This window comes from Pristis pectinata, chromosome 9 (genome assembly GCF_009764475.1).
Source record: "Pristis pectinata isolate sPriPec2 chromosome 9, sPriPec2.1.pri, whole genome shotgun sequence".
NCBI lineage: Eukaryota > Metazoa > Chordata > Chondrichthyes > Rhinopristiformes > Pristidae > Pristis > Pristis pectinata.
Window position 1 is genome coordinate 18,861,450 of NC_067413.1, and position 144,179 is coordinate 19,005,628.

Sequence of the window (144,179 nt, forward strand, 5' to 3'; positions counted from 1 at the left end):
TTACACCGACAGATCTATGCTTGTTCATTTCTATAAATGATCCATGAATATTTACAGAATGGAATAAGTAGCACAGAAAGACACAGCATAAATTGTAATTAAAATTGTGATGTTATTTCTAAAGTATCATTGAAGTTCAATCTGCCTGTTTGAAATTGGGAAAAGACTGCAGTACATAGCTGTTGAGCATGAGAGGTGTAAAGCTGGGCAAGGACTAAGTTCTCATCACTACATTTCTTCTGTTATTACTCCAGCTTTCATTTAATTAATATTATTGATGTCTCTTCACTTGTATGCTTTAAAGATTAGCAAGTCATAATTAGGAAATGGAACTATTTCTGTACAATTATCAGATATAATAAATCTAGTGAACCTGAACACAATAAGAAGAAAGGGAATATACTTAGGAGTGATAAATATAAAAATGATAAGTGAATGGGCTGAGTTTAGTGGGCAAAGAGTTGACTTGGAAACTTGACTAACGTTTTAAATATAATAATTATTTTAATGGAAAATGAGTCGGCTTGGTTTACATTGATAAGGTGAGTGACTGAAAGAGTTGCAGTAGCACGTAATTAGAGAAGAAAATCTTTATTGTCCTCCGAGCCGCAAACATCTTGCAGACACAGCCTGTGTACAGACTTTTAGAGTCAGGGAGTTATATAACACAGAAATGGGTGCTTCAGCCCAACTCCTCCATGCTGACCAAGTTGTCTACCTGAGCTAGTCCCACCTGACTGCGTTTGGCCCATGTCCCTCTAAAACTTTCCTATCCATGTACCTGTCCAAATGTCTTTTAAACGTTGTAATTGTAGCTGCTTCTATCATTTCCTCTGGTAGCTCGTTCCACATACCCACCACTCTCTCGGTGAAAAGGTTCTCTCTCAGGTTCCCTTTAAATTTTTCCCCTCTCAACTTAACCTATGCCCTGTAGTTTTAGACATCCCTACCCGAGGAAAAGGACTGTGAGCATTCACCTTATCTATTTCCCTCATGAATTCATATACCTCCATAAGGTTGCCCCTAGGCTTCCTTCACTTCTGGGGAAAAATGTCCCAGTCTGCCCAGTCTCTCCTTAACTCAAGCCCTCAAGATCTGGTGAATATTTTATGCACCCTTTCCAGCTTAATTACATCTTTCCTTTGGCAAGGCGACAAGAACTGCACACACTTGTCTTCCTGTTAAGTGTTTGTCAACTTTTTATTCACATCATTAATTTCGATCTGGCAAGAGGTGATTGTCATATTTGTCACCTTTTAATTATAACCTCCTGCCAATGTTGGTTGGTTCTGTAACTCCACCAGACTTACATTGCTCAGTTCCTTCACCTAGGACTCAACCAAGAACACAGGAGAACATCCACGTCCACTATTTTTAGTGTAATCTAAAAAAAACTTTTGCAATATTTCTATCAATGGCAATCAAAGGAAAATTCTCCGAACTCCACCTTCTCTTTTTAATCATAGAATTGATCAATCTAATTAGAACCTCAAAAGGGTGAAATTAAATTCTATGATGTATTCAGTTCAAGGAACTGTTTTCTATTGACTTGATCTAATATCTTGGGTGATAACTTATATTCTCTGGCTGCCAACAGTATGTTTCACACTCATGAATCAAATATGTCTGAGGATAAACCAAATGAGCCAAAAAATCTGATCTAACCATGAGTCATATTTTAAGGATGAACAGCAAGGTAATTTTTAAATCTGATTGATGAGAGTCAGGTCATGTTTCAAGCATTTTGATGAATTGTGTTGGACCACAATATAACTATTTAGAATAAGCAGTTTTCTTCTGCAAAATCCATAAAACCACAACCATACATATGATAATGGTCACCAATGTATCAGTTCTGTCAGTAACCAGATGTGGCTGAAAGTACAGCTCCTAAAATCAACCAATACACTCCTTGTACAATTTAAGAGAATGATTCTCAAATGCCAACACACGGTTCTCACTCGCCAATAATTCTCCATCTCCAATAACTGTGCTTTTCAATAATAAACTCTACTCTGAATTCATCACCAATTTACCTGAATATAGATCCACTTATACAGCCCATTTGTTGCTGGTTGTTACGTATGTTTCTTCCTGCTGCTAAATGCTCTGCCTTAATAATAAGACACCACATCAAGTACTAAGACATAGCTAGACATTGTGGATGCTGGAAATGTGAAACATTCTCTCGTCAAGATCAACAGATTTTATCAGGTAAGGTTACCAAGGAATATGGAGCAAAGCCAGGTAAATTCAGTGCAGGTCCTCCCTAATACAATGGAAAACCATTACAAGTAGCTGAATGGCCCAAGCTTGATCCTGTGGTGATTTTGAAAATGACTAAATGGTTTACCATCTCTTTTTCTATCTTCTGATGTTGTCTTCATTTGAAAATAATGTTTTTAAACTTGCTGAAGATTTTCACAGCAGATGTTGTGTTCGACATTTCATTTTTAACAAAAACACGTTCAGAGGGTTGACATATTCAAACAAGAACAGAGCACAATTAACACACAGCATTAGCTGACTGTCATGCTCCAATTTGATAAGGTTAGCAGAAAAACTATATTTCAGAAGGACTTAGGTTACCAGTTGCATACTCCACATATTCCTATATACGTGGATAATGCATGCACGACTGTTCTATCCACATTTTTGAGCAGCCTGAGCAATTCATGAATTAAACTGTAAGCAACGTAAGATTATTTGTACCTAAAAAAAGATGCTTAAACTTAATTTTGCAAACCCAATCATCTGACTGACATTTTGATACTCATATTCACCTCATTACCAAATGCTTTGTTTCCCATCATGGGGTAATATTCAACTCATTGCATGCACCCATCTCCGATAACGGAGGTACAATAGAAAATGCATCATTCTGTAATAAAACATTTGTACATATAACAATACCTTGAGACAATTATTTTATTCTCCTAATCCCCTTGGTCTTTCCAGTCTCGTGGATTGGTCACTGATGTGTTCAGCCATCTAATAGTCTCTGATAGTAGAATCAGATTTAGAATCAAATTTATTACTGCTGTCTTATGATGTGAATTTTTTTGTTTTGTGGCAGTACAGTACAATGACATAAAATTACTTTCAATTACAAAATAAATAGTGCAAAAAAAGGAATAATGAGGTTGTGTTTATGGGTTCACGGACCATTCAGAAATTTAATGGTGGAGGGGAAGAAGCTATTTCCGAATCATTGAGTGTGGGTCTTCAGGTTCCTGTACCTCCTCCCCGATGGTAGTAATGAGGAGAGGGCAAGTCCCGGACGATGAGGGTCCTTAGCGATGGATACCACCTTCTTGAGGTACCACCTCTTGAAGATGGCCTCGCTGGTGGGGAAGGTTGTTCCCCTGATGGAGCTGGCTGAGTCTACAACCCTCTGCAGCCTCTTGTGATCCTGTGCATTGGAGCCTCCATACCAGGCTGTGATGTAAGCAGTCAGAACGCTCTCCACCATACATCTATAGAAATTTACAAGTGTCTTTGGTGACATACCAAATCTCCTCAAAATCCTAGTGAAGTAGAGCCTCTGGCGTGCCTTCTTTGTGATCGCATCAATGTGTTGGGCCCAGGATAGGTCCTCTGAGATGTTGACACCCAGGAAATTAAAGCTGTTCACCCTTTCCACCACTGATTCCTCAATGAGGACTGGTGCGTGTTCTTCCATCTTCGTCTTCCTGAAGTCCACAATCAATTCCTTGGTCTTGCTGATGTTGAGTGCAAGGTTGTTGTTGTGACACCACTCAACCAGCCAATCTATCTCACTCCTGTACGCCTCCTCGTTGCCATCTAAGATTTTACCAACAACAGTGGTGTCATCTGCAAATTTAAAGATGGCATTTGAGCTGTGATTAGCCACACAGTCTTGTGAGTAGAGAGAGTAGAACAGTGGGCTAAGCACGCATCCTTGAGGTTCACCTGTGTTGATTGTCAGCGAGGAGAAATTATTATCACCGATCCGTACTGACTGTGGTCTCCTGATGAGGAAATCAAGGATCCAGTTGCAGAGGGAGGTGCAGAGGCCCAGGTTTAGAAGCTTGATGATTAATACTGAGGGGATGATGGTGTTGAATGCCAAGCTGTAATGTATAAACAGCAACCTGACATATGTTTGCTATTGTCTAGGTGCTTCAAAACTGAATGGAGAGCCAGTGAGATTGTGTCCGCTGTTGACCTGTTGTGGTGGTAGGCAAATTGCAATGACTCCCAGGTCCTTGCTGAGGCAGGAGTTAATTCTAGCCATAACCAACCTCTCGAAACACTTCATTATGGTGGATATGAGTGCTACCGTAGTATTGTAGTAGCATGGTGGTGCATCTATTAGTGCTGCTGCCTCACAATTCCAGGGACCTGGATATGACCCTGATCTCTGGTGCTGTCCATGTAGAACTTGCATGTTCTCTCTATAAGCATGTGGGTTTCTGCTGGGTGCTCTAGTTTCCTTCCACATCCCAAAGACACTGGTAGGTTAATTGACAATTGTAAATAATAAGCATTGGTGTCAGTAAGTGGTAAACAAACTAAAATAAGTGTCATCAATGGATCAAAGTTCATCAAAGTGTCACCAAATGTCATCTTGGGGTCCAAGTCCATGGTCCAGAAAGTGGCTACGCAAGTGGGTAAGGTGGTAAAGAAGGTGTATGGCATGCTTGCCTTCATTGGTAGGGATGCTGAGTACTAAAGTAAGGAAGTCATGCTGACTGCACTTGGAGTATTGTGTGCAGTTCTGGTCGCCCCATTATATGAAGGATGTGGAGACTGTGGAGACGGTGCAGAAGAGGTTTACCAGGATGTTGCCTGGATTAGAGGGTATGAGTTATAAGGAAAGGTTGGACAAACTTAGGTTGTTCTCCCTAAAGCATTGGAGGCTGAGGGGAGACCTGATAGAGGTTTTTAAAATTATAAGGGGCATGGATAGGGTAGACAGTCAGACTCTTTTCCCCAGGGTAGAAATGTCTAATACGAGAGGACATGCTTTTAAGTCTAGAGGGGTGAAGTTTAAAGGTGACATGAGGGACAAGTTTTTTTTACGCAGAGAGTGGTAGGATCCTGGAATGAGTTACCAGGGGTAGTAGTGGAAACAGGCAGTTTGGTGGAGTTTATGAGGCTTTTAGATAGACACATGAATATGAAGGGAAAGGAGGGATATGGATGATACACAGGAGGAAGACATTTAGTATAAATTGGCATCAAGATCGGCACAACATCATGGGCTGAATGGCCTGTCCAGTTCTGTACTGTTCTATGTTCTATAAATAAATAAGGGTAACACTGGTCAGTGATGTTTGTTTCATTGATCTTCCTGTGATCTGCACAATATCTTCCATTCCCCCACTCACTACTTCATTAAAGCAGAGATTTAGAGGATGGCTTTTGGGACATAGAATATAAATTTTACAACATGATGGTATTTTATTGTTTTCATTATCACATACATTGAAACTGGATTAGGTTGATGTTTGACTTCTAATATTGGTGAAAATCAAATTTTCATGAGTCATGTTCATTGGTTCCATTTTCTGATATTTCTTTATTTGATATATAACTGATGGTCTTATGAGAGTCAATGATATTTAGGAAAATACAATTCTTCCCCATTGCAGATCAACCTTGTATTTGCATCTTCTGAGATAAAATGCTATAAAAAAATTCTTCATATTCGTCATGGACGTCTGTAAAAATTTTGAAGACTTGAGAAAAACTTAATCTTTACAACTTAGCTTTTTGCTTCCCATGGATGGCACTTACATTGTTTGATTTCTAAGAAAACTGAGCCGAAATGTCATCAGTTCCTTTCCCCTCCTCCCTACCCACCAATGCTGCTCGACCCACTGAATTCCTCCAGTAGGTTGTTTGTTGCTCCAGATTCCAGCATCAGTAGCCTCTTGTGTCTCTATGATGGTCTGTTGATCATTTTGTCATTTAGCTCATAAGGTAAGATCATAAGATAAAGAAGCTGATTTAGGCCATTTGGCCCATCGAGTCTGCTCTGCCATTCAATCATGGCTGATTTTTTTTCAACCCCATTCTCCCGGCTTCTCCCCCTTACCAATCAAGAACTTAGCAATCTCTGCCTTAAATACACCCAATGACTTGGCCTCCTCAGCCCTCTGTGGCAACAAATTTCACAGATTCACTACCCCCTGGCTGAGGAAATTCCTCCTCTTCCCAATTTTAAAGAAACATCCCTTTATTCTGAGGCTGTACACTTAGATCAAAGACTCTCCTACGAAAGGAAACATCTTCTCCTCATCCACTCTATCCAGGCCTTTCAGTATCTGGCAGGTTTCAATGAGATCCCCCCTCATCCTTCTGAACTACATCGAGTACAGGCCCAGAGACATCATATATTCCTCATATGTAAGCTTTTCATTCCTGGGATTATTCAGAATCAGAATCAGGTTTATTATCACTGTCTTATATGATGTGAAATATGCTGTTTGTTGTCTTTTGAACCTCCTCTGGACCCTCTCCAGGACCAGCACATCTTTCCCTAGATACAAGGACTCCCAATTCCCTTTGCTCCTCTGATTTCTGAATTTTCTTCCCATTTAGAAAATAGTCTACACCTTCATTCTTCCTTCCTATGTGCATAACCCCACACTTCCCTATGCTGTAGTTCCTCCAGCACTTTTTGTGTATTGGTCTATATTCCAGCATCTGCAGAATTTCTTGTGTCACTGTGTTCCGTCTGCTCATTTCTGTCCATTTCATAATTTCATGCTTACTCCTATATTTACCAATCTTGTTCCAGAGTAGATAACTTGACCGTTGAACCTTAGAAACAATTGGAGGCACAAAGGACTGCATATGTTGTAATCTGGAGCAAAAAACACCCAAACTACTGCAGGAACTCAGCACGTCAGGCAGCATCCGTGGAGGCAAAGGGATATTTGACATTTCAGGTCAAGACCCTGCGTCAGGACTGAGAGTGTAGAGGGGAGAGCCTGTATAAAGAGATGAGAGAGGGGGGGGGTGAGGCAGGGGCTGGCAAGCAATAGGTGAAACCAGTGAGAAGGGGGAATGATGGGCATTTGGAGCCTGGTGGGGGAGGGTTGGAATTGGGAGATAGCAGCTGGTGGGGGATAGGTAGAGACAGATAAGGGGAGAAAAAAGGGGTCAAGTGGAGCCAGGTGTGAGGCAGAGAGGGTGAAGGTAGAGACAGAAGGTGAGAAATAGAGACACAAGAGGCTGCAGATGTTGGAATCTGATAAGTAAGGAAGGCGATAAGTGGAGCCAGATAAGGGATGGATGATGGACAGATGGAAACGGTTGGGAAAGGGAATAGGACTGTGTGAGTGAAAGTCAGAGAGAACAAGGTGGAGGAGAAGAATGAAACTTGGCAGTGGGGGGGGGGGAATGTTGGGGAAGGAATGAAATTAGTTGATGGAGGGGCTGGGAGGTGGGCGGGGGGTTGTTGGGAGGACTGGGGTGGATCAGAAGGAGAGCACAGGGGAAGTGATTTACCTGAAGAAGGGCAGCTTGCATAAACCTGAGCTCGAAAGGCTGGACACAACGAGGGGAATAGGGGGTGATCTAGAACCTTTAAGACTGAAATGAGGACACATTTCTCCACTCAGAGGTGAAGAACTTATGGAATTCATTGGCATAGAAGTGGTAGAGCCAAGTCACTGAATACATTTAAGAAGGAAATAGATTTCTGGACATAAAAAGTATCATGGAGTATGGGGAGAAACTGGGAATATGGTATTGAGATAGAGGGCCAGCCATGATTGTATTAAGTGACAAAGCAGGCATGAAAGACTTCCTTCCTGCTCCTACTTCTCTCTGTTTCTCATTGGAACATTGCAAACATGAAGAAATAAATTTGATGAAAAAAAATCCTTTTACCCATTCTTTCAATATGTCCAAATTCAGTTAATTAGATTGGACTCCTAGTTGGCTTGTGGAAGGTGTCCCTGTTGTGCTATTTTGGATCATATTGCTGATGCTGTTGTTAGGAATTTCAAGGGATAGTGATAGGGAAGTGGTGTTGTAGTGGCTGAGGAGGGTTCTCCCATTCAGCTTCTGCAGTGACTGTAGAAAACTAATATGTCAAAAGTAAACTGCAGACATTGGAAATCTGACTTAAAAACAGAAAATGCTAGGGAAACTCAGCAGGTCAGGCAGCATCTGTGAAAAAGAGAAATAGTTATCTTTTCATGTCTGGGACCCTTCATCAGTTTTGTTGAAGGATCCCAGACTGGAAACTTTAACTGTTCCTTTTTCCATTGATGCTGCCTGATCTATTGAGTTTTTCCCTAGCATTTTATACTTCTATTAACAGCACTAAACACTTCATCTGGAGAAGAGGCATGAGGAAATTCCATGGAATGAAGCTCCATCAGTCTTCAATGCATAGCCTGTTACTTGCTCTTTGGACTTGAGGCTTACTAGTGTCCATTTGGGCAAGATTTTTGGTTTTGTTATTTGAACTCCAGTTGCAGTCCTGGAACCCTGCATATTTGGAGGTCCTTATGATTTCTGACAACCTATTTGTAAACTAGCTGGATGAGGTTTAGAAAATATACCCTGTGAACTGATGGGATCAAGGCTTGTGTGGAAAAAAATGGGGTCAAGGAACAACAAAAAGCAGCATTGCCAATGGCATCCATATCCTTTTAAAGTGATCATTCAAAAAGAATGTGTATAGTATATCAGACAAGCAGAAATTCCGAATGTGCAGTCTTTTCAATAGCTTGATTTGGAAATTCTTAAAGATTATTTTACTCAGAAAGTCATGTGGCTAAAATAAAACAAAACAAACTAACAGAGTTGGTAAGGTCAAGGATGGATAAATATGTGTTGATTTAATAATTAATGTTTAATTTAATTTGCAGAAAAGTCAATATTTTTACATGAATGATGAGACCCAGACTGTTATTAAACCTTCAGGTCTAAGGAAAGTGAAAAATGATTTCAAACAAATCATTCTGTCAACAAAGCGCCACATCATAATTTGCTGAATTTTAATAAAGAAACAAATATTGTCTGAGAAGGAAAGGGGTCCCTGTCTCTTCTGTGACTCAGAAAGTCTGGATGGAGTTGGAAGTGTTAACTTTATTACTAGGTCTGGTATATTAAACTACATCATAAGAAAAATAACAGTGAAGCTTCATCTCTTGAAAATAAATGTGAAAAATTGAAGAAAACAGGTGTTCCATACAGCTCTCTTATACTTTCCTATTACGAAATCATTTCCCAAGACAAAGGTAATGTTTATGCTGTTCTTGAAGCCATAGACAAAGTCTCCCAAACCAAAAGAAATTAGCGACGAAAGGACAATGATATTCTACTAATTCTGCCTGTTTAAACAGGGAAGATATTGCATGGGCTGACTGCATAGGGGATCCAAAACAGCAAGAGCAGGAGTAATGAATCCTTCAGATAAATTCCACAGAACCTGAGATTTATTTCAGTGGAAGCATCCCTAGCAAGGGGAGGAATATTTTATCTACTCGGGGAAGGCAGAGCGGATGGGAAGAAAGATCCGTTGAGGTGTGAGGCTGCAGAAAGGGAATCAGTAGAGTTGGTTGGGTAGGAGATCAAGGTGACATATGGGGGTCAGGCAGATCACTGGGGATGATGATTGGGCAGATAATGAATGGTCAGAGTTGCCATCTTTGGTTGAGTGGGACCCTATGAGGAACTGAGATATCTGGCTCCATCTGAGATACAGGTGGCAGAGGGCTGGTGATGTATAGAGAAGTAGCTATACCTTGATAAACAAGTAAATGATTTACAAAATAGTGATGGATATGAAAGAGGTCTACATACTTACTCAAAATTGGCCTCTAAAAACTTATTTTCAGTCTGATTACTGATCAAGGATATGTATGATGCATGCAGTAGAAGATCTTGAATTAAGTGATTGCAGGGCAGACGTCAATCTTTGCCCCAGGTCCCTCTGCCCGACCCTGACTAACCCTTTAACCATAGGCAATTTTCGCACAAAATAGATTGTGCACCAAGACTACCTCACCACCTAATACTGACGCTGATGTGGTTTTACTAGCTGAAAGCATGTGTTCATTCTCTGTCTCATGTCATCATTGAGTCGGTTTTGTTTGTTGAATTACTTGTGGATTAAACGCTTAGACTGTTTAATAAAAGGGATTGCCCATTTAAGACAGAGATGAATGATGTTTTTTTCTCTCAGAGGGTTGTGAGTCTTTGGAACTCTTTTTCTAAAAGGGCAGTGGAACCAGAGTCTGTGAATATTGTTAAGGCAGAGGTGGGCAGATAAACAAGAAGGGGAAAGTTTACGAGGAGTAAACAGAAATGTGGAGTTGAGGTTACAGTCAGATTGGCCAGGATGGCATTGAATGATGGATCAAATAGAAGAGGTTGAATGGCCTGCTCCTGCTTCTACTTCATATGTTCACATGGCCAAATGATGTACTGTACTTAATATCAAGAAGGCATTTGGAAAGGTGCTGCGTTGAAGGTTATTGTGGAAAATAAAAGCTCTGGATGGAGGTAATATGTTGGCATGGACATCAGATTTGCTAGCTATCTGGAAGTAGAGAATAAGCACAAATGCTTTTTTTTCTGAATGATAATTGGCTTTGGACCTCAACTTTTCACAATTTATATAAAATACTTGATTTATATAAATGGGTTACAACACCAAAGATATGGTTGCAAATTATGCTTATGGCACAAAAGTATATAGGAAATGAAGTTGTGAAGAGGATATAAGGGTATCGATAGGGTAAATGAATGGCAAAGGTTTGGCAAATGCAGTATAATGTTGGAAAATGTGAAATTATCTATTTTAACAGGAAAAGTAAAAGAAGCATAATGAATAAATAGTGAGGGATTGCTGAACTCTGAGATGCGGAGGGACCTAGGTGTTTAGTGCATGATTCACAAATGGGGTGGTATTCAGGAACTGCAAAAAATATGGGTTGTCCATTTAAGGCAGAGATGAGGTGATTTTTTTTTCCAGAGGTGAGCAAGTCTTTAGAACTCTTCCTCAAAGGGCAGTGGAAGTGGAGTCTGTAGGTACATTCTTGATATATAGGTTGGTGTGGACGGTGGACAGAAGAACCTGGTTCTTTGCTGTATGATTCCATGACTCCATGAAAGTTCCAGCTCATTATCTCTGACTCTCTGAGACTTTTTTATTTCTGCATGCTAGCTATTGATTCAAAAATGAACCAAGTTACTGATATTCTTTTCAAATTTATGATGAGCTTCAGCACAGCCTTGAGCAAGGCCAAGTAATAACAGTAGTTCCCAGATGATATTTGAGTGTTGTAATTGCCACATAATATAAAAAAGGACCTTGGCAAATTTAGTGTATGTGAAACACGACCCAATTCTACGGATTTAAAAAAATAATTCTTGGGATGTGGGTGTTGCTGATAATTTATTTCCCATTCCTTATTGTACCTGTGACTATTTCAGCAGGCAGTTGAGAGTTAACCAAGTTGCTGTGGGTCTGAAGTATTATTGTAGTCTAGATCAGGTAAGGATGACAGATTTCCTTCCCCATAATGTAATAGTGAACCACATATGATTTTATAATAATCTGTGGCGACTCACTGTCTAGTCGGGCGAACCGGCTTGGCAGTCGGGTTGCGCGGCGTCGGAGCGACGAGGCCCAAGATGGCAGCGGGCCTCGTCTTTCCAAGCGACGGGGAGAACCCGCGCGCGGGAAAGTCCTGATGACGTAGGACTTACGTCATTGCCGGTTGTTTTGGGTGGGAACATTCTCCCTTAAAGGGCCCACACAAGGCGGGAAAATAAACCAGTTCTGTTTGGCAATCCTCCGAGTAGAGTCTTGTTTTATTCCGCGGTAGCAACCGCTACAAATCCAATATTTTAATTGGCAGCAATATTGATATTAACTTTGAAGATCAAATTTATAATTATAGGTTTATTTTATTGTGGAATGGTGGGATTTGAACTCATGTTTCAGGATTATTATAATAAGTATGAGATTAGAAGTATAATCATTTATCTTGTTCTGATTCTAGCACAGTACGTCGATAATCTTGGAGTGATTTCAGTCTGTAAAATATTTATTGACACTGCCAGCAGTAAATAACAACTTTACCTCCTACCACCTTGGAATTTTAGCTTAAGTTGAGGGTCTTGGTTTGACTGGAGCAAGGTGAAGGGTACTCCCAGAGAAAGGATTCCTCCTTCTGTTTTCTTTCATTGCCACTTCTGGCTTTCAGTTATCATTTGCAAGCAGCAAGATTTCATAATGGTGCAAAGGCAAAGCAGCGTTTTTAAAATGTTGAAGACAGAGTAAAGCAAAACTCAGTGTAGGTCTTAGGTTGTCAGCTAAAAAGAGATACTGAAGAATAAAGTGTAATTGTGAAAAAAAAACTCATCTTAAGCCTGACTAGGTACTGCAGCTCTATTCAGTAATTAAACAGCTGACATTTGATGTGTATATTCTGAAACATACCATAGTATCTGCTGAACGCCCACATGCGTTCTCACTGACAATGCCATGGACAACATTGAAAAGTGGCTTTTCAGTCTGAAACCTGTGAAAAATCAACCAATTAGTCTTTACAGTTAATTGCGAAAAAGACAAGTCACCTACTAAGCTATTATGCATTAAAAAAAACTAAATCACCCTATATAATTTACCACTTGCCCATAACTTTTCCACTCTCTTCTTTTTTAAGCAGGAATTGATTTGAGATGTACAGGCGACCCCTGCATTATGGAAAGGTTGTGTTTTTAGAAAACTGTTCATATCACGTTCCCATAATACAAAACCTTATTTCCCATAGAATCCCATGTTGTAAGTGGAAATGAATTCCAAGGGATGTTTTTCTCTCAACAGTAATGATGAATATCACAGCTGCTGGTTCACAGTCGGGTCCACTTAAGAGATTTGCTTTGGAAACTGACAAGGCAACCTTTTAAGTGTCTAGCAGCTGTGTTTGGAGTGACAAGCAATTGCAAATTCTTATCACCTTCCAGCCTTCAGTTTGAATGGAGATATACACTTTTAAATGCATCTCAAATACAGGTAAGATAGTTTAATGACATAACTCATAACAAGTAACAATGATTGCTTAGGTTTACAACTTGCACTTAAACTTGCTGGCCTTGGTTCAGATACCTCAAGAGTAAAGAATATGGAAAACTTGAAAAACGACTTGCTAGACGACATAATGAATCTACAGTGCGAAAACAAAACTGTTCTTGTGTCAAGAAAGATGAGTTGAAAAAAAATAAGATTAGACAAAATTTGTTGTTTCTGACACATTTTATCTTTATTTATTTATTTTCCCCTAATATAAATTGCATAAGAGCAAAATTTATTCCGTGTATCGGATCTATGGGTAGTGATTAGTGAATTCTGTAAGGACAAATTTCTTTAACACAAGTGGTGGTAACATGGGGGTTGCCTGTATTGAATTTTATACCTAGCTTGAATAATGTCACAAATTGAGACAGGCGAACTCAAAGCACAGCATTTGAAACAGTCATTTAGCCTATTAAATCTACACCTTCCACAGACTAAGACTGTCTAAAGCAACCTGCTGATGTCTCAGAAATAAAGTTAATCTTGTCTCTCCCTCCACAGATGCTGCCTAACCTGCTGAATATTTTCAACAGTTTCTGTTTTTATTTCAGATTTCTAGCATCTGCAGCATTTTGCTTTTGGACTTCTGCTCATGTGTCAGGAAGGTTGTGAGGTAGTACATAATTCTCTATCAGTAGGTTTTAGATTCATGTTCCGCTCAAAAATTAATGGGTTGAGCCCATCAGTTAGGCTGACAGTTGAGATGGAAATCAGCATTGTTGAAGGTGCTATCTGTCAAAATATGGCATTTTAATAAGGTAGGTTTAAAAAACGGCAAACAACATTGCAGAGGTGGAGGAGACAGACAATAATGGTAAGGCAGTTTCTTACATTGTGTATCCCTAACTGCTTGGAAGAGATTAAGATTCCATTCACTATCGGGTATAGGAAAACATTTCAGGTAAGCCAGAGAAGAGGGATATCTTGGGGTTTTTACAACAATCCACAACTTTCATATTCCCCCATCCCATAATAGACAGTTTTATTTAATTCGTTGGTTGTGAATCATTTTGCAATATCCTGTGTACATGCAAAATAAACATATGTTCTTTCATTAATGGATTCTATCCCATCAAGTAATTTCTTACAGTTAAAATTACAAAGTTAAGCAGTTTTCCAAGAAACAATTTTAAATTATAGCTTGGGAACTACTGTTGGGAAGGTTATTGAATAAGCAATTAAAATACTCATGTCAAATTCACATCTCCACCATTTTAATTAGATTAAGAATCTTCAAATGGCTAAATTGACTGGAAGAATAAGAATTAGTGATGAGTGTGCTAAGTGTTTTTGCAATTACTCTGGTATCTCACAGTTTAAAGCCCTGGGCTATCAAAAGATTGATAATTTTTTTTTTGTTTTTAACACCTTTCATTTTCAAATCATTTAGATGCTCACTCTAAAGTTACATAGATCAAACTTCTAATTCACTTTACAGAGGTGGGTGACAGTGGATTTGTGAAGGAAAACAATTGTATCTTAGAAGTTTCATTGGGTTAGTTGGGTTTTAATCTTCAAGGATTTGGACATTGCTGGTTAGACCAACATCTATTGACACCATTCAAAGCAAAGCAGCCAAATTGATAAGTTCTTGATCCACTACTCTATACATTCACAAAAGGTAGCATTGAGCCAATTTCTTGAAACATTGCAATGCTCATGTTGAATGCATTTCCATAACTTTTCTGGACAGAAGATTCTAGGATTTTGACCCAATAATAATGAAGAATTACAAGCTATTTGCTTGTCAGAAAGGGGTGTAACTTGAGGGGACTATTACAATAGTTTTTTTTTGTGTGCAAATCGCTGTGGTCCTTTTAGACTGTGCCCTTGAGAGGTGCCTTCAGGAGAGCTTTGGTGGGAATGCATTTTAAAGATGGCACACACTGCATCAGTGCAAATTTATAGGGTAGTGGATCAGGGACTTATCGATCTGGCTGCTTTGCCAAGAATGGTGTCAAACTTCTTATGTATTGAAACTTCACTAATCCAGGCAAAGAGTGTATTGCATCATACTGCTGACATGTGCCTTGTAGATGGGGGGGTACAATGAGGAGAATCAGAAGCCAATTTTGTCTCCATTGGATATGCAGCCTCTGCCCTGTTCTTGTAGCAATAGCTTTTCAGAGTGTCAGTGGTGATCCTCAAGATCTTCATTTTGGGGGAATTGGTAATGGCATTGATTGTCAAAGGGATGTGATTAAACCCACTCTTGTTTTAAAAGGTCATAGCCCGGCACAATGTGACACAAATGTTCTGTGCTGATGGGAGTCTCAAGCAGAGACCATGTCAGATCCTCTATTCAGTACATGAGGAACTGGAGGTTGAGTTAGTCAGTTTGCAGATGACACTGAGGTTGGAGGTGTTGTGGATAGTGTAGAAGGTTGTCGGAGGTTATAATGGTTTATAGACAGAATGCAGAGTTGGGCAGAGAAGTGGCAGGTGGAATTCAATCCAGAAAAGTGTGAAGTGATACTTTTTGGAAGATTGAACTTGACGGCAGAGTACAAAGTTAATGGCAGGATTCTTAGCAGTGTGGAGGAACAGAGGGATCTTGGGGTCCAGTAGATCCCTCAAATTTGCTGCGCAAGTTGATAACGTGGTTAGGAAGGCGTATCATGTGCTGGCCTTCATTAGTCAGGGGATTGAGTTCAAGAGCCATGAGGTAATGTTGAAGCTCTATAAAATTCTGGTTAGACCAGACTTAGAGTGCTTACTGTGTTCTGTTCTGGTTGGCTCATTATAGGAAGGACGTGGAAGCTTTAGAGAGGGTGCAGAGGAGATTTACCAGGATGCTGCCTGGATTAGAAAACATGTCTTATGAAGAAAGGTTGAGCGAGCTAGGGCTTTTCTCTTTGGAGCGACGGAGGATGAGAGGCAACTTTTTAGAGGTGTATAAGATTATGAGAGGCATAGAGTGGACAGCCAGCACTTTTTTCCCAGGGCGGCAATGGCCAATACCGGAGGACGTCCATTTAGTGTGAGTGGAGGAAGGTTTTGGGGAGATGTCAGAGGTAGGTTTTTTATACAGAGTGGTGGGTGCCTGGAACGCACTGCTGGGTGGTGGTGGTAGAGGCTGATACAATTGGGACATTTAAAAGACTCTTAGATAGGCACATGGATGTAAGAAAAATGGAGGGTTATGGGCTGTGTAGGAGGGAAGGGTGAGATTGATCATGGAGTAGGTTTATATAGGTCGGCACAACATTGTAGGTCAAAGGGCCTGTACTGTTCTATGTTCTATGTAATTCTCCTGAAGATGGTTGCAAATTGTGTCAGTCGTCTAGTCAGGATGGAAAAAAAGGTTTGTTTTGTCTATAACATGGTGGGCCACTTCAATATTCATTTGACACTTGGTAACAATGTACATACTTCAGGATTTGATGTATTGGATCTAAAAATAGCCTGCCAAAATTCAATTCCTATTACTGTTGAAAAGGATTCTGTATGGAAAATACTGTGATGCTGCAGTGCAGAAGAATAATTATTGCTAACTGTACAGGTGAAGTTAGGCATTAGATCCATAGAAATATTAATGCATTGAAAGGAAATTTTTCAGAGCGCAATGTTGTCTGTCAATAACAGTTGATCCCACCTTAGGAAGGGCAATCCCCTGAGGTGGATGGGGGAAAGCCAAACATTGCAGGAGCTCCATGCGGTTTTAATAATATTAAGCTAATTTGGTTGGAAATTTCACAAAACGGGTAAAAACAAATTAAAATGTACTCAGTAAGCTGGCTGCCCCCAGTCCCTGGTATATTCTGAGAAAACCCCAATTCCGTAAAAGAAACAGTTGTGATGCTGACAGACGTTTATGTCATGGTGGGGTGGGATAAGCACCTTTTACTGAAAAGGAGCAAGTGGAGCATTTATTCAGAAAGGTTGGAAAACTGTTGGTCAACGGCATCTTATCATAAAATATTTCATAAATATACCTTCAAAAGAATGCTTTACAGTAAAAGTGTCGTTATTACAATCATCCTTCTCTTGATGTCAATATATAATGCTGGTAAGTGTAACATCTCCTAACAATTAAGCATAAATTGCTGATTTTACACCTTGCCTGATTATACTCTCCATTAAAGTAAACCAAATTCCACTCATCCAATGAACTTCCCACAGTGAGATTCCCAACAGTATAAGATATGGACTAGTCTTTTTATCTGCTCTGACGCAGCTAAGATCAGGTAAAGTTCAAAGGAGATTTTTTCAAACAGGTTGCAATAATAGTATTTAATTATTAATGACAGGGAATGACCAATGTACTCCAATTACAGATGGAATTTTGCATGCTGTTTTGAACATAAAATGACTGGAAACACACTATTGCTAAGGAGAGGTTATAAAGATGATCAAACACGTTGGGACTTCTGAAGACGTGTTGAAGGGAATTTAGTTTTGTTTTCTTTAATAAAGAGAAACCCATGACTGTTTGAAAAAAGCATTTCCCTCCTGCTTGAGACTCTATTCACAGGAACAGTATTTTCTGGATTAACTCTTCATCAATTTCAAAATCCATTCATTTACTCTTGAAGTTCCAAAATAAATTATACAAAGGGACTTAACAAAATTACATTGTCAAATTCTTCATCATGATGGGTTCAAACACAAGGAGAATCAATACTAAAATAGATAACTTAGAGTTAAACAGATGGTGAAAGGAAAAACATTGATATGATTTATATAATTTGCTCAGGAGACAATGAGATGTAAAACTGAAGTACTTGATGACAGGAACATTTTTCTTTGAGAAAAGAATAGGATAATTTGTATTATCCTTTTCCTGAACCTCAAAATTCTTATATGCTTATGAAATGATATATTGTGCTTTACATCTGATCCAAGTCAAAGAAGTTAATTCCTCACTGTTCCTCAAAACTTGATAGACCTAAGAATACAAGCACAGTTGAAGTAGCACACAGTGCAGTCTATAAGATATGAGGTGAAATGGTGCACATCCTGTTGAGTTCGGCATTGGTTCAAGAAAGGTAAATCTTGGAGGTGAATGTTAATCTCAATCAGCAGTGGGAATAAGTCACTACATTGTTTCATTCTTTTAAAATGGGGAATTTGCTATTGGTATTGGTTTATTCTTGTAACTTGTACTGAGGTACAGTGAAAAACTTGTCTTGTATACCCTTCATACAGATCAGTTTATTACACAGTGCATTGAGGTAGTACAGGGCAAAAACAATGAGAGAATACAGAATAAAGTGTTACTGCTACAGGAAAGTGCATTGCAGGTAGACAATAAGGTGCAAGGTCATAACAAGGTAGATTCTGAGGTCAAGAGTCCATCTCATCGTATAAGGGAACCGTTCAATAGTCTTTTCACAATTGGATAGAAGCTGTCCTTGAGCCTGGTGGTATGTGTCCTCAGGCTCCTGTATCTTCTGCCTGATGGGAGAGGGGAGAAAAGAGAATGGCCTGGGTGGGTGGGGTCTTTGATTATGCTGGCTGCTTCACCAAGGCAGTGAGAGGTATAGACAGATTCCATGGAGGAGAGGCTGGTTTCTGTGACGCGCTGGGCTGTGTCCACAACTCTCTGCAGTTTCTTGCGGTCCTGGGCAGAGCAGTTGCCATACCAAGCCGTGATAGATCCAGATGGGATGCTTTCTATGCTGCATCAATAAAAGTTGGTGAGTGTCAACGAGGAAATGCCCAATTTAACCAATCACAGGATATTGAGATTTTGGTCATATAGTTCAGATGCTTCCTATCGCAACCTACTTGCTCACAAACTTACAGTAATGCATAACTACTGAGTACTGGGAAGTATTTGGTCGGTAAATCTCAGTAAGGGTTCTGCTAATCGTCTGCCATCAATGCCATTTTACTGAGTTTTCTGTGGCTCTTCTACTAAATTTCACAGAAATTGACCCCATCAGCATTCAGTATTACTTCTTACTATTCATTCACAAAACGAGGGCATTATTGGCAACCCAGCATTTATTGCCAATCCATGAGTGATGGTGGGTTGCTTTTTTTTTACTTCTGCAGTCCTTCAAATGTACATACTTGCACGATGGTTCTGGGCAGGATATTCCAGATTCTGACCCAGCAATGATGAACTGTGATATCTCCAAATCAGGATGTGGTATGACTTGGAGAAGAACATCCAGGTGGTGTTGTTAACACATCCTGTGTTCTTCTTGCTGGAGGAATTCACGTATTTGAGGCACACTACCAGAATAGGCTTCTGTACAGTGACAAAGGTCATGGCTGTCATGTGACAGTGACAACACTGACCCCTCTGGTCAGATGACAGCATTGTTCATTGGGTCGGAAGCGACACCACTGTCAATCAAGGTTTGGCTCCAGCCCACCCCATTAAGTACACACCTGAAACAATTGGCTTGTTTAAGCACCTTGTCCTTGCTGGCCCCAAGCCATTGGACCTTTTGAATTACCTGGGCTGGACCACCCCCAGCCCTCCAGCACTATAAAAGTGTCGCATGTTCCTGGCTGGCTCTGTCTTGACTGCCCCAGGAATCGTGGAATAATGCTGAAGAGACCATTGGTAAGAGTGGGCACTGCCACGAGGTTTAGGAGTGTCCTAGTAGATCCCAGGGAGCGTTAGAGCCAATTCTTGTCCAGAGTCAGGGTGTTCAGGCATTGTATTGTTTATTCCTTGATCATTTGTAATCAGTTATTTTGTGTGTGTGTGTGCGCGCGTGCATCTCACCCTTGTTGTGATTTCCCTCACGTTTGCGATCTCCTGCTTGTGTGTGCGAGTGTGCATCCATTCCCATTCATTCTGTTCCCGCATTTGCCTTTGCGATTAAACTATATTTAAGATCCAAAGACTGTGTCCAGAGTCCTCCATCTTTAAGGCCCAAAAGGACCTTTTCACACAACAGCTTCATGAATAATTAAAGCACATTTTGTACCTAATACATTGCAGCTGTGGTAGAGGGAATACATGTTCAGAGTGGTGCTTGTTCTGCCAATCAAGTGGCCTGTTCTTCTGATTGCTATTGAGATTCTTAAGTGTTTTTGGAGCTGCATTCATCCAGACAAAAAGAAAACATTCATGACAAACTATTTTGCATTGTAGAAGATGGAGAGTCAGGGCGTGAGCCCCTCATTTTAGCATAATCTGCCTCTGATCAGCTCCTGTAGCACAGTACTGTGGATGCTTCAGATAAGTTTTTGGCTGATGGTAATCCCCCAAAATGGATTTAGTCCATGCCTTTCTGAGTACAGTAAAATTCTGACAAATCCCAATGGTTTGGCATCTGACTCATCCAGATATCTTTGTTGTGCTCCCTTCCAACTCATCGGGGCCCCAGTTTCTGTGCTCCCTTCTGACTCACTGGGATCCCAGTTCCAGCACTCCCTCCCACTCACCAGGGACCTGGTTCCCACTCTCCCACCAGGCACGTCAACCTGCCCATTTTAAAGAATGAAACAATGTAGTGATTTATTCCTATTACTAGAACTAACAAAATGGATCTGAAATCTTCCTTAAATCTCTGACCTGCATAATAGTTTCTCTCGCCCTCTATTTTATGTAGCAACTGTGTTATATTTATATTGTAAAATCACATTTTGTTACGTATTCTGGATTTTTCAGTGGAATGGAGTAATTTTTTCATCTTTAAGGTGATCTCTGCATTCTTCATTAAAACTATAACTTATAGAATTAAAGACATATTACTAATTTATTGGGAGAAGAGTTCGGCATTACAGATTGAAATACTGAGCATTGTAACACTCTGATAATAAGCTATTCTATTGTTCAGAAATCCCAATGGTTCAGCACCTGATCCCAGGATGCTGATTCCTATGCTTCTATTAACACCGTGGGGCACTGGTTAGCACACTTGCATTAACACACCAGAGACTTGGTCACTTGTTTCCTTTAACACCACCAGGATCCTGGTTCCTGTGGTCCATTATACACCAGGCCCCTGGTTCCTATAGTCCCATTAATGTGCCAGGCCCCTAGTTCCTATGGACTCATTAACATGCCAGAGCCCTGGTTCCTGATTGTCTCATTAACTCACCAGGCCCCTGATTTCTGTGGTCACATGGACACACAGACCCCCGCTTCCTGTGTCCATTAACATGCCATGGCCCTGGCTCATGTGGTCTCTTAACACACCAGGACCATGGTTCCCCGTGGCTCCATTGACATATCAGGCCCTGCTTCCCTCTCTTCTATGAACATACCATGGTCCCTGTTTCTACATTCCCCTTGAAATTCACTGGTTTTGTTTTCAGCATTCCCTTGAAAATTTATCCCAGGCCCCCCATTTTCTGATCTCCCATGAAACTTACCGGGTTCACTGGTATATTTATACTGTATAAAATCTTTAAAAAAAACAAATAAAAGTTGATTAATTGGAATAACGCCCAACAGACCGGAAGTTCTACCAGTCCCAGCACCACCGAAACTCCCAAACACATTTGCATTAATAGAGTTATACATTATATATTTGAATTTGAAGCCAGTGACTGGTGATGTCCCATAAGGACCTGTATTGGATTTTCAACTATTCACTTTATTTGTTAATGACTTAGATAACACAATAGAGAGCCATAAATTCAGGTTTGTTGTGTTATGAGCCAGGTTGCTCTTTGGTGAGTGTCCCTTTAAGGCACCTGGATGGTAGTGCGGAAGTGTGTGTGTAGCTTTATCTGACTGCAATGAGTGGGAGCGAAAAAGCTTCTATAACTGGAATGATGTACGAGACTGAAACCGGATTTTCACGGAAGTGCTGGCCACTGCAGAGAGCGAGAGAGAGAGAAGTTGTAGCACTGACTGCCGGTCTCTGTATTTACGAGTGAAGCACAATTGTTGTGATTGTCACTTTACAAATCCATGTATGGATTTTTGGAGCAATCTATGGAGTCCACTTTGTCGTTAACCTGTACCAGGAATCAGGTATATCTGTGGACGGCCACGTATTGAGTGCCCTCAAAGTGGCAGATATCTCTGACTGAAAGCAACAGAGTTCTTCGGCGATTGGGGTGTCGTATTGGTTTCATCGGTGGAACTTATGAATTCGTAAACTCCTCTCTTCATTCTAATATGGTTTTCAAAGCCTTTGCTCATCGTTTTGCTTCATGACTTGCTGAACTGAACTTTGAGAACCGTTCAAGACTTGGGGTTTGGGAAACTTGCCACACACACACTTTGGGTTATTTTGAGGTCAATGTCTGATATCTAGTGTTTTTATTTCTCTTATTATTACAAGTAGTTATTAATAAATAGATTCTAACATTTAAACATGGCTCGTTGTGTTTCTATTGTTGCTGGTATGTAACAGGTATATGTACAAAGATTCGTGGCACAGTAAATAATGCAGACAGAAGCATGAAATTAGATAGAGGACATTGATAGATTAGCTGTGTGAGCAAACATTGTACAGGTGCTAAATCTGGGATTATCTAATTTAACCTAAAAAAAGGATAGACCAGAGTGCTGTTGAATAGTGAAAAGTGAAGAACAATGGAACTCTGAGGAATTTAAGAGTACACATACATTGACCACAAAATAGCAGAATACAAAAAAAAATGTGAAAGGAACTTTAATCTTTTTAACTACAGGGTTACATTATAAAAGTGTTGGAAGCTTTCTTCCCTCCATTTAACTCATAGTTGGACTACATCTGGACAAATGCACTTGCCTGGATGAGTGCAGCTCCAGCAACTCTAAAGAGCTCCAGCCCATCCATGAATGTCACCTACAAATGCCAGCCAACCTTCCATACTAATATCCTCATACCCTCCACTTACTTGAGCATTGTAGCTGCAAGGAACATCATCTGCAAGATGCACTGCACTTACTCAGTTGACAGTATCTCTAAAACCCATAACTTCTCTCATCAAGAAAGGCAAACAGCATGCACAGGGGAACACGACACCTGCAGGTTTCTCTCCAAGTTCTTGGAAATATATCACTATTCATTAATTGTTGCTATGCCTGTTTTGCAGTCCCTACACTGAAATACTGTAGTTGAACTGCTGCATCCTTGTGACAAAGGTACTCCCACTATTCATAAGGGTGGCTCAACACAGCTTCTTAAGTGCAATCAGGGATGAACAATGAAAACAAGGCAGCATCAGAAAAAAATAAATAACAATATTGTTCCTTATGGATCTCCAGTCCTGGCCTGTCCTTGATAGCTGCAATATTTAGATAGGATCTATCTGCCTTGGAATAGTGTGGTGCAAATTCATCATAAATGTTGCCAGCTTTTCAAGGGTTACACTGAGTGCAATTTCACATAAGCAAGACATATTCCCTGTGAAATACAATAGGTGACATTGATTGACATTATTAAAAGTTTGAAAAGAATTGATAGGAAGACAAAGTATAAAGGAAATGATAGAAAGAAACTACCTTGGCTGGTGAATGAGACTTCAGTGAGTGACATACCATTGAAGTCAATACCAGGCTATACAGCAAAATATTCGAACACATTTCTTTCGGCAGAAAATCATTGACACGTAGCACTCTCTCCCATTAGAAAGTTGTCCACACGGGCTTGATTAAGAAATCTGAACCTGATATCAATAACTTTCTATAAATGAAGCTGACATGCCTGCACACAGTAAGACCTGGACTCAGACATAGGCTGGAAGGTAGCAAGTAACCCTTGCACCACAGAAATGTAGACAATGACCAGCTCCCATTAGGGAGAGTTTTACCACCTATCATTGACATTCAGTGTCCGTACCCTCACTGAGTCCCCAACCATCAGGGGTCACTAATGAATGGAGAATCAATTGGACCAGCTACCAAAATACTGTGGCTTTCAGCTGGTTATTCTGTGGCAGGTTGCTCACTTCATTACACCCCGAGTTTTCCACAATCACCAAGACTCACGTTAGAAGTATGAAGAGTTGCATTTTGGTAAGTTAAACCAGGGCAGGAGTTGAGAGATCTAGGATACAAGTACACAGTTCCCTGAAATTGGTAACACAGGTAGATTAGGGTGGTGAAGAAGTCACTTGACACGTTTGCATTCATTGGCCAGGGTTAGGATGTCATTGTTACAAATGTACAAGATGGTGGTGAGACCACACACAGAATACTGTGTGTATTTCTGGTTGCTGAGCTATAGAACGAAAGTCATTAAACTGGAAAGGGTGCAGAAACGATTCACAGGGATGTTACTGGGACTGAAGGGCTTCAGCAATAAGGAGAGACTGGTTGGCTGGGCATATTACCTTGGAGTGCAGGAGGCTAAGAGGTGACATTATAGAGGTATATAAAATTATAAGAGCCATAAATAAGGTGGATGGTCATAGTCTTTTTTTCGAGAGTAAGCAAGTCTAAAACTGGAGGGTATTGATTCAAGGTGAGAAGGGGAAAGATTGAAAGGGGCCCTGAGGGGCAACTTTTCCCACACAGAGGGTGGTGGGTATGTGGAACGAGCTACCAGAGAAAGTGTAGCAGTTGGTACAATTACAATGTTTAAAGTACATTTGGACAAGTACATTTGGAATGTTTTTAGAGGGATATGGGTCAAACGCAGGTGAGTGGGACTACCTCAGGTAGGCAACTTGGTCAGCATGGATAGGTTTGGTTGAAGGGCCCTTTCTGCGTTGCATGTTCCCAACTCCCACAACAACCATGAATCTTGACAACACAGCCCATTTGTTTGCACCCTGTGCACTGCCTTAAACAATTTTCCCTGCACTACCATTGCACTGTGGCTGCAGTGTGTACTGTCTACATAATGCACTGCAGTACTCACCTCTAGTCTAAAAGGTGCTATCGAAGAAGCTTGGATGGGCTGCTGTAGTATATTTTGTACATGGTGCACACTGTAGACACAAAGTTGAAAGAAGTAAATGGGCTGCCAATTAACTGGGATAACTTATCCGCAACAGTGTCAAGCTTTTTTAGGTACATCGAGCTGCACACATGCAAGTGAAGAGTACTCCATCACTTTCAGGACTTGGTCTATCGGTGGTAGAAATGTTTTGGGAAGTCAGGAGGTAAGATATTACCTGAGAAGTACCCAAAATCTGACCTGTTCTTACAGCCACAGTATTAAAAAGTTGGTAAATTTAAGATTTCTGATCAACATTGACCACTGGAATATTGATGGTGGCGAACTTAGTGATATTATGACATTGAGTGTGGTAGGAAGGTGGTTTAGATTCTTTTTGTTGGAATGGGTCTTTACCATCATGTCTCAGATGAGCTCAATGCCTTTTATGCACACTTTGATAGGGAGAACTATGACACATCCACATGAGTCCCCACACCTCCAGATGACCCTGTAACTTTAGTCTCTGAGGCTGACATCGAGCATCCTTCAAGAGGATGAATCCACAAAAGGTGTCTGGTCCAGGTGGCATACCTGGCCAAATACTAAAGATCTGTGCAGCTGGAGTATTTATGGCCATATTCAATCTCTCGCTTCTGCGATCTGAGGTTCCCACCCTGCTTCAAAATGGTATCTATTACACCAGTCGCCAAGAAGAATGTGGTGACCTGCCTCAATGACTACTGTCCGGTAACACATCAACTGTAATGAAGTGCTTCGAGAGGTTGGTTATGGATGCGAATCAACTCCTGCCTCAGAGATGAGCTGGATCTGCTCCAATTGCCTCCCGCCACAACAAATCTACAACAGATGTAATTTCTCTGGCTCTTCACTTCGCTCTGGATCATTTGGACAACAGGAACTCATATATCAGGATGCTGTTCATGGACTGCAGCATAGCATTTAGCACAATCATCCCATCCAAACATATCATCAAGCTTCAAGAGCTGGGCCTCTGTACCTCCCTCTGCAAATGAATACTCGACTTCCTCATGGGCAGAACTCAATCAGTGAGGATTGATAACATCTCCTCCTCGCTGATCATCAACACAGGTGCACCTCAAGGCTGGACACTTAGCCCCTGCTCTACTCCCTATACACACATGACTGCGTGGCTAAGCACAGCTCCAATGCCATCTTTAATTGCCATCTCTAAATCTGACAAATCTCAGGTGGCGATGAGTCAGCCTACTGGAGCGAGATAGGACACTTGGTTGAGTGGTGCTGCAAACAACAACCTCTCGCTCAATGTCAGCAAAACTAAAGAGCTGAGTTGTTGACCTTCAGAAAGGGGAAGGAGGATGAACATGCGCCAGTCTACATTGGAAGATTGACGGTGGAGAGGATCAGCAGCTTTAAAGTCCTGGGCGTTAACACATCAAATGATCTCTCCTGGGCGCAGCACAGAGATGCAATCATGAGGAAAGCGCACCAGAGTCTTTCCTTTCTTGGGAGTTTAACGAGGTTCAGCTTGTCACCAAACGTCTGAAGATGTACTGTTGAAAGTATCCTGACTGGTTGCATTATGGTCTGGTTATGGCAGTTCGAGTGCACAGGAATGTAAGAAGCTGTAGAGAGTAGTGGACTCAGCCCATACATCATGGACATACCCCTCTCCACCACTGGTAGTATCTACAGGAGGCACTGCCTCAAGAAGCAACATCCATCTTCAAAGATCCCCACCATCCGGGCCATGCCATCTTCTCACAGCTAGCATCGGCAGGAGGTATAGAAGCCTGAAGTCCCACACCATCAGGTTCAAGAAACAGCTACTTTCCTTCAACCTTTCAATTCTTGAACCAACCGGCAAACCCTAATCACTACAGTTTGGCAAACACTATGACCACCTTGATCACTTTGCACCAAAATGGATTTCATTTTTTTTTGTTCTAATTGTGTTCTTTCTTGTAAAAATTGGTGTATAATTTATGTTGAATTTATGTTTTTCTCTTGTGAAACGCTGCTTATCTGATGCTATGTGCCTGTGATGCTGCTGCAAGTTAAGTTTTTCATTGAACCTGTGCTGACATATACTTCGGCTTGATGGCAGGGATGGTGATCGACACCAATTGAAACAAGGCAGAAAGTTGTTATGGTCTTGGTACTTCAAGAAACTAACTACTTCATTATTTGGAGAATCATGTTTGGTCCAGAGAACTTTGCAATCATCAGCAGTCCACAGAGGGAATGCCGTTGATAACACAGATGAAGGTGGTTTGGACCGAGGAAACATCTCTAAGTCACACCTATAGAAGTGATAAGGGCTAGAGATCATTTGCCATCTGAAAGTGCAACCACTAGGTTGATTAAATCAATTAACAAGCCATTTTGAAAATTAATTCCTACTTGATTGAGTTACTTCATTGATTAATTCAATTTGTTGTTTCACTCATAAACATAAACTTCATATTACGCACTATGAAGCATATTAATGTTTTGAAAACCTGAAGTATGTTTTCTTGACAGCTGGTAATCTAGCCCTCTTTAAGGCTACCTATTCTGCTTGTGCAGTCCAGATCATGAAAATTAGCATAAATTTAACTGGTGGAGGCTGCAAATTGTAGGACGTCAGTTTAAATGAGAGAAAAAAAAGTTAATGAAAAATACTTCTGTGATAAATTCTCTGAAGTTCTGTACCAAAATTTCAAGCCATTATATTAACATTAACACAATTAACTGTGAAATCAGAACTGTTGCAAATTGCTATGTTTTACCTTCCAATTCTTCAAGTCAGCCTCCCATCCATCAAGGAGGCCTTTGTGCCAGGAGAAAATACTGTATTGGTTTATGTTTCAGAAAGTTTGAGAAAGCTTACATAAAAAACCATAACATATTATGAAAAATTGGACAGAGGACAACAGATTTTGTAAAGCACTGCAATATGTGCTAAAGCATTGACCTCATCCGGAATGTAACTGGCTTTCAACAATGTGCAGGCTGGAGCTTTGGAGGACTGTGCAAATGAGAAGCTTCACAGGAGAGGCTGTTTGAGTTTTACAGCCCATTTAATCTTTAGAACACTGTAGCAGCATCAATTAACAAATTCTTTAAGCACAGTGCAATACTTAGCCAAGCAAGGGAAAAGCATTTTTAAGAACAGTTCATAATACTTCACAATGTTTGAAGATGTGTCAATAAAATAAGAGTCATGAAATTAAAATTATCAGAATCTTGTATTGAATCATTTCTGCTGCAAACACATGAGCTGGAATCGAAACTTTAATACATGAATTTCACATTTAATTTCTGCTCCTGTATGGATATAGATTAAATAGAGCCCTGAATCACTAAATTACTTATTCAGTTAAATTTCTCAGTGACCTCTTGAGATTTTCATTAATACTTTGCTTGAAGTATCTGACATCTGTTTTTAACCATTGTAAATTAATTTTTGCTTTGCTTGGCCTTTTAAGCCTTAAGCAGAAATACAGTGAAATATTTCTGTATCTTTATTTGTATTTTTAAACATTTTTTCTGCGTAGGTTCCTGTATATTAAAAGAAAGAGAAGTACTTGCACTTATACAGCAGTTTTCATGACCTCAAGATGTCTTAACAGAGTCTACAGTCGATGAAGACGTTTGAAGTGCAGAGTTGGAATGTAAGAAACATGGCAGCCAATTTATGCACAACAAGCTCCCACAAACAATAATGTTATACTTATTTGATAAACTGCTTTAAACTATTGGATTAAGGATAAATAAAGAAGCAAAAAAATTGCACTTGTTCTAAGCTTTATGAGCATGGTCAAAGCTGATCTGTTCAGTTGTTCCTTGTCCAATAGCACCTATTCAAGCAAGCGGCTCACCACCACCATATCAAGGGCAATTAAAGGTAATAAGTAAATGCTGGCATTGTTAGTGACGTACAGATACTGGAAAATTAATAAATTAAAAATAATTATTTCTTGAGTAACTGCTTCAACATTGCTTCTTTACTTAAATTAAGCTAACTAATAGATCAGTAAGCTAGAATGCAGGTGAATTTCATGTAAGTGCTAATGCAATTTACACTAACATGCTGAAGAGACTTTCCACCCATGTTGCATTTGTGTAATTATTTCAGAAAATAATAAAATACATTGGTCCCATATTTCTCTGATCCAGCTCCTCCACAATGAGGTTCAAATCTTCAGCAGTTCATTAATTGTAACCTTGCGTCCTGTTCCTCGGCTTATTTGCATGTAAATGTGACCAAGCAGCCAAATCATTTATGGTGTAGCTGGGGAAGAGTCATTCGTGACAGAAATAGAAAAGGAGATTGGGGATCACAGTTGGGAAACAAGGTCACCAATTGCGTGGGAGTGATGAGAGACGACTGATCAGGGAATGGGGAATGAGAACAGCAGGTCAGGAAGGACAAGAATTTGGTTATGGAAGAGAGAAACAGAAGGCTTGCTTGAGTACATGGCTTGAATAACCTGCTGCCCCTGATTCAAAATCCGAGGAAAGACATTTGCATATGTTGCATAAGCTCTTGAAACTCTTTCACTCCTGGGATCTCCAAACACTTACGATTCACTGCAGCAATAGTAAATCTTGGCTCCCAGATGGAGCCTGTTTAAGATAATCCACCAAAACTACTCCTCCTTTTCATTGCTGGTGACTTGGATTCATGAATAACTAAGAGCAGCAAAATTGTTTTCCTCTGTACTTAACCACCTCTTTGCTCTCCAATCCAGGCTTTAGTGGTAGAACTCACATTTCTGCCTCAGATATTGCTGCTCACATCCCACTCAAGAGACTTCATCAATTAATTAAGGCTAAGACTCCACTGTAGTATGGAGAGTGTACACAATACATCACAATATATGATAACTACAGATAGGTTCAGTAACAAATCTCCACATGATATCCACTCGTGTTTGTAAAATGTTATAGAAACAGGCACCCCACATCATAGTGTTTTTCATTTTGTAAAATATTAATGTGCACACATTGGCTGCCACATTTCCTGCTTTAAAGCAATATCACAGCATTATGTTTCATTGATCAACTCATTCATGCCTCGAGTCATAATGTCATTCAGCATGTCAACAAGCCCTTCAGCCACCACATCTGTGCCGAACATCAAGCACCCATTTACACTAATCCTCCTTTTCCTTCTCACATCACCATCAGTTCCTCCCAATCCCCCTGACATGCACATACACTAGCCTCAATTACAGTAGTCAATTAACTGACCAAACTGCATGTCTTTGACATACCAGAGGGACCCAAGGCAGCCGCGGGAAACACACATACAAACTCCTCACAGACAATGTCCATCATCAGGATCAAACCGGATTCTGTCATTGTGAGGCAACTCCTGCACCTTGTGATAACTCTTTGGTTGAACTCTCTATTAAGTCCTAATGTCCTGCTTTTTCCCCATTACCTTGTAAATTCCTTACAATCGGTTGTCCAATTCGCTTTTGAAAGTTACGAGTAAATCAACTTCACTATCCTTTCAAGCAGTACATTCCAGATTATAACAAGATAATGCTTCTTCTTCTTGTCACTGTTTTGTTTACCAATCACCCTATCTATGTCCAATGGTAACTGATCTACCTCAGAACACAGACTTACTTCATCAAAATTGTTGATGATTTTGAACATATTGACTTCGATCTCATCTGAATCTCAAAGAAGAAGAATTCCAGCTGTTCCAGTCTCTCCAAATAATTGAAGTCCTCATCTCTGGCAATATTCTCATAAACTTTTGGATCCTCTGCCCAGAATTGATCATGCTATTCCAGCTGAGACACCATATCTTTCAATGGTATAGCATAGCTGCCTTCCATTTATTTCTCGATTCTTCTGTTAATTAATCATAAGTTTTATTAACAACCTTCTCAAATTGCCCTATTACTTTCAAACTTTCATGCACACACACCCTGAAGTTCCCCTCATCCTGTATCCCTTTAAAATTGATAATGGTCTCCTTATCCTTGTCTTAAAATGCATTAGATCGATTTTTCTGCATAAGATTTTATCTGCCATGTGTCAATCCAACCTATCTATGTCAATATCAGGACTGTTGTTATATCTTCCTTTTTTAACTATATTTTTGATTTTTGCATTGCTGGAAAGTAGATTCCTGTCAGTGGAGAGAAGCATGGGGATGGCAGGCAATGAAGGGAGGTGTGTGTCGATGAAGATAATTGTGTTCTTAAGATTATTGCTAAAGTTGAAGGGTGCATAAAGGACTTAGAGTAAGGAACGTGATTAATACATTTCTTACTTAACGAAGAAGAGGGAACAGGCAAGTGACAAAAGAGGGTAGGTTTCACTCTCAGTTGCTGATGGCTTCCTGACAGAATGGTTCACAAATCTATTGTTTTTTTAATTCATGTTCCAGGATTAGTGTGTTGCTAACAAATCCAGCACGAATTGCTGTTGAGAGGATGGTTGTGAGCCACTTCTTGAACTGCCTCAGTGCTCTGGTAAAGGTACTCCTCTTGTGCAGGACCTCCAGGATTTAGATCCAATGACAACATCAGACTAGCAATACTTTTACAACTCAGCATGGTGTGTGGGATGGAGGGGGTGGTGGTGTTCCCATGGTCCTGAAGCCCTTGCCAATCTTGGTGCTGGAGGTTATGGTTTTGGGAGGTGGTGTATGAGTCGACAGCAACTGCAGTTCATTTTGTAGATGCATATAGCAGCCACTCTGTGCGGGTGATGTGGAGAATGAATGTTTAGGGTGGTGGATGGGGTGCCAGTCAAAGGGTTGCTTTGTACTGGATGGTGTCAAGCTTCTTTATAATTGTTAGAGCTACATTCATCCAGATTAATGGAGAATAATCCACCACACTCATAATTTGTGTCTTGCAGATGGTGGATATGCTTTGGGGTGTCAGGAGGAGAGTCATTCACTTCAGGTACCCACCCAGCCATTGATCTGCTCTTGGTAACCATGGTATGTATTTATGTGGCTAGTTCACTTGAGTTTCTGGTCAATGGTGGTGTCCAAAATGACGGAGGGGCGCAGTACTCTGATGGTAATGCCTTTGAATGTCAAGGTTAGGTGGCTAGATTCTCTCTGGACTGAACTGAAATAGCTGAAGACTGCTTTCCCACAAAGGTTGGCATTTCAGGAAGAAGCCAAGATAGATCATCTATGCAGCACTTCTGCAAACATGGTTGTAAACGTTTTGCCCATGTCTTCAGTGCTCACATTGCGGACCATGCCATTATTGAGGATATTCTTGGAGCTTCCTCTCATGTTAGCTGTTTAAATGTCCACTACCTTTCAAGAATAGATGTGATAGGATTGCTTATTGGTTATCTTATTAAATTGTAGTCATCATTACTAAGGTCAGTTGTTGATTTTCAATTTATTAACTGAATTTACATCCCACAGCTGCCATAGTATATTCAAACAGGGGATTCTGGATTGTTAATTCAAATCCTGGACTATTGAAACTTTGAGCCATCATTGAACCCATACAGTTATAGAATTTATTTGATTTATCAAAACATTATGTATTCACCTTGACCTGGATTTCATACCTTATTCACTCTAGATTGACCTGGGTTATGATGTGTATTATAATAGACTTTACAAAACAATAACAGACCATTCAGCCCATCAAGTTTCTGTCAATATTTGTGCTCTAATACCATCTCCTTCCACCTTACTTCATCTCATCTTTTCAACACACGTGGGTGCATTAGCTCAGCAAGTAGAGTTACTGCCACACAGCTCCAAAAACCTGGGTTGGATCCTGACCTCCAGTGCTGTCTATTGAGGTTGCATGTTCTTCCTGTGACTCTGTGGATTTCCTCCAGATACACTGGTTTCTTCCCACATCCCATTGACGACCAGGTTGGCAGGTTGATTGGCCTCTGTAAATTGCCCCTAATATGTTGGTAAGGGGTAGAATCTGGGTGCTGATGGGAAAGTGAGGAGTGTAGATTTAGTAGTTGATGGGAAAGTAGGATCAGTGTAAATTAGTGTAAATTGGTGTTTGATAGTTGCATGAATGGATGGACTCAGTGAACCAAAGGGACTGTTTCTGTGCTGTATGACTCTGTGATATCCTCTGACTAATTGTGTCCCATATGCCTGTCCAGCTTCTCCATGTCACAATGAATTCCATTTTTTGTCTCCATCTGGGTAAAGACATATGTCTGAATTTTATTCACTATTATATATTTGAAGCCAGTAAATTTGAATTTATTCACAAATTGAAACACGTGCTCTATGAATATCCTATCAAACCTTTTTATAATTGTAAAGAAAATTGCAGAAGAAAAGCCCAGGTTGTTTAGTCTTTGCTGGCATCACTCTTTGCAATTCTCCAAAACTTATTACCTTTTATTAATATGGAGACAAGAGCATGTGTAATAACCTAGGAAAGGTCCGAGCAAGTTTGAAGTAACTATCCGGTTTTTAGTTCCGATTTTATAAATACCATCACCCTGACCAAAGTACTTGATTTGAATTTTTTGTGTTAATCTGGAACAAGGTTAATAATTCTGGAGTAAATTCACATTCTAGACACCTTGAATGAAGTCCATAGTACAGCCATCCAGGAACAGGGTCCTCATAGCACTTAATTCAAAGAGGAAGCCCATGTTAAACTTATTTTTAAATGAAGCTTGTGGTTCAATAATACTGACATATCTTGAAATTTTCCAGAGTGGAAATATTCTACATACATCCCGAAGTGGAGGACTAGCCACATTCTATTTGGAATGGGCTATTATATTGCATTCAGTCTGGTTCAGAGACACGTCTTTTTAATCAGAGGTAGAATTCACGCTGGGGGAATATATTGCAAGATTCTTTTCCTAGTCTAGGTCCTTGCTCATTGGAAGCTGGATCAGAGAATCGGCTGCAATGATCATCTTGTCAATTCACAGTGCTCTCAATTACCTGATAATTAATTGTAATTTTAATTAGAATCTGGCATGCCAAGAACCCGGCATGCTGATCATTGCGTCCTATCGTGACCTGCATGCTAATCAAATGAGGTTTTACACCGGGAGCCTTGCCTAGTAAAATTTCTGCTGCTTTTCGTAAGGTATTAACATATTACTTCCTGTTAATTCTATTTGGGACCAATGAAATTAAATTTAAGTGCAGTTATGCATTGTTATTATTTTGGACTTAAGCAGCAAAATGATTAAGTACCAGAAAATCATATATATTATTAGCTGTGTACTTTTTAACAAACAGTCCCATCGACTTTGCTGGTGATTACAGGGTGGGCTTGTTTCAAGAGCAGGTCTGAGTTAATGAGGGCATTTCCCTGGTGATTGTTACAGTTGCAATTTATGCTGTTGGAGTTGTCACAGTAGTGCAATTGAGCACTGTATCATGGAATCCTTGCAACATCACCCAACAAATTGTGAACATGCTAGAATTTGAAACAAACTTGTGGCTGAATTAAAGAGTGAGAAAGATTCCTCAATATTATTCAAGATCTTCCCAATAAAATTGTTCAGCACTTTTACACAATAAGCAACTGATAGCAGTTAGACTGGGAATGACTTTGGTGATCTCCAGTGTTGCATTGGCTAACTGCCAAGCACATGGCACAATTAATTACAAGATGGTGGGAATACATGTTATCATTAGTAAGATAAGGGAGGTTAGCTTATTCCTCCACTGGCCTCAAGATTGCAGTTAAAGGACTGTGCAGAACTTCTACTCACCCTGAGGACACTCCCAATGCCATTACAAAAATCATGAGGGAAAAGCTAAATAGTTGAGTGACACGCATGTTAGTTTCAGGCCCTTCTCCTGCTGTCAATAGAGTGGAGTGAAGTATCAAAGGTCCAGTTCCATGCTGGCTATGTCATGTATATTAGAGAGCCAAAGATCCAGTGAAAAATGAAGAACTAAACGAACTGAGAATTAGTCAGAAAATGATGTTAGAGAAGTTGGTGAGCTTGACAGCTGATAAATCCCAAGGACATGATGATCCACATCCCAGAGTTTTGAAAGTGGTGTCTACAGAGATAACAGGTGCTCTGGTCATCACCTTCCAAGTTTCCAGAGACTCAAGACTTCTTCCTTTGGATTGAAGGGTAGCAAATGTGACTCCACTATTTAAGAAATGAGAGAGAGAGAGAGAGAGAGAGAGAGAGAGAGACAATGTAACTATTGATCTGTTAGCCTGATATCAATGGTAGGGAAAATATTGGAATCTACAATGAAAGATATGATAACAGAACACCTTGAGAAGAATATTAAGATTAAGCAGAGTCAACATAAATTGATGAAAGTAAAATAATATTTGATGAAATTTCTGGAATTCTTTGAAAATGTGACTCACAGAATAGATAAAGGGGAACTGGTGGATGTGGTATATCTGGATTTTCATAAGGCATTTGATCAGGTCCTGCACAGTAAGTTGATCAACAAGCTTATAGAACGTGGAATTGGGGTAATAAACTAGGATTGAGAATTAATTATCAGGCAGAAAAGAAAAACTGGGAATAAAACAGATTGCTTTCAGGTTGGCAAGTTGTGACAAGTGGGATACCTCCAGAATTAATGCTGGGATTTAGCTTTTCACAGTCTATATCAATAAATTGGCTGGGGGACCAAATGTCATATTTCCAAAGTTTGCTGCTGATGATACCCAAACTCAGTGGATTGTGAATATGACAGTGAAGTAAAGAATATTTAAGTGGGCGAGAACATGGCAAATGGAATGTAATGTAGAAAAAAATGGTCTATCCACTTTGATGAGGATTGGGTGGTAATGAAGTTCAAAAGGTCTTAGGTTTGCTTGTGCACAGGTCACTGAAGGCCAACATGCTGGTATAGAAAGCAATGAAGAGGGCAACTGGTTTGTTAGCCTTTACTATGAGAAGGTTTGACTACAGGAGTAAAGGAGGTCTTATTGTAATTGTATATGGCCTTGTGACACTGCAGCTGGAGTGTTGTGTACAGTTTGAGTCTCCTTACTTGAGAATGAATGCTTGCTTTGGAGGGAGTGCAGCAAAGACTCACTAGTCTGGTGACAGGGATGGCGAGTTTGCTGGAGAGATTGATTGGACTGAGACAGCATTTTGTGGCAGTTTAGAAGAAGGCCAAGAGATATCATCAAAACATACACAATTCTTAATCAGCTTGACAGGCTAGATGCAAAGAAAATGTTTCTCTTGGATGAGGTGCCTAGGAATCGGGGGGCACAGTTTCAGAATAAGGGATAGGTTATTTAAGATTGAGGTGAAGAGAATTTCCTCACTTGGAGGGTGATGAACATTTGGAATTCTCTATCTCCGAGGGTTGTGAAGGTCCAGTTGCTGTGTTCATTCAAATCAGAGATCAATAGATTTCTGGATATTAAGGGAATTGGGGAATATAGGGATAGTATTAGAAAATGACACTGAGATGGAAAATTAGCATGATCTGAATGAATGGGTGAACAGGATTGAAGGGCAGATGACTCCTCCCCCGCCACCCCCACCCCGCTCTTGTTCCTTGTGCTCTTCAATTCTTCCAAAAATAGCTTAAATGCTATTTGACATTGGTCTTTGGAATTGATTGAAAGGCTTGGGCAGCCCCTTAGCTAATTATGAGTTTAAGTCCCCAACTGCCATTACCTTTGCAAACTGTGAAACACAAGCCTGTGTGTCAGAATTTTGGGGTGGATAATTTCTTCTTACCAGCAGATAGAGTTCAACCAGGAAAAGTGTAGATCGAATTTGAAGGCAGAATACAAGGTTAATGGCAGGACTCTTAGTAGTGTGGATGAACAGAGGGATCTTAGGGTTCCATGTCCATAGATCCCTCAAGGTTGCTGCGCAGGTCAATAGGGTTGTTAAGAAGACGGATGGTGTGTTGGCCTTCATTAGTTGGGTATTGATTCAAGAGCCGTGAGGTAATGTTGCAGCTCTCTAGAACTTTGGGTTAGACCACATTTGGAGAATTGTGTTCAGTTTCTGGTCACCTCATAATGGGAAGGATGTGGAAGCTTTAGAGAGGGTGCAGTGGAGATTTACCAGGATGCTGCCGCGGATTGGAGAGCATGTCTTATGAGGATATGTTGAGCGAGCTAGGGCTTTCTCTTTGGAGAGAAGGAGGATGAGAGGTGACTTGATAGAGGTGTACTAGATGATAGGTAGGCCATAGATCAAGTGGACAGTCAGAGACTTTTTCCCAGGTGAAAAATGGCTAACATGAGGGGGCATAATTTTAAAGTGATTGGAGGAAGATATATGAGGATGTCAGAGGTACCTTTTTTACACAGAGGTTGGTGGGTGCGTGGAACGCACTGCCGGCAGAGGTTGTAGGGGCAGATACATTAGGACATTTAAAAGACTCTTAGATAGCCACATGAATGATAGAGGAAAAGGAGGGCTACGTGCGAGGGAAGGGTTAGATAGATATTAGAACAGGATAAAATGTCGGCACAACATTGTGGGCCGAAGGCCCTGTACTGTGCTGTAATGTTCTATGTTTTATGTTCAGTCTGGTGGCCTCTCGTATTGGCAACCACATGGAAGAAGGCAATGCAGGAAGTGCCCTTCTCTAATTTCAGCAAAATGTAGCAGCAGACAGAGTGTACTCAAAATTCATCTCACGTTCCACTTTGCTTCTCCCAACCCATGTCATAGCTCCAGGTTTTCTGACATTTTCACACACTGGAGAGGAGTTATGGGCTGCTATGAAACAGGTTACAGCTACTTACACCTCAAAGATAATCTGCCTTATGTTTCTCTGAACCTTGTTATTTAAGTCTAGGGCGAAATCTTATTGCAGGACACAGTGGATATAGAGAGAAGTGCAAAATAAATCAAGAAGTAGATCTTTGATGTTGCTGTACTTCATTTTCAATGCAAGGTATTATGAGAGTGAGGCAAAAATAATGGACATGGGCAAACCAGTAAGGACAGAGACCAAAAAATAATGCTGCTGAGACATTGCTATATTCTTGTGGCATTTTTTGGCAGTGCACTTGAGAGCTGTCAATTGTAGCAAAGGCAGGCAAGCAGAAGATGGTTTTGAATATAAACTGATTCACTTCAGTTAAATGCTTGATTGCCCTCTTAGTTTCAGCCTAAGTAGTGGTGTGTTTAAGCTGGTATGAACAGAATGGGTAATGGTCTTAAAATTGTTTGCTTTTACACACTACAGGCTGTCCCTGGGTAATGAGTGGTTCCATTTTTACAGCCATTCATAAGTCAATATTGTCTGTAAATCAGAATATATACAGAAATCACTTGTTAGGGTAACCATACCTCCATGGCATTGTAATGAATAGCATCAAAGGCACATAGTACATAGAAAGAATAGAGGACAAGCATGGTCGTATAGCAGTTAGTGTAACACTTTACAGCGCTAGTGACCTGGGTTCAATTCCGGCCACTGTCTGTTAGGAGCTTATACGTTCTCCCCATGTCTGCGTGGGGCTTCAAGGGTTCAAGTCCCTATTTCTCTGAAAGAAGCAACACAGACAGATAGGTTGGTGAAGAAGGCATATGTCATGCTTGCCTTCACATGTTGGGACATAGAATATAACAATTGGGATGTTATGTTACAACTTTACAAAATAATGCTCAGATTGGACTTGGAATATTGTGTGCAGTTCTGGCCGCCACACTGCGGGAAGGGATGTGGTTGCACTGGAGACAATGCAGAGGAGATAAGATGAGATAAGATATCTTTATTAGTCACATGTACATCAAAACACACGGTGAAATACATCTTTTGCGTAGAGTGTTCTGAGGGCAGCCTGCAAGTGTCGCCATGCTTCCAGCGCCAACATAGCATGCCCACAACTTCCTAACCTGTACATCTTTGGAATGTGGGAGGAAACTGGAGCATCCGGAGGAAATCTACGCAGTCACGGGGAGAACATACAAACTCCTTACAGGCAGTGGCCGGATTTGAACCTAGGTTGCTGGTGCTGTAAAGTGTTACACTAACCACTACACTCACCAGGTGTTGTCAGGACTGGATGACTTTAGTTATAGGGAGAGATTGGAGAGGCTGGGTTTGTTTTCCATGGAGCAAAAGAGACTAAGGGGTGATCTGATAAAATTATAAGAGGCCTAGTTAGGGTAGATAGTCAGCATCCTTTTCCCATGGTAGAGGTAGAGGGCATAGGTTTAGGGTGAGAGGCAGGAGCTTCAAAGGGGAATTTGAGGGAAAAGTTTTTTACATAGGGGAGTGTTTGATATCTGGAATTTGCTGACAGAGGAGATGCTGAAGTCATGTATATTCATTACATTTAAGAGACATTTAGATAGGCACTTAAAGAGGCAAGATATAGAAGTATGTGGACCTAATGCAGGCAAATGGGATTAGTGTAGGTGGACAAAAATGGTCAGCATGGACATGATAGGGCCAAAGGGCCATTTCTGTGTTGTACAAATCGACGACTTTAAAATTGGGATAACAGTGTACTTCAAAATTCAGCTGTCTTCTCCAATATTATAAACTGATGTTGTGTCAGGGGATCCTAACAACCGAGGCAGTTATTATTTATATGTAAAATAAATCCATTTTCTTCAACAAATGGATATAATTAACAGCTAAATTTTACTAAGCTGTGCATATATCCATTGCTAATTATTGAAGCTAGATAACTAGATAATAACTCCAGTATTTAACAAAAATATGTGCTGTTTCTGCCTCACACTTGATGAATCGTCCTTGACATTCTCCATATTTATGACTAGAATGCACACTAGAAATAATGCATGGATTTGTCTGAGTTTAATGTAAACCATGTGGACAAAATTGATGGGCATTCATTATCAGTTAAATCCACAGCCAGCAAGCTGATGAATCCAGTCGATCCTGCTTTTAATTTGGGTGAGTTGGTGAGGGCAAATGTTAATGCATGAAATTACTGAGTACCGCTGCCCTTTGTTTGATACATGTATCAACATCTACAGACATCAGAATAAAAGAATCAGACCTCAGTTTTACATCCTTTCCAGAAGGATAATGCTTGAGAAAGTGCAGCAGTATCTCAGTACTGCACTGTTCTGTCAACAAATGACTCTGGAATAACATCCATGGTTAATGCCTAAACAGTAGGTGTTTTCTTTTCCCCTCAGTTTACACTGCAGAATAAGTTAGGCAACAAAAAGTGTCCAGTCACATTAAAAAAGGAATGATCAAACATCTCTCAAAAACCAAATTCAACTTTTACATACATCACAACATTTACATTGAACTAGTCTGATGGCAATACAATGAAACGCAATGGATTAGCAGGCACAGTAGTGTAGCAGTTAGGCGTAACGCTCTTACAGCGCCAGTGACCGGGTTCGATTCTGGCATTGTCTGTAAGGAGTTTGTATGTTCTCCCCGTGTCTGCGTGGGTTTCCTCTGGGTGCTCCGGTTTCCTCCCACATCACAAAAGACGTATAGGTTAGGAAGTTGTGGGCATGTCATGTTGGCATCAGAAGCGTGGTGACGCTTGTGGGCTGCCCTGGAACATTCCACACAAAAAGGTGTATTTCACTGTGTGTTTTAAAAAAACCATAGAACCATACAGCACAAAACAGGCCCTTCGGACCCACCATGATGTACATGTGACTAATAAAGATATCTTAAAAAAAGGATTCATTTATGTAGATACTTATTAAGATTTAAGCTAAATTTAGTTTCATGTGTCACAGTTTAGAAGGGACATTGGGCTTGGAGAAAGAGCTCAAAGATACATCCAAAGAACACTGGGACACAAAGGACTCAACTGTGAGAAGTGATTGCACAAACTTGGATTTTATTCCACTGAATATATATGATTGAAGGCTGATTTGAACATAGTACTTAAAACACTAAAAGGAGTTAACATCATCAATAGGGAAAAATTACTAGCCCTGGTAGCTCAGAATGCGATATCATCATCCTCAAACCTTAGCTAAGCCATTTGGGATCAAAAGTTGAAAGAATTTCATGCAGTGTTCAAAAAGTGGGAATCCTTTACCTGAACAGTCATCTTTGATGTAGTGTTCTGGGATCCATTACATTAACCTGAGAATGTTTAACATCTGAAAGCTGACATCACTAATGCAGCACTTCTTGGTAATACACTCAGGGGTCAAACTTGAATTTTGCTCTGGACTCAGAGGTAGAGGTTGACATGTAATTAGTGCAAAATGTGTTAATCACGATCTGAAAAAAAATCTTAGCCAGTTGTCCTAATGTTTTCTGCAAATTGCCATGCTAAATTAGAAATGTGGAGCAATAGACCCATAAAGCATGTCTGCGTTGGCTTTTTTCAAAAAGCTCTCAAATCAGTTTCATCCTCTGGTCTCTCTCTATGACTGTAAGTGCTTCCCTTTTTTAAAGTTTCGATTGCATTTGCATCCATTGTCTTTTCAGACAGTGCATTTGGATTTGTAGCTCATTACTTCCATCAAGTTGTCTTTGTCAATTTTCTAAAATCTGCTTCCTGTGGTTTCCAACCTTCTGGCAGTAGTAACAGAGGGGCAGAAATTCTGTTGTGCAGCTCAATATTTGTAAATAATATATGTTTAAAATCATATGTAAAATCTGAAAGCTGCATGCTTAATGTGACCTGCAACTCCTTGGCATGCATGGTATCTTTTGGGAAATTGTGGAACACTCCTGCATTAGTAGGGTGCACAGAAGACTGTTTGCACTGTAGTGTTAACAAGCTGCATGTGTGGCATGATCATACATGCAGGTTGATAACACCGCAGTGTAACAATTTTTCCAACATGTTTTTCTCAAAAAAAATGTGTGCCTTAAATGCAGGTGCACTCTGTTACTGGGGGTAAAGGACCACTTCAATGTTTGTAAAAGGGTATATTCCTCTCCTCCCCACCCCCCCCCCCACCCCCCACCAAGTCTTGTATGTTGAAGATTGGCCCTGGTGTCTTGGAAGTCCTTCTTTCTTGATAAGGGGTGCCCTGATGGTGAGAACTGTAGGCCAATATCTCAAAATCACAATCATACAGCTGGGAGCAGGCCTTTCAGCTGACAGTATCCATGTTGGCCGGCAAGTACACATCTGTACTAATCCTAGTTTCCACCAATGGCCCATAATCTCCTATTCCTTAGCATTTCAAGTGCTCATCTAAATATTTCTTAAATGTTGTGAGAATGCCTGCCTCCATCAACCCCTCAGGCAGTGCATTCCAGATTTCAATCACCCTCCAGGTGAAAAATTTCTTCCTCAAATTCCCTGTAAATTTTCTACTCCTTACCTTAAACCAATGCCCTCTGATTATAGAACGCATGGCTGAATGGAAAAGTTTCTCATTATCAACCTATTATCCGGAAAGAGTGAAAAGAAGATTTATGAGGATGTTGCCAGGACTCAAAGGCCTGAGTTATAGGGAGAGGTTGGGGAGGTTAGAACTTTATTCCTTGGAGGATAGGAGACTGAGGGGTGACCTTATTGAGGCATATGAAATCATGAGGGGCATAGATAGGGTGAATGCACCTAGTCTATATTCCAGGGAAAGGGAATCAAAAACTAAAGGGCAAAGGTTTACAGTGAAAAGGACAAGATTTAAAAGGGATCTGAGGAGCAACTTCTTTACGCAGAGGGTGGGTGCGTATATGGACTGAGCTGCCAGAGAAAGTGTTTGAGGTGGGTACAATAGCAACATTTAAAAGATATTTAGACAGGTACATGGATAGGAAATGTTCAGAGGGATATGGGCCAAATGAGAGCAAATGGGACTAGCTTAGATGGACATCCTGGTTGGCATGGACAAGTTGGGCCGAAGGGCCTGTTTCCATACTGTATTACTTTATGTGGCTATCTGTGCTGCTTCATAAATTTGTATACCTCAATCACATCCTCCCTCAGTATTTTCTCTCTGGGGAAAGCAAATCCAGTCTATTCAGTCTTTCCTCATAGCTGAAATGCTTCATCTCAAAGGAATCTCCTCTGCACCTTCTCCAGTGCAATCTCATTCTTCCTATGGTGTGGTGACCAGAACTGCACACTAATCTCCAGCTATGGCCTGAAGAAACTACAATGTAGATGTACCATAACCTCATTGCTCTCTTGTCCTGTGCCCTGCAGCTAACAAAGGCAAATTTCTGATAATGCCTTCTTAACCATCAAGTCTAACAGAACTGCACCCTTCAAGGATCCTTGGACATGTACACCAAGAAACCTCTGTTCCTTAATACTTCTCTGGATTCTAACATCTATTGTGTATATTCTAGATTTATTAGTCGTTCCTAGATGTATCACCTTACAGTTTTCACAATTAAATTCCATTTGTCACTTCTCTGCTAATCTTACCAAGCCATCATTATTGTTCTGTAATTGAAGACAACTTTCACTACTATAATTCTCTATACAATATCACCAATTGTAATGTCATCTGTGATCTTACTAATTTTTCCATCCAGATTGTTAATGCATATAACAAGCATCAAGGGTCCCAGCACCAAGCCCTGCATATTCTACTTGTTACAGGCATCCAATCTCATAGCAACCATTGACCATCATCATCTGTCTCCTATCACCAAGCCAATTGTGTATCCAATTTGACAAGTTCACCTGGATCTCATGGGCTGTTATCTTGTAGATCAATGTCTTCATAGTTTTGATCACCCCTTTTGAATATCCCCTTTAGTTTTTCTGGTTTGAGGAATAAAATTTGAGTTTGAGAATTGAAAATCCTCTCCACGTTTACCAAGATCTTGACATTTTTCTTAAAGTATATTGTTCAGAACTGGATCTGCTGTACCTCAATAAGTATCTTTTAGAGCTTAAAAATTTTCCTTGCCATTGTATTTTAAATGACTTATGAAGTAAGTTGTATTTCATACTTTTAAAGTGGCTTATCATTGAGGCCTATTATATCAAAGACTTGTTTGTATGAACATCTCTTTTTGTGCATCATTATTGAAATTACATCTATATATGTAGCATCTCCTTAATTTTACTTTCAAGATGCAATACTTTATATCATTGTATCTGTTTTATACATCCTTATTTCAGTCGTTTCATGACTCCCTGAAATGTGTTACTATCCTCCTAAAAGAGCATTCGGGATGGTGTGGAGAATCCCAAGGTTGTGCACCAGGAGCACACAGAAGTCCCTTGTGCATAGTGGAAGGAGTACACCACTTCACAAACTACTCTCACCTGGCCTACCCATCCCCAGCCCCATCTGTGGAATAGCCTGTGGGTCCCACCTTGGTTTCATTCACCACCTCAGGACCACAAAGTCAGAATTGAAGCAAACTCATCCCCTGACCCCAATGACCTGCCTGAGCTTTGTATTATTTGCAGTCTTTGCAAGGTTGCCCTCATATATGAAATGCCATGCCACCAACACATAATAAGAATAGCTGTGGCCCTAATACCAATGCTTCAGGGCAATATTAATGCCCAGGGACTATGAGTACTCTGCTTGTGATTGACAATTTTTGAAGCATTGTGGTGCTCCATAAGATTCTGCTCATGTTTACCAGAAGCTTGGATTTGTACAGTCCATTAAAATTGAGAATCCTCAGTGATGTAATTCTCTTTCTGACAAACATTATAACAGACACATTATTGCTTTTTTGATGGCATGAATATCCTTGCAAATACATTTCCCATTATACTATATTTACAATTTCAAAGATTGTTCAGATATTATTGTCTTATCTTAAAATGTCTATGAGCCTTAAATGTATGAAAAAAACTAAAATGATATTATTAATTTCTACAGATCCTTGGCTGCCTTATGTGATAAATGCAATATGATTTTTCTGTATTAAATTATATACAGATGTTCCCATATAAAAATTAATTTCTTAATGCAATACAAATGTGATAATACTTTCTATGCACAGAAAAAACATTCCAGTGCATCCTACATGGCTGGGAAATCAAAACAATGGAAAAATAATGGGAAAATGGAAGTGTGAGGAGGTGTGCTAAGGGTTTATTTTAGATAAGAGTTTTACAATCAGGAACAACAGTAGACACACTTCTGACTGGCAGAGGTATATTGGTTAAAAGAATAGTAAGATAGAGGAAATGAAGAGTTAACAAGTATTTAATTTAAATGAGTGTGTTTAACATATCATTTTTAGTATCTGCCAGAGCCCTTCCAGTGAGAGTATTTTTTAAAAGATCACAAGATAGACATGGACAAAGAAAGTCATTCTGCCATGATTATCAAGAAGAACCAGTTCTACGAAGTAGAGGGTTTCAGTTCATTCTTAGTGGGTTGTGGGTTTCTTCACTGTTTGAAGTATACTTTTAAAATCTTAGAGCATACCGTTTAAACCATTAAGAGTGAAACAATACAGGCAATGAAAGTTCATCTTTTGCCAATATTAAGGCATCAAGAACAAATTTGAAATTTACAACTTAGTAGTTCCTTTTTGCACAATTAAGGCTATATTGAAGGGTGACCCATGTCATAAATACCACTGGGAATAGACGTTCCCATCCTGCCTATTGAAGGTAATCTTGCAGAGCACTTCTTGCAAAGAAGATAAATGGTTCTCAGTGTCTTAACCAACTTTCATCCTTCAGTCAACTATTACAGAGAAAGGATTAATTATTGTGCATGGGACCTCATTGTGAATGCTAGTTGTTTTACACATTTCCTTATAACTGGAACCTACTTCCAAAATAATTCAGTGGCTGGTGGCACACTGTGATGTCCTCATATCCTTCTAAATGCAAGTAACTTATTGCTTTGACTTTATGCTCCATCAGTTATATTACTTGCAGTCACTAAATTGATTAGCAATGTGGTGTGTATTTTCTTTCAAATGTTCTTCTTTTTTCCCCAGAAGTCTACTTGTCTCCTCAAATTGCACCTGGTCTCTATCTGTACACTCCACTAACCTCTCCATGTCCTCCTTTAATCTCTGACATTTTAATTCACAGTCTACCGTCCCCCAAAGTTGTAAAAATATGGAGATGAAATTAAGCATTATAACCAAATAACTTTTTTGCACAGTTCTCCAAGTCATTGGTGATTCTTATTGACCTACTACTGTAACTTCTTTACCACTGTTCCAAGTGCAGTTTTTTTGAGAGTTACAGTCGTCTTTTGCTTGGATTGCACTTTGGAGTAATAGCAAGAGTGGTGCTCAAAACTAAGACCTTAGGCTCAATCTCTGGTCTGCTCTGATTTATCTGATTCCCAACTGTTGTCTATCCACATGAGGGGTGTGAACTATACTAGCCTCAGTTTCGATATTGCCTGAAGACATATAGTCTGCTATTGATTGCTGTTTGTGTCCAAAAATGGAGCAGCCTGTTTCATGCAATTTTTTGGAGGGTTGCCAATGTCTAAGAAGATTTAAATGTTTGGAAAGACAGTCATCAACTAAGCTAAATATTGGAAAAATGTCAGCTTTACAATTGATACATGTTGTGTTCTTTTTATACTTTCTTGATTATAAAAATGATTATTGCAAAAATTGAATATAGAAGCATGAAGTAGCGAGTTTTGTGTGCAAAATGTCTGTTTTTTTTCCCAGCATAAGTAACCCCAGCATTACTTAACATATTGTTTGATGTTTATTGAGTAATATTTTATTCTCATGAATATTTACTAAATCTGAAGTCTTAAAATAAAAAGAAAATCTATTGGGAATGTTTAAATAAGGGCTGCTATATATAATTATGATTCTGTGGAAAATGACAGGACAACATGACTATTAGCATTCATTGACATCAGAATAGTATTTTAAAGAAATAATTGAATGTCTTTTTTGTGAAAGACTGTGTAAGAAATTTGAATTTAATTAGTTGTGAAAAATGCCTTTTGCTTTTTTTGGAAGAACGATTTTCCCACACAAGTCTGAACTTATATTTAAAAATAGACTGGATTTGGTCACTGTTTCGGTGACTCTGTGGAATATACTTATTTTGCCTCATTCTGTATTGAAGGATTTGCATTCTTTTTTGGGGGTGATTTTTGTGCTTATCAAGGTGGGCTCCATCAGTGATGGAGAGTGAGGAAGTTTCCAATTATCCAGGCAGAACCATTAGTTCAACTACAGCTTGGGTAGATGCAGAATAAGACATTACTGATGCCACTAGAGTTATGCACCCTTCAGCCATTAACTCTCAAATGTGCAATTCAGAGCTGGAAATTCTTCTGGATGCAGCTATATAAAGCTTTGGTTGCCTCATTACAAGGAGCCCATGGAGACTTTAGGAAGGGTACAAAAAAGGTTTACCAGGATATTGCCTGGATTAGAGGGTATAAGCTATAAAATGAGGTTGGACAACCTTAGGTTGTTTTCTCTGGAGCGTTGGGAGCTTAGGGGAGACCTGATAGAAGTTTATAAAATTATGAGAGGAATAGATAGGTTAGATAGTCAGAACCTTTTTCCCAGGGTAGAAATGTCAGATACTAGAGGACATGCATTTAAGATGAGAGGGGGAGAGTTTAAAGGAGATGTTTGAGGCAAGATTTTTACAGAGAAAGTGGTAGGTGCCTGGAATGGACTGCCAGGGGTAGTGGTAAAAGCAGATACCCCAGTGTCACTTAAGAGGCTTTTAGATTGGCACATGAATATGCAGGGAATGGAGGGATATGTGTAGGCAGAAGAGATTTAGTTTAATTTGGCATTGTGTTTGGCATAGGCATCGTGGGCCAAATGGCCTGTTGCTGTGCTGTACTGTTCTATGTTCTATGTTCTATTCCTTTCTTCAAAGGTTATATGACCTTTTAGATAGAGATTGGTAATTGAATGTTCATGCTCCCTAAATTTGTACTGTGATTTTCAAATGGATTGGGAATTGTATTTAAGACACAGAAATGTAAGATGTATATTTGTTTCTTCTTTTGTTGCTTCACCTCTTTTCCCCTCTGTATTTTCTCCTGCCTATTTCATACTACTTCCTTCTACTCACACTATTTAACCAAAAATTAAATATTAACTAGTTAAAATAAGTTAAATCATCTGGTTCAATCAGCTTCTGTTGAGGCAGAAGGTGTAAGTTGATGTTTAGGCTCAAGACCCTGCATCAGGACTGAGAGGGAAGAGGAAAGATTGCCAGTTTATAGCAGTATCGGGGGCGGGGGAGGTGGAGTGGTGGACCAGAGGCTGGGAGATGACAGGTGGAACCGCATGGGGAGGAGATGATGGGCAGATGGAACCAGGTGGGGGGTGGTGAATGAAAGGAGTAGAAAACTGGTAATGAACTGGCTTGTGATATCCAAAGAAAATGGTACTGCATGAATGCAAGTTGCTTTCTGTTTTAAGTAACTCTGCCTTTGCAGCTAAAAACTGGCTAAAGTAATAGCAGATGTCTTAATGGCCCCCTTGCTATTGGTCTTGGACTACTTCTCCATCTTCTTAACTTCTCTAGAAAAGTAAGGCTTGCCCATATACTCATTATTCAGAGTCAATAGTCTCCTTCAATATCTCTCACTTTGATCTGTGAGGAAATTGCTAACCTTTCTTGCTACCGAATGTCACCCTTGGTGATGACATCACCACCTTTAAATGTTAATTATATATTTCTCGTTAACTTAAAAGCAAACAAATAGAACCATTTTCAGAAAGTCCATGAATTAAAATGCATTGAACCTGTTTAGTTGCAGGGCAAAATTCTAGGTACTACTCTCCAATGCTACTGCACAAAATTACTTCACCTTACATAATTACATTGCATAGGGAGCACTTACATCAGCCTGCCATTAAGTTATCTTGTTAATGAATATTTTAAATGTTCTGTCTATATTCCAACTTATCCCAAAAGGATTTAAAGTTTGTAATTTTTTAAAAATATTTGATTAACAGTTTAATGAAAATAAATAAGAGTTGGATTTCAATATTTGATATTAATTAGAGTTTAAGTTGAAAACATGATATTAACTTGCATGCTTTACATTATTTGAATTCACCTCTCTGGGATAATATTTTCACCTGGAAACAATGCTCAGCAAGTGGAAAGATTAGTGAGATGAAACTGCAGTGTGCAATATAAATAACAAACATTTTCATATGAAATCCCTCTCACTATTACTTCAATGACATTCTTCTCCGATAAATGGTGGGCTTCTGGGACAGACTGCTCACCCTTGGGGTAAGGCCCATTTTGTTGAATTGCTTCAGGCAAGTGTTGGACCTCTGATTGGCTGGCAAAGAAACTGCTTTGAACAAAAGATAGGCGCTACATAAAATTCTCATGGCCAGAATGGTCATCTGGATTAGTTTCAGGATTGGAGTAAATTTATTCTTATATCACATGCTTTGAACAGAGTGGGAAGTGTTTGCATTGTAACATATTTGTCAGGGACATGGTTTTTTCTTCCTGCCATTGTTGATAGTGTTCCTGAATATGTTAGGAACAGTGGAAACCACAGTTTTACAGATAAGAACATAATCTTTGCATTGCAAATTGATTTAGAGTTACAGAGTAAAACTTGTATCTCCCTGAATATGATTAATTGCACAATTCATTGAAGATAGCAGTATCAAAAAGTACCAAATTACTGATAGATCTTCATGTTTTAAGACAATTACTAGAAAAGTTATGAGGCAAACTGAATATGATATTATGGCACTGAGCTTTTCTTCTTCTAGACTTGTGGAGTTTTCTGACAATATAATGAATACCGTTGTATTAATAATAAATGCAGCAGCTGCCATCTTTATTAATGGACTCATAAGGGATGCAATATTGGATCATAATATCACCACATCCAGAATTTCAAATCTATTCAGCCAGACCATGTCCTGTCAGCTGGAGTTCTTTTAATAAGCTGTGATAAATTGCAAGAGACTAAAGGGCAGCAGTAGACGACCGTCTGATGATAATGTTAGTGCAGTTGAAATGTACTTGCTGGGAACTTCTTTCTCTGCCAGGTCTATTCACGCTCTCCTGAGCAGGCCTCAACAGGGTCCTTGTATATAAGGGCTGAACGAAGGAGTGATTATAGTGTCATAGCTTCATGGTGAAAGGCATTTGAAAGCTGGCAGGGGAGCTTGACCCTGCCACTGTTGTGTGGGTGTCTATGTGCATGTGGGTTTGAATATATTTTTCCTTTGTTTTTTAATGGTCCAGAAGATAAATTATAGAAAAGTAGTCTTCAAGAGAAACCTAATGACAAAAGTCAGTGTTACCTTTCCATATTTAAATTAGCTTTTTCCCCAAGTACTCTGATATACTACTTAGGGAAGATATTATTTTAAGCTCTCTAGATTTTGTGCAATGGTTCAATCGGTGAAAGATCTCATGCAATAGCAATAAGAAAAGCAACATCTCCACAAAAAGGTAACATTACAGCTTTACAGCTTTACAGCTTAAGCTCCAGTAAATGATACTTGCACTGCATAGAATTTACAGGATTGATAAAGGCCACTCAGCCTGACTGATCTTTTCCAATATTTATTCCGTTCACTAGTTGCTTCCACCCTACTTTATCTTGTCCCATCAGCATAATCTTTCTCTCATAATCACCTCCATCTCACATCAACTACACAAAGAAGAAAATTCCCTGACATTTCATAAAAGAGCTATTGAATAAATCTGACACCGAGCCTCTTAACAAATACTATTGAAGGTGAAAGGGGAAACTTCTTCACTCAGAGGGTGATGCGAGCGTGGAACAAGCTGCCAGCGGAAGTGGTAGATGACGGTTCAATTGTAACATTTAAGAGAAGTTTGGATAGGTACACGGATGGGAGGGGTGTGGAGGGATATGGTTTGGGTGCACGTAGATGGGACAAGGCAGAAGATCAGGTGGGCATGGACTAGATGGGCTGAAGGACCTGCTTCTGTGTTGTAGTACTCTATGTGACAAAAGAATAAGTCTTTAAGAGGGTCATAAAGGATAATAGACTGGTACAATGGTGAAGAAACAAATAGCAGAAAATGATGGAAACACTTAGCAGGTCAGGCTGCATCTGTGGAAAGAGAAGCAGAGATTATTGGTATTGGTATTGGTTTATTATTGTCACTTGTACCGAGGTACTGTGAAAAACTTGTCTTGCAAACCGATCATACAGGTCAATTCATTACACAATGCAGTTACATTGAGTCTGTACAGAGTGCATTGAGGTAGTACAGGTAAAAACAATAACAGTACAGAGTAAAGTGTCACAGCTACAGAGAAAGTGCAGTGCAATAAGGTGCAAGGTCACAACAAGGTAGATCATCAAGTCAAAGATCTTTCTAATGAACACAACTCTCAACTTAAGTCTTTCTCAAACCTCTTTTTCCACTACATTGTGTTGTGATGAAGGGTCTTCGATCTGAAATGTTAACTTAGTTTCTCAAAGGTTGGGGTTTGTGGGAGAGAGAAGCCTGAGGGTGTGAGTCAACACCTGGGCCTCAGGGATGTTGGCAGCCAGAGGTCAGAGCCCGGGTAGGTGGTGAAGATCAGTCGTTGGAGGATGAGAGAAGGTGAAAGGCAGCAGCAAGGATGTGATAGGGTTTTGGTAGTAGGGGGGACTCAACAGCTGAGGATCACTGGGTAGGGGGACTATTGTTCAGTGAAGTCAGTGACCAGAAGGCAGGCAGATAGCGGCGGGAAAAATTGCATTGGTCCACAGGTGTAAGGCCTGAGAGATAGCCAAGGAAATGTTATATTTGGTGCTGGACTCCATGATCTTTTCATTCATTTTCCCTCTAAGTAATGCTTCATAAGTATTCTTGACCAACCAATGAAGTTAACTATTAACTGCTTCTAAATTCGGGGGCAACCAGGGATAGACAAAAAGTGCTGGCATTTCCAGCATCAGCCAGATGCCCTGAACGAAAACATCCTAAAGACCTGCTTTTGCGTGAGAGGTTTTCATCATTTCTAGGTCATTCAAGTGAAGTGAAAATCCTGGAAGTGGCGTCTAGGTACGTTTTGCGTATCGTTGGAAGACACTGCACACAGATCCTCCATGCGTTCATAGATCAGATGTATGAAGGAGCCAGATTTTAAAAAATCATCAAGTTCATTGACCTTCCAGTAACTTCTCCAATTGTCCTCTCCAAAAGATTGAAATTGAAAAGTGCTTTTAGGCAGTTGGGAATGGTATGTGTCAGAAGTTTATACTCGGAGCCTTGTTATCTTTACCACATTCTGAAAAGATCTGGACTTAGAAACTCAGGATACAGTGCTGATATTACCTGATGACTCCTTTTACATTGAACAGCATCATAGCCTGGGATCCCGATGCTCTTTCCATGTTAAGTTATGTTTTGTGTAGTCCATGTATTGTATCTATCATTGATATATTTGCCTCCTCTGTTGAGAAGATGAAATTTCCATGGTAAGATTATTTTGCCAGTATTTTAGGGTGATAAAGGAATGGAATGGCATGACATCTTTCATGAAGCAAGTTGTGATCTAGAACGCACCACCTGAAATGCAAAAAATTAGCCAAAACAGCAAAAAGAGAATTAGCTAAACAGATAAAGGGAAATCATTTACATGGCTTTGGGAAGGAAGGGACAGGAGTGGAAAATTTTGGATGCCTTCATCAAAGAGCCAACACAGGTACAAAGAACCAAATGGGTTCTTACTGAGTAACATTCTCTGTTCCTTTGATCTCTGCAGTCAACATTCAGACCTCCCTGTGTTCCACCCCAGTATCTATCTCTCCCATTCTGACTCTGACCCTTCCATTATTAGTGAGGTATAAATATTTAATGCCTCTTCCCTGAATACTCTTCGGAGTTTAGCTGTTTCTTTTATCATTTTTTTAATTTTACTCATCCATTCGCCAATGTGCTTCCTTCCAGATTTGAATGGTCCACCTCGACTTCTTTTCTTCTGACACCCTTTCACTGCCAGATTCATTTGACCTTTGTGTATCCTTAAATACCTTTCATGTCTGTATGCCTAAAAAAAATCTTTTCACAGGCAATTACATTGATAACATTTAGCAGTTTTGTCAGCTTCCCACATTCTGGTCAATTTTTTTCAAGGGCTGAACAGTGGTCTAACAACTTTTTTGTGACTTTGTGTTTTAAGCAAAGGGAGACACTCGCATTTATGCAGCACTATCAATGTCCCTGTCAGAACAATTCACCTTACAGCCAGTGCAATACTTTTGGAATTTAGGCCCTTGTTGCTGTGTTGAATTTGTGCAAACCCCCACCCCACAACAATGTGGTAATGACCATAGAACTTGTTTTAGAAATGTGGATTGAGAGTTAAATACTGGGCAGGAAACTGGGCTTAGAACCCCAGCTCTTCTTTGAAATTACACATTGTGATCTTCTTCATCTGCCTGAGAGAGCAGGTGATGTCTTGGTTTAATATCTTGTCACTTCTTCAATGCCACACTAGAGCAACAACTGAGATTTTAGACACTTAGTGTAAATTTGACTTCATTTAGTTTGCAGCATCAGTCGACATTATCATTTAATATGCCAAGGGTACATTGCCATTGTGTCATCTCTTCCGTATTAGTGAGCCCAAATGCTGATTAAATGACCACAAGATTGTCTTCACCTCAGTCCATGTGATTGCCATTCTGACTTCTCTGTGGATCTTTGCTTAAAGATCATTACCTGTTTCCATTCTAGTCACCTTGCATTTGACATCCAGCATCATTAGGTGAATACTTAAAGAGGAGTCAGTATCTCACCATTCCACTTCAAAACTATATCCTTCAATTGGATCACTTGCAATGATGTCCGCATCTCAAGAACAAATATGAATAAAAATGGGGATATGAAAAGTCAAGGGAAATGAAAATGACCAATCCATTGCTTCCACATGCTGATGATGGCAACCATCTTCCTTTGTATTTTATGATTGTCATCTCATTTTTCTTTCTAATACATCATGGAATATGAACCAGCTAAACAAACTGTCAAGTTAAAGATGTTAAGTATACTATGCAAGAAGAAAATAAAAGACTTGCGTTGCATCTTTGCAATGTCTTTTAAGTTTATTCAGAGATATGAAATACTTTAAAATTGCAGTTAGGTCTACCACTTAACAATGTCATTGTAATTCAAAATAATTTGTTGTCTCTGAAGCTCTTTAAAAAGTTTCCCAGTTAGCCTAACATATAATTGCAAGAGTTTTATTACTTAAACAGAATATATAATGCTCTAAATATTATAATCGATTGAGATATCAGACAGATTTCCATATGAGACTACCATGATTAAAAATTGGACCAATTCAGATTTTAGCATGTCACTTGTATATCTCATATTCATTTTGTATCTCACTTTGCTCTGCCTCCCTCACATCTTAGTTAAAATGCTTGTTTTTCAACAAAAGAGTGAGAAAATGAAAAAAGAACATAAAATTAACATTTTGAACATCTCATAAAGTATTTCACAACTTTATAGAAAAGAACTTAACACTTCCTGGCTGAGAAAGTTGATTGGCAGTCACTAAAAACTACCATTGTTTTCATTTTTAAAGTTTTACTTGAGTTGAAGCAAGTAGACAACAGGAAATGCGGCGCCTTCATGAAAATCATGGGAATATTAAAGGTGAGCTAACAATTTTATGAAGATAATGAAGACATGACTGAAACATGTGGGGATTTGGAATTCAGGGGACATTCCTTCCTTGCCAGGTTGGTGACTAACAGGAACATTCATATCAACCTGCATTCCTTTCTTCACAAAAATGGAGCCACAATGAGCAGGAAGGATCTTTTGAAACCCATAATAAAGGTCTGTCCAATTTCCTACCTGTTCACAAATGGCAAGCTACTTTGACATGCCTCCTGGAATGAAATCAGATCTAAAAATGGCTTTCTTGCCATGGCCAATAAAAACAGGTTAATGGTTCAGTTCCTGTGCCAGCTGCATATGTGGGCAGAAGAAGAACATTACCGACTACTGTTCTATATGTCATGAAGCCAATATGTCGAAGTCTATACGAAGTGTGCAGGCCTACATTAAAAACTGTTAAAATTCCACACTATAAGGAATTTTATGTCAGTTTATCAAGCCAAGAATACAGCAACTATCATTTTGCTGCTGTTATGAAATCAAGAATCTGTATCTCTGGTGAGAATGACATGTTGGCAACATCTTGGTGAATGCTTTCTGCACCATCTCCAAAGCCTCCACATCCTTCCTGTAATGTGATGATCAGAACTGCATAAAATACTCCAAATGTGGCCTCAATCCAAAAGAATGTTCACCAGTGTGTTGACTGTATGGGAGAGTATTACTTGTAAGGAGGGGTTGGACTATCTTGGATCATTTTTGCTGAAGTGTCAGATGCTGAGGGCTGACCTGATTGAAGCATGTAAAATTATAGGATAGGATAGATAATCAGACCCTTCTTCCCAGAGTGGGATGTCAAGTACCAGAGGGCATAGGTTTAACATGAGGGGAAATTCGGTAAATTAGTTTATTATTGTCACATGTACCAAGGTACAGTGAAAAATGTGTCTGGCATACCGTTCATACAGATCAGTTCATTACAACAGTGCATTGATGTAGTACAAGATAAAACAATAACAGAGTGCAGAATAAAGTGTTGTAGTTACAGAGAAAGTGCAGTGCAGTTAGACAATAAAGTGCAAGGTCATAACGAGGTAGATTATGAGGTCAAGAGTCCACCTCACTATACCAGGGAACCGTTCAATAGTCGTAACAGCAGGATAGAAGTGTTCCTTGAGTCTGGTGGTACATGTTTTCAGGCTTTTGTATCTTCTGCCTGATGGGAGGGGGGAGAAGAGAGAATGTCCAGGATGTGTGGGTTTTTGATTATGCTGGCTGCTTTACTGAGGCGGCAAGAAATGTAGACAAGAGTCCATGGTTTCTGTGATGTGCTGAGCTGTGTCCACAACTCTTTGCAGTTTCTTGCAATCACGGTCAGAGCAGTTGCCATACCAAGCCGTGATGCATGTGGACAGAATGCTTTGGGTGGTTCATTGATGAAAATTAGTGTGGGTCAACAGGGACATGACAAATTTCTTTAGCTTCCTGAGGAAGTAGAAGCGCTGGTGAGCTTTCTTGGCCGTGGCATCTATATTGTTGGACCAGGACAGGCTCTTGGTGATGTTCACTCTGATGAACTTGAAGCTCTCAACCTCAGCACCGTTGGTGTAAACAGGAGTATGTGCACCGCCCCCCTTCCTGAAGCTCTTTTGTTTTGCTGACATTGAGGGAAAAGTTGTTGTCATGACACCATGCCCCTAGGATCGGCGGTAAAGAAAGTGAATGCTATGTTAGCATTCATTTCGAGAGGTATAAAGTATAAAAGTAAGGAAGTGTTGATGAGGCTCTATGGGGCACTGGTGAGACCTCATTTGGAATACTGTGTGCAGTTTTGGGCCCCTTAGGAAGGATATACTGATGTTGGAGAGGGTTCAGAAAAGATTTACGAGGATGATTCCTGGAATGAAAGGGCTTACTTATGATGAGCGTTTGTCGGCTCTTGGACTGTACTCACTGGAGTACAGAAGAATGAGAGGGGACCTCATAGAAACATTTAGAATGTTGAAAGGACTGGACAAGGTAGATGTGGTTAAGCTGTTTCCCCTGGTGGGTGAGTCCAGGACTAGAAGGCACAATCTTAGAATTAGAGGGTACTGATTTAAAACAGAAATGAGGAGAAATTTCTTCAGCCAGAGGGTAGTGAAATTATAGAATTCTTTGCCACGTGCAGCTGTGGAGGCCCGATCACTGGGGGCGTTTAAGGAGGAGATTGATAGGTATCTAATTAGTCAAGGTATCAAGGAATATGGGGATAAGGCTGGAAATTGGGTCTAGATAGGAATAGTATTAGTTCAGCTCATGGAGCAGACTTGATGGGCCGAATGGCCTACTTCTGCTCCTTTGTCTTGTGATCTTGTGATCTCTCTATCTCCTTCCTGTACTCCAACTCATCGTTATTTGAGATATGGCCCACTGAAGTGGTATCATCTGCAAACTTGTAGATGAAGTTAGAGCAGAATCTGGCCCTGCAGTCATGAGTGTATAGGGAGTAGAGTTGGGGGCTGAGAATGCAGCCTTGTGGGGCACCAGTGTTGAGAATAATCATGCCGTAGGTGTTGCTGCCTATTCTTACTGATTGTGGTCTGTTGGTCAGGTAGTCAAGGATCCAGTTGCAGGAGGTGTTGAGTCCCAGGTATAGGAGTTTAGAGATGAGTTTGCTTGGAATTATAGTACTGAAGGTGGAGTTGAAGTCAATAAACAATAGTCTAACATGGCTGTCTTTACTGTCCAGATGCTCCAGAGGTAAGTGTAGGGACAGGCAGATGTCACCTGCCGTAGACCTGTTTCAGCGGTAGGCAAATTGCAGTGGCTCAAGGTTTTCCGGGAGGCTGGAGATGATGTGTGCCGTGACCAGCCTTTCAAAACACTTCATGATGGTGGATGTCAGAGCCACCAGGCGGTAGTCATTAAGGCATGCTACCTTGTATCTCTTAGGTACCAGGATGATAGTGATCTTCTTAAAGCAGGTGGGAATCTCAGATTGAAGCAGGGAAAGGTTAAAAATGTCTGTAAGTACCTCCGCCAGCTGATCTGCACAGGACCTAATGACACGGCCAGGGACACCATCCAGGCCAGATGTTTTCCACGGGTTCACTCACCTGAAGGCTTATCTTACGTCTGCAACGGTGACGATGGGTTCAGGTCCATTGGAGGCTCTCGGGGTGGATGGTGCCATTCCAATCCCCTTCTGTTAAAAACGTGCATAGAATGAGTTAAGCTTATCGGGAACGGATGCGCTGTTGTCGACGATGCGTCTGACTTTGTTTTGGAGCCTATTATAACATGTAAGCCCTGCCACAGCTGACGGCTGGTCTGGGACTCGATCTTGGACTGGTATTGTCTCCTGGCATCCCTGATAGCTTTACAGAGGTCATATCTCGATTTCTTGTAAAGGTCATTGTCACCTGATTTGAAAGCCACAGTCCTAGACTTAAGTAGGGAGTAGCTCTCCCAGTTCATCCACAGTTTCTGGTTCGGGAAAGTTTAAAAGTGATTTATGAGGCAAGTTTTTTTTACACAGAGTGGTAGGTGTCTGGAATGCACTGTGAGGGGATGTGGTAGAAACAGATACAATACCAATATTTAAGAGGCATTTAGACACACATGAACAGGCAAGACGTAGAGGGAGACATGAGAGGCTGTAGATGCAGGAATCTGGATCAACAAATAATCTGCTGGAGGAATTCAGCAGGTCGAGCAGCATCTGTGGGAGGAAAGGAGTTGTCGATGTTTCAGGTCAAAACCCTGCATCAAGATTGGTGCAAGGTTTTGACCTGATTCAGTGTTTTCAATCCGAAGAATCGACAATCCCTTTCCTTTCAAAGTTATAACAGGGACACAGACCATGTGGAAGCAGATGGGATTAGTTAGATTAACATCATGGTCAGCACAGACATAGTGGGCCAAAGGGTCTGTTACTGTGCTTTATTATTCTTTCTTCTACATGAACGGGAATACAACCCATTCTGTAATACCCTACTAAAATGTACCTAATTGTAAATATGTAATTCCATTAAAATGGCTTCCCACCTGAAAATCTCTTGAAATTAAGTGTAAACCCTGATAACTATCAAATGTGTTTGACTACTTGGAATGTAATTCAGAAATCGTAAAAATTGTACCAAACAGCTGACACCGATACCAGACAGGAGAGGGGAAAAGAACTGAATCCTAAATGCCCAGACCCGGTGAGGGAGAGCGAATGTGAAACTTAATCTTAGACCAAAGAAGACGCTACAATTACAATCGTTTGTGCCTGGTATAAGTAAGAATTTTCAGCCACAAAGGATACTGAAGTCAGGAAAGGTGACCAGGTCAGTCACCATTATATGTTGGCAGGTTGACCACATCAGAGGCTACATTAGGGAAGGGTGACCTTAAATCACTGGAATTGTGCCTCCTTTGACTTTCAGCAGATAAATACTCGAGAAGGTCATGAATATGTGCAAGGATCAGCTTGTAGCATACAGGGGTAGAGAAAAAGAAAAGTGTATCCTAACGTAGCTGTTACATGAAAATTAGTGTAATCTTACAACCTCAACTGAAGCTACTTCATCACAGAAAACACTAAAAATCCATAGTCAGTGCCGCCAGTGATATTTCAATTGCTGATTTATTGTCGATGTTGGCAGACAGAGGGAGACCCCAGTCCCACAGATGTCTCTGATTTGTCATTGTAATTTAACGGATTTTCTACATCAAAAGAGCACCATCTACTGTACAGCGCAATTCCTACCACTCTCCACAGCACATGTCATCCTTGTAAGTTCACTCAGCGAGATTATCAGGTTTCTTACATGAGCATCAGGTTTGTGTAGTAGGCAAGTGATTCAGCTGGAAATTTCAGACCGAACACACGTATCTAAGAGAGGGTCAAAGGTTTGTCTTTAGCCAATCTGGGCTGGATACAAACCAAAGTCCTACAGGCATTTTGCAAATATAAGGAGAATTTGTGAAATAATGTCATCTGCTTGGCAATTACACAGCTAGTTCTCACCTTAAGCCAATAATGACCATAAAATACTATCATTATGGTGCTGCTGTTGTTGTGCTTCATGATTAATATTGTAGTTCTGTAAAAATACATATGCCTTCAAATATACCAAGAAATAATAGGAAATTCAGCGTCTCACTAAGCAGCCTTCCAATAACTTCCATTGTAAATGATGATGACAAGCAGGTGCAGTGATGTGCGAGTCAATGGACGTTTAACATTTTTCCATAGTCTATTATGCTCCTTTATTAGGAGGAGAGATAAACACACAGAACTTGTAAACCACCCAAGGTATATTTGGAAATCCTTGGTGGGCCATAAAACAAATCAAACTTAATTAGCACCAGTTTAATTTGATAATAAATAAAAGTGCAAGGTTCAAATCGAGAACACATGTTTACTCTGGCGCTGAATAATGCAGGCTAAAGAGTTTTAAGCTTTTCATCCCTGTTATGTGAAGAGATAATCCAGATTTCAAATGGATGGCATTTGACCAGACTGAATTAGCCATGACGCTCTTTGAGCTTGAGAAGAAATTAAAGAATGCAGGATTCAGAACAGCCAAAATAAACATTATTAACCAGTTAAACAATATTGGTCTTTTCAATAATGCCTCTGTTAAGGTAACAGCTGAAAGTAATGTCAAGCAAATGCATAAAAGACTTCTGTAAGCAATTTAGGGAGACATTTTAGTGCAGGATTGAAAACACTGCTGTAGTTTACCTGGTTGTTAAAAGTTACTTTGGCTGTTCTGTGTTCTTTCATTGGCACAGCCTTTTGCATGTAAAAGATTCCATAGAGAAGCAGGGAGATAGATTACTATCTAACAAGTATCCTTCAGTCAGTGTCTACAACATATGATCAGAATGTTTATTTCATTGTTCTTTTTTAAATAGCTGCACTACAAATATATTTGATTTATCTCTGAAGCACTTCCTGGGGTCGTGAAAGATGATCTACCAACGTAAGCTCTTTCTTTCAGTCAAATAGCTTGGCAATATTCAAGTGTTGCCTAGTATTTGACGAATGATCACTGTGATCAAACACTTGAAGGCATTGTGGCTCATTATGAACAAACACCTTCAGCAGAGTAGATAAAGTGAAAACAGTGAAAAATAAGCACAAGAAATTGAAAGAAACCACCAAAGCTATATAGAAAATGAAGGTAAAAGAGAAATGAAGAGAACGATTATGAAATTTATTGTTACTGATGATAAATTAAAATTACTAATGTTGATGCTATTTCATCCACGTCTTATGCACTTGCAGGAAATTATTTCTGGCTATTAGCTTAGCAGAGGCAGAAGCGTTTTAATATAGGCTGTGTATTAATAAATGAAAGAAAATAAGGCATGCTAGGTTATTTGTCTCGAAGACTGCAGCACTCTAAGATACAATTGCAATGTTTATTTGCTGTTTTTTTAAAGCAGTGGAGATTTTCTAGCTTAGGGAAAACAGGCTTGAAGCTGAAATGATAGAAATATAAACCAATTTCTAAATATTATTGGCAAACATCGCAGTGTTATGAAGAGTATCTGTGGAGTTTCAAGCTACTAGCTAACAATGACAAGATAATAGCAGACTTAAAATATTGGAATAATCTCTCTCAACTGGAACATTAAGGTTAAAAGGTTAGATGCTGTGTTAAATAATGGGTTTATTCAAAGTAATACATTAAAGTCAAATGGCCTAGAAATTCTATCACGTGCTGTTTGCCTTTTAGGCACAATGTGATTGGAAACCACTGTTTGCATTTGCATTGTGCTAACCTGGCAACGCAGTGTGCTGTAAGCAGCTTGAAGTACCACAATGGGCAGCATGCAGAGCAGGCACAGATAAGAAGGACAAACTAGGGTACTGCAGGCTGGTGAGCCTAACATCAGTGGTGGGAAAATTAATTCAGGGAATTCTGAGGGACAGGATCTATCAGCATTTGGAAAGGCAAAAATGGATTAGGGATAGTTAGCGTGGCTTTGTGCATGAGAAATTGTGTCTCAAATTTTGATTGAGTTGTGACCAAGAGGATTGACAAGGGCAGGATGGTAGATGTTATCTATGTGGACTTTAGCAAATCGTTTGATGGGGTCCCGCATGGTTGTCTTGACCAAAATGTCCAAAATGGGATCCAGGGTGAGCTAGCCAATTGGATACAAATTTGGCTTGGTAGTTGGAGTCAGAGGAGTGGAGGTGGTGGAGGGTCGTTTTTAAGATCGGAGGTCTGTGACACGTGCTGTGCCGCATGGATTGGTGCTGGGTCAGTTGTTGTTCATCACCTATAGTAACAATTTGGATGAGAATGTAGTTGGCATGGTCAGTAAGTTCGCAAATGACACCAAAGCCGGTGGTATAGTGGATAGTGAAGATGGTTGTCTAAGCTTACAACAGAAGCTGGAACAACTGGGAAAGTGGGAAAGGAATGGCAGATAGAATTTAACTCAGACAAGTGCGAAATGTTGCATTTAAGGTAAGTTAAACCAGGGCAGGACTTACACAGTTAATGGCAGGGCTCTGGAGGGTGTTGTAGAACAGAGATCCAGGGGTACAAGTAAGTGACAACATGGATAGACAAGGTGGTGAAGAAGGTGTTTGGTATGCTTGCCTTCATCAGTCAGGGCACTGAATACAAGAGTTGGGACATCATGTTACAACCATACAGGATGTTAGTGAGACCACAGTTGGAGTATTGTGTGCAGTTCTGGTTGCTGAGTTATAGGAAGGATGTCATTAAGCTGGTAAGGGTGCAGAAAAAATTCACAAATATGTTTCCAGGACTAAAGGACTTGAATTATAAGGAGAGACTAAATAGGCTGGCACTTGGTTCCCTGGAACATAGGAGGCTGCGGGGGGACCTCATGGAGGTACTGTATATAAAATCACGAGGGGCTTAGATAGGGTGAATGGTCAATATCTTTTTCCCGAGGTAGAAGAGTCTAAAACTGGAGGGTGTAGGTTTAATGTGAGAGGCAAATGATTTCAAGGCAATGTGAAGGGCAAGTTTTTCACACAGAAGGTGGTAGAAGGCCACAGCAAGGGTATAACTAATGCCCAAAAGTAGGACAACATTTAAGTGAGATCTGAGAGGTAAGATTTTCATACAGAGTGGTGGTTACCTGGAATGAGCTGCCAGAGGAGGCAGTGGAAGCAGATACAGTTACAATGTTTAAAAATTATTTGGGCAGATACCGAGACAGGAAAGTCATAGAAGGATACAGGTCTAATGCAGACAAATGAGATTAGGGTAGACAGGCATCACAGTTGGCATGGATGAGGTGGGCTAAGAGGGCCCGTTTGTGTGCCGTACGAATTTATGATTCTATGATTCCACTGTACAACTACAGTGTAAAAATACACTGTACACTGTGCATTGTGTAATGAATTGTCCTGTACGATCAGTATGCAAGACAAGTTTTTCACTGTACCTCGGTACAAGTGACAATAATAAACCAATACCAATAAACTAATACCAATATAATTCTGTCCAGAGCCCTCATCATTTTATATACCTTTAGAAAATCTCCCCTCAGCCTTCTCTTCAAAGAAAATAGTCCCAGTCTTTTAAATTTGTCCTTGTAACTATAGTCCCTCATCCCTCATATTTTTTTTCTGGACCATCCCTAATGCATCCATGTCCTTTCTCGTATGAGGTGACCAGAACGGATCACGATACTCCACTTGAGGTCAGGCTGATTTTTTTCCCTGCTGTTGTAATCTATTGACAGCGCCAGCGATCAGGGTTCGATTCCCATCGCTGTCTGTAAGGAGTTTGTACATTCTCCCGTGTCTGTGTGGGATTCCTCCGGGTGCTCCGGTTTCCTCCCACATTGCAAAGACGTACGGGTAGGTTAATTTAGGTTTAAAGTGGGCGGCGGGGACTCATTGGGCTGGAAGGGCCTGTTACCATGCTGTAAATAAAATTTAAAATTTAAAAATTTAAAAATTTAAATTTAACAACTATTTTGGAGTTTCTTCATCACCAATGGATCGTATCCACTAGGTACTGAGTCACTTGCTCAGCAGTAGTAAGAGTGCTGATGCAGGGATGTTAGCATGACATTCCAACCTCATCATTTTGTGTTTCCATCAAATAGGCTCTTGGTTGGGTGCTTCAGAAGCCTTGGCAAAATCCCAGGAGCTACAATTTCTTGCTTAAAAAGATGAACAATTTGTCTGTGTTCTGCATTCCATGGACTCTCATTATTTCTGAAGATTTCTGCAAAAATTTAAGTCTAACACTTTCCTAAGGTGATTGGAAGTATCTTTGGGAGTAACCACTTTGGCAAAATGATTGAAGCATTGATTCGTGTTTATGTACAACCTTATTATTGTTCTACAGGAGGCAACTTCAGACTTGTGACAGTCTTTCGGGTGCAAACTTCAATTTCTAAGTATGTGAATGACACAACACTTGGCAGTATTGTGAACGGCAAAGAGGATAGTGATAGATTGCAGCAGGATATAAACAGGCTGGTGGAACGGGTAGACAGATAAAGTTTAATGCCGGGAAATGATGCATTTTGGTAAGAAAAATGAGGAAAGATAAAATAAAACAGAAGATCCTGTTGTAAAAGGGGTTAAAAATGCTTACACAATTCTGGACTGCTATCAATAGATTACAACAGCAGGGAAAGAAATCAGCTTGACCTCAAGTGGAGTATTGTGATCAATTCTGGTCACCTCATACTAGAAAGGACATGGATGCATTAGGGATGGTCCAGAAAAAAATTATGAGAATGGCTCCTGGGATGAGGGACTATAGTTACAAGGACAAATTTAAAAGATTGGGACTATTTTCTTTGAAGAGAAGGCTGAGGGGAGATTTCCTAAAGGTATATAAAATGATGAGGGCTCTGGACAGAGTGATATCGGTATTGGTTTATTGGTATTGGTTTATTATTGTCACTTGTACCGTGGTACAGTGAAAAACTTGTCTTGCATACCGATCGGACAGGACAATTCATTACACAATGCAGTTACATTGGGTTAGTACAGAGTGCATTGATGTAGTACAGGTAAAAACAATAACAATACAGAGTAAAGTGTCCCAGCTACAGAGAAAGTGCAGTGCACTAAGGTGCAAGGTCACAACAAGGTAGATCGTGAGGTCAGAGTCCATCTCAACATATAAGAGTGGGGTAGGAACTGTCCTTATGTCTGGTGGTACGTGCCCTCAGGCTCCTGTATCCTCTACCTGATGGAAGAGGAGAGAAGAGAGAATAACGCGGGTGAGTGGTGTCACAAACCAGCAACAAAAGAAACACACTGAGCATGATTCAGTGTTAAAAACTATTTTATTAATCACTACTATTGATAATACGTAAAATAAAAGTAAAAATGTTAGTATGTTAGAATTCAAGAATGTTAAACCTCGAACGTTAACCCCAAAACTAAACTCTTCGTGTGTGTGTGTGACAAAGTCCAAAACTCCCAGTTCCTGAATGGTTCTTAAAGTTCAGTTCCGCAAGCCATAAGGTGAAACATGAGCAAGGGCTTCTTCAACAACCACCGTTGTCTGAAGATAAGATGTAGATGTAGAAAAACATAGAGAGAGTACATACGAAATCCAAATGTTCCACGATGGAACCCAAACGACACTTCAGTGTTTACTCGGTAGTGACTTCCTCACCCCGAAAAGCATCCGAACCGTGGTCGTCCACACACAAATACCTGTTTCCTTCTACAGGTCAGCAACAAAGTGAACTCCACCGGATTACTTCCAACTTCCATACATGGATTTCCGTGGCAAACACAGTTATTGTTTCTCATCCATCGATAGAGAAAACAAGCAGGCTGGTGTCTCTCTCCCTTCTCTCTCTCTCTTTCTTCTTCTAACTTCTTCAACAACGTCATTACGTCCTTTATCTTCTATTGACGTAAGCACGCCCCACACACACATACACACACACTCTCTATCTTAAAGGGACTTTCACTGAGTCCGTAACACCTCCCACCTAAAAAAAAAATTTTCCCAAGAAAATTTTAACCGCGCATAGTTAATAATGTTAATAATTATCATGCTACACAACTACAGACTATCAGATTAGTACAGATACATGTTTCCCATTTAACATCGGGAAAGACAATCAGCAATCACATTATCTTTGCCTTTAATGTGAGTTATCATGAGATCAAACTCTTGCAAAATTAAACTCCAGTTTAACAGCCTTCTGTTCTTGTTTTTGACTCGGCTCAGAAACACCAGTGGGTTATGATCTGTATATACAGTCAATGGTTTCTGAGCGGTGCAAACATATACACTGAAATGTTGCAAGGCTAAAACAAGCGACAGTAATTCTTTCTCTATGGTGGAATAATTCTTTTGATGCTCATTAAATTTCTTTGAAAAGTAAGCTACAGGATGGTCAATATCATCTAGGTCACCCTTCTGCAACAACACAGCTCCTGCAGCTTCATCACTGGCATCTACTGCTAATGAAAATGGCTTTTCAAAGTCAGGTGTTCTGAGCACAGGATGGTAGCATAAAATGGCTTTCAGCTTCTCAAATGCTTCTTGACAAGAATCTGTCCAAACAAACTTTACTCCCTTCTTCTGAAGATTAGTTAGGGGAAGAGCAATATCAGCAAAATTTTTACAAAATTTTCGATAATATCCAACCATTCCCAAAAATCTTCTAACAGTCCTCGTACCTGTGGGAATAGGGAACTCAGATATTGCTTGAACTTTTACCTGAACAGGAGCTTGCTTGCCTTGACCTACAACATAACCAAGATACGTCACAGTGGCATGGCCAAATTCACTTTTAGCCAAGTTAACTGTAAGGTTAGCCTTGGAAAGTCTTTCAAACAACCTTTCTAACACAGAGATGTGATCTTCCCAAGTATCATTCCCAGTTACTAAGTCGTCAATGTAGGCATCTGTATGTTTTAACCCATGAATCACTGAATTAATCATTCTTTGAAATGTTGCCGGAGCATTTTTCATTCCAAATGGCAAAACATTGTATTCATACAATCCAGAAGGGGTTACAAAGGCTGAAATCTCCCTTCCTCTATCTGTTAATGGAACACACCAGTACCCTTTTAATAGGTCAATCTTTGTAAGAAATTTTGCCTTTCCCACTCTGTCTATGCAATCATCCACTCTAGGAATAGGGTAAGCATCTGACTTCGTTACAGCATTCACTTTCCTGTAATCTGTGCAAAATCTAACAGTTCCATCAGGTTTAGGTACAATAACACAGGGCGAACTCCAATTTGAATTAGAATGTCTAATAATATCATTTTCCAACATGTATTTGATTTCCTGATCAACAAGTTTACTTTTTTCCACATTCATTCGATATGGGTGTTGTTTGATTGGTTTTGCATCCCCAACATCAACATCATGGGTAATTATCGATGTTCTGTTTGGAACATCTGGGAACAGATTTTTAAATTTTAAAATTAATTCTCTCATCTGTTGTTTTTGTGAAACTTGTAAATGGTCCAACTTCGTTTCAAGGTTCTCCATGATATTTTGGTTTTTCAGTTTCGATGGAACAATATTTGGTCTAAATTGGCCTTCCTCAACATCAACATCAGGCATTCTAGAAACAACCTTTACACCATCCACCAAGGCCACCACTGAATCCCTCTCATAATAAGGTTTTAGCATGTTTACGTGACAGAGTTGTGTTTTCTTGCGTCTATCTGGTGTTTTGATTATATATGTTAGATCAGTCGCTCGAGATTCAATAACATAGGGTCCAGAAAAACGAGCTTGCAAGGGATTATTTTGGCTAGGGAAAAATACCAACACCTTTTGCCCCACTGCGAATGTCCTAGGCCGAGCACGTCTATCAAAATATGTCTTCATTCTTATCTGGCTTGTTTTCAGATTCTCTCTCGCTAGCTGGCAGACTCTCTCCAACCGAGTTTTAAATTTTTGGACATAGTCCAACAGACTCAAGTGAACTTCCTCATTAACCCATTGCTCTCTTAACAACTCCAAAGGTCCTCTCACCCTATGTCCAAACACAAGCTCAAACGGACTAAATCCGATTGACTCCTGGATCGATTCTCTAACGGCAAACAAAAGTAAATGGATACCTTCGTCCCAATCCTTGGTGTTTTCAAAGCAATAAGTCTTCAGCATATTTTTGAGAGTAGAATGAAATCTCTCCAGAGCTCCTTGAGATTCTGGGTGATATGCAGATGATACAATCTGCTTTGCTCCCAGCTCATAGACTATTTGTTGAAAAATTTTTGACATAAAATTACTACCTTGATCAGATTGTATTTCTTTTGGCAAACCAAACAAGGTAAAAAATTTTACAAGAGCCTTTGACACCGTCTTGGCCTTAATATTTCTAAGGGGTATTGCCTCTGGAAATCTAGAAGTGGCACACATGATGGTTAACAAATACTGATTTCCAGTCTTAGACTTTGGTAAGGGGCCAACACAGTCCACAATCACCTTCGAAAAGGGTTCACCAAAAGCAGGAATTGGTTTCAAAGGAGCCACAGGGGGTTTTTGATTTGGTTTACCTACCATCTGACATCACCACATCTTTTCTCAAACCAGGCCAATAGAATTGTTTCAAGATCTTCCCTACAGTTTTATTCACACCAAAATGACCACCCAAAGGCATACTATGGGCCAGGTTTAAAATCTCATCCCTATAAACTTTTGGAACAACAACCTGATGAATAACTTCCCATTCCTCAGTAACAGGAACATGAGGAGGTCTCCATTTCCTCATTAACACTCCATTTTTGACATAGTATCCAATTGGCACTTTTTCAATCTCCTCACATGAGAGTGCTTTTTCTTTCAATTCTGTCAACTCAGGGTCCTTTGTCTGTTCCACCATAAAATCCTTCCTCGACAAAGACAAATCTTTAAATTCAGGCTCACTGTAAGGATGTTGATCCTCCAGTGAAGACAGAAAAGTCTCAGATAAGGCATCAAAATTTTCTTCCTGTTTAGGACTGTCACAAGGAACCACATCAGACTGCACCGGACTGTCTGTCTTGGCTAATTCTTTAGCTCTAGCTCGAGTCACTGCACATGATGGGTAAACATCTGGATCATCCTCAGACTCATCAATCCTTGGTTTGGTCGTTAACCGTACCACAGGATCACTTTCTCCATTTGCAAGGTCATTTCCCAATAACAAAGAAACTCCTTCCACTGGCAAACTAGGTCTTATCCCTATCTCGACTGGTCCTTCTACGAACTTTGACTTTAAAATCACCCTGTGAAAAGGGACAGACATGGTCTCACCTGTAACGCCTCGTACTAGATTTACTTCACCAGTGTCACTTTCTTCACCAAAATTTAAAACACTGTCCAGCAAGAGAGATTGACTAGCCCCAGTATCTCTAAGAATTTTCACTGGCACTTGGGGTGACTCATCATTCAGTGAAACAAAACCCTCTGATACATACGAACGGAATTCTTTTCTCACCTCCTCCAACTTTTCCGCTTTTCCCTCTTGCAAGGACTGATCTTTAACAGCATCTCCTAAACCTTTTTGATTTTTAATTGCCTGAAAGCAAGCATTGGGCCCAGCTTCCTTCTTTTTCTTCAAAAGGGCACAATTAGATATCACGTGGCCAGGTTTCCTACAGTAATAACAAGTACGCTCAACAGGTTTCTCCAGCCCTGGCTTCTTTTCATCCTTTCCTTTTTGATTACCTCCCAATTTAATCTCCGGTTTACCTGGATTGTCTTTGTAACTCTTTTGAAAGGTTTTAGGTTGTCCCCATTTGGATTTATGGGTTAAAGCATAATCATCTGCCAACCTAGCAGTTTCTTGTAAAGTTTCCACTGCCTTTTCATTTAAATATGTTGTTAATTCAGCTGGAACACATCTTTTAAAGTCTTCCACCAGTATCAATTCTGTCAATTTATCATAATCCCCATCTACATTTTTAGCCAGGCACCATCGTTCAAAACATATTCTCTTTCCATTGGCAAATTCCATATAAGTCTGATCTGCAGATTTCCTCAAGTCTCTGAATTTTTGTCTATAAGCCTCAGGGACCAATTCATAGGCCTTCAATATAGCTTGTTTTACCTTGGTATAATCAGCTGCATCCTCAACAGACAAAGCAGAATAAGCTTTTTGAGCTTTACCTTTAATCACACTCTGTACCATAAGAGCCCATCCTTTCCTTGGCCAGTTTGAACTCACAGCAACCTTTTCAAAATGTTGGAAATACTGATCAACCTGATCTTCTTCAAACGGAGGGACTAATCGAACCTCCCTGCTGGCTGAAAAACCATCATCAGAATCAGATTCCGAACTCCTACGCTTCATTTGTAACTCATGCTGCCTCTTTTTCTCCTCGTTATCCAGCTCCATCTTCTTCAATTCCATCTGCTTCATTGCTAGATCAGCCTCTATCTTCATCTGAGTTAACTTTTGTTCAGTCTCTAATTTCTTTTGTTCGGCCTCTAATCTCTTTTCCTCTCGTTCAGCTTCTATCTTTAACTGGGTTTGCTCTCGTTCGGCCTCTAATCTCTTTTGTTCTCGTTCAGCTTCTATCTTTAACTGGGTTTGCTCTCGTTCAGCTTCTATCTTTGCCAGCTGCACCTGTGCCTCAGAAATTGCTATTTCACTGCCAGGAAACTGTTTTAACACTTCCTTCTCAAACACCTTCTTTTCCACATAATGGCCAGCTATCAGTCTCTGAATATCTGCCTTTCTCATAGACTGCTTTACTTCTGTAAGGTTTAGCCTTGTAGCAATCTTTATCAGATCATCCTTTTTCGCCACCTCCAATCCCTTTTGGGTTGGTGACTCCAAAAATGCCTTAATATCCATTGCTGCTGGTTTCCACACACACAAGCCAATTAAAAAGAATTTGGATTGAATCCCGAACAAATCTCGTCAATCTGGGGAACAATCCCAGACGACACTCGTTAACCTTGGGAACTATCCCGGACGAGCCCCCAATTTTGTCACAAACCAGCAACAAAAGAAACACACTGAGCATGATTCAGTGTTAAAAACTATTTTATTAATCACTACTATTGATGATACGTAAAATAAAAGTAAAAATGTTAGTATGTTAGAATTCAAGAATGTTAAACCTCGAACGTTAACCCCAAAACTAAACTCTTCGTGTGTGTGTGTGACAAAGTCCAAAACTCCCAGTTCCTGAATGGTTCTTAATGTTCAGTTCCGCAAGCCATAAGGTGAAACATGAGCAAGGGCTTCTTCAACAACCACCGTTGTCTGAAGATAAGATGTAGATGTAGAAAAACATAGAGAGAGTACATACGAAATCCAAATGTTCCACGATGGAACCCAAACGACACTTCAGTGTTTACTCGGTAGTGACTTCCTCACCCCGAAAAGCATCCGAACCGTGGTCGTCCACACACAAATACCTGTTTCCTTCTACAGGTCAGCAACAAAGTGAACTCCACCGGATTACTTCCAACTTCCATACATGGATTTCAGTGGCAAACACAGTTATTGTTTCTCATCCATCGATAGAGAAAACAAGCAGGCTGGTGTCTCTCTCCCTTCTCTCTCTCTCTTTCTTCTTCTAACTTCTTCAACAACGTCATTACGTCCTTTATCTTCTATTGACGTAAGCACGCCCCACACACACATACACACACACTCTCTATCTTAAAGGGACTTTCACTGAGTCCGTAACAGTGGGGTCTTTGATTATGCTGGCTGCTTCACCAAGACAGCGAGAGGTAAAGACAAAGGAGGGGAGGCTGGTGTCTGTGATGCGCTGGGCTGAGACTGCAGATGCTGGAATATGAGCAACAAACAATCTGCTGGAGGAACTCAGTGGGTCAGGCAGCATCTATGGAAGGAAATGGACAGTCAACATTTTGGGTTGAGAATCCAGATGAAGGGTCTCGACCCAAAGTGTAGTCTGTCCATTTCCCTCCATAGATGCTGCCTGAACTGCTGAGTTCCTCCAACATCTTGCTTGTTTCCCTTTGGCTGAGGGCTTCAGGACAGTTTATAGGGGTAAAACAAAGAGAAAGGGAAGATTTTTTTAACATGGTGTGTAGTTAGAATATGGAATCCACTACCTGCAGATGTGGTGGAGGCAGGTTCCATTGTGGCCTTCAAGGGGAAATTGGATAAATACATGATGGAAAAAAATTCTAAGGCTACAAAGTAAGTGCCAGTGGGTGGCTCTGGTAAAGAGCTGGCAAGACATGGTGGGCTGAATGGTTTCCTTCTGTGCTGTAATAATCATTTTATGATTCTGTCTTTCTGCAAAGCACCTGCATTAAAAGCATTATATAAATGCACATTTATTTTAAGATGCACCTCTAATATATGGAATGAAATAAAAATGTAAATTGTTGTTTTAAGCTGTTCAGAAAAAGAACCAATAAATGTGGTTAGAATGAACTTGGTGACATTAGCAAACAGTTATGTGTGGATTTTGTATTCAGTTAAATTCTGCCTCACAACAAAAGAATGTTAATGAAACTCACAGCAAATCTGCAAAGGCAGAATACCCAACAACATTGTTTGTTTTTGGGCATGGGAAGACTTCCAATGGTGACTGCATATTCTGCCTGTCTGCAGATCGCCAGTGGTATCAGATACACAGGACTTCATCTGCTTATTGAGATTCCATAATGATAAACACTTACAAATCAGATTATGGCCTGATATAGAAGCAACCAAGCTATCCGTTGTAGTGGAAGAAAACAAAACATTTGCATGACAAAAGAGTCAAAGAGCCAAGGTAGAGATATTTTTGTATCATCTGGATGGAATTTCTTGAAGGAGTCATAGAGATGTACAATATAGAAACAGGCTCTTCAGCCCACCGTGTATATGCTGACCATCATGTCTGTCTATACTAATCCTACTTGCCTGCATTAATTCCATATCCCTCTTTGCCCTGTTCATTCAAGTACCTGTCCAGATGCCTCTAAAATGTTTTTAATGTTCCTGCCTCCACCACCTCCAATGGCAGCTCATTCCAGATACCAATTACTTTTTGTGTGAAAATTTCTCTTCTCAGTTTCTCTTTAAACCTCTTCTCTCTGTTCCTAAACCTGTGCCCTTTCATTTTAGACCCTCCTAACATGGGAAACAGACTCTGAATATACACCCTATTGTGCCTCTCAAAACTTAAACACCTCTATCACGTCACCTCTCAGTGTCTTTCCCTCCGGGGCAAACCGACCCAGCCTACCGTCGGTACCAATGACATCAGCAGGAAGAGTGACAAGGCCCTGCAAAGTGAGTTCAGGGAGTTAGGTGCTAAGTTAAAAGACAGGACCTCCAGGGTGGTGATCAGCAGGAAGAGTGACAAGGCCCTGCAAAGTGAGTTCAGGGAGTTAGGTGCTAAGTTAAAAGACAGGACCTCCAGGGTGGTGATCAGCAGGAAGAGTGACAAGGCCCTGCAAAGTGAGTTCAGGGAGTTAGGTGCTAAGTTAAAAGACAGGACCTCCAGGGTGGTGATTGCTACCCATGCCACGTGCAAGTGAGGCAAGAAATAGGAAGATCGTGCCATTTAACATGTGGCTAAGGAGCTGTTGCAGAAGGGAGGGCTTCAGATTTTTGGATCATTGGGCTCTCTTCCAGGACAGGTGGGACCTGTACAAACAGGACTGTTTGCACTGAACTGGAGGTGGACGAATATCCTTGCGGGAAGGTCTGCTAGCGCTGCTCGGGGGGGAGTTTACATTGGAGAGGGAACCAGAATGACAGGGCAGCAAGTGGAGAGGCTGTGGGGAAAGTAGATGTTAAGCCTACAAGTAAAGACAGAAATCGACTAGTTGATAATCATGGTGGGACCAATGTTCTGAGATGGATCTATTTCAATGCAAGGAGTATTGTAGGTAAGGCAGATGAACTCAGAGCATGGATCGGCACATGGAATTATGATGTTGTAGCCATTAGTGAGACATGGTTGCAGGAGGGGCAGGACTGGCAGCTCAATGTTCTGGGGTTCTGATACTTTAGACGTGATAGAGAGGGAAGTATTGTTGGGGGGAGGTGGCATTACTCATCAGAGAAAATGTCACGGCATTGCTCAAAGAGGACATACTGGAGGGCTCGTCTACTGAGGGAATATGGGTGGAAATGAGGAGTAAAAAGGGATGACCACGTTAATGGGATTATATTATAGACCTCCCAATTGTCAGGAGGATTTAGAGAAACAAATTTGTATAAGGCAGTAGACATTTGCAAGATATTGACTGGGACTCCCTACTGTAAAGGGATTGGATGGGATAGAGTTTGTCAAATGTGTTCAGGAAAATTTCCTTGATCAATGTTTAGAGGACCCAACTAGATACTGGATCTCCTCTTAGGGAATGAGACAGGACACGTAGCTGAAGGGTGTGTAGGGGAACATTTTTGATCTAGTGATCATAATTCTATTAGTTTCAAGATAATTATGGAGAAGGATAGGACTGGTCCTCTGGTTGAGATTCTAAATTGGAGTAAGGCCAATTTTGATGGTATCAGAAGAGGAGATCTGACAGGCGTGGATTGGGATATGCTGTTTTCTGGCAAAGAGATGCTTGGTAAGTGGGAGGCTTTCAAAAGTGAAATATTTAGAGTACAGAATCTGTGTGTTCCTGTTAGAATAAAATGCAATACTAGCAGGTCTAGGGAACCTTGGTTAGAGGGATATTGAGGCCCTGGTAAAGAAAAAGGAGGTGGCGCATATCAGGTATAGGCAGTTAGGATCAAATGAGGTGCTTGAGGAGTATAAGAAATGCAATAAAACACTTAAGGGAGAAATCAGGAGGGAAAAAAAGAGGACATGAGGTTGCTCTGGCAGACAGGGTGAAAGACAATCCTACTGGAGGATAGCTAATGCTGTTCCGTTGTTCAAGAAAAGCTCTAAGAAAAAGCCAGGAAATTAAAGGCTGGTGAGCCTGACATCAGTTGTGGGTAAATTATTGGAAGGTATTCTGTGGGACAGGATATATAAGTATTTGGATAGACAGGGGCTGATTAGGAATAGTCAACATGGCTTTGTGCGTGACAGGTCATGTCTAACCAATCTTATAGAATTTTTCGAGGAGGTTACCAAGAAGGTTGATGAAGGAAAGACAGTGGACATTGTCTACATAGACTTTAGCAAGGCCTTTGACAGAGTTTCACACGGGAGGCTGGTCCAGAAGGTTAAGTCGCTTGGCATTTAGGATGAAGTAGGCAATTGGATTCAACATTAGCTTAGTGGGAGAAGCTAGAGAGTGGTAGTAGTTGGTTGTTTCTCTGACTGGAGGCCTGTGTCTAGTGGTGTGCCGCAGGGATCGGTGCTGGGTCCGTTGTTGTTTATCATCTATGTTAATGATTTAGGTGATAATGTGATAAACTGGATCAGCAAATTTGCAGATGACACCAAGATTGGGGGGTGTAGTGGGCAACAAGGAAGACTATGAAAGCTTGCAGCATGATCTTGACCAGCTAGGAAAATGGACCGAAAAATGGCTGATGGAATTTAGTGCAGACAAGTGTGAGGTGATGCACTTTGGGAGGACAAACCAGGGTAAGACTTACACAGTGAGTGGTAGAATGGTAGGTCACTGAGGTGTGCGGTAGAACAAAGGGACCTGGGAATACAGATCCATAATTCCTTAAAAGTGGCATCACAGGTAGACAGGATCCTAAAGAGAGTGCTTGGCACTTTGGCCTTCATAAATCAGGGCATTGAGAGGAGTTGGGATGTTATGTTGAAGTTGTACAAGACATTGGTGGGGCCGAATTTAGAGTATTGTGTGCAGTTCTGGTCACCCACCTACAAGAAAGATATCAATAAGCTTGAAAAAGTGCAGAGAAAATCTACACGGATGATGCCGGGACTTGAGGACCTGAGTTATAGGGAAAAGTTGAATAGGTTCGGACTTTATTCCCTGGAGCGCAGGAGAATGAGGGGATATCTTATAGAGATATACAAAATTATGAGGGGTATAGATAGGGTGAATGCATGCAGGCTTTCTCCCCTCAGGTTGGGTGAGACTAGAACTAGAGGTCATAGGTTTAGGGTGAAAGGTGAAATATTTAACAGGAATCTGAGGGGAAACTTCTTCACTCAGAGGGTGGTGCGAGTGTGGAATTTTTCTGCCAGCAGAAGTGGTGGATGCAGGTTCAGTTGTAACACTTGAGAAATTTGGATGAGAGAGGTATGGAGGGCTATGGTCCGGGTGCAGGTAGATGGGACTAGGCAAAAGATCAGGTCGACATGGACTAGATGGGCTGAAGGGCCTGTTTCTGTTATGTAGTACTCTATGACTCTATCCAATCTATCCTTATAAGCCAAGACCTCCAATTCCATGCAACATCCTTGTGAATCTTTTCTGCATCATCTCCAGCTAGATCACATTTTTCCTTCAGCGCAGCAACCAGAACTGCGCACAATATACACAATGTGCAGCCTAAGCAATGTTTTGCACAGCTGTAACATGATGTTCACAACATGAGATATATAAGATCATGAAGGGCATAGACAGGGTGAAAGCACATCATCTTTTTCTCAGGGAGGGAGTGCTAAACACGAGAGGGCATAGGTTTAAAACGAGAGGCAAGAGATTTAAAAGGGACATCAGGGGCAGCTTCTTCACTCAAGGGATGGTGTGTATTTGGAATGAGCTGCCAGAAATAGTGATTGAGGCGGGCACATTAGCAACATTTAAAAGCCCTCTTAGATAAGTACATGGATTGGAGAGGTTTAATGGGCTTCAGGCCAAACACAGGCAGATGGGACTAGCTCGCCATGGATGAGTTGGGCCGAAGGTCCTGTTTCCATGCTGTATGACACAATGACTCTATTAGACTGGATATTTTGTGTACCAGGTTATACAACAACTTGACTTGACAATCGATGTAATGAGGAAATTGAATTCTGGCTGTTGGGTGAGACCAGATCACTCAAGCAATTAAAAAAGGGAACAATACCACTTTCTATTCTATTTCCACCAATATTCCCTGTAACCACAGAACATGCTGAAAGTCAAGCAGTATCCATGGAAAGAAAGACGAGAGTTAACATTTCCAATTGATGAAACGAGTTCCGATGGAAAGTCACAAATGCTGCCTGACCTGCTGAGTAAAGAATCCTGGAATCATACAGCAAGGAAACAGGCCATTCAGCCTAACTCATCCATGCTGACTGGTGGGCACCCTTCGATATTAATCCCATTGCCCAGCCCTTAGTTCAAGTTCAAAGTTCAAGTTCAAGTTACTTTATTGTGATTCATCCATGCTATAAAAACACATGACGGAACAAAATGTCATTTCCCCCAGACTCACACAACAGAGGACATACATAGAGGATATACAATAATCATAAAGAAAAAACAAAAAAACAAAAAATAAATTGTGCAAGTACAAATAGTGCAAAAAAACAGTATATACAAAATACAAATTTAGTGCAGAGTTAGTGCAAAACCGAGTGGGACGAAGAGAAATACAAAGCTCAGTGTGTTGCACTGATTGTATAAATGTGTTCAGCAGCAGCCAAAGTTCTTATACGCCGTTGTGCAAACCAGGGCTTTTGACGCTGCATTTGTCTACCAGGGTATTCAGGAGGGATGAGAAGGGTCGTCTATGATTCTGTAAACCTTATGTGTGCATCGTGTATTGTAAATATCCGAGATGGAGGGAAGAGGTACTCCAATGATCTTCCTCGCTGTACTCGCAATTCTCTGCAAAGACTTACGGTCAGAGATGTTACAGTTGCCATACCAGGCAGAGATGCAGCTGGTCAGGACACTCTCAATGGTACCCCTGTAGAATGTAGTGAGGGTGGGGGAGGGCAGGTTTGCTCTTCTGAGCCACCATAAAAAGTGGAGACGCTGCTGTGCCTTTTTGGCGAGGGAGGAGATGTTAGTTGACCAGGACAAGTTGCCTGCTATATGTATTCCCAAGAACGTATAACAGGTAACTCTCTGGACAATGATGCCATTGATGCACAGGAGTAAGTGGTCAGCCTGAGCCTTTCTAAAATCCACAATCATCTCTCTTGTTTTGTCCACATTCAAGGAGACATTGTTGTCCATAATCCTCAACCTCCAAGTGACTCAAGTTTCATCCAGACATTTCTTAAATGCTCCCAGTGACCCATCTTCAACCACTCTCTCAGGCAGAGCATTCCAGGTACTCACAACTCTCTGGTGAAGAAGGTTCCCTTCCTATCCCCACTGACTCTCTTACCCCTCTAGTTTTATCTACCTCTAATATTGAGAGAAGTTTCCTGCAGTCTACCTTATCTATGCCCCTCATAATAAGATGTAAATAAGATAAGATTTTTATTTATTAGTCACATGTACATCAAAACACACAGTGAAATGCATCTTTTTGCGTTACTGAGAGTGTGCTGGGGGCAGCCCACAAGTGTTGCCACCCTTACAGCGCCAAGATAGCATGCCCACAACTCCTAACTTGTATGTCTTTAGAATGTGGGAGGAAACCGGAGCACCTGGGGGAAACCCACACAGACCCAGGGAGAACGTACAAACTCCTTACAGATGGCGGTGGGAATTGAACCCGGTCGCTGGGACTGCAGTAGTGACATGCTAACCGCATACCTCAATTGTGTCTTCTCTTAATCTTGTCTGCTCCAGTGAGAACCGACCCAACCTCTCCAGTCTCTCCTCATAGCTCTTCTGCTCCATCCCAGACAACATCCTGGTGAATCTCCTCTGCACTCTCCAGTGCTATCACATCCTTCCTATAACATGGTAACCAGCACTGCAGGCAGTATTCCAGCTGAGGTCGGACTAAGGCTAATAAAGGCCAGTATCCCATATGCCTTCCTAGCCACATTTTCTACCTGCATTGCCACCTTCAAGATCTATGGACTTGTATTCCGAGGTCCCTCTCTTCCTCTGTATTCCTTAAGATCCTACCATTCATGCTGTTTGTCCTAGCCTCATTAGTACAACACCTCCAGTTTGTCTGGATTAAACTCCATTTGCCATTTTATAGCCCAGTTCATCAAATCATTGATAACTCCCTGCAGCTGAAGACTATCCACGCTATCAACAACTCTGCCAATCGTTGTGTCATCCATGAACCTACTGATCTTGTCTCCCACATCCAAGTCATTGACATATAATGAAAGGGTCTCCAGCACCTACCTGTGTGGGATACTGCTAGTCACAGGCATCCAATCACAAAAACAACCCTCTACCAAATCTCCTACTCCTATTGCCAAGCCAATTTTGGATCCAATTTGCCAACTAGCCCAAGATCCTTTGGGCCCTCACCTTCTGAACCAGTCTCCTATGTGTGACCCTGTTAAAGGCTTCACAAAAGTCCATGTAAATCATATCTACTGCCTCACCCTCATCGATACATGTTACTCTTCAAAGAATTCAAACAATTTGGTCAGGTAGTATCTGCCCTTGATGAAGCCATGTTGGTTGCCTCAGTCCCTGCATTTCCAAATGATCATTTTACCCTTTCCCTCAGAACTTTTTCCAGCATCTTTGCTTCCACTGATGGTAGGCTCTTAGGTCTGTAGTTATCAGGCTTTTCCCTGTTCTCCTTCTCGAAAAGGGGCCCAAGTTTGTTGTCCTTCCAGAAATTAAAAAAAAGTGAATGATTCCACTTCTTATTCCATTTCCACCAATATTCTTCGTAAACACAGAATATGTTGTGTTCGGTTCTGGTCGCCTCATTATAGGAAGGATATGGAAGCTTTAGAGAGGGTGCAGAGGAGATTTACCAGAATGCTGCCTGGATTGGAGAGCATGTCTTATGAGGATAGGTTGAGTGATCTAGGGCTTTTCTCTTTGGAGAGAAGGAGGACGAGAGGTGACCTGATAGAGGTCTACAAGATGATAAAAGGCATAGATCAAGTGGACAGTCAGATACTCTTTCCCAGGGCAAAAATGGCTAACATGAAGGGGCATAATTTTAAAGTGATTGGAGGAAGGTACAAGGGGGATGTCAGAGGTATGTTTTTTACAGAGTTGTAGGTGCATGGAACGGACTGCCGGCAGGGATAGTGGGGGCAGATACATTAGGGACATTTAAGAGAGTCTTAGATGGCCACATGAATGATAGAGAAATGGAGGGCTATGTGGGAAGGAAGGGTTAGATACATATTAGAGCAGGATAAAATGTTGGCACAACATTGTGGGCCAAAGGGCCTGTACTGTGCTGTAATGTTCTGTGTTCTATGCTGGGAGTACACAGCTGGCCAAGCAGTATCCATGGGAAGAGAGACATTTTGAAATTGGTATTGAGTCTCATGGGTCGATGCTAATTGGGGCCATATAATGTTAGTAGTCCTTGATCATATGCAAGCTGGTGTTTTCTGGTGTGGCTTTCACTCAGGCTGAAGCAGATCAGCAGATGGTGCAGAGGACACTGTGAGAAAGGCTGGGTTCCACAATGAAAGGCAAAATGTCCTTGTTAATTTTCCTTCCTATAGAGACCATCCTGAAACCATGTTCCCTCCACTTACATGACAGCTGACAAATACCAAAGGACAGCCAGATCTTCATCTATACTCATTTTAATCCAGGCTGGGCAGAACATGTGGATCTGTGACATTTAATGAGACAAAAATGGAACAATAAGTAAAAACTGAAAATGGTGGAAACACACAGAAGGTCAAGCAGAACCTGTGAAAATCAGAGTTAATATTTTCGTTTGACGATCCTTTGGAAGAACTGAGAAATTATAAAAACAAGCGCTTTTAAGTTGTACAGAGGGGATGGAAGGATGGATTGGACAAAGGGAATGTCTCTCATTGGACAATAATCAGTGTTGACCAGGTAGTCCAATGCTTGTGGAGCCATCTGGTTACTAGAATAATGAGGACAGTTAGAGAGAGAGCAAACAAAGGGAGTGCAACTGCCTGGGATCAAAAGAGAATGGCTCCAGCCTCAGTGGTGTGTTCATCTTGTGAGATGTGGGAGTTCTGGGAGACATCCAGTCTTCCTGATAGCTACAGCTGCACGAGGTGCATCCAGCTGTAGCTTCTTACAGACTGTGTTCGGGGAACTGGAGCTGCAGCTGGATGACCATTGGCTCCTATGGCAGAACGAGGAATTCATAGATAAGAACTACAGGGAGGCAATCACTGCTAAGCTTCAGGAGGAAGGTAGCTGGGTGTCTGTCAGGAGAAGGAAGGAGAATAGGCAAGTAGTTCAGAGTGCCCCTGTGGCCGTTTCCTGAATAATAGGCATACCACTTTGGGTACTGTTGGGGGTGGGGTGGAGAGATCCACCAGGGGAAAGCCACAGTAACCAGGTCTCTAGCACTGAGCCTGGTCGTGTGGTGCAGAAGGGAAGGGAGGAAGAAGAGGAGAACGGTAGTGATAGGGGATTCAATAGTAAGGAGGGGGATCAGACAGGAGATTCTGTAGATGTGAAACAGACTCCCGGATGGTATGTTTCCTCCCGGGTGCCAGGTTCAGGGACGTCTCGGGTCGGGTCCACAGCATTCTGAAGGGGGAGGGCGAACAGCCAGAGGTCGTGGTATATATTGGTACCAATGACAGAGGGAGGAAAAGAGATGAAGTCCTGAAGAGGGAACATAGGGAGTTAGGTAGGAAGCTGAAAAGCAGGATCTCGAGGGCAGTAATCTCTTGATTGCTGCTTGTGTCACGTACCAGTGAGGGTAAGAATAGGTTGATTTGGCAGATGAATGTGTGGCTGACAGGGGTTGGTGCAGGGGGCAGGGTTTCAGATTTGTTGAAAATTGGGATCTCTTCTGGGGGAAGGTATGACCTGCACAAAAGGGACGGGTTACACCTGAAATGGAGAGGGACCAATATTCTTGCGGGCAGGTTTGGTAGAGCTGTTGGGGAGGATTTAAACTAGTTTGGCAGGGGGATAGGAACCACAGTGATAGGTCAGAGGTTGGTGCGTTTATTGTATAAGTAGATGCAGCATGTAGAAAGACTGTGAGGAAGGATAGGCAGTTGAAAGGGCAAAATTGCTGTCAGTTGGATGGGCTGAAGTGTGTCTACTAATGTGAGAAGTATCAGGAACAAGGGTGATGAACTTAGAGCATTAGTTAGTACATGGAACTATGACATTGTGGCCACAACAGAGACTTGGCTGTCACAAGGGCAGGAATGGCTGCTGGATATTCTGGGATTTAGATGTTTCAAAAGGGACAGGGACGGAGGTTAAAGAAGTGGGGGAGCGGCTTTGCTGATCTGGACAGTGTCACAGCAGTAGAAAGGGAGGATGTCCTGGAGGGATCGTCTACTAAGGGTGCAGAGGAGATTTACCAGGATGCTGCCTGGATTGGAGAGCATGTCTTGTGAGGAGAGGTTTTGCGAGCTAGGACTTTTCTCTTTGGAGAGAAGGAGGATGAGAGGTGACTTGATAGAGGTGTACAAGATGATAAGAGGCATAGATCGAGTGGACAGTCAGAGACTTTTTCCCAGGGTGAAAATGGCTAACACGAAGGGGCATAATTTTAAGGTGATTGGAGGAAGGTATAGAGGGGATGTCAGAGGTAATTTTTTAACACAGAGAGTGGTGGGTGTGTGGAACGCACTGCTGGCAGAGGTGGTGGAGGCAGATGCATTAGGGACATTTAAGAGACTCTTAGATTGGCACATGAATGATAAGAAAATAAAGGGGTATGTGGGAGGGAAGGGTTAGATAGATATTAGAGCAGGATAAACTGTCAGCACAAGATCGTGGGCCGAAGGGCCTGTACTGTGCTGTAGTGTTCTATGTTCCAATGTTGGAAATGCTCAGATGCTCTGCCACTATCTGTGGAGAGAGAAAGTCCGAGTTATTATAGATGGATAACCTTCCAGTTGAATGGTCATTTCTTACATAAATAGGAAAAGAAGTTGTCTGAATTTAATGCTGTGTCCTTCAGGCTGGGAAGTGCTGAGACAGAAGACAAGATGTTGTTCCTCAATCTTACATTGAGCTTTATTGGAACAATTTAGGAGGCCACAAAAAGGTCAGAGTGGGAGTGAGATGGAGAATTAAAGTGAGTTATAAGTATTAGTCTTTGTTCTATTTGAATAATATAAATAAATCATTCAAACAGTCACATAAATTAATGATTTTGTTTTATTTATACAGGGGAGATGCATATCATTTTCAATATCAGCATTTATCATCATTCCCTAATTGATGAGGTACTTAAGGGTCGACCAAGTTGATGGGTTTCAGATCATTTATAGACATATTGGGTAAGGGGGTCACTTTTCTTTCCCTGAAGGATACCAGTAATTCAAATGGATTTTTGCAACAATCCAGCATTTTATTCCAAATGTACCTAATTACTTGAGTTTAAATTCCCCAGCTGCCATTCTCTGGAATAAGGGTTCAGACTGCCAGATGCTAATTCAGCAATTTAACCACTATGCAACCACACTTACAGCAACTTTCCAGCCAGCCTTAAACTCATACACTCCTGGGTTTCCCTCATCTACTACAAAATATTGAATTAGGTCAGATAGCCATCTTGAGTCACATCAATTCAGTTATATCTGTTAAATGCACTGCTTTCTCAGTGCCGGCTTACTTTATATAAAACTCTTAGATAGAAATCTGAATAATGAATAGATCTTCATATTTATCCTCCCACGAACAAAAATGTTTAAGAGTTGCCCAATTGTCTTTAAACAAGAATTTAATGACCCTTATCAACAAAACATTTCCTTCACATATGAGATAAAATAAAAATATGCCTCAAGCATGGGAATAAAACCAAAAGTTGTGGTAATAAATGGAAGTTGATTAAATTCCCACTGCCCATCCTGTTGGAGATCATTCACACACTTTTAATTAATTTTACTTACAAAAACAAAATGGCTACCAATGATGGAATCTGGCCACTTATCTGCTGCTGCTTGTCGTATGATTGTCTTTGTTACATTAATGGCCAAGCGATCCATTTTGTTTAAATGGAAGGATCCAATACCTCCCACTACTTTTGAATGGTTTTCTCAAACTATATCATGTTTAAATTTAGAAAAAAATTAGGAGTGGCACTGTTGATTCTTTGCTTAAATTTGAAGAAGTTTGGAGTCCATTCATTCAATATTTTCATATGATATAGATCCCTTTTCAATAATCTTTGAATTTAGAGGAGCGGAGTTGACGACATAATAATGCTCTTTGTTCATCGAGAAATATCAGTCCAGTTTTTTTTTCTTTTGAAATTTTTTTTTAGTTTGTTTCGTTTTATTACTTATAATTTTTTTCGATTTGGGTTTTTTTTATGCAATAAATCTTTTTCTTTCTATTTTTGATTTTTTTTGTAATATTTTCATTTACTAAGAAACCGTGGGGCCTAGAATATATTTTTTATTCTTTATGACTATATATGTCATGATTGTCCTCCCAATCTCTTTGTATTATGTGTATAATTACCTATGTTATATGTAGTAATCTGTATTAATTTGAAAATTAATAAAAAGATTGAAAAGGAAAAACAAAATGAGTCTAATAATTTACCTTAGGCATTTTTAATGCCAATATGGACATCACTGTCAATGCCAGCATTTATTGTACATCTCTAAATGTCCCTGAATAAATTCTGTAAGTGGTGTCACTGGTAGACAGGGTGGTGGAGAAGACTTCTGGCAAGCTGGCCTTCATCAGTCAGGGCACTGAGTATAGAAGTTGGGATGTTATGTTGCAGCTGTACAAAATGTTGGTGCGGCCACACTTGGAGAATTGTGTTCAGATTTGGTTACCCTGCTATAGAAAAGATGCCACTATGTTGGAAAGAATGCAGAAAAGATTTACGAGGATGTCGCTAAGACTTGGGGGACAGAGTAATAGGGAGAAGTTTGGCACGCTAAGACTTTATTCCTTGGAGGAGGGGCAAGAGTTTTCACACAGAGGGTGGTACGTATATGGAATGAGCTGTCAGAGGAAGTGGTTGAGGCAAGTACAATAACAACATTTAAAAGACATTTGGACAGGTACATGGATAGGAAAGGTTTAGAGGGATATGGGTCAAACACAGGCAAATGGCACTAGGTTACATGGGCAGTTTGGTTGGCATGGACAAATAGGACTGAAGGGCCTGTTTCTGTGCTGTATGACTCTATGACTTTAAGATCCAACTGCCTTGGCACATTCAGAGACACAATGGCACAGCAGGTAGTGTGGGTGTCTCACAGTTCCAGGAACCTGGGTTCAATCTTGTCATCTGGTGCTATCTGTGTAGACTTTGCAGGTTCTCTCTGTGATCTTATGGGTACCCCTCGTTGCTCTGGTTTCCTCCCACATCCCAAAGATGTGCTGGTTGGTAGGTCAATTGGGTTCTATAAATTACCTCTAGTGTACTTTAATGGAATGAGAGTCAGAGCAGAGTTGATGGATGTGTGAAAGAGAATAGATTATAAGGAGATAAGTGAGGAGATGGGAATGATGGGATTGCTCTGACAGGCAGCATAGACAAAAAGGACAAAATAACCTTTTACGTCATAAGAAAATATGAAACATGATATTGGCCAGACTGGGTAAGGATGGTAGATTTCTTTCCTGATGGGCTTTTACTGTTGTTCAGTAGCTTTGTGGTTGTTGTTATTGGCCTTGGTGGTTCAGGGGTAAGATTCACACCTGCCTTCAATTCCCAGCCAATGCAACATGTCAGCAGTGTCACATGGCTCGTGGCTGCTTTTAGGTTTAGAGCTGTACAGTGGCATAACAGATGATGGAGCTGCCTCACAGCTCCAGTGACTCAAGTTCAATCCTGACCTCAGAAACTGAATGTGTAGAGTGTGCATGTCCTTCCTGTGACTGTGTCAGCTTTCCCCAGGTGCTCTCGTTTCTTCCCATATCTCAAAAATGGGCAGATAGTTCAATCGGTTGCTATGATTACCACTAATGTAGGTGGAAGAACTACAGTGGTATTAAAGGGCATGTGTGAGACAGAATAGGTTGCTGAGAAATAAATAGGGGAATGGGATTGATATGAGCTGGCATGGACTCGATGGGCTGAATGGCAGTCACATGGAAATATAAATAAAATTTTAAGTTCCAGCTAATTCAAATTCCGCAACCATAATGACAGCAATCTGAACTCATGTCTCTAAATCCACCTTTACTATTAATCCAATAATTTAAACTTTTTGAGGTTAACCCTTTGGTGTGTCACCTCATAGCTACTATTTTAATGCAGTCATTTACCCATTGATCTTAAAAGCAATAGCTCCACTAATATAATATAAGAAGAATTGTTTATTTATGCATTTAATTCATTAACTTGTATGGTTTAGTGTAATGTCTCTGATTGTTCAGTTGTACAATAGTAGGAAAGGAAATTAGCCTTGTAGATCACCTTGGTATCACTCAAGCTGCAAAAAAATACATCACCAAAGCACAAGTTTCTATTCACTGTCTCAATTGCTAGGTTTTTGTTTGAAAATTATCTTTAGAGTGAACTAAAGGGAATGAACAAACAACCAGAAAGAATTAAATTACATTGTATCCACAGTGGGTTATAGTTACTGTCCTTATACATTGAAAAATTAGGCATTAGTCCAGCTGGCTATTGGATTGTGGGGTGATATTACAAAGTAGAGAGGTCAATCATCTTCCTTAAACTGTTCTGGCCGACGCTGTCTGAGAAAAGCACTTGAGCAGCTTATCTTTGATGTGACACATTAACAAAAACAGACTGCAGTATTTTGGTGGTGGTGTGATATTTATCAGAATTGTTAGCTTTCCTCATCACTATTTAAGAATCTGATTTGTTGTTTTGAAGAACTTATGAAAATATGCAATCAAAGCCTCTCTTTATGTTAATTATTACTGAGACCCTTCTGATTATGGGTGATTGCTTGACACCCTGTGAAAATGTAAGTTTTTCTTCAGATCATTCGTGAAACACAGTGACTAAAAAAGAGCTGATGATTGGATTAAACCCATCTACATATGGATACAATGAGAACAATGTTAACCTTATCCACTCATTTGGAAATTGACGACATCTGGTGAAAAACTGGTTTAACAACATATCCAATATTTATCCCTTAGTACAGTAACTGGACAGCAATTTCAGAAAGTATATAAAAACCCTGATCCATTGTGTTTCCTACTTGCGAGTTGGCTTAAACTGATCATCTTCCTTCCGCCACTTTCCCACATCCCACATTCTCAGTCGGAGTGATTCGATCTGTCTTAGTGTTTGCTTTTCTTAGCTGTAAAGATGAACAAAACAGTGGAGCAAATTCATATGACACTTATCTCCTCTATCTTGTGTTTTTCAAGCTTTTATAAAGAAATAAAAGTACAAGATTTTTGATGTGCATTGTTTTTTTCTAAAATAGCTGAAATCAACTGTTGTCATGGAAGAACATGATTTATTTTCCTTTTGTGTGAGTTATCTTGGAGAGAGGCTTGATTTATCAAGATGAGCTGACAAGAACCCTCCCCTTCCTGGCTCAAAGAAAGTTTTCTCTTTTTTCGTAAATGTTATCTTTGTAGTTCCAGGGATTTATAAATGAATCCAGGGCCGTGTCTTTTTTAAGTGAGAATGTGAATGGAGATCTGTAAAAAAGCCTTGACTGATGTAATTATTGTTTTATTAAAGAAGCACAATACAGAATGGCTGAACTGTATCCTGAACAAGGCTTTGCTTTCATACCACCTGTTTAGGATTCCAGTCAGGGAGGACCACCTAAAGACTGAACTTGACCTGATCCAATGCAACATCAGAAATCGTGAATTTGTTTCCTGTGCTTTGCTCACTCTGATACACTGCTTTAAACACTCCTTTGTTATTAATCAAAGAACATCATTGGAGCTAATCCAGTGACCAGCTTACTGAAAATGTTGGCGCCAGGTTCAGTTATGTCACATTGCCACTGAATGTGTGAGAATTCTCTTGAAGTTTTCATCTGATCACAAAACAAAACCTAAAAGTTGTTGAAGGGAATGCTGCCAGTAACTCTTATCTGTTGTCATTGTTCAAGCTGCCCCACTTCCCTAAACATGGATTATGTGCTTAAGGACATCAATGGCTTTCTGAAAAAAAATACTTTTGGGGAAAAAATATAATTAAACTATATCAGAAATGTGTTAGACATCATTGCAGAGCAGTTAAATTGGCTTTAGGTATGTACATACACTTCCACAGATCAAAAAGTTAGCCTGTGGAATGAATAGTGACCATAATTCTATTGGTTTTAAGATAGTGATGGAAAAGGGCAGGTGAGGTCCACAAGTTAGGGTCCTGAACTGGATCAGGGCTAATTTTGGGGGGATTAGGCAAGATCTAGTAGCGGTCGATTAGGTGACCCTATTTGAAGGGAAAGGAATGAATGGTAAGTGGGAGGCTTTTAAGAGTGAGATATCAAAGGTCCAGGAGCAGCATGTTCCTGTTTGGGTGAAGGGGTAAACCTAGCAAGTTTAAGGAACCTTGGCTGACAAGAGATATTGAGGCTCTGGTCAAGAAAAAGAAGGAAACATACATTGGGTTTAGGAGGTCAGGGATGAGTGAATCCCTTGATAAGTATAAAATTTAAGAATCCACTTAAGAGGGAAATCAGGAGGGGAAAGAAAGGGTATCAGATGGATCTGCCAGGTAAGGTTAGGGAAAATCCCAAGAGGTTCTGTAGATAAATTAAGAGTAAAAGGGTGACTAGGGAGAGAGTAGGTCCCCTTAGAGATCAGCAGGGCTGCCTACGTCTCAAGGCGCAGGAGACGGGTGGGATGTTTAACTAATATTTCTCTTCTGTGTTTACTGAGGAGAAAATTATTGTTGCTTAAGAGATAAGGGAAACAAGCGGAGAGTGTTAGATTAGAAGATGGATCAGTTGGTGTACAGAGTGTGTACAATGTGTGCAGAGAAGGTGAGAAAGCATAGGCAGGGGATGGGGCATAAGTGCAATCAGATGGGTTGACATGTGTTTACCTTAATGCGAGAAGTGTTAAGAATAAGGATGATGAAGTTAGTGCATGAATCAGTACATGGAATTATGATGTTGTGGCCATTACACAGACTTGGCTGTCGCAAGGGCAGGGGTGGCTGCTTGAGGTTCCGGGGTTTAGATGTTTTGAAAGGGATAGGGAAGGGGGTATCAGGGATGGGGGAGGGGTGGCATTGCTAATCAGGGATAATATCACAGCTGTAGGGAGGACATCAAAGAAAGATTGTCTATTGAGTCAGTGTGGGTGGAAGTCAGAAACAGGAAGGGAGCAATCTCTCTATTGGGAGTATTCTGTAGGCCCCTAAATAGCCATTGGGACACCGAGGAGCAGAAAAGTAGGCAGATTTTGGAAAGGTGCAAAAATATCGGGGTTGTTATCATGGGTGACTTCAACTTCCCTAATATTGATTGGCAGCTCCTTAGTGCAAAAGGTTTAGATGAGGCAGAATTTGTCAGGTGTGTACAGGAAGGACTCCTGACACAGTATGCAGACAGGCCGACAAGAGGAGAGGCCATGCTGGATCTGGTATTAGGCAATAAACCTGGTCAGGTGAAAGACCTCTCGGTGGGTGAGCATTTCCGTGATAGTGACCAGAACTCCCTGACCTTTAACATAGCCATAGACAAAGGTAGAAGCAGGTATTATGAGAAAGTATTTAATTGGAGGAGGGCAAATTACAATGGTATTAGGCAAGAACTTGGGAACATAAACTGGGAACAGATGTTCTCTGGTAAATGCACCGCAGAAATGAGGAGGTTGTTCAGGGACCACTTACATGGGGTTCTAACTAGGTTTGTCCCGCTGAGACAAGGAAAGGATTGTAGGGTGAAGGAACCATGATTAACAAGAGAGGTGGCAGGTTTAGTCAAGAGGAAGAAGGAAGCATATTTAAGGTTTAGGAAGCAAATATCAGATAAGGCTCTTGAGAGTTATAAGGTAGCCAGGAAGGAGCTTAAGAAGGGACTTAGGAGAGCTAGAAGGGGACATGAGAAGGCCTTGGCAAGTAAGGTTAAAGAAAACCCTAAGGCATTCTATACGTATGTGAGGAACAAGAGGATGACTAAGGTGTGGGTAAGACTGCTCAGGGTTAAGGAGGGAAAATGTGTCTGGAGGCAAAGGAGGTTGGGGGGTCCTAAATGAATATTTTGCCTCAGTGTTCACCAGGGAGAGGCAATGTGAGGTTAGCATAGAACAGGCAAATGTGTTGGAGCATGTCAAGGTTAAGAAAGAAGCTGTGTTGGAGCTACTAAAAAGCATTAGGCTAGATAAGTCCCTGGGGTCAGACAGAATATATCCTAGGTTACTATGGGAAGTGAGGGAAGAGATTACTGGAGCATTAACAATAGTCTTTGAGTCCTCCCTGGCCACAGGAGTGGTACCTGAGGATTGAAGGATGGCAAATGTTCCATTATTCAAGAAAGGTAAAAAGGATAATCCCAGGTATTATAGACCAGTAAGTCTTATATCAGTGGTGGGAAAACTATCAGAGAGGATCCTTAGGGACAGGATTGATAAACATTTGGAGAAGTATAGTCTTATGAGGGATAGTCAACATGGCTTTGTGAAGCGTAGATCATGCCTCATGGGCCTAACAGAGTTTTTTGAGGAAGTGATAAGACAAATTGATGAAGGTAGTGCAGTGGATGTGGTATATATGGATTTTAGCAAGGCGTTTGACAAGGTTCCCCATGGTAGGCTTATTCAGAAAGTCACGAGGTATGGGATCCATAGAAAATTGGCTGTGTGGATTCAAAATTCACTCGCCCACAGAAGACAGAGAGTGGTTGTAGAAGGGGAGTATTCGACCTGGAGGTCGGTGACTAGTGGTGTTCTGCAGGGATCTGTTCTGGAACCCCTGCTCTTTGTGATTTTTATAAATGATTTGGATGAGTAAGTGGAAGGATAGGTTGGTAAGTTTGCAGATGACATGAAGGTTGGTTGTGTAGCAGATAGTGAAGAAGGTTGTCGTAGGTTGCAACAAGATTTAGATAGGGTGCAGAGCTGGGCGGAGAAGTGACATATGGAGTTCAATCTGGAGAAGTGTGAAGTGATACACTTTGGAAGAATGAACTTGAAGGCAGAGTACATGGTTAATGGCAGGAGTCTTAGCAGTGTGGAGGAACAAAGAGATCTTGGGGTCCAAGTACATAGATCCCTCAAAGTTGCTGCTCAAGTGGATAGGGTGTTTAAGGCATTATGGTGGGCTGGCCTTTATTACCTAAAGAGCTGAGAGGTAATGTTGCAGCTCCATAAGACTCTGGTTAGACCACACTTGGAATATTATGTTCAGTTCTGGTCATCATATTATAGGAGGATGTGGATACTTTGGAGAGGGTGCAGAGGAGATTTACAAGGATGCTATCTGGATTGGAGAGCATGGCTTATGGGGAGAGGTTGAGTGAGCAAGGGTTCTTCTCTTTGGAGTGACTGAGGATGAGAGGAGACTTGATGGAGGTATATAAGATTATGAGAGGCATAGACAGAGTGGACAGCCAGCATCTTTTCCCCAGGGTGGTAATAGCCAATACAAGAGGTCACCCATTTAAGGTGTGTGAAGGTAAGTTCAGCGGAGATGTCAGAGGTAGGCTTTTTATTCAGAGACTGGTGGATGTCTAGAATGCACTGCTGGGGTGGTGGTAGGGGCCAATACAATAGGGTCATTTAAGAGGCTATTAGATAGGCACACAGACGAAAGGAAAATAGAGGGTTATGGGAGGTGAAGTAGAGAGGGGGATAGATTGAATGGGGATAAGGCTTATATTGGTTAGCATAACATCGTGGGCTGAAGGGCCCATACTGTGCTGTACTGTTCTATGTTCTATGTATGTTTTGGAGAACATTCATATTATCAGGGAGGAGGTATTTGCAACCTTAAAGCACACTAAGGTGGATAAATCCCCAAGGCCCGACCAAGTGCATCCTTGAACTTTATGGGAGGCTAGAGAAGAAATTGCAGAGGCCCTTAGCGGAAATATTTCCTTCATCATTAGCCATTGGTGAAGTTCCCAAGGACTGGAAAGTGGCTAATGTCATTCTATCGTTTAAGAAGAGTAGCAAGGACAAGCCAGGGAACTACAGGCCGATCAGCCTGACATCAGTAGTGGGGAAGTTACTGGAGGGAATTCTGAGGGACAGGATCTACCAACATTTGGATAGACAGAGTCTGATTAGGAGGAGTCAGCTTGGCTTTGTGCATGGAAAGTCATGCTTGATGAACCTTTTAGAGTTTTTTGAACAAGTAACCAAAAAGTTAGATCAGAGTAGGGCAGTGGATGTTGTCTATGTGGACTTTAGCAAGGCCTTTGACAAGGCCTGCATGGTAGGCTGGTCTGGAAGGTCAGGTCTCATGGAATCCAGGAAGAGCACGTTAGGTGGATTCAAAATTGGCTCAGGGGTAGGAAGCAGAGGGTGGTGGTTGAAGGTTGTTTCTCAGAATAGAGACCGGTGACTAGTGGTGTGCCACAGGTTTCGGTGTTGGGACCCTTTTTATTTGTTATTTATATAAATGATTTGGATACGAATGCACAAGGCTTGATTAGTAAGTTTGCAGATGATATGAAATTTGGAGATTTTCATTGTACCTCGGTACAAGTGACAATAATGAACCAATACCAATACCAATGACGTATTGCTGACATGTATTGGTATTGGTACTGGTTTATTATTGTCACTTGTACCGAGGTACAGTGAAAAACTTGTCTTGCATACCGATTGTACAGGACAATTCATTACACAGTGCAGTTACATTGAGTCAGTACAGAGTGCATTGAGGTAGTATAGGTAAAAACAATAACAGTACAGAGTAAAGTGTCACAGCTACAGAGAAAGTGCAGTGCAATAAGGTGCAAGGTCACAACAAGGTAGATCGTGAGGTCAGAGTCCATCTCATTGTATAAGGGAACCATTCAATAGTCTTATCACAGTGGGGTAGAAGCTGTCCTTTAGTCTGGTGGTACGTGCCCTCAGACTCCTGTATCTTCTACCTGATAGAAGAGGGGAGAAGAGGGAATGACCTGGGTGGGTGGGGTCTTTGATTATGCTGGCTGTTTCACCAAGACAGTGAGAGGTAAAGACAGAGTCTAAGGAGGGGAGGCTGGTGTCCGTGATGTGCTGGGCTGTGTCCACCACTCTCTGCAGTTTCTTGCGGTCCTGGGCAGAGCAGTTGCTGTACCAAGCCATGATACATTCAGATAGGATGCTTCCTATGCTGCATCGATAAAAGTTGGTGAGTGTCAAAGGGAGCATACCAAATTTCTTTAGCCTCCTGAGGAAGTAGAGGTGTTGGTGAGCTTTCTTGGCCGTGGCATCTACGTGATTTGACCAGGACAGGTATTGGTGGTGCTTATTCCCGGGAATATGATAAATGTACGGTGTTTTGACAGATGTTTGAACATACAATAAGGAATCATAAACATGCAACTTAAATCCTGTTTCCAGTGCACCAAAGCAATGGGAGTCTTGCTTGTTAGTCACTTTAGCAACATTACAGCCATTTCACACATTATTCTTTCAGTAATGGATGGCAGTGCCCAAATAATTTCCCTAAATGCATACTCAGTGTATAAAATCATATGGGTCATAGATATAATGAATGCACACAGTCTTCTTTCCAAGGAAAGAGAAACAAAAACTAATAGGCAGAGGTTTAAGATGAAAGGGGAAGGATTTAACGGACCTGAGGGGCAACTTTATCACACAGAGGGGAGTGCATATATGGAACAAGCTGCCAGAGAAAGTAGTTGAGGAAGATATGATAACAATATTTAAAAGACATTTGGATAAGTATATAGGCAGGAAGGGCTTAGAGGATATGGACTAAACACAGGCAAATAGGACTAGCTTTGGTGGGCACCTTGGTCAGCATGGACGGGTTGGGTTGAAGGGCCTGCTTCTGTGCTGTATTACTCTATGACGCTACATTGGACCCCATGGTGCTTCTACAACATTATTTAGAGTGTACATACTTGGAGTGGGCTGAACTATAATACTGATTTGAAATTCATGCACACATAATTTTTATAATGCCCGAACTAATTTTTCCGATTAGCTTGCCTTGTCCAGTTGTCCCCTTACCTATGGGTTAGAATCACTACCCTAATCACTGCCTCAGTGTATGAACACTTTGACCACATTGTCACTTTGCACTACAATGGATATTTTTTTTGTTCTGATTGTGTTCTTGTATAATTTTGGGTAATTTATGTTTGGTTTTTTTTGGGAATGTTGTGCCTCTGATTCTATGTGCCTGTGATGCTGCTGCAAGAAAGTTTTTATTGCACCTGTGCAAACATGGACTTGTGCATATGACAATAAATTTGACTTTGACTTTGAAGATTATATTTTCAAATCCAATCCAGACTCTGGGTACTTAAACATGGAAGGGGATATTATCCAACATTTCCAGCATTAAAGCTAAGTTGTGCATAGGTGTTCAGTTGATTCAAGTGGGTATTAAACTTTCCATGCTACCGGATTGTTATTTCAGCAACATAATCATTCCCACACTGGCCTGAAGAAAAGAGCATATGAGCTCAATTACCAATATGGCAGTGGCAGAAATTAATTCTGGTTAAGTATATGTTTGGAATAAACAAAATACTGGCATCAATAAAAGTGAACACAGTGCTGTTATATTTTGTAAGAAATCCAATTGTTTTGCTAATACTCTCCAGGGAAGCAAACCTTCATTCCTTACTCAGAGTGCTTTATATGTGTTTCCCATCTCAGGCCACAGTGGCTGACTTTTAATTGCCTTCTTTAGAGGCCTGGCAAGCTGTTTCGTTGTGTCAAAGTGCTACAAAGAATATTATGTATAAAGCTGGTGGAATGCAAAACAGGACTGAATTGAGGAACATTGAAGCCACACCCCCAAAGCTCGTTTCCAAGACTGTCTCTCTTCAGGAACCTGCTAATGTTCCATTCTCTCCAACTTGTGAGCTGCCTCAGAACACTGGTTTGGCACTCATGTCTCAGAATACTGGCTTGCCACCCATATCTGCTGATAATGTGCAAGTGAGGCCAGGGCTTCCAAATAGCGCTGGTGCTGTGGTCGTAAGAGCAGGCAGGAAGCAGACACTCTCCACCCACTGACCACCTGTTGTGTGCTTACTATTGAGATTGGCCCCACACTCTCACTAATAATAGTAGTGCTTGCTGTGAACTTCATCTGAATGAATAATTACCAGTGTGCCATTGAACAGTAACAACATAATGAACCATAAGACATTTTCTGCTTTACAATATTCTTTGAATAGATGACAAACTATTCTGATCATATTACTCTTGGATTATTTTGGTCCGGAAATTATACTGAAACTCATTTTCACTATAACAACTATTCCTGCAGTCCAAAAAGTAATTCATCATGTCAAGTGCTTTGAGATGTGTTGGCAATGTGAGAATGTGTCGAATAAATCCAAGTTTTTTTTTTCTTTTGGTTCTTTGGAAAGTATTGTAAGCACAGTGTGTTCTCTGTTGACTGTCAAAGTGGACAATTGGCAATAAGTTGTCCATGAACACCAATTGGATGTAAGACGTTAGTACAATGGGAATTTTAAAACTTACCACTGGCTCAGTTTAGAACCACATGACATTGAGTTGTATGGATCAGAAAAGACATAGGTTCTCTCCCTAGCCTGCAATGCACTCAGTGGTAGAGTTAACTGGAACAAATCTCAAAACCTTTTGGAATATTAACAGTTGGGGAAGTAAGCTTATGCTTAATTGTTGCCTATCATTTTAAAGGGGTTTTAAAATGTTATGCATTTGTAAAATATGGGCATGACTGGCAACTTCAGCATTTAGTGTCCATATCTAACTGCCCATGTTGGTGGTGAGCCACCTACTTGAAATACTGTAGTCATTTTGGAATTGATATTCTGATAATAATAATGGGGAGGAAGTTCCAGGATTTAGACTCAACAATGATGAAGGAAAAATAACATATTTCCAAACCCGGATGGTGTGGAACCTGCAGATAATAAGGTTCCTTTGCATCTGCTGTATTTGTCCTTCTCAGTCATAAGGATTACAGTTTGGGAGGTGCTGTGGGAGAAATAGTGATTTGTTAGGTCTCCTTAAGGGATAAGACCATCATATAAGAACATAAGAAAGAGGAGTAGGCTATCTGGCCTTTGCAATCTGTTCCAATGTTCATTAAGATAATGGCTGATCCTCTACCTCAGTGCCATTTTCCAGAATTGTTCACATATCCCATGATTATTTTAATGCAAGGAAATCTATCAATCTCTATTTTGAATGAGCATATCGGCATAGTTTCCACAGCCATCTCGAGTAGAGAATTATGAAGATTCACTATCCTCTGAGTGAAGAAGTTTCTCCTCGTTTCAGTCCTAAATGACCTATCACTTATTCTCGAGCTATGCCTGTTGGTTCTCAACTCCTCTGCCAGCAAAAACATCCTGCCTACATCTAGCCTACTAAGCCCCTTAAAAATGTTATATTTCAATAAGATTTCCTTTCAATCATCTGAACTCTAAGGAATGCAATCCCAGTCTAATCAGTGTCTCCTTATATGGAAAACCTTTCATCCCTGAAACTTCATCCATTCAATCTTCTCTGCACTCCCTCTGTGGCAAGTACATTCTTTTTTGGAGAAAGAGAATAAAACTGTACACAATGTTCTAGGTACCTTCTCACCCAAGCCTCTGTATAATTGCGTTGGTATTGGTATTGGTTTATTATTGTTACATGTACCGAGATACAGCAAAAAACTTAGTTTTGCAAGCTATCCATGCAGATCGTTTCAAAACATAAGTACTGTAAGGTAGTACAAGGAAAAAACAATAACAGAATGCAGAATATAGTGTTATGGTTACAGTTACAAAAAAAGTGCAGGTAAAATATAAGATGTAAGGGCCATGGCCTGGTAGATTGTGAGGTCAAGAGTTCATCTCCTACATTCAAGAGGTACATTTAAGAGTCTTATAACAGCAGTATAGGAGCTGTCCTTGAGCCTGGTAGTGCACTTTTTTTCAAGCTTTTGTATCTTCTGCCCAATGGGAGAAGGACGTCCAGGGTGGAGGGGTCTTTGATTATGTCGGCTGCTTTTCCGAGGCAGCAAGGAGTGTAGATGGAGCCCATGGAGAGGAGGTTGGTTTTCGTGATGGACTGAGCTGTGTCCACAACTCTCTGCAATTTTTTGTGGCCTTGGGCAGAGCAGTTGCCATACCATGCCATGATGCATCTGTATAGGATGCTTTTTATGGTGCATCTATAAAAATCTGTGAGGGTCAATGAGGACATTTTGAATTTCCTTAGCTTTCTGAGGAAGTAGACATACCGGTGTGCTTTCTTGGCCATGGCATCTACGTGGTTGGACCAGGACAAGCTATTGGTGATGTTTACACCTAGGAACTTGAAGCTGTCAATCATCTCCACCTCAGCACCATTGATAGCTACAAGGGCATGTGCTCCACCCCACTTCCTGAAGACTTCCTTACACCTGTAATCAAAACCTCTCATGGTAAAGGTGAACATGCTATCTTCCCTCCCAATCATTTGCAGAGGAAATTTACGAGGATGTTGCCAGCTCTCAAGGGACTGAGTTATGGAGAGAGGTTGAGCAGGTTGGGACTTTATTCACTGGCTTGTAGGAGAATAATCATACATTTGTATGATTATACATATATGTATAAATCATAAGGGGCATAGATGTGAAAAGGGAGAGATTTAATAGAAACCTGAGGGGCAACTTTTTCACTCAGAGGGTGGTCAGTATATTGGAATGAGCTGCCAGAAGAAGTGGTTGAGGCAGGTACATTAACAGTATTTAAAAGGCACTTGGACAGGTATTGGGATAGGAAAGATTTAGAGCAATATGGGCTAAATGTGGGCAAATGGGACTAACTTGGACGGGAATCTTGGTCAGCATGGACCAGTTGGGCGAAAAGGTGTGTTTCCATGCTGGAAGACTCTATGACCCTATGACCCCATAACCTGCATGTTGTCTTTCAATGACTTGTGAACAAGTAGCCCTTGGTCCTTCAAACATCAACATGACCAAAACTCTCACTATTTAACAAACACTTTGCTTTTCCATTATGTGTACCAAAATGGATGACCTTGTATTTTTCCACATTATATTCCATCTGCCATTTTCTCTCTCCATCATTTATCTTGTCCATATCCCTGATGCCTCGTTATGTCCTCCACTGTATCCACAATCCCACCTCATTTAGTATTATCAGGAAACATGGAAATATGACATTTCATCCTCTGATCAGTCTCAACAAGTATCTTTTTCCATCAAGTTAACATGTCTCCCATTGCTAATGTCTGTTGAAACCACCTACCCTGCCTGTACTGGCAACCTTGCCAATGGATCTTCTCAATACATGTCTCTAGTATTTAAATTATTTGCCATGGAGATCAGCTTTTCTGGATCAATTTGTGGGTTTGAATAAAGGTAGATGAGGTCAAGTCTTAATTCCTTCCTTCCTCCACCCTTCCCTTTGCAACTCGATGATGAATAGCATTTCATTATGTATAACAATAACAATTTATGCCTATGAAAACAGGTGAAATAGAGTTAAAGTGTTTTTTAAAATGTGCAAAGCAGGCTTGTGGGGCTGAATGGGATTCTCCTGGTACGATTTCTTATGTTCTTATGTTACGTAGATTCTCATAATGTTGCAGAAGTGGAACAGGGCATCAGAGCAACCTGCCTTGAGCTTCCAGGAATTTTTGGACTATGGTCTCTTCTCTCTTCAATGTCCCTCAAATAATGCATTCCTCCTTGGTTATTAAGATAGGAAATGACAGACAAAAACAATCAAGTTGTTTGTAATCATCCTATGAAGCAAATAAAGGAAAACATAGGGCTTGGCAGGCTGAATACATTTTGATGTCACTCTTTTCTACTGACAACACTGAGCTGAAAAACGAATATGTGTGCCTTATTTCTTTTGTCAAGTTTGACCAAGATCTATTACTGTAATCACCTACCAACCTGAATGTATGTCAAATTGTGAATGCTCGCTGGTTAATATTTCATACTTGTGAATCTTGATCAGGAGTGGGAGACAAAATCATACTGACAATAAAACAGAAGGTGTTATGCCAACACGATTAAGGTATGGTTATTAGGTATCTATTTCTAAAATAATGTTTTAACTAATTTTATGTCCATTTAACTAATTTTATGTCCAGGTGTACCTTATATGGAAAAAAAATAATTTTTTAATGTGTTTGTTACTTGCTTATATTGATGCAACATGCCAGGTTCTTGTCTCCTTGGAAACAGGAGAAACATCACTCAAGATGCCAGTTTTTTATTTGTATTGGTTGAAAGATAAAGTAACTCCCTGATCATTTAGCAATAACTGCAGCCTTTAGTATGGTATGAATTATGAGTACCATTTCCACTCATGTTCTGCATTGAGTTTGCTGACCTCATTTAAGATAGGAGTAGGGGAGGCAAAATTGACTACATGGTCTATTGGTTAGAATGGGTAGAAATACCCACATCTAATCACCATGTCAGTAACTTCTGAAGACAGGTCAGCATTTGAGAATTTTGAGTGAGAATAAGTTCAGATAAAGCAGAGATGTCTTGCAGGATCAAGTACCCAGTCTTGAATGAGGAATTGAAATTCACTGACAACTGTACACATATCCTGGCATAATTCATTGCGGTTAGGAGTGAAGGAAAATAGTAGAAGGAAAAAAGCTCGTAATGGCCAAGTGTAAGATGCCAAATTTTGACATATCCTCGAAGCAGTGATTCAGTGATCAACCATAACAATAAAGCTGGTAAGGGTGATCCCAAGGATGTCTTAGCTCTGTTCTATTATGTTTAATCATATGTGGAAAGCCTTGTAGACAAATCATCTGCTTTAGTGTTAGAGTCATAGAGTTATACAGCACAGAAACAGGCCCTTTGACCCACCATGCTGAACATATTGCCCCTCTACACCAATCCCATTGCCTTCACTCAGTCTGTATAATTGTCTTGCCTATTTAATTGCCTGTCTAAATATCTTTTGAATATAGTGATTGTATCTACTTCTATTGTTTCTTTTTCTCCTTACCCTTGAGCCATCCCCTGGTGGATCTGCTCTCCCCTCCTCCCGCACACCTGCCTGTCACTATATCTTACCTGCGTCTACCTATCGCTACCTTGTGCCCACCCCGCCTCCCCTCTTTTGTCCACCTATCACTGCTCTGCTTTTCCCTCCTATATATTGGGTTTCCCCTTTTCCTATCTTCATTCCTGAAGATGGGTCCTGACCCGAAACGTTGACTGCCTGCTTTTCTCCACGGATGCTGCCTGGCCTGCTGAGTTCCTCCAGCATCATAGTGTTTTTCATCTAGGTTCCTGCATCTGCAGTCCTTTGTTTCTCTCGTACTAGCAATCCAGGTGAATTCAAGAAACTCTTAGTGATGACAGTTGTGCATGTAAGGTGGATGTATGATTGCTTGAAACCAATGATGTTTTATGTTTTTCATGTTGTTAGTTGTTCGAACATACCACTGCAATAATGAGTGACGATGAGAATTTAGGTGCTTTATTTTTTTAAAGCATCTAAATTTACCTGTGACTATTTCATTAATGCAAAATTTTTTCTTGTCAATCCTACCCAGTGTTCAATGATAATGCAAGACAAGAAAAAAAACCTTTAATCGATAGAATACACGGATCAATGGGATTTTTCTGTTGCCCAGCCACCCAGAAATATGATTCAATAGATGAAAGATGGATTTTTCAGTTTTTAATCAGCTTTTCTGAAGAAATAATTTGAAGTATGACTAACACTGTGAGAGAAACCTCGGTGGTCTTTTCATGGATATTTTTAAACTTTGAAAGGTAATATTTGACATTAAATTTTTGGGAAGAGTTGATCTGACAGTGTCGGTGTCTGTTATTTCCTTACATCCTTAAATGAAAACTCCCCACACATTTTAAAGACACAATAAAGGTTATATTCTGAAGACATAAATTGTGAATCTCTTGTATGTCACCTGCCAAGTTGCTGTCACAGATACATATCCAGTTTTCCCTCTTTTGTTGTAAAGTTGCTAATTCATGCAGGATAGTGTTCCATCTGTGTCGTCATTAGCAGCATCTTGTATAACAACATGCAGAACATATTGTTGATCTACATCCTGCTCTACATGGTCATCCTCAGCACTATTCCTGCATCTGCACTTCTTCGTCAAGTCCAACCTCCTCACAGGTCTTACTGCTGTAGCCAACTTGCAAAGCAATGAGGGCTGGCAACAGGTCTTCAGGTGGCAGACCCCAAGGCCTCAGAGCCAAAAGGTGGTGCGACAAGAAAAAAACATCGATGGAATACACAGAATCAATATGATTTTTCTGTTGCCCACTGTTTTTTTGACAGCTTGCTTCTGTCAAAGGCGTGTTTAACTGCTTTTAAATAGCTCAGACATTTAGAAACAGTTAAAACAGATGCGACCAATTTTAAAAAAATTTTAAAAGTAATAAAAATATCTTAAGTCTAAGAAATGGAAATTAATCAAAAACTTCAAGACTAAATGAAATGCAAATCAAACAAACCATTTACCTGTAAGTTTAGACCAACAGCCCAATTCAGGTGAATGAGGGTCTATGACATGTGCCTTCCATCCAGGCACAACACTGAAAGGACAGATTCAAAGTACTTCAGGCCCTTCACCTCAGCCCATCTGAACTCCACCCTGGAAATCATTGTTGAGTTCAGTGACAGACCAAGAGGTCAGATGCTCATACCTGCTCATTCAGACCAAGAGGTCAGAATCACCTGCACCTGACATCCAGTTCATACCTGAATTCAGTGTTGCAATGCGCAGGTGCAGAAGTCAGGCCTGAGCTGAGACATACAAGGCAACTAGCCAGCAATTCTGTATGGAACCACTGGTCACTGAGCAGTATGATCCTGGTACTGCGCCCTTCTCAAGTTAATTCGTATGACTAACAAACCGAGTAAATGAGCCATGAGGCTATTCTTCTCTGATATGGGCACCCAACGGATGTTGGCAATTGGTTGGTGCATGATTGGTGAGGGAGTTGGAGCTCAGGGACTATGGAAGGAAATGGGGGAATGGGAAGGTGTGGGAATAAAGGAGAGGGAGATGGGGAATGAGGGGGGAATGGAGCATTATAGCCAGGTTTGTAATGGCCACTTATTTCATTTTCCAACAATATAACTAGACAATGTCAAAAAGTTCTGCATTTTAATTTCATTGGAAAATAAAAGCTGAGTGAAATTGTGGTAACCCTTTTATGAATCTGGGTGAAATGCATAACTGTCAGCTAAAGAGTGATGGTCAATGTTTTGGACGTCTAATCAGTATTAGTATTTACAACAAAAAATGTCCAGACACTACCATGTTACTGCTTAACCTAATTGCTACTGCATTGGATTGAATTGTTCAATCCCTTCAGTTCCATATAGCACCAATGGCAAAGGATAAAGGCTCAGCACATTATTTCTGGGAAGAATCATGCTTGTTGGAGGTTACAGCTTTTCTTATTTACATTGAGAGTAGCACTGAGCGACAAGAGAGAGCTGGTCCATTGTGGTATAGAAAGAATAGCAATAAAGGTGAGAGTTGACAGCTCTGAAAAGGGTGATATAGTTGGCAGATGACTTATGGGAAATATATGCTAATAAAAAAAGGTGAATAGACATCCTCGGAAAGGGTGGAATAGTACAGATGCTGAGAGAAATTCTGTGGACTTTGATACCAATTGAATTCTGGAGAGGGGAGAAAGCTGCCAACTGAAGAGTGCTAACTTAACCTGAAAATGGCTAAGGCAAAGAGTTGAAGTATAAATAAAATTGTTATATGAAAAAAACTTTTGGATAGGAAGGGAATTTGATTAGAAATGGTGTATCAGTGAACTGCATTGATAAGCAAGTTGTAAATGAGGTAGTGGCTACTGGGATAACCTTTTGATAGCAGTGGTTAAATTGAATTAAAGTATGTTCACTTTACAGCAGTGTAGATTGCAAACCATTGCTGGTTTTCGTTTTAATCTATTCTTTACCATTGGTTGCCAAGGCACCAAAGACTAAATATTCAACCTAAAGCCAAAATATTAAAATCCCTCAAGGTCTTGAGATTTCTATTTGAAGAGATATAAAGAGGTAGTCGTCTCTGCCCAATACAATGCAGGCACATCCCTTTCTACCATCGGTAGTATCTACAGAAGGTACTGTCTCAAAAAGGCAACATCCATCATCAAAGATCCATTGATGATGAATGTTGCCATAACCCCTAAAACCATAACCCCCTAAACAGTTACATCTTTGCCACCAAAGAAACATGATGAAATTCAATGATAGTTATTTTAATGGTCACAGTAGGGTGTGCAGCAATGAGATGAGATGGGTTTTATTTGCAGTCAAATATTCTAATAATAACATTGTTAGAATGGGAAATAATTTTGTTCTCAGTTATTTCAAATCACTTTAAGGTGTGAACATTTATCATTCTTGCTATGAAGGACTGATAGATCATAGGCCAAGATAAGACAATAAATATTTTAACTATAACACTGCCTGGAGCAGAGGAATAGGAAGAGGTACTGTAGGGTAAAAAGTAAAGTCAGTAAAGACACAGTTGACAATTATAGGAGACACAAGATACTGCGGATGCTGGAATCTGGAGCAACAAACAATCTGTTGGAGGAACTCAGCAGCTCAAGCAGCATCTGTGGGAAGAAAGGAGCTGTTGATATTTCAGGTCAACATTTTGAGACCCGATACAGGGTTTTGAACCAAAAGTTCAACAATTCCTTTCCTCCTGCAGATGCTGCTTGATGTACTGAAATCCTCTGGCAGATTGTTTGTTGCAGCCGACAGTCATTGTCAGAATCATCTCTTGAGTATATAGAGTCTGAGAGTTAAACAGCATGAAGACAAGGCCTTTGGCTCAGGTCATCTATGCCAACCCAAGGTTCCTTCCCGAGCTAGTCCTATTTGCCTACATTTGGCCCATATCCCTCTAAACCTTTCCTATCCGTGAACCTTTCCAAATGTTTGTAACTCTACCACTTCCTCTGGCAGCTTGTTCCATCTACCCACCACCCTCTGCATGAAAAGCTTGCCCCTCAGATTCCTTTCAAATTTTTCTCCTCTCACCTTAAATGTAGACAAATTGCTGCAAGCAGAGGCAAGCACAGATTGTTGCAGAATGATGCATCTCACTGGGGGATGTATTCCCCAAGCAGCAAGCCAAGTGCTGCTAGAGACTTGTTATGACAGAAAAGTAATGCGCTGCCTGCAGCTTTCCAATTTGCTGCGAACTTTGGAGTAAAAGCTTCTTAATTGTATGACAGCTTTACAGTTCCAGATCGCTTAAAGATGTTTCTAATGAGATGCAAGTAAAATGATACACTATTCTAAAAGGCTCCAAAGGAAAACTTAAGACAAGGAGCAGTCTGAGCTGATTGTACATTTAAAATTAATAGCATTGTGCAATCAAGAAAGTAGTGTGAACAGCAAGAAAGTATTATGCTATATTTCTTAAGAAAGGGGAAGGAATAATCTAATAAAAACATTGAAAATAATTAAATGATTTGATAAGACAGAGACAGAGAAGATGGGGTAAGTATTTGCCCTTGGTCACACATGCTTAATGTGCATTGGAATCGTGCATGTGCAGTGTGGTCTGCTTCTTAAATTTTGTTTCAGTGTCATCATTTGTTGGGGGCAGGGAATTCAAAATGAGAAGCCATATGGTAGTCCCTGGCAGATCCAATAAGGAATTTAAGAATAAAGCTTTTACTCAGAGAATAATTAGGAAGTAGAAACTACTAACACGTATCGTAATTGAGCAAATAATTTAGATACGTTTAAAATGACTCTAGATAAGTAAGTTGGTAAATTGGTTTATTATTGTCACATGTACCGACTTACAGTGAAAAACATTGTTTTGCATGCCACCCATACAGATCATTTCATTACATCAGTACATCGAGGTAGTACAAGGGAAAGGCAATTACAAAATGTAGAATATAGTGTTACAGGTACAGAGAAAGTGCAGTCCAGGCAGACAATAAGGTGCAAGGCTATGACGAGGTAGATTGTGAGGTCAAGTGTCCGTCTTATTGTACAAGAGGTCCGTTCAGTAGGTTAGAAGCTGTCCTTGAGCCTGGTGGTACATGCTTTCAGGTTTTTGTATCTTCTACCTGATGGGAGGGTGGAGAAGAGAGAACGTCTGGGGTGGGAACGGACTTTGATTATGCTGGCTGCTTTACTGAGGGAGTGAGAAGTGTAGACAGAGTCCATGGAGGGAAGGCTGGCTTTTGTGATGTGCTGAGCTGTGTCCACAACCGTCTGCATTTTCTTGCAGTCTTGGGCAGAGCAGTTGCCATGCCAAGCCATGATGCATCTGGACAGGATACTTTCTATCATGCATCTGTAAAAATTAGTGAGGATCAACAGAGTTATGCCTTATAAATCCATAATGAAATGGCAATAATGGAAATGTGCAAATAATATTTGCAGATACAAAAATGTTCAGAAGGTAAAAGTATGTGTGGTGTTATTGCTGATTAGGGAATATTTTGCAGTATTAAATAGAGAGGATAGCCACAAGGTGACAAGGACAGAATCTACTCAGTTAGAGCTGAGAGGCAACACAAGTAGTGAGAGAGATAGAGGGGCAACTATGCAGGAAGATTACAGAAATGCACAAACTATTGAGTCGTAATATTCAGGGACATTAATTACCCAAATATCAATTATTATTTGTTTATATTAATTCATTCATGGATTGTGTACTTCAGTGGTATGTAATGTCCATTTCCAATCACCCCTGAACTGAGGAAGCAGTTAAGAGTCAACCACATTGGTGGGTCTGGAGTCACCTGAAGTACATTGGAGATAAAAAGGGTTTTTTATGAACAATGTGGTAATTTCATGGTTGCCATTACTCACACTATAATTATTAATCCAAATTTAATTGAATACTTAGTTTTAAATTCACCAACTACTATGGAAGAACTCAAACTCATGTCCCTTAATCAATGATCTAGACCTCTGGCAGGTGGTTCAGTTACTAATCATGATGCTACAGGAAAAAACAGGGTGGAATTTCCAAAATGTGTTTGGAATATCCTTCTGGACCAATATGTTCTCAGTTCAGTTAGGAATTGCTGGATTTCTTGTTGGGAATAAGGTGGGCCAATGTCTGTGGGACAAGAATAATCATTGTATTATATGCATTATAGTAGGGAGAATAAGGAACAATTTAAGGCACTATTTACAAAGAGAGGTAACTTCATTTGAATGAGAGGGGATTTAGCCATAGTAGAATGGAACTAAAGATTGACAGGAAACACTGTAATGGGATGTTGGGAGAACTTTAAGCAGGGGATGTTTCAGATAAAGATAAAGCATATTACCCAGGAATGTGGTAGGTAAACCAAAGCCAGGGCTCCTTTTATGATGGGGAGATGGAAAACATGCTCAATCAAAAAAAGAGGGTGCTTGATATATACTAAGTGACTTTTTTTCAAAAATCTGGCTAAATATAGTAAGTGGAGAGAGAATTAAAAAGGATATAAGGTTGGTAGAGAGGGTCAATGAGAATAGAATGGCAGTTAACAGAGAAGGGAAACTTTAAAGTTTTTACTGACAAAAAAATAGTAAGATGCAGAATGAAACTTATTTAGGACAAACACAGTGACAGAGGCATAGAGGTGCAGGGCAAAGCTGGAATACTTAATGAATGCATCATATCTATGTCTGATAATAAAGAGGATGCTAATAAAATATCAGTGGAGAAGATTATTGCGGTTGTGAATTGGGGTACAAATTGACAATTAGTATATGCCAGAAAAGCTGGCTATGCTCAGTGGAAAGATCATCTGGGTGGTTTGCATCCAGGTTGGCAAGAGAAATGTAGTTGGTGAGGGGTGGGGGCAGGTAAATAGTGGAAGGGTTTGACATGATCTTCCTGTCTTCACTAGATATTGTGGATTGAAAGCCGCAGACTTGATACCCTTGATCATGAAATGATGCAAGGAGATTTCCAGTAACTTCAGGCAGGCCATTTTAATTGGTGTTGGCTCAGGTTTCGGAAGCAACAATGAGGGGAAAAAAAAAGGCACTGGGAGAGATTTGAGTTAATGAAGGAGAACCAGTGTGAATTTGTAAAAAATGGAATTGAGTTCTTTTGATGAGGTAACAAAGAAACAAATGTTGTTGCCGTTGTCAATTTTGGATTTTAAGGAAGTGTTTGTCAATGTACCACATAAAAGGCAGATTAACAAAACAGAGGTTCGTGGATCAGATAAAAAAAAAGCAATGTTATGGTGAATGTTTTGCAGACTGGAGATGATAGTCAGTGGTATCTCCTCAAGGTCAATATTAGGGTTACTTTCTTTGATGTGGGCCTATGATATGGAAGTTGAAAAACAGTAAAATTTCAATTTTGCAGAGTCTGTTGGTGGTGCTCGATGGACTAAGTCATAACTTGGCTTTGGTCCAAGCACTTTTCAATCTATTATTTACCATTCTTTAATAAGTCTTTTACAATACTGGGACAAGTTTAATTTTGATTTTTAACTGCTAAAATGAATACCAGATCTAAAGCGTCAGCTAATGGTAAAGGTAATGGAGACCAACCTACTTTGGAAGCTATTTCTAATCTGGATAGAAAGTTTGACCGGAGCTTTGCCGAATTGAAGTCCATTTTACAGGACTTTGAAGAAAATCAAAATACTCTTATCCAGGAGAATGCCAAACAAAGGCAACTAATTGCTGAACTCGACCAAGCTGGTAAAGAGAGAGATGCCAAACTTCATTCACTTGAAAAAGCTTTAATTACGACCAAGCAAAACCTGGAAAAGCACCAACAGAGGATCATCGACCTAGAAGGACGCAGCAGGAGGAAAAATTTAAGAATCATCAATTTTCCAGAAGACACCGAGACTGGTAACCCTATGGAATTCTTTTCAAAACTTTTGGTCGATGTGTTCAGTTCTGGTATGTTCCCTGCTGACCCCATTCTGGACAGAGCTCATAGAGCACTCCGGATCAAAAACTTCATTTTGTCAGCGTCAAGGAACTCTTGATTCATACTGCTCGTCAACGTGGAATGATTCAATTTAAACGATGGAAGTTTCGAATATTGAAGATTATGCCCCAGAAGTTATGAAAGAAAGGCTAACCTACAAACTAATTATGGCTCGTCTCTATCAAAGCAATTATCATCCTGCATTATTATTCCCAGCAAGGCTGCGAATTACACTGCCTGATAAATTTCGTAAATGGTTTAAATCTATTCAAGAAGCTGAGCAATTTCTTTTGAACTAGCTTTTAATTTTAAAAGCTAAGAAATGCAGAAGAGATACAGTGTTTTTCCTTTGATTTATGACTTACTCGCTTTATTATCTAATTAATTTTTAGACTTAAACCTCTTTTTTCTTCTTTTAATATTTTTAATGTTTTGTTTTTATTATAATTAAGAATTTAACCAATGACTGATCGTTTGCTTTCTTTCTGAAATAATTATTAAACTGTATTCTTTAAATGTTGACTGTTAATGCCCTTTGGCTCTGTTTTAATTCCACAACTTTGTTGTTATTTCGATATTTCTGTTTGGGTTATCTTGTTCATTCTTAGTCTAAACATGAGTGGTTTATATATTTGTTAATTTGGACTACCACCACCAATAGAATTGGGGTTAATTCAATTAGAAGTTAGCTTTCTGGCTGTCTATTGGCCAGTTTTCGGGCTGTTGGGGGTGGGGTGGGGCTGTTTTTAGTTTTTTTTTCTGGGCTAAACTACAAATTTTTCTAAATTGTCATCATATCCACTTCCTCTTTGAACTTTTTTGCGTCTTCCTGTTGGGAAGATCTGTATATACCAAGATTAACCCTTTACTTACCATATGTTTTTTAATCTGTTAAAATGGATAAGACTATTAATTTTATTTCATGGAATGTTATCGGCTTAAACAATTTGCTTAAGCGCAAGAAGATCTTTAAAGTTTTTCATAGATTAAATGCTCAGATCATTTTCGTTCAGGAGACTCACATCAGGAAGAAAGATAATCAACATTTTTCTAGATTTTGGAGGGGTCAACATTTCTATTCAAATTCACAAGCAAAGGTGAAAGGAGTTTCTATTTTTATAGACTCCTCAATTTTGTTTGTCCATCATGAGACAATATCAGACCCAAGTGGTAGATTTTTTTATTAATTACTGGTCTACTTCATAATAAAAAAGTTGTTATGGTTAATGTTTATGCACCCAATGTAGATAACCTCAAATTTTTTAAACATTTGTTTGTATTATTTCCTAATTTAAATGAATACACTGTGATTATGGGTGGAGATTTTAACTGCTGTCTAAACCCTTTAATGGATAGATCTGTGTCAAATCCTACACTTCCAAACAAATCTGCTGTCTTTATTAATTCCTTTTTAGTTGAATCTGGAATTTTAGATGTTTAGAGATTTCTACACCCATTTGATAAAGAATTTTCATTCTTTTCTCATGTCTACCATAATTATTAGAGGATTGATTATTTTTTTATTGATGCCAGACTAGCTCCACTTACTATGGACTGCAGATACGATGCAATTGCCATTTCTGATCATGCACCATTGAGATTATCAATTAAATTATCAGATCTATCCTTTGATGTCAGACAATGGCGATTTAACCCTTTGCTATTACAAGACTTAGATTTCGTCCAATTTATTAAAGAACAGATTTCATTTTTCTTTTTAACTAATTTTAACTGAAGAAATCTCCAGTGGGATAATATGGGATACGTTTAAAGCATACATCCGTGATCAAATTATTTCATATTCCGCTGGATTGAAAAAACGAACTAATAACAAAATATGTATATTGGCTGACAAGGTTAAAGAAATCGATAAAACATATTCTGTTACTCCTTTTAAAAAGAGAACAGAACTCCAACTACAACATAGTTTATTATTAACATCTTCAATTGAAAATCTACTACTTAAAAACAAAAGTCAATTTTATATACATAGTGACAAATCTGGTAAATTATTGGCCAACCAATTGAAAGCTACTATATCTAAATGTCAGATTAATAAAATTCATAAACCAGATGGTACCTACACGATAGATCAAGTTCAAATTAACAAATCCTTTCAAGAATTTTATTCTTCTTTATACCAATCAGAATCCCCTGAGGATCCTATAATACATGAATTTTTAAGAGATTTGAAGACTCCCCAATTATCTTTAAATGAACGGTTTACCTTAGATGCTCCCATTTCGGAGGAAGAAATAAAGAAAGTAATATTTTCAATGACTTGGGGTAAAGCACCCGGCCCTGACAGATATACAGCTGAATTTTTTAAATCCCTTTCTGATATTCTTGTTCCCTGGTTAGCCAAAATTTTAAAAGATGCCCTATCAGTGGGTAAACTACTACAATCTTTTTATGAAGCAACTATTTCTTTAATTCTTAAAAAAAGATAAAGATCCCACTGATTGTGCATCTTATAGACCTATTTCTTTATTAAATGTAGATTCCAAAATATTTTCCAAAGTATTGGCCTTTAGATTGGAAAAGGTCCTCCCACAAATTATCTCTGAAGACCAGACAGGATTTATTCAGAATCGTTATCTACCTTTTAACATTAGGAGATTAATGAATATTATATATACCCCTTCATCCCAAATTCCAGAATGTGTTGTTTCACTAGATGCTGAAAAGGCGTTTGACAGTCCAATGGGAATATCTATTCAGTAAACTTCAAAAATGTAATTTTAGTCCTAAATTTATATCTGCGATTAAAATGATTTATTATGCACCTATGGCTTCAATACTTACTAATAATCAAAGATCTCCTTTGTTTAGGCTTTTTTGAGGTACTAGACAAGGCTGCCCATTAAGCCCTTTATTATTTGATATTGCTTTAGAACCTTTGGCTATTGCACTTTGGGATTCTTCGAATATATGTGGTATTACTCGTGGACAGAAGATTCATAAGATATCTCTTTACGCAGATGACCTGTTACTTTGTATTTCTAATTCGGAGGAATCTATCCCCGCAGTACTATCACTATTAGATCAGTTTAGTGTTTTTTCTGGCTATAGATTAAATCTTAATAAGAGTGAACTTTTTCCATTAAATATGCAAACCCCAATTTACAGCCAACTACCTTTTAGATTGGTAACTGACTATTTTATGTATTTAGGTGTTAAAATTAGCAAGAGACATGAGGAATTTAAAGCTAATCTACTACCTTTATTTGACCATGTTAAACAATTATTTACTAAATGGTCCCCACTGTCTCTATCATTGGTAGGCCGAATTAATGTGGTTAAGATGAATATTTTACCAAAATTTTTATATTTATTTCAAGTGATTCCAAATTTTGTTCCAAAATCTTTTTTTGGCACTATTGATTCTAAAATTCTTTCATATATTTGGCAGAATAAAAACCCAAGGTTAAGTAAGAAATATTTACAAAAACTAAAAAAGGATGGTGGTATGGCCTTGCCTAACTTTAGATTATATTATTGGGCAATCAATATTAGATATTTAATTTTTTGGATACAAGATTCAGATGCAATTCAAAAAGCCCCAACTGGGTACACCTTGAGTCCCAATCAGTACTTGAATTTTCATTAGTTTCTATTTTAGGAGCTCCACTCCCTTTTGCACTTACCAAATTAAGTAAACATATAATTAACCCAATTGTTAAACATACAATACGAATATGATTTCAATTTCGTAATTTTTTTGGATTGAATAAATTTAATCTATCAATTCAATCTAATTATTTCTTTCATCCGTCCAGAGTTGATTCAGCGTTTTACATATGGAAAAGGAAGGGAATAGTATGTTTTCATGATTTATTCATTGATAACTGTTTTTCATCCTTTGAACAATTGTTGAACAAATACAATTTGCCTAGATCACACTTCTGTCGATATTTGCAGATTAGCTACTATACCCTCTTTTCCGACACCTTACAAGACTGAAATTATGGAAAAAATTTTCGGTTTTAATCCTTGTCAGAAGGGCTTGATAGCAATAATCTATGATCTAATTATGAAAATTCGTTCTGAACCACTGGACAAAATTAAGAATGAATGGGAAAGTGAACTCCAGACATCTTTACCTACAGAGACTTGGAAGAAAATTCTTCATTTAGTTAATACATCTTCAATGTGTGTCAGTCATTCTTTGATACAGTTTAAGGTAGTTCACAGGACCCATATGTCAAAAGATAAGCTAGCTCGTTTTTATCAACATATAAATCCTATATGTGACAGATGTAAATCAAATGTGGCTTTTTTGACACATATGTTTTGGTCCTGTCCTCTTTTGGAAAATTATTGGAAAGATATTTTTAACATTATTTCAAATGTATTGAAGATTGATTTACAACCTCATCCTATCACTGCAATTTTTGGATTACCAAGGATAGACTCTGGCTATCTGTCTGCCTCCGCTAACCGTATGATTGCCTTTGTTTCCTTAATGACCAAATGATCCATTTTGCTTAAATGGAAGGATCCAATACCCCCTACTACTTTTCAATGGTTCTCGCAAACTATATCATGTTTAAACTTGGAAAAATTAGGAGGGGTACTGTTGATCCTTCGCTTAAATTTGAGGAAGTTTGGAGTCCATTTATTCAATATTTTCATGTGATATAGATCCCCTTGTAATAACCTTTCAACTTAGAGGAATGGAGTTGATGACATAATATTGCTCTGTTTCTACTGAGAAATTTTAGTCCAGTTTTTTTTCGGTTTGTTTTTTTTTGAATTTATTTTCCTTAGCTTAGTTTGGTTTGATATACAGTTTGTAAATGTTCTTATTGTTATGGGGATTTTTTTCTTTCTTTTATATTTTACAGTAAATCTTTTTCTTTCCTTTCTTTTATATTATATTCATTCACCAAGAGATCGTTGGATCTACAGATTTTTTTATATACTTTATTGTTTTTTATGATTATCCATGCCATGATTGTTCTCCCGATCTCTTTGTATTACATGTATAAACATTGATGTTATATATTAATCTGTATTAATTTGAAAACTAATAAAAAGATTGAAAAAGAAAAAGAAATTTCAATTTTGCAGATGATACCAAACTTGGAAGTATTATAAACAGTAAGGATAAGATGGTTTTATTGTGACAGGACATGGTTACACCGGTAGAATAGGCAGGCAAGTGACAGATGGAGTTTAATATGCGGAAGTGTGTGGTGATGCATTCTGACAAAAGGGGTGGAGAGAGTTAATACAGACCCAATGGCATAGGGTGTGGAGAAACAGAATGATCATAGGTGTCTTGACCTGGTCCAGGCACATGGACATAATGGCCAAGAAAACACACCAGCCCCTCTACTTCCTCAGAAGGCAAAGGAAATTTGGCATGACCATCATCAGTTTTTACAGATGCACCATAGATAGCATCCTATCCAGAGGCATTACAGCTTGGTATAGCAACTGCTCCTCCCAAGACTGCAAAAAATTACAGAGAGTTGTGAACACAGCTCAGTCTATCGTGAAAACCAGTCTCCCCTCCAATGATTCGGTCTACACTTCCTGCTGCCTCAGGAAAGCAGCCAACATAATCAAATGCCCCTTCCACTCCAGTCATTCTCTCTTATCCCCCCTTTCATTGTGCAGAAGATGCAAAGTTTTGAGAACACATACCACCAGGCTCAAGGACAGCTTCAACCCTGCTGCTATAAGACTCTTGAACTGACCTTTTGTCTGATAAAGATGAACTCTTGATCACTGAGTCTACCTCGTCATGGACCTTGTACCTTGTTTGTCTACCTGCACTGTACTTTCTCTGCAACTGTAACACTATATTCTGAATTCTGTTATTGTTTTTCCTTCTGTACTACCTCAATGTACTATGGAATGATCTGCTTGGATGGCATGCAGACAAAGCTTTTCACTGTATCTCAGTGACAATAATAAACCAATTACAAATTATCACTGAAGGTGGCAAGAGACATTGATATAGTCTGTAGATAGTGGGTAGCAAGGCAAACAGGATTTTGGATTTCATACATACAAGAGCAGTGAGATTATGCTGAACTTTTATGAAGCTCTGGTTAGGCCAAAGTACAACACTGGATGCAGATCTGATCACTGCACCTTAGGAATGATATGAACATCCTCCAGCATTTACAGATAAAATTCACCAGAATGGTTTCAGGAAAGATTAGCTACCGGGTTAGATTGGAGAAGCTAGGGTTGCTTTCTAGGAGGAAGGGTGGTTGAGTGGAGATTTGATAGAGGTGTTTACAAGATTATGACAGGTTTAGAGAACTTGTTTCCATTAGCTGATGATACAAGGGCTAGGAAAAAAGATGTCTTGCCCAAAACCTTACATGACAGAATATGATAAAGAACTTTTTTTAATGCCAGCAAGTGACAATGACTCATAATTCACTGCCTACAAGGGAAGTGGAAGAGATAATCAATTCCTTCAAAAGGAAATTCAATAAGCACTTGAGTGAAATGAAATTGCAAGGCTATGGGTACAGAGCAGGGAAAAAGAGCAGGTTGGACAGACAGGTGACAAGAACTATAATGAGTGTGTGTTCTCATGTTACTGATATTGGTGCATCTACATTTATGGTATGTGTGACTGGTTAACAATTAGCAGGAAAATCATTCGTCAAGAATATGCCATTTATTCCTCTGATCCTATCCTGGTATTCAATGAGATTCTAGCATATCTGTGACCTATCTCATCATTTGTCTCTTCTTTCTTAATACATAGGGTAATAAAAATCAGTCAATTTCAGACTGAATTACCATTTGTAGAGGACAGATTTAAATTTCTACCACCCTTGTTTGAAGTTTTCTTAAGGCCCAAATCTAATTTTTAGAACAATAAATCCAGAACACTGAATTCAATTATGACCACAACAGGGTAATTCAAGCAGAAATCACCTAACACAACAAAAACTGTAAATCTAAACAAGTCTGTATGATTAATTTCTGCTATTAATAGTTAATTTCATGAACCATTGTGGAACCTTCTTCATGGACAGACTTGAGGAAGTTTTTCTGGTGTTGGAAGTAACTACTGGACAAGTGTGACCTCAAAAAATGAAATTGTCAACCCATGACAGTTAATGGGGCATTTTACTGTCAGGTAAAGTTGCAACCAGGTGATATTACTCCCTGATATACACTGCAAAAATAGCATGCAAATCTTGCTCTTTGAATTGCAACAGATATACTAAACTCAGTACCAAACATATGGGCCAGGCCAAGATCAGGGTTACGTTTAACTGCAAAGATTCTTTCATTTTAGGAATACACAAGGTAAAAATTTGTTCTGAGATGTGTTTGTAGTTCTTGGGGAAAGATAGAGAAAGAAACTGGAGAAGAAAATAAATGCTCTCATTTGTCAAAGTAATTACCTGGGAAATTTGAAGGATGATTCTGGGCTCCAGCTAAGTTAATTTGAATAAATAGGAGTTTTCTAAATATATCCAAATACTGTGAGTGTTCAGCTCACAGTCAGTGAAGGTAGTCTGCCTATTAAATAGTGGTATAGATAATGAAAATGCATCAAATGGATAAAAAAAAGGAAAAACAATATTGAATATAACAATTGTCAGGAGAGTGATTCATTTTACATATGGCTAAAGGGCATTCACTATACACGCTTTACTGTCGCCAAACCAAGAAACAAAGTGGGAAATACCATGTACACACACTCATGACTTAAAGCAATTAACTGAAAATCGACCAACTAGAGAGAAAAAAAAATGTGTTGCATCACTTCTTATTATGGGAGACAGTTCATTAGCAAAAATCAAGGCATCGAAAAAGAATAACAAATTCTTACTTTCCAAACCTAATGGGGAACAGATCACTAACTATAAAAGATAATGATTTCCTTTTCTCCAACCTTTGCTTGACAAAAATCAAGATATAACAAGATCAATGAGCACGTGGCTTGCAAGAGAAGGCATCTAATTAGAAAATCTGTAGTTATGGAACTGAATGTATTACCATCAGTACACACAATAATAAGTTGGTGAGAAATATAAAAGATCATTCAATATTAGTGCAAGTGAGGTCATTTGACCTAATACACTTTTGTCAGTACTAATTTCAGATTAAACTGTAGGCTGAATTTAACCTTGTTTAATAACAGACTATATTGGAGAAACTAAATGCTGATTGGGTGACTGTATTGCAGAAAACTTCCAGTCAGTCTACACTGGTAGTCTATACCTTCTAGTTGCCTGTCACTTTAATTCTCCACACCCCTCAATCTCTGACCTCACGTTCTTTTTTGTCTCTCATACTGTTCCACTGAAGCCCAACATAAGACGGATAGGTTATGTTTGTTTTCCTTGGAGTGGAATAGGGAATTGACAGAGGTATACAAGATAATGAAGGGCAGAGAAACATAGATAATAAGAAACTTCTCCCCATAGCAAGTTCAAGTTCAGGTTTATTGCTGTCATGGCCATGCATCCACAGGATACAAGTTCCATTAAAGTTAGCTTTTTGCAGCAGAGGCACAAGACTAGGACAAACATAAGTTAACATAGACTTGACATAAATTTTACATAACTTACATGTGTAAAAGCATAACTTACACGTGCAAATGAGAGAGTCTGTGTTTAGGTTAAAGAGCAAAAAGTTTAGATGAGATCTGAGGAAGATTTTTTTTCACCCAGAGGGTGGTTTGTATCTGCAAAGCACTGCCTAACTGGGTGAATATACAAATTTCAAAAAGTAGCAGGAGTAGGCCACTCAGTCCCTCAAGCCTGCCCTGCCATTCAGTCTGATCATGGCTGATCTGCTTCAGGCTTCATCTCCTCTTCCATGCTAGTTTCCCGTAGAGCTCAAGAGCTTGAGCTTGCACAAAATGTTGGTGAGGCTGCATTTGGAATATTTTGTTCCATTTTGGTCACCCTGTTATACAAAAGTTGCCTTTGAGCTGGAAAGAGAGCAGAGGAGATTTATGAGGATGTTGTCAGGACTCAAGGCACTGAGTTATGGAGAGAGGTTGAACAGGTTGAGACTTTTTTGATTGGACCAAAGGAGAATGAGAGGTAATCTTACAGAGGTGTATAAAATCATGAGGGTCAGACGTAGGGTGAATGCACGCAATCTTTTCCTCAGGGTTGGGTTGGGGCATAGGTTTAAGGTGAGAGGAGAGAGACTTAATAGGAACCTGAAGGACGAGTTTTTCACCCAGAGGGTGGTCAGTATATGGAATGAGCTATCAGAGGAAGTGGTTGAGGCAGGTACATTATTAACATTTAAAAAGTACTTAGACAGGTACATGGACAGAAAAGATTCAGAGGGATATGGGCCAAACACAGGCAAATGGGACTGGCTTAGATAGGGACCAGTTGGGCCAAAGGGCTTGGTTCCGTGCTATATGACTCTATGATTCAATTCCCTGATCTCTTCCTCCTATTTAAGTACCCCCAATGATTAACTTTCCACAACCTCTGGGGTAGAGAATTCTAGAGATTTACCAATTCCTGCTTTCTTCAGTTTCAAATGATAGCCTCCAAATCTTGTAACCATGTCCCCTCATTCAAGATTCTCCCACTAGTGGAAACGTCTCGACATCTACCCTGTCAGGCCTTGTCGCGACCTTATGTTTCAATAGGGTCATTTATCATTCTTCTGAACTCCAAAGAATATAGAAATACTTTCCTTAGCAACTTGAGATAGGGCAACTGTCTCAGCCCAGGATTTAGCCCAATAGATCACTTGTGTCTTACCTCCAAAATCAATATATAATTTCTCAAATAAGGGGAAAAATATGTGCACAATACTCCAGATGTGGTCTCACCAGTTACAGGGTACTGGTGAGACCACATCCGGAGTATTGTGCACAATTGTAACAATACTTCCTATTTCCAAAATCCAAACCTCTTGCAATGAAGGCCAACATGCCATTTGACTTCCTGACCATTTGCTGTACCTGCCTTCTAACCTTTTGGTGGTAAAAGAGGTACTGTCACAACATTTAAGAAATATTTGGACAAACTCTTGCATTGCCAAGGAATAGAAGTCCTCATATAGATAGGGACTATCACCTAGCAACCCCTGTCTTACCACCTCCCTTCCCCCTACACCCCCCACCCCCGGTTCCATCTGCCCATCATCTCTCTTTCATCTGGTTCCACCAATTACCTACCAGCCTCTGTCTTACCCGTCCCTCTCAATTCAATGTACTTTTTATTTTCTACACTCTATTCCTGATGCACTGTCTTGACGCAAAACGTCAGCCCTTCCTTTGCGTCTACAGATACGGCATGGCCCGCTGAGTTCTTCCAGCACTTTTTTTTGTTCCAAATTCCAGCATCTTGTGTCTCTTGTGTCTCCACATAGATAGGTACTTGATGGTTGACATAGACACTGTGGGCCAAAAGGCCAGTTTCTGTACATGACTCTATGACTTCAAAAACTCAGGGGGCAACACCTCAAGTTCCATTTAGATACATTTCAATCCTAGAGGTTCAACAATGAATTCCAAATTTTCAGATAACCGGCCTTTTCAGTTTGTGTTCAGAACTAGTTGGTTCTGAACTAGCAGCAAATACTGGGGGTGCTTGGCTGTTCCCTCTCCACAAATGCTGCTCTACTTGCTGGTTTTCTCAACCTCCTTTATTTCAGATTTCCAGCAGATGCTGTGTTCTTTATGTGTCAGCTCCCTCTCTCCTTTGTCTTGCTTTCACTTGTACTTCCTACAGATTAGCTGCTCTTAACAACAAGCATTCAGCACCCCTCCTATTCATCACCAAACTGTGTTATTGTCATCTCTTGGTCTCGACCCAATCACAGACATTCCTTTTGTCCTCTGCATTTCTCTTGATTCCCTGAAAGCTTAAATTATGCCTGTTTTCTAAATATTAATTTTGTTTCTCTCTCTGCAGATATTTTCTGAACTGTTGAGTATTTCCAGCATTTTCTGTTTATATTTCAGATTTCCTGAATCTTTATTTATTGTTGCTTTTTGACTTTTTAGAAGTTCTGTTCAAATGAAGAAGCGGTATCCCAAACATGCTAGGTGACGATTCCCCACACCACCTCCCCCCCATAACACTTTTGCTCCATGCTACAATCTTCTATCTTTTGCAGAATACTAAGATGAACCACTTATCAGACTCTTGAATGGACTTCATATGCTAAAGGTGAATTCTTGGTCTCCCAATCTACTTTGTTGTGGCTCTTGTATTCTATTTCTTTACCTGTTCTTTCTCTGTAGCTACAACACTATATTCCACATTCTACTTTTCTTTTTACTACCTTGATGTATTTCTGTATGGCTTGATCTATCTGGATGGCACAAAAACAAAAGCAGTACACGTGACAATAGTAAAGCATTAATTAATTAATTAATTAAACAATACATTAGGTAAGAGCTTTATTTTAATATCTTATGATGTAGATAAAACTCCACTGTGATTTTTAGCTGAAGTTAAGGATTTCCTGCAAAACATAGGGAAATCCATTTAGGTATTGGGTATTAACAGGGATCAAGTCATGAGGAGGAATAATTCGAAGGCAACTATGGACAACAGTGCACCTTGTATATGAAAGCATGACTTTAAGACATCCAAAAACTTGGGATTCCATTACAAGTCCCAAGTCTCCCTGAATGTTTAGCAGCTTCAATCACAAAACCTCACCTAAGAAAAAGAAAGTCACTGAAATTGCAAACTCACTTTATCTGGGGCTTGCCAGAAAATCCAACTTCTTAACCACACATTATTTGTGAGTATTTTGCTGATGAACTTTAAATAGTTTGAGCCTCTTCGTAAGTCTTCCAGGCACCACAAATGAAGACCAGTTGCATCCATCTCAATCCATTTCCCCAGGTTTCCCCATGTCATGTGATTGTATTATGGTAAAACAGATTGCAGTATGACCTACAGGGTTATTATGACACACAGTAGCAGAAGCAATATTATTGGAATAATAGTGTAATAGGAAGAATATAAATCAATAATGAAGACTATAAAAGAGAAACAAAACAAATAACTATTATATTAAAATTGTCTAATATCGTACAAGATAATTACAATTGTTTTTAAGCCTGTTAGCAGAGGGAAACTCATGGTTTGACTTGTTTTTGCATCCTTCATGCCCTGTAAATTTCAGGAATTGTAGAAGTCTGGGGATTATAAAAGGGCATCTAGGATCTTCCCAAGTGGCAAGTCCAACAATATACTTCGCAAGGGACTGCGATTTAAAGTCTGAAAAATAAACAGAAGAGGCACTGCGAGGGAGGGAAAATAAATATAAACCATTACATTAACTGGCAAATGACTAACTAATACAGAACCAGCTGCGACTGATCAATATATTTGACTAAATCTAACTAATGCAGAAATCTCCTCGTTCCTTTGAATATTTAGGAAGCTTTAAAGTGGTAGAATGTTTTTTTTCATTCATTTTCAATATTTCAACAATCTTAATTCATTCTCATATCTAGTCTGTATTTATTATTTGAATATCCTTGAGCACAAGCATTCAATAATATTTAAGTAATTAAATATGGCACAATACAGTGAAACAGTGAATGACCAATGAGATAAAATGTAATGGAAAGGGAAACAAAAGATAATGATAAACATTTTGTCAGATCCAATATGAAAGAGAGGAGAAATAGTATTTGTTAAAACATTGAGGAAGCCTCACCATATGGAACAGTTAAACTCCACGACAGTTTCACTTGGACAATTAAAGCTACATAGAGACAGAAGACTACTTAGCATCTTGAACATGATCCTGCAAAGAACATGGAGCACACAAAAGGACTATCCATCCCAAATGGTCTATGTTGGCTCAGACTTCAGACAAACTTCTTCGCACCTTACTTAGTGATATGAGGACATCCTTAAATTCTCGATTCCATCTTTTATTTAATTTCCTTATTCACTCACCAAGTTACACCAGCAGTTTGTCTTTTGCTTCAGATTCTAACATCTCCATTCTATTGTGTCACCCAAAGCCTGCAGCCTATCCAGGAACCTCTCCAATCTTTGAGGTATCACCATCCATCCACTGATGTTGGTAGACTGCAGCCTTCTAGTGCTCTGTGGGCCAGTTGGAGGTCTGTAGACCAACAGCTCTCAATGCTCAGCATTTCAAAAAAAAGGGACCACCTTTCAATTTATTGACTGATGGAGCCAGATTCATTCTGCACAAGCAGGAGCATAGCATTTAAACCACCAGTATCACTCCGCATATACAATGACTCTGAAGTTTTTTTTCACCCTCTGTCTTTGTGCTTTTCTTAGACTCACAAGGCCATTATATTGCAACCAATGACAGCAGGTGCACCAGACACACTGAGCACTGTCTCAACAGACCTTTGTAGCATGACAAATTTTACAATTGTCCTGTATAATATTTTCTGATTAACATTTGGCAGCAATTTAAATAATTCTGAATCAGGATCTTGTGACTGACTTCCATCAATGAACCATTTCAGAAATATAAACTGCTGACTTTAACTTCTAGAAAATAAGTGTTTTTTTAAATGCTTTATAATTAAAGTCAAAGCAAATTAAAAATAAACCAAGCACTAAGTACAGTAAAACCATGCATGCAAGTAAATGGGCCAAGCAAAATAACACAATAACAACTCTGCAACTAAATGAGTCTATCTTAGCAGAAACCATGAATGCATCAATGAAACTTCACTCATGCAAACTCTCCTGTGTTTTTTGTTAATTTGCTCATGGGATATGAACATCAGTGACACTATTATTCATTCCTAATTTCCCCCAAAATGGAGGAGGCAAAACTACCTTAACTAACTAAACTGTCAATCCCCATTTTGAAATTTTCCATTGAATCAACAGATAAAGCCTTTTTGGAGAGGTAAGTTTCAGAAACTGGCTACCCTTTGTGTGAAACTGTGCTTCCTAATTCCATCTGTCAATGAACAATGATGTTGCAGACAGAATATAATGTAAAAAAAAGATTTCATCCACTTTGGGTGAAAGGTGTTTTTTTTTCATAATGCTAAAAGTTGAGAGCTGTTGTTGTACAGAGGAACATTGGTCTCCTGGTTAACAAATTGCTGAAATTAACATGCACGGAGGGCAAGCAATTAGGAATACAAAAGGTCTGTTGACTTTTTTTTGAAAGAGTAATTCAATATAAGGGCAGAGACAATTTGCTCCAAATAAATTCGGTCCTGGTGAGACTGCACCTGCAATATTGTGTAGGTCTTCTTGGAATTGAGGGAGTGCAATAAATATTCTATAATTTGATAACTGGGATGGTGGGTTTGTCATATGAGGTGAGATTAAACAGACTGGGCCTATATTCCCTTGAGTTCAGAAGGACAAAAGGTGATCATATTGAGACATAGAAAATCATTAAAGGGTCTGACAGAATAGATGTAGTAACAATGTTTCTCATGGCTGACATGTCCAGGGGTCACAGTCTCAAAATAAGGAGCCAACCATTAAGGGCAGAGGTGAGAAGACATTTCTTGACTTAGAGGATTGTGATTCTTTGGAATTCTGTACACCAGGGCTGTGGAGGTTCAGTCATTGAGCATATTCCAGACAAGGAATCAAAAGGTATGAGGGTAGTACAGGAAAGTGACATGGACATAACAGTAGAGCAGGGCATATTGGCCGAATGTACCAAGTAGTGAAGCTCCTGTTCTAATATGGTGTTCCTTGCTCCAGAATAGTTTCCCTGGTCTTGATACTCATGGAGAGACTTGAATGCTGCAGGCAAGCTTGAGAGTGGGCAAAAAACACCTGGGGACATGGAGGGCCTGCCAGTCTTATTATTGACTAGCTCTTGGCACGGGAGGAGCTGGAAGGAATATGCCTGCTCTTCGTGACTGTATGTACAGGTAGGACGAGTTCAGGATGCATTCATCTTGAAGTGAGACCTTTAAACTACTTGTAGTACCCATTCCAAGTCCTGCCTTAAACACCATGGGCAGGAACTTACATGGATTTCGTGCTTGTAGACTTTTTCTCAGCTCTCAGTCCATGTTACTACATTAAGATCATACATTAGAAGTAATGGCAGCTTATCCAAAAGACACTGAAGGCAGAAATATGTCATTTATTGCACAGTATTCGGGTTGGGTAGAAATTCTTTTGATATAGTGTGATGATTATGTGCATCACATGGCTGACATCATGTAGCAATGGATCCTTTATTAACAATTTGTACATTTACACAAATTTTATCCAGGTTCTTGAAACTGCCAAATATGTACAGTGACATCAAATGGCATTGAGTAATACTTGCACAATTTTTTTTCATGCTTTTGGGACTTGTGAAAGGTATGGGTAGTAAAGAGTTAATGCCTGCTTCAGCATTATTAAAGAGGCCCATGGTAATCTATTCCATTGTTATGGATTTAGAGCATCCTTCTTTAAAGAAGTTCTTTGGTTGCTCCCATCCTCTTACTGTTGACCTTTAGACTTGTGTGTAGGACCACTGAACCTTAACCCAATTGTGAGTCTGAACATCCCCTCCCCTGCAAAACCCATGTGATTTAACCCCTCCCACCCAACCATTCATCAGAATGAACCAGAGGAAGATGGAGAATTGATCAAGTATCATTGAAAAATTATATCCATTGAAAGGAAATGTCATAAAAACACTGAAGAAAGTACTAACTTACCAAACTGAGAATTTTTTTTAGGACATAGTTAAATGTTAAATTTAGCTTGCTGCAAATCTACAGCCCCTTAGACAAGATTGTTTCACTTCTGCCACTGCTCAATATTCCACCTCTTGTTTCTTCTGCAAACAAGTGCTGGAGGTATCAGGCTAATTGAAAGATAAATATATATCAAAAAATCTCGAGTGTATTATTGGTCTTCAGGTCTGAACAGAGTCATGTAGATGGTAATTTTTTCAAAAGTTTGATGATTGGCATCTTAATCTAAATAGCAGTAATTTCCTTCCAAGACATGGTGTTTTTTCCATACCATATGACCGCCACATAATTCCAACACTTCTAACTGTGTCTGCCTTGCATAATATTGAAAACAAAATGGTGATCAGGATCACAGACAATGAGAAGAACAGGAGAATTGTATTAAATGGATAAAAGAGCCAGGAAAGGCAACCATTAGTCGACTTGTGTGCAGCTGTGATTCAATGGATTAGAATAGTGAAGGAAGATATATGTTCAATTTTATCACAAAATTTAAATGCAAATAGCAGAAACCAACTCCGAAGACATATAATGCAAATGGACACAAGATGAGTGAACTTGAGGTGAGATAACAATGAGTTCTAGGTTCCATTTAGTGCTCAAGCTTTGAGTGACACAATAGGTCCCCTCTGAGGTTATGTATTTAGTTTCCATGACAACTTGACACCACCAACTCTCTGCTCTATGATCAGAACATTTCAATAGCTTTTTACATGGCAAGCTACAGAGATAGCATGTACCCACCTTTGATCCGGCTTTCAAAATGTCCCAAGAAACAAAACTAGGAATTCTGAAAAACAAAAATAAAACAATCGAACTGTAAAATGACACAGCTGGTCATTCAACAGCTAAAATAAAAGAATGCTTCAGATGAGATACCTTATCTGGAGAAACTTTTGTATTGATGAAATGCGTGTTAATATTTCTCAAATGTACAAATAAATTACCTCTTAAATGAGTAGACCCTATTCTGTATGCAAAGGCAGGAACTATTTTGCACAAAAAGAGAACAGCAATCTGATCAGAAAGGCAGTTAATCCTTTATCAGATGGCACGGAAATGCAACTGACAATTCCCTGTTCTTCCGATGGCTGTGTTCGACTAAAAAGCTGTATTCATCCAAAGGCTGACACCTCTGACAATGCAGTACTTACTGAGCAAAGAAGAACTTCTATTTATACAGTACTTTTCACAATGTCAGGAGATCCCAAAGCGCTTCAGTATTAATTAAGCGCTTTTAAAAGTGTAGTCGTTTTATAATGCACACAAATGATTCTGTCACCTTGCAACGGAACTTGATCACCAATCTTGTGTTTCAATGGCAAATCTATTACACACCAAGCCAATCTAATTCCACTTTGAATAGTAGCTCAATATTCCCCCCCACCTCCCCCCCACCCCCCACTTTGGACACATTTCAAAATGGGCTCTAATGGACCCATCTATCACCTTAGTACAAAAGTAAAGGTCTCTTGCACAAGTCTACTGACATTTTTGCTTCCTCTTACCACTTGATTTTCTGTGTGGGGTGCACTGTTTGGAGACTTAATACTGGAACACATGTTTCCACAGACAGCCTGCTGTGCAGATGTGCACGTACGTATTCCTCTCTGACTCTTTGGCAATATGACATCCATGAGACTGTGCAATTATGAATGTCCAAATTTTGCATTCAGCAGTGAAGTGAATGAACTTGCCACTTTGGACCATTGCAGAGGATTTACATAGAACATAGAACAGTACAGCACAGGGTCAGGCCCTTCAGCCCATGATATCTGTCCTGAACACAATGCCAAATTAAACTAAATTCTATACTGCCCATACATGATCCATATCCCTCCATATTCATGCATCTACCTAACAGCCTCTTAAATGCCACTATTTCATCTGCTTCCACCACTACCCCTGGCAGCCTGTTTCAGGCACCTATCACTCTGTGTAAAAAAACTTGCCTCGCACATCTCCTTTAAACTTTCCCCCTCTCACCTTCCATACATGTCCTCTAGATTTGGGAGCATGTTGTTCTGAGGATGCATATTGTGGGGCACACTCAGGAGAATATGTTCTCAACCTTGCAGGACCAATGTTGGATGATAAGAAAACACATCTCATCAGCCCATTAAACACTAAATCATCAACCCATTCTCCCTTGAAGCTGCTGACAAAAACCTGGTGATTACTGTGGTGTGGATTTCTCCTCTCCAACCAGTCCTTTTCAGGCACTAGATCTAAAGCTTCACCTGTCTTGCAACAGCAATATCATCAATCAGGCTGAGAGCCAATCACACTGAAGAAATCTCAGAGTCAGCACAGCAGAAAGGAAACAAACTTAATTTATGTGCTTAATATTTTGCAGAAAATGAAATAAAGGTTGCTGCTGCAAAACAAAAAAATTCACATCATTTTGGTCAGTGATAATAAATCTGATTCTGATATGGGATTTAAGCAGAAGCTGAAATGTTCTAAACAATCAAAACAAATTTTCAACTAATTAAAAAAAAAACAAGTAATTGAACCACAACCACAGAGCACAATGCCTCTGCAAGTCGATTTAACATGGAGGGAAGTGTACATGCAACCATTGATCAAATCAGCCAATTGGAATGCTCAAATGGATACTTCCGATACAGAGTCATCCTTGTGGCACCAAAGCAGTCCACAGTAAGGGGTGCACATGCTCATTTTGGACCATTGCAGAGGAATTGGGAACAGGTTGTTCAGTGGAATGCACATAGTGTGGCACACTTGGAAGAACATGTTCTCAATCTTCTGGCAACAATGTGGGAAACACAAATGATAAGAAAACACTCCTCTCACCAGCCCATTACACACTAAATCATCTGCCCGTTCTCCGTCCCACCAATGCCCTGATTTTCAACCCTACCTTCTAAACAACTTCTCTGACCTGTTCCATGCCCGCCTCCCAACCCCCTCCCCCACCCCTCATCTCCTTCCATGAAACCATTTCTGACTCTTTCTTTTGGATGCTATGCTCTGTGATCCTCAACTACAAATTCGATAAGATACCTCCTTGCTCAAGGCCTGGCGAATCAGCTTCTTATATTGTCCATAACTGGATGGATCTCAACACATTTACCCACACATTGTGTTCCAAACCCCCTCACCCCTTCACCTTTGCGCCCCCACCTAACTGTACAACTGTGGCTGATCTCCTGACCTGACCCTGGGGGAAGACTACCAGGTCGTATAGTTTCATGCCTGAAAATGGTCAAGACCTCAGCTTTTGGTTGGATATGAGTTTTGATGCGCTGGGACAGCTACCCACATAGGATGGCCCAAAGCATTATGTCAAAGTCAAAAATGGTTTTATTACCATATACACAAGTACGTGTATGCACAGGTGTGATGGAAGACACACTTGCAGCTACATCACAGGCACATAGCATCATATAAGAAGCATTCAGGAGAGAAACATAAATTAAACACAATTTTTACAGTTAAAACAAAAAAAATTCATTTTAGTGCAGCGTAATCAAAGTGGTCATAGCATTGCTAAACCGTTGTGATTAGTATAGTTCATACTAACTGTAGCGATCACTGCAAGTTTGCTTCTTCAATGTTCTACTGGAAAAGGAGTTCATAAAAAAACTTTAAAAAATGAAGAACTTATATAAACATATCACCGTTCATAATTTAGGATGTGCCAAAAAATTTTTATTGCAGTAAAATATTTGGCATGCAATGCCAGTTGAACAGATAATTGAGAAGGAGTTATTGTTTAAATTAATTCTCTACCACTTGTAATGAACAATTTGTCAATTCATCTGATATACGCTTTGGGACAGTAGGGTGTCAGAAACTTAAATATATTAGTCAAAGTTATAAACAAACAATTAAACTAATTTTGATGTAGTTGGCTTGTCTCCATACTAAGAGTTAATTCTTGAAAGATATTCACAAAGGTGGTATTAGCTGTTCTCAATCTTTGAAATTCACTGGGTCACATTTTTGTAAGCACAAATTGTCCTCAACCATCTGGACCACTACTCTCAGACTTCAGGCTTGTCACCGAACACTCTAACAAACTTCTACAGATGTACTGTTGCATGTATCCATGGTCTGATACGGCAATTGGACTACTCAGGAATGTAAGAAGCTGCAGAGAGTAGCGGACTCTGCCCAATACATTATGGGCATATCCCTCCCCACCATCGGTAGTATCTACAGGAGGCTCTGCCTCATGAAGGCAACAGCCATCATCAAAGATCTCCACTGTCCAGGTCATGCCACCTTTTTGCAGCTACCATCAGGCAGTAGGTACAGAAACCTGAAGTCCCACCACCACCAGATTCAAGAACAGTTACTTCCCTTCAAGCAACTGGCAAAACCCCAATCACCACTACAGTTTAGCAACACTATGACCACTCTGATCACTTTGCACTAAAATTGACTTTTTTTTTGTCCTAATTGTGTTTTTTTTTCTTGTAACAATTGTGTATGCTATATGTTTAATTTATGTTTGTCTTGTGAATGCTGCTTATATGATGCTATGTGCCAGTGATGCTGCTGCAAGTAAGGTTTTCATTGCACCTGTGCACACATGTACTTGTGCACATGACAGCAAACTTGATTTTGACTTCAGTTGCAACATGAATGCTTAGAGATCCTTATATTTTGTTTAACTGCAGAATGCTTTAGTTGTCTCAGGTGGTTGTAAAAACATCCTTTACATCGGAACAACAGGCTTCACTTTTGTTTCCTCTGCAGTGTTTATCTCTCAAGTAATATCACCAAAACAGATTATTTGCTCTTTACCTCACTGCTATTTGTGAAAGCTTGCTGCGCACAAATTAGGATGCACTATTTCTAATGACCTACACATCTTTGACTGCATGCATTTTGCGGGAGCGAGAAACCATAGAATCCTTCAATGTTTCCCATTAAGAAGTGTAATAGTTTGTTGCTTGAAAGACAAGGAATACTTAAAAGGTTTAAATGATGCCTTTTCATGGATTTGTATGCTGGTGGCAATGCATGCAATTTCCTAGTGTAAATGGATGCATATTGCTGATGCAAATAGTGGGGAGGGTACATGAAACACATGTGGAAAGATAGCAAACTAGAACAAAATGTTGACTGGGAAATTAGAACAGTGCAAAATACTACATGAGCTGTTGGGTGAGAAAAATATTGTGAGAGGGTCCAGTTGGGTAAAATTTTAAAAAAGCAAAAGAGGAATAACATTGCGTAGGAATAGTAAAATAACTAAAGGATAACATACTATTATGTCATTGATAAGAATAATAGAAAATGTACTTTTTTAAAAAATTAGAAAATGGTATATTCTGAAGCCCAAGGCATAGGGAAAGTTAAGGCTAACAAAGAATTTGTTTTACATCTGTCATGTGACTATTATAACAGAATCAGCTGGGATGTACCCAAGAATGCTTTAGAAAACAAAGCTAAAATAATGCTTTAGAAATGAGGAGAGAGGTATGTTATTGCTCAATTAGTTCGCAGCTCATTGAATACTAGATTGGTACCTGAAGACTAAAAAGATATCTGGTGTTTGAATTCAAAACAGAAAGATGAGAAGTACAACACTGGGAATTATTAGCCTGTTAGCTTAGCATCTGTAGAAGAAAAAGCACTAAAATCTATAATGCAGAAAGCAATTTGAGTATAGCTACAAAAAAAGCAACCAAGACTTCCATTAACACCATGTTATTAACATTGAAAATATACTAAGAGCACTTGTATGAGCATAAAGGGAAAAAAAAAACAGTAGTTCCAAGATATAAAATGGTTTATTGAGGGGGTGGGATTCTCCACTGACTGCCATACTTTACAGGCATTTACAGCCCAAAGGAAGTTTGTTTTAGGTAGGCCCTGGATACCTAATGGGCATCTAACATTATCATGCATGCATTAATTTTCAGTTGCAAAAGGAATCAGGCACCAGTTGAAAATTGCTATAAGTTCTTTACATGGAACCTAACTAATGCTTAATAAGATGGATATTTTACTTCTTTTGGCAACAGATGAATCCTCTGTTTAAACCAAATATTGGGTCAGCATCTTGACATATTTATCTCCTATGTTTCCATGTTAGTATTCTAACTACAATCCTATTGTTCCTCTTCCAGTCTCTTAACATTGTCCTTACACTTCACCACATTAAGGTGTAAATGTTTACTAAAATAAAACGAACTGCACATGCTAAAGAAAAAGAACGAGAAACACTCAGCAGGTCGGGCAGCAACTGTGGAGTGAGAAATAGAGCTAAAGTTTCAGGTCAAAGATCTGTTGACAGAAATCATCCACTCTGATATTGTGTATTCAACGTGAAGTGTTAAGAATTTTTCTCGTTCCACAGATGCTGCCTGATCTAATAAACATTTCCAGCATTTCCTGCATTTATAACTGTCCATTGTCATATATCTTCCCTGAAACATTCTAGTTCCTCCTATAGATTTTACACTTTTTCATTGTATTAATTACACCTGCTAATTTGATATCCATGCATCCTTCAAGAGGGTGAACCCACGAAAGGCATCTGGTCCAGACGGTGTACCTGGCCGAGTGGTAAAGATCTGTGTGGACCAACTGGCTGGAGTATTTATGGACATATTCAACATCTTGCTTCTGTGGACTTAATTTCCCAACCATTTCAAAGAGGCATCTTTTGTACCAGTGCCCAAGAAGAACATGGTAACCTGCCTCAATAAAGATTGGTTATGGCACAAATCAGCTCCTGCCTGAGATATGACCTGAATCCACTTCAATTTGCCTGCCATCACAACAAGTCAACAGCAGTTATGATTCCTCTGGGTCTTGATTCTGCTCTGGAATATCTGGACAACGGGAATACATATGTCATCGCTGCTTTCCACTGACTGCTGCTCGGCATAGAGCACAATTAACCTCTCCAAACTTGTCATCAAACTTCAAGACCTGGGCATCTGTACCTCCCTCTGCAGCTGGATACTCAAATTCTTCATCAGCAGACCTCAGTCACTGAGGATTAGTCTCTCCCTCGCTGACCATCAACACAGGTGCACCTCAAGACTGTGTGCTTAGCCCCCTGCTCTACTCTTATACACACACGACTTTATGGCTAAGCGCAGCTCCAATGCTATCTTCAAATTCATTGATGACACCACTGTTGTTGGACGAGTCACAGCTGGTGATGAGTTAGCATACAGGAGCGAGATAGGACACCTGGTTGAGCAGTGCTGCAACAACAACCTCTCCCTCAACGTCAGTAAAAGAATTGATCGTTGATTTCAGGAAGGGGAATGTGGGGTGACCATGCGCCAGTGTACATTGATGGATCAGTGGTGGAGAAGGTCAGCAGCTTTAAATCCCTGGGTGCTAACATATCAGATGACCTGTCCTGGGTCAAGCACATAGATACAATCACAAGAAAGACATGCCAGCATCTCTACTTTCTAAGAAGGTTAAGGAAGTTTGGCATATCACCAAACACTCTCACAAACCTTTACAAATGCACTGTTGAAAGTGTCCTGACTGCTTGCATCATGGTCTGGTATGGCAATTGGATTGCTCAGGAATGCAAGAAGCTGCAGAGTGTAGTGGACTCAGCCCAATACATCACGGTCACATCCCTCCCCACCATTGAAAGTATCTTCATGAGGCACTGCCTCAAGAAGGCAGCATCCATCATCAAAGATCCCCACCATCTGGGCCATGCCACCTTCTCACAGATAGCACCAGGCAGGAGGTACAGAAGCCTGAAGACCCACACAACCAGGTTCAAGAACAGTTACTTCCTTTCAACCATTTGGTTCTTGAACCAACCTGCATTACCCTAATTATTACCTCAATATAGCAAAACTGTGATCACTTTGACCACTTTGCACAACAATGGACTTTTTTTGTTCTAATTGAATTCTTTCTTGTATAATTTTGTATCATTTATGTTTTTCTTGTGAATGCTGTATCTCGAATACAATGTGCTTGTGATACTGCTGCAAGTAAGTTTTGCATTACAGCTGCGCATATGACAATAAACTCGACGGGGACTTAATGTAACAACTGCATCATATATAACCTATGTAATCATAGAACAGTACAGCACAATGCTGGCCCTTCAGCCCACAATGTTGTGCCGACCTTTAAACCTCACCTAAGACTACCTAACCTCTTCCTCCCACATATCCCTCTATTTTAAATTCCTCCATATGCTTATCTAACAATCTCTTGAATTTGACCAATGTGCCTGCCTCCACCACCAACCCAGGCAGCGCATTCCATGCCCCAACCACTCTCTGGGTAAAAAACTTCCCTCTGATATCTCCCTTGAACTTCCCACCCATTACTTTAAAGCTATGCCCTCTTGTATTGAGCATTGGTGCCCTGGAAAAGAGGTGCTGGCTGTCTATCTATTCCTCTTAATATTTTGTACACCTCTATCATGTCTCCTCTCATCCTCCTTCTCTCCAAAGAGTAAAGCCTGAGCTTCCTTAGTCTCTCCTCATAATGCATACTCTCTAAATCAGGCAGCATCCTGGTAAATCTCCTCTGCACCCTTTCGAATGCTTCAACATCCTTCCTGTAATGAGGCGACCAGAACTGGACACAGTACTCTAAGTGTGGTCTAACCAGAGTTTTGTAGAGCTGTATCATCACCTTGCAGCTCTTAAACTTGATCGCATAATTTATGAATGCCAACATCCCACAAGATTTATTAACTACCCTATCCACCAGTGAGGCAATTTTCAGGGATCTGTGGATATGAACCCCCAGATCCCTCTGCTTCTCCATACTACCCAGAATTCTGCCATTAACTTTGTACTCTGCCTTGGAGTTTGTCCTTCCAAAGTGTACCACCTCACACTTCTCTGGATTGAACTCCATCTGCCACTTTTCAGCCCAGCTCTGCATCCTATCAATGTCCTTCTGCAATCTTCGACAGTCCTCCACATTATCCACAACACCACCAACCTTTGTGTCATCTGCAAACTTGCTAACCCACCCTTCTACCCTCTCATCCAAATCATTAATAAAAATCACGAAAGGTAGAGGTCCCAGAACTGATCCTTGTGGGATACCACTAGTCACAGCCCTCTAATCTGAATGCACTCCCTCCACCACAACCCTCTGCTTTCTACAGGCAAGCCAATTCTGAATCCACACGGCCAAGCCTCCCTGGATCCCATGTCCTCTGACCTTCTGAAGAAGGCCTTATCCTGTGATTAACGTTTATTATTCCAAGTGTAGCAGCTAACGTAATAGAAAATCCAAGTAATTCTCTTCTTTGAATATATTATCAGTAAAAGGATCATCAAAAGAGCAGTGTGCACAATTAGTGATCAAATTAATATTTGCATCTTCAATGGCAAAATATTAATACACATCTAATATATCAAAATAAACAATAAAATAGAGGATACCATTGTACACATCGCCCAGATGCACCAAAAGAAGTACTTTAACCCATCAATCAGTCCCTTTTCCCAAATCAGTTAGTAATCAGAGACCTTCAACTCATAGCCACTTAATTGCGCTGGACTGCATCCACCAAAAGTCTGTCATCAAAGCCAAAAGGTGACAATTAGTTTGCTTTTCTGGAGACATTTCATTCCAAGTCGATGTGTTATGTTCTGAATAAATCAGTCAACTACTGGGTAGGTAATCAGACACAATTCCATCAGTGTATTATGAAAATTATGCAAACAAATTAAATAATGCCAAAGAATCCAATTAAAGCATTTGCATATACTTAAAAATAACATTATTTTGGTCATATTTATACCAAAGGCAAATATACCTTCCAGGTGCATGTTGAAATTTGCTTTTATATATCGTCCATTTTATTTTATTTCATTGATGGAAGTTCTGACTACAGTTATTGCATTCAGTTAATCTTGCAATTCAATTTGTTTCCACTTACTAACAATTCTTAGCTTCACATAATTGCCTCCCGATGACTTTCAGCATTTATTCAGTTGAGTACAAAAGAAACAATTACATTATGAAAGTCTTTACTTGTCCTCATTGATATCACAAGACATCTGAGAGTACTGAATGAACAAGGTGGGAGCTTCAATGTCCTAGCTGTAATTCACTGGGGTAAGCAATGCTTCCAGCTAAGGTGTTCCAGGGCAGATTTTTTTCCCATGATAAACACTGATGTAAAGTACTCATTTGGTCTTCTGTCTCCACTAACAATTCTTTATTTTGGTCACTAATTGTGCACACTGCTCTTTTGATGATCTTTTTACTGATAATATATTCAAAGAAGAGAATCACTTAGATTTTCTATTATATTAGCTGCTAGACTTGGAATAATAAACTTTTATCACAGGAAAAGGCCTTTCAGCCCATCATGTCCATAGCAGCCAAAGATGCACTTTAGGTTATATCTGCTCATGGTTCAATAACCTACATGTTATATGTTTTTAGGAGATGATGCACATATTTTTTTAATGAATGTTGAGGGTTTCTGCCTGCACAATCCCTTCCAGTTGTGAATTTCAGACCCCATCACTCATTTATGTTCATTGTATTCATCATCAACTCATTTATACTAACACTGTCTCTTGGTGCTTCTTATTTCCTATGTTACCTCTCAGCTTGATTCTACATTTTAATACCAAGTTGACCTTAATTTTGCATCTGCCTGATCCTACACTCCACTTCATCATCCAGAGAGCTCTGGCTTTAGTTGTTCTTCCTTTCCCCTTGTAAGAATGCACTGAGATTATACCCTCTTTAGAAGCCAAAAGTAATGGCTATTTCAACAAAAGTGATGATGGAAGGGCTGCACGAAGTCAATACCCCTGGTGCTAGGAATGATAAACGAGACAATGGCAGGAGTTTAATATCCAATAACACCTGATGAAGGGTGAAATGAGGCAAAGAACAGACTTGCTTCAGCTGTACTGTCCCACACCACTGTTACTAACAGTCAGTGGTCTTCATGAAGTGTGAACAGGTCAGTAAGACAATCGTCCATCAGCCAGAGTCAACACTTTCAAGAGTAGTGACAACATTTGACAAGGAAAGAATTCTTCAGACAAGTACAATCAAAGTACTGTTGTGTTGATTGTTGATCTCTGACTCTTTAACTTTAGATATCTTTTCGTGATTTTAATTAATGACTTAGATGAGGGGGTAGAAGGATGGATTGGCAAGTTTGCAGATGACATAAAGGTTGGTGGTGTTGTGGATAATGTGGAGGACTGTCGAAGATTGCAGAGGGACATTGATAGGATGCAGAGCTGGGCTGAAAAGTGGCAGATGGAGTTCAATCCGGAGAAGTGTGAGGTGGTACACTTTGGAAGGACAAACTCCAAGGCAGAGTACAAAATTAATGGCAGGATTCTGGGTAGTGTGGAGGAGCAGAGGGATCTGGGGGTTCATATTCACAGATCCCTGAAAATTGCCTCACAGGTGGATAGGGTAGTTAAGAAAGCTTATGGGACATTAACATTCATAAGTTGTGGAATCAAGTTTAAGAGCTGTGAGGTAATGAGGCAGCTCTACAAAACTCTGGTTAGACCACACTTGAGTACTGTGTCCAGTTCTGGTCGTCTCATTATAGGAAGGATGTGGAAGCGTTGGAAAAGGTGCAGAGGAGATTCACCAGCATGCTGCCTGGTTTGGAGAGTATGGATTATGAGGAGAGACTAAGGGAGCTGGGGCTTTACTCTTTGGAGAGAAGGAAGATGAGAGGAGACATGATAGAGGTATATAAAATATTAAGACAGCCAGCGCCTCTTTCCCAGGGCACCAATGCTCAATACAAGAGGACATGGCTTTAAATTAATGGGAAGTTCAAGGGAGATATCAGAGGGAGGTTTTTTACCCAGAGAGTGGTTGGTGCATGGAATGCACTGCCTGGGTTGGTGGTGGAGGCAGGTACATTGGTCAGATTCAAGAGATTGCTAGGTAAGCATAAGGAGGAATTTAAAATAGAGGGTTATGTGGGAGGAAGGGATTAGATAGTCTTAGGCGAGGTTTAAAGGTCGGCACAACATTGTGGGCCAAAGGGCCTGCATTGTGCTGTACTGTTCTATGATTCTATGATAACACACTTAGGCTATTTTCTGACAGACAAATGATCAGCAGGATGAGGAGTTAATGACGGAGATGCAGCAGGTAGAATTTTAAGAAAGATGTCAAAGATTCAGGGGAATTTGTAAATGGAAACAGCAAATGTCAAGAGTAACAATTGTTCTTGTCCTTCACAGTGCAATTGGGAAAGCATTATGCAAAGGGTTGCAGCTGTTGTACAAGGTCAATCATTTCAAAAATGTGCTTCTATTTGACAAAAAACATTGATTTTTCTTTGCCTTGCGTGACCGAAGAGGGGGCAAGGGCATTGGATTTACTGATTTCCTTGGCTGCCATTGTTTGTGATGCTAATTTTCTTCAATGGATCAAGAACACTCACCCATTAAAAATGGGCCAGTGGCTTCACAGTAGTTAAGTCAGCCATGAAATAAGTGCTGCAAATCAGGAATGTGGTAGAATATTGAATGACGCACGGTACTTGGAGCTAAACATCATTACCGCAGAGTTCTGTGTGATTTATGATTCAAGATGATAAAAGGTGCAATAATTAGTAAGCTCATTTATTGTTAAATACATCTGTTGTTATTTAACATTTATTATGGATGATTAACCCTTTATATGATCACTGAATTAGCTGTTCTCAGCCCGTGCCAAGATTGACCTCAGTCCCTTTGAGATAGGAAAATGAAGACAATCAGGGATTATTTTGTGGTTTAATGCTATGGCCTCAGTAATTTACTATTTCTATCAATTACTTAAATGAGGGGGCGAGGTGTATTGTATCGAAGTTTACTAACAAAATGAAGAAAGGTGGAAAGAGGACACAGCAGATTTGTAAAGGGTTATAGACAGATTAAGACTAGATAAAAGGATGGAAAGTAGAGTGAGTGGGTGTGTCACATTTTTCATTTCAGTAGGTTGAATTGAAAATCAGTATACTATTTAAGTACTTTGAGATTAGTGAATGCCCAGTCTCAGATCTATCTGAGTGTCCTCATTCAAGTTTATAGAATGTTAGCAAGCATGTCCCATAAATAATTACAAAGACAAAATGAATGTTGGCCTTCGTACCAAAAGGTGGAGAACAAACATAGGTAAGTCTTGTTACATTTGATCATTGCCTTGATAAGATGGCACTTGGAATTATGCATACATTTCTGGTCTTCTTACTTAAGCAAAGATGTACACATCTCAGTGACAACACAGAGAAGATTCTCTAGATTGGTTCGTGGGAAAAAGGAAGTGTTTTTAGAACCGATTGACGTGATTGCTTTTGTGTTCATTAATTTAAAAGAATGAATGATGGTCTTGTTGAAACGTATAAGATGCTGAGGAAGCTTAACAAAGTAGATGCGATAAGGATATTTCCCTCTGTGATGGAATCTAGAGCTGCAGAGCTTTATCCTAAGCAACGCACATTTAAGACTGAGATGAAGGGGAATTTTGGAGAGTTGTAAATCTTTGGAATATTCCAGAAAGCAATGGATGCAGTGTCCTGGGTCTAAACATCTTCATTTGCTTCATCTTTCCATTATAAAGTCAAAAGTGGGGATGTTTCCTGATGATTGCACATTGTTTATTTCCTTTTACAATTCCTCAACAATTGAAGTAGCATATGTTTGTATATAGCAAGACTTGGACAACGTTCAGACCGGGGTTGATTAGTGCCAAATCATACTTGTTGCATAAAATTGTCAGGTAATGACAATCTCCAACAAGAGAGAATCTCACAACCTACCCTTGATCCAATAAGCTAAATGTTATCTGTCATCAATTGTTTGAAGCTGAATCAGAGAAATTGCAAACTTTGCAGTATATTTGCTCCTAAGATGAACTTTTGTCAAATACCAATTGACCAGAAAATCAACTGGACCTGTCACACAAATGCTGTGCAAGAAAGAGACTGGGTATCTATGGCGAGTGACTCACTACCTGACACTCCTCCATCAAATGCGAGACAGAAATCAGAAGGCTGATGGAATACTCCCCACATATCTGGATAAGTACTTCTCCAAAAACCTTCCATAACACCTTCAGACAGTGTATTGCAGAACACAACATCTTGAATTAAAAAAAAATTCCTCCTATCTTTTTTGGTTCTTATGCAATATTTTTCCAATTGTGTCCTCTGGCTACCATGCCAATAAGTGTTGACTATGCTTTTGAGAAAGCCCTCAGTGCAAATCTTGCTATAGCCTTCCCTGCTCTAAAGACAAGAAGTCCAACTTCCTTTAGTTCTGCACACATTACTTGTCTCTTATCCCTATTTAATTATATAACAGAAAGATGTTAAGTAGGCTGTGATAGTTTAAGCATGGAAAAAGTTCATTAAGAGCCATTTGTGTTTTATGCTGCAAGCAATAGTAATTTTTATCATGTTTTGTCATGTGCCCAATTCAGGGTAATTCTCCACTGCACCATCTCTAGGGTTTCAATTAAGAATTTCCAGAACATCTTGGCAGTTGAGAACAAAGTTGATGAAGTATGGGCAAGACTGACCTACCAAAGAGAACTGAGGGACTGCTGTGTGCTATGTCTCACTGAAACGAGGCTTACACCTGCTTCACCTGAATGCTCCATACAACCAGAGGGCTTCTCAATTCACCAAATGGACCATACAGCATTCTCGGGCAAAGTTAGAGGCAGAGCGGGTCTGCTTCTTAATCAATATCTCGTGGTGCTCAGACGTGACAGTCCTGGAGAGTTCCTGCTCACCCAGCCTGGAATATCTCACGGTGAAGTGTCATCCATACTATCTGCCACGGGAGTTCACTTCAACTATCTTGACAGCAGTCTACATCCCACCTCAGATGGACATGAAGCCTGCACCCAGTGAACTATACTCTGTGGTCCTGAGGCCCTCTTCATCATTGCAGGTGACTTCAGACAGGCCAACTTCAAGAGTGTGTTGTGTGTTACCAAAACACTACCAGCATGTCTCCTGTCCCACCAGGGGCCCAAACACCCTTGACCATTGCTATACAACCATCAAAGATGCCTACCAAGCCACCCCCACCCTCACTTCGGTAAGTCAGACCACGAGGCTGTGCTTCTTCTCCCTGAATACAAACAGAAACTGAAATGGGAGGATCCAGTACACAGAGTCGTGCAGTGCTGGTCTGAGGATATAGATGGGCTTCTATGTGACTGCTTTGAGTCAGTGGACTGATCCATGTTCAAAGACTCAGCTGCTGGCCTAGATAAGTATGTCACCACCATCATGGACTTTATCAGCAAGTCCGTCGAGGACTGTGTACCAAAGAGGTCAATCTAGGTGTTCCCAAATAGGAAACCATGGATAAACCAGGAGATCCACTCCCTACTGAAGTCAAGGACTGCAGCATTCAAATCAGGTGGCCCTGACCTTCACAAGAAATTGAGATACGACCTCCGTAAAGCTATCAGGAATGCCGAGAGACAATATCAGTCAAAAATTGAGTCCCAGACCAGCCATCAGTTGTGCCAGGGCTTACCTGCTATAACGGGCTAAAAATGAAGTCGGGCAGCATTGTCAACAACAACACATCCCTTTCCGATGAGCCTAACGCATTCTATGCACGTTTTAAACAGAAGGGGATTGGGTTGTCACCACCCACCCCGACAGTCTCCAATGCACCTGAACCTATGGTCACCGTTGAAGTCATGAGATCAGTTTTCCGGAGAGTGAGCCCGCGGAAAGCATCTGGCCCGGATGGTGTCCATGGCCGTGTCCTCAGATATTGTGCTGATCGCTGGCGGGGGTATTTGCAGACAAGTTTAACTTCTCCCTGCTTCAATCTGAGGTTCCCACCTGCTTTAAGAAGACCACTATCATCTCGGTATCTAAGAAAAAACAAGTTAATGTGCTTTAATGACTACCGCCTGGTGGCTCTGACATCCGCAATCATGAAGTGCTTTGAGCTGGTCATGGCACACATTGAACTCCAGCCTCCCAGACAGCCTTGATCCACTGCAATTCGCCTACCATCGAAACAGGTCTACGGCAAACGCCATCTCCCTGGCCCTACAGTCATCTCCGGAGCATCTAGATAGTAAAGACACCAACGTTAGACTATTGCTTATTGAATACAGTTCCACCTTCAATATTATAATTCCAAACAAACTCATAACCAGACTCCGAGACCTGGGACTCAACACCTCCCTCTGCAACTGGATCCTTGACTTCCTAACCAATGCACTACAATCAGTAAGGATAGGAAACAACACCTCTGGCATGATTGTTCTCAACACTGGTGCCCCACAAGACTGTGTCCTCAGCCCCCTACTTTACTCCCTATACACTCATGATTGCATGGCCAGATTCTGCTCTAACGCCATCTACAAGTTTGCAGATGATACCACCATAGTGGGCCGTATCTCAAATAACAATGAGTTAACAATGAGTACAGGAAGGAGATAGAGAGCTTCGTGACATTGTGTCATGACAACTACCTTTCCCTCAATGCCAGCAAAACAAAATAGCTGATCATTGACTTCAAGAAGGGGGGAGGTGCACATACACCTGTCTACATCAACAGTGCTGAGGTCGAGAGGGTTGAGAGCTTCAAGTTCCTGGGAGTGAACATCATCAATAGCTTGTCCTGGTCCAGCCATGTAGGCACCACAGCCAAGAAAGCTCACCAGTGCCTCTACTTCTTCAGGAGGCTAAAGAAATTTGGTACGTCCCCTTTGACACTCACCAACTTTTATTGATGCACCATAGAAAGCATTCTATCTGGATGCACCACAACTTGGTATGGCAACTGGTCTGCCCAGAACTGCAAGAAACTGCAGAGAATTGTGGACACAGCTCAGCACATCATGGAAACCAGCCTCCTCTCCATGTACTCTGTCTATACTTCTCGCTGTCTTGGTAAAGCAGCCAACATAATCAAAGACTATGATCACCTGGGACATTCTCTCTTCTCCCCTCTCCCATCAGGCAGAAGATCAAAAACCTGAAAGCACATACCACTAGGCTCAAGGACAACTTCTATCCTGCTGTTAAGTGACTATTGAACAGTTCCCTGGTATGATAAAATGGACTCTTGACCTCACAATCTGCCTCGTTATGACATTGCACCTTATTTTCTACCTGCACTTGACTCTTTCTGTAGCTGTGACACTTCACTCTACATTCTGTGTTGCTTTACCTTGTACAGCCTTGTACAAAGTAAAGCAATACAGAATGTATTGAATTGTGTAATGAATTGATCTGCATGAATGGTATGCAAGACAAATTTTTCACTGCACCTCGGTATTAGTGACAATAATAAACCAATTCCAATTGCAATTTCATCAGTAGTTCTTTCACAAATTTTCACAGGAGTAAGTCATGTCATGATTTTTGTTTCCCCAACAGCTAGGACACAATATCCTCTTCACTGGCCATTTTTTAGCAGAAAGAAATGTTAGTACTATTTTCAGATTGCAGTACCAGACAAAAAAAAAATCCACATTTCTGTACTCTGATTGGACAATAATGTGTTGAGGTCTGTGCTGTGGCAGAAGGTCCAATTGCATCTGTCAGTTGTTAGACTTGCCCTTCTGTGTTTAGGTTAATAATTTTGGTGGCATGCTAGTTAAAGTGCAAGCCAATGTCAACACAGTGAAAGAAATAGAAATGTATAAGAACCCGAGCACTTGGCACCAGAATCTGTGTACTTTCTGAACCAAATCAATTAAAAAAATTAACTTGAATAGCTTGGGAGATTTTGACATCAAATTAGGTGCAGAGAAAGAAAATAGGGAGAGGTGGATAGGAGAGACTGAGAAATTAGAACATTTTTCTTTCAGTCTCAGAGTTCTATCATTTTATATTAAAAATTAAAACCTGAAGGAATGGAACCTCTACAGTTGTATCAATAATTTTCTGCACTCGAGAAGTCAATTGGCCATAGCCCACCAATTTGTTGTGACAAACCTTAAGTCTGTGACATGCGTAATTTGCATCTTCTATTCAAATGCATCAGCTTCATACTAGGTCAATGCCTGTCAATAGTGAGTCAAGCACCAAGACGTCATTTTATGGAGTTAATGTCTGAACAATACATCCTTTCATCAAGTTTTGGATTTCAACATTTAACAACTCATCTGATGCTACTATCACAGTTGTACATAAATAATACTGAGTGACATCAGCCTCACCAAGATTTTGACAGAAAATTATGGGTCCTTTTTAAAGATTGTACTCCAGCATGAAATATTTTGCAGCTGTTGCCTGGACAACGAGAGTTTTCCTATAAATCTTGAACACCTCTCCAGAGGTGTCTTGTGAGTCAATTTTAGAAACAATAACAGCATATATTTCCCTTGTGCTCCTTGCATTGAAAAGACACTTCAAAACTCTACAAAGAGGAATGAATAGTGGGTAGAAGAGATAAGGAAAGTGTATGCAAAGAGAGGATGTTTTTAAAATTTGCTGCGTTGTTTAGTCCAGAATAATGCTGACTTACGTAAGTGTTGTTGAAGCTGTTCTTATACAACCAAAATGTTTTATGTAGATAACAAATGTCACAAGTGACATTTCATGTGACCCTTACAATGGAAACTCATCCCTCCCCATCCTTACCAACTTGTCTGCAACCATTCACATTTGACCCCATCATTCTCTTGCAAAGCCTCTCCACTGAATTCCAGATGAGAGGTTTTGCACTCGCCTGTCTCTAATCTGAACCATCCAATTCTTTTAATCATAGCCAGAGAGTCACATGCAACAGCATCTCTTCACACTCCTGCACCATTCCTCCAAGTCTCACCAAGGCACTGTACTATTTCTCAACTTTTCAAATGATGTCATCCTTCAGCAACATCATCCAAAAACACAAGGTCAGTTTTCACAGGTGTACTGACAATGTACAGTTCCGCCACATCCCACTCCTCCTGGCCTCTACGTTGGCTTTTAAATTGTCTCTCTTGTCTGACATTCAATAACGAACAGAAGTTTCTTCCAGACAATATTGAAAAAACATCAAAATCAGCTTTGGTCACTAATACAAACTTGATACTCTAATCTTTGTTTCATCTCCTTAACAAGTGTTTGAAGCTGAGCTAGAGCTTTGGTACACTTGGTAACGTACTTTTTTCCCCAAGATAAGCTTTGGCCAAATATCCACAATGCCACTAATTCCATTGATTTCCACCCAGCATAGTACTTGACTGCCCTGCCTCGGTTCACCTGCTGCTGGAACCTTCATCCATGTCTGACACTTTTCGGTTGTGACCATTCCAATGGATGCCTACCACTTTCCATAAGTATGAAGTTCTTCAAAATTCACCCATTGATATGCCAACTCCCATCAAAGCCCATTCATCCATCAGTTGAGTATTCACTAACTTACTATGGCTTCAAGTTACCCAGCACCTCAGATTTAAAATGCTCATCCTCGTTTTCAGATTCTTCCATGGCCTTGCATTTTCCTGCTTCCAGAATCAGTTCCAGCTTTACAGATCTCCAAGCGCTCAGCATTCCTCTCATTCAAAATCCACATTAACATTAATGTCTTTAAATACTGAGGCTCTGAGCTCTGGAATTCCTCCCCTAGCTTCTATATCTCTTTACTCCTGAAAACATTTCCTTGACCAAGTTTTTGGTCATCTGCCCCAATGATTTACCTTGTGGACCTGCTCTATATTTTGTTGATAACAGTCATGTGATAAAATATAGGGCCACACAGTGATGCAAGCTAACAGAGCTGTTTCCTCACATCCCCAGAGACAAGGGTTCATTTCTAACCTTTGTTGTTGTCTTTGTGGAGGTTGCAGGAACTCTGTGACTGTGTGGTTTTCTTTTGGGTGCTCCAGTTTACTCCCATATCCCAAAGACATGGGTTGGTAGATTAATTAGCCACTGTAAATTACCCCGAGTGTATAAGTGAGTGGTAGAATCTGGGATGAGTTGATGGAAATTTGCGGCAAATAAGGTGGGATTAGTGTGGGATTTATGCAAAATGGATGCTTGATGGTTAGCATGGATTTAGGGGACCAAAGGACTTGTTGTCATGCTGTATGACTGCGTGATTCTATGACTAAAAACATTGCATCATTATAAATTCCATTTGTTCTTGAAATGCCATAGTATGCCAATATATATTTCTCTTCCAACTTTCATCTCTTACGTTTTGTGCAGGTTCAAAGGTATTATTTCCTCTAAGAAGTATATCTGGGAAAACCATTCAGTGATACTGGATGCAAACAGAACAACTTTTCTTTCGTTGTCACTTAGGAAAAAAATAAATGTTGTGCAGAACCAATCAGTAAATGCAAAATAAATGAAAGAAAAAAATTACCTTTGAAATTAAAAGTGTCACTTATGTGCTCAGCTCATAAAGGTTCTCTTTGTGTTCCAGCCAATTCCACATCCCTCAGATATCTTGCTGAAGTTTTGGTTTTCCCTGGTGAGCAAAATCAGAGAATGCTGGCAGGCTATTAAACTCTAGAATGTATTCACTGACACATATTGTGAATAAATGAAGAATGAGGGGGGAAAAGCAGCTAAAATGCTGGAGAAACTGAACTGAAATCGGTTTAATGAAAATAATAAGTGGAAGCTGTGGTTCAGTGGTTTCATCACTGGGTTTAAGCCCCTCAAAAGCATTCGAGTAATGGAATAAGTCTGAAACTACTGCACACTGCTTAGGCTTTGACTTCTGGATAAGAAATTAAACTTAGATCCCCGCTGCCCTCTCTGGAGGATCAGCAAATTCTTTGACACTTCTTCAAAGTACACCCAAAGAACTACCCTTGTGTTCCAGTTAATATATACTGTATTAACCATTTGACAGCACTGGGACAAAATATCTGGTCATTGTCACATTGTTACTTGCTGCATAGAAATTGGCTGTCATGTTTCCAACACTCATTACATTTCATAAGAACATAATAAATATTATCATTTGGCTCCCTGTACCTGCTCTGTCACTCGATGAGATCAAGGCTGAATTACAAGTTCAGCACCACTTTACTGCACTATCCTCAGATCCCTTAAGTTCCTTAATATCCAGATACCTATTGATCTGCCTTCAATGTACTCAGTTCAGCTATTGAGCTACCACAGCTCTTTTGTGCAGAATGCTAACATCCACCATCCCAGGATTGATCTGTTGAGTGTTTGTCACACTCCCTCTATTGCAAGTGTTACCTCCCTTAAGCAGGCACATACGACTTGTGAACAATAATATAATTGGCTGTGAACCACAATGAAATGGCCTAAGATCATGAAATGCAGTCATTTTGTTTCACTTTTAAAAGGACTGGGTGTTCTTCAGCACTATAAATAATAAAGGGAGAACACTGCCTGACATTTCAATAGATTTCTCACAAAATGTCATCCAATCCTGTTACCAGTATCTACAGTCTATCATGCATTTCCAGCATTTTCTACTTTCATTTCAGAAGAGGTCACTTTGATAGGTACCAGAAAGTGGAAACCTAGCTTGAGATCAAACCTTTCTAGTATTGAACTCAGCACCTAGGGATCATATACAGCTGCCTAAAAATTCATCTCTGGTTGAATGAGTTAAATATGTTCAACATACTTAATAGCCATTTGTAATCTGCCTCTGAAATAAATTCATTTCATTAACTTCAGCTGAAAATAAGAGGCAAAACAGAATGAGTTGATGAGACTGTGTGTTT